This window comes from Nymphaea colorata, chromosome 9, assembly GCF_008831285.2.
Source record: "Nymphaea colorata isolate Beijing-Zhang1983 chromosome 9, ASM883128v2, whole genome shotgun sequence".
Taxonomy (NCBI): Eukaryota; Viridiplantae; Streptophyta; class Magnoliopsida; order Nymphaeales; family Nymphaeaceae; genus Nymphaea; species Nymphaea colorata.
In genome coordinates this window covers 23,305,589-23,447,312 of record NC_045146.1, presented here as the reverse complement: position 1 = coordinate 23,447,312, position 141,724 = coordinate 23,305,589, and the positions used below count along the sequence as shown (strand labels likewise).

The 141,724-nt window shown below is 39.0% G+C and overlaps 11 protein-coding genes across 21 annotated transcripts; 5 read left to right on the top strand and 6 right to left on the bottom strand.

Annotated features, from left to right (window-relative positions):
* Positions 1-2,153: 2,153 nt before the first annotated feature.
* On the top strand, positions 2,154-4,901 carry LOC116260034 (B-box zinc finger protein 20-like). Its single transcript, XM_031638099.2, has 3 exons — positions 2,154-2,664; positions 3,140-3,544; positions 4,405-4,901. The coding sequence occupies exons 1-3, from the start codon at positions 2,476-2,478 to the stop codon at positions 4,678-4,680; spliced, it is 870 nt and encodes a 289-aa protein (XP_031493959.1). The 5' UTR covers positions 2,154-2,475; the 3' UTR covers positions 4,681-4,901.
* A 4,885-nt stretch (positions 4,902-9,786) lies between these two features.
* LOC116260074 (LRR receptor-like serine/threonine-protein kinase GSO1) lies at positions 9,787-13,109 on the bottom strand. The gene has a single exon (XM_031638156.2). The coding sequence runs from the start codon at positions 12,413-12,415 to the stop codon at positions 10,064-10,066; it is 2,352 nt and encodes a 783-aa protein (XP_031494016.1). The 5' UTR covers positions 12,416-13,109; the 3' UTR covers positions 9,787-10,063.
* Positions 13,110-34,583: 21,474 nt separating this feature from the next.
* On the top strand, positions 34,584-50,612 carry LOC116260275 (kinesin-like protein KIN-7K, chloroplastic). The gene is given in 26 exon segments (XM_031638470.2): positions 34,584-34,963; positions 34,966-35,080; positions 35,172-35,269; positions 36,239-36,328; positions 36,949-37,001; positions 37,543-37,608; positions 37,848-37,901; positions 38,147-38,206; positions 38,691-38,769; positions 39,305-39,372; positions 41,197-41,253; positions 41,338-41,442; positions 42,184-42,288; positions 42,468-42,575; positions 42,709-42,840; positions 43,009-43,188; positions 43,446-43,679; positions 44,834-44,971; positions 45,398-45,523; positions 45,649-45,699; positions 45,912-45,959; positions 46,087-46,233; positions 47,016-47,783; positions 49,034-49,175; positions 49,261-49,379; positions 50,297-50,612. Coding segments are annotated over 25 exon segments (3,309 nt in total). The 5' UTR covers positions 34,584-34,764; the 3' UTR covers positions 49,347-49,379; positions 50,297-50,612.
* Positions 50,613-52,458: 1,846 nt separating this feature from the next.
* Positions 52,459-70,875, top strand: LOC116260165 (protein DETOXIFICATION 46, chloroplastic-like). 2 transcript variants are annotated; one of them, XM_031638290.2, is made up of 15 exons: positions 52,459-52,565; positions 52,720-53,182; positions 53,319-53,413; positions 62,267-62,375; positions 63,452-63,507; positions 64,259-64,314; positions 66,365-66,503; positions 66,655-66,792; positions 66,882-66,950; positions 67,090-67,200; positions 67,615-67,743; positions 68,555-68,632; positions 69,917-69,985; positions 70,119-70,181; positions 70,308-70,875. In XM_031638290.2, exons 2-15 carry the CDS (start codon positions 52,762-52,764, stop codon positions 70,407-70,409), a joined length of 1,635 nt encoding a protein of 544 aa, XP_031494150.1. In that variant the 5' UTR covers positions 52,459-52,565; positions 52,720-52,761; the 3' UTR covers positions 70,410-70,875. The 2 variants fall into 2 exon arrangements, with proteins under 2 accessions (XP_031494150.1, XP_049935431.1); XM_050079474.1 differs by lacking the exon at positions 52,459-52,565 and having other exon boundaries at positions 52,616-53,182.
* On the bottom strand, positions 54,504-57,167 carry LOC126410362 (uncharacterized). Its single transcript, XM_050079473.1, has 2 exons — positions 55,148-57,167; positions 54,504-55,061 (listed from the first exon to the last, which is right to left on the bottom strand). Exons 1-2 carry the CDS (start codon positions 57,148-57,150, stop codon positions 54,887-54,889), a joined length of 2,178 nt encoding a protein of 725 aa, XP_049935430.1. The 5' UTR covers positions 57,151-57,167; the 3' UTR covers positions 54,504-54,886.
* On the bottom strand, positions 57,388-61,294 carry LOC126410361 (uncharacterized). Of its 3 annotated transcripts, none has more exons than XM_050079472.1 (3): positions 61,221-61,294; positions 57,880-59,883; positions 57,388-57,793 (listed from the first exon to the last, which is right to left on the bottom strand). In XM_050079472.1, exons 1-3 carry the CDS (start codon positions 61,292-61,294, stop codon positions 57,619-57,621), a joined length of 2,253 nt encoding a protein of 750 aa, XP_049935429.1. In that variant the 3' UTR covers positions 57,388-57,618. The 3 variants fall into 3 exon arrangements, 2 of the variants coding, with proteins under 2 accessions (XP_049935429.1, XP_049935428.1); XM_050079471.1 differs by lacking the exon at positions 61,221-61,294 and adding an exon at positions 60,492-60,809; XR_007574212.1 differs by lacking the exons at positions 57,880-59,883; positions 61,221-61,294 and adding an exon at positions 60,492-60,809 and having other exon boundaries at positions 57,658-57,793.
* A 554-nt stretch (positions 70,876-71,429) lies between the features above and the next one.
* On the bottom strand, positions 71,430-77,512 carry LOC116261401 (SH3 domain-containing protein 2). Its single transcript, XM_031640137.2, has 10 exons — positions 77,253-77,512; positions 76,211-76,333; positions 76,065-76,134; positions 75,814-75,965; positions 75,039-75,140; positions 74,448-74,648; positions 74,283-74,345; positions 72,808-72,957; positions 72,636-72,710; positions 71,430-71,821 (listed from the first exon to the last, which is right to left on the bottom strand). Exons 1-10 carry the CDS (start codon positions 77,310-77,312, stop codon positions 71,705-71,707), a joined length of 1,113 nt encoding a protein of 370 aa, XP_031495997.1. The 5' UTR covers positions 77,313-77,512; the 3' UTR covers positions 71,430-71,704.
* A 3,872-nt stretch (positions 77,513-81,384) lies between these two features.
* LOC116260290 (uncharacterized) lies at positions 81,385-83,916 on the bottom strand. 3 transcript variants are annotated; one of them, XM_031638504.2, is made up of 4 exons: positions 83,337-83,916; positions 83,135-83,209; positions 82,426-82,626; positions 81,385-81,806 (listed from the first exon to the last, which is right to left on the bottom strand). In XM_031638504.2, the coding sequence occupies exons 1-4, from the start codon at positions 83,796-83,798 to the stop codon at positions 81,720-81,722; spliced, it is 825 nt and encodes a 274-aa protein (XP_031494364.1). In that variant the 5' UTR covers positions 83,799-83,916; the 3' UTR covers positions 81,385-81,719. The 3 variants fall into 3 exon arrangements, with proteins under 3 accessions (XP_031494364.1, XP_031494363.1, XP_031494365.1); XM_031638503.2 differs by lacking the exon at positions 81,385-81,806 and adding an exon at positions 81,900-82,135 and having other exon boundaries at positions 83,337-83,915; XM_031638505.2 differs by lacking the exon at positions 81,385-81,806 and adding an exon at positions 81,900-82,340 and having other exon boundaries at positions 83,337-83,913.
* Positions 83,917-85,208: 1,292 nt separating this feature from the next.
* LOC116260289 (squalene synthase 1-like) lies at positions 85,209-118,874 on the bottom strand. 5 transcript variants are annotated; one of them, XM_050079594.1, is made up of 13 exons: positions 118,366-118,874; positions 116,609-116,651; positions 93,663-93,752; positions 92,063-92,138; positions 91,425-91,494; positions 90,629-90,772; positions 90,405-90,509; positions 90,046-90,192; positions 88,194-88,269; positions 86,327-86,415; positions 85,681-85,772; positions 85,524-85,569; positions 85,209-85,447 (listed from the first exon to the last, which is right to left on the bottom strand). In XM_050079594.1, exons 1-13 carry the CDS (start codon positions 118,558-118,560, stop codon positions 85,391-85,393), a joined length of 1,230 nt encoding a protein of 409 aa, XP_049935551.1. In that variant the 5' UTR covers positions 118,561-118,874; the 3' UTR covers positions 85,209-85,390. The 5 variants fall into 5 exon arrangements, with proteins under 5 accessions (XP_049935551.1, XP_049935553.1, XP_049935552.1 ...); XM_050079596.1 differs by lacking the exons at positions 85,524-85,569; positions 85,681-85,772; positions 86,327-86,415; ... (5 more) ...; positions 92,063-92,138; positions 93,663-93,752 and adding exons at positions 108,663-108,708; positions 108,820-108,911; positions 109,465-109,553; ... (5 more) ...; positions 114,353-114,428; positions 115,955-116,044 and having other exon boundaries at positions 118,366-118,866; XM_050079595.1 differs by lacking the exons at positions 85,681-85,772; positions 86,327-86,415; positions 88,194-88,269; ... (4 more) ...; positions 92,063-92,138; positions 93,663-93,752 and adding exons at positions 108,820-108,911; positions 109,465-109,553; positions 110,561-110,636; ... (4 more) ...; positions 114,353-114,428; positions 115,955-116,044 and having other exon boundaries at positions 118,366-118,866.
* Positions 118,875-124,510: 5,636 nt separating this feature from the next.
* Positions 124,511-130,784, top strand: LOC116261208 (subtilisin-like protease SBT3.9). 2 transcript variants are annotated; one of them, XM_031639856.2, is made up of 12 exons: positions 124,511-124,643; positions 124,717-125,078; positions 125,452-125,543; positions 125,666-125,763; positions 125,845-126,000; positions 126,079-126,190; positions 127,502-128,045; positions 128,337-128,434; positions 128,513-128,752; positions 128,913-129,027; positions 129,717-129,927; positions 130,015-130,784. In XM_031639856.2, exons 2-12 carry the CDS (start codon positions 125,001-125,003, stop codon positions 130,584-130,586), a joined length of 2,316 nt encoding a protein of 771 aa, XP_031495716.1. In that variant the 5' UTR covers positions 124,511-124,643; positions 124,717-125,000; the 3' UTR covers positions 130,587-130,784. The 2 variants fall into 2 exon arrangements, with proteins under 2 accessions (XP_031495716.1, XP_049935665.1); XM_050079708.1 differs by having other exon boundaries at positions 124,584-125,078.
* Positions 130,785-137,438: 6,654 nt separating this feature from the next.
* LOC116259927 (GATA transcription factor 5-like) lies at positions 137,439-139,156 on the top strand. Its single transcript, XM_031637935.2, has 3 exons — positions 137,439-137,725; positions 137,946-138,230; positions 138,344-139,156. Exons 1-3 carry the CDS (start codon positions 137,639-137,641, stop codon positions 138,971-138,973), a joined length of 1,002 nt encoding a protein of 333 aa, XP_031493795.1. The 5' UTR covers positions 137,439-137,638; the 3' UTR covers positions 138,974-139,156.
* The last annotated feature ends 2,568 nt before the right edge of the window (positions 139,157-141,724 follow it).

Genomic DNA, 141,724 nt, shown 5'->3' with positions numbered 1-141,724 from the left:
CATTATTTCAATTATTGGCTGAACTATCTTTTGTCTTATTCTTACCAAGTTTCAAGATTCGCACATTGCTAAGGAAATTATGGATGTTGATGTCAATATCTCCCTACTGTTAAGTGTTTAAGGATTATTGCTTGTGGCGTTACGTTTTTCTTGTTTTAGAAAATCAAACCGTAGATGTTCAACCCCCTAAGAAACCCATGAATATGCACTTTAATAATGTTTTCTGAGTTGAATCTTTTTGAGATATAAAAGATAAAAGTAGATAGATTTGTCCGCAAAGGGCATTTGGTGCATTAGCTTGGGCCGTCATTGGTTTGAATGACATGGCTGTCAATCTTCTTATGTCAATAGGCGATACTAATATATTAATGCCAATAGGCGATACTAATATACTAAGATATGTGTATTTCGGGTGAGCAAGAGGTTCATCCTACTATCCAAAATGAGGCCTGAAGGCCCCCTAATTTTTCCTATCTCTGGGGTTCTGAACTGCGTCGGTGTCGGCAATAGCAACAGTGCACCCTTCAGTTTAAAACACAAGAACATAGCGTTCACGAAAATCAAACTAGAGATTTACTTTTATATAGGTTCTTAGCCCAACCAGCTACGCTATATCGTTGAAACACTAAGATATGTGTATTTAAGACTGTCTTTTGACCTTGAAAACAAGGGGAATGATATAAACCATAAAAGCTAAACAATCTTTTGCATGTGCATCACGGCAGAACAATCTTTTCCTCTCGATGCACACAAATATGTCAAGGGAAACTAAATCCCTAAACAACATGTTTTTTTTTTTGGCATTCAACAAGAGATATAAGATAGTTGTCATAGTATGGTTTATATATGAAGTTGAAGTTGGTGCGTGCATATATATATATGTATATATATATGACTCATTGTGTTGGTATTAAAAATATGTTTTTCTTGCTTTCCTTCTCACGATTGGAAAGAAAGGTCGTTGAAACAAATGCTTTCGGCAATCATTTTTTTAAGCCCAAGTGAAAACCCTTCTCTTGTTCTTGCGTTACTTTCACCTCCTTGTTTTAGAAACCTCATGTTTTTTCTTTTTTTGTCCACCCCGTCTCACCAAATGATGATGAGTCCTAATTGGTCAGACAGGGTGGTGCATAACTGGTGTCTCCCGTTCGTTCGTTTCGTGTGTCTACCATTTTGGCATGAACTTGTCCCCCCTTTTCCCCTCCTCTCTTTCCCTCTCCCACTCTGTGTTTTAGAATTCAATTCCCAAAGCTGCCATGGTGACCTTCAAAACCCTAGGTGATGGGTTCCATTTACTTATTTGCTTTAATTATTTCGTGCATTTACCTTCTCCATTTAACCTGTATAGATAAATATAATATTTAAAAGCGATTTCCACCCATTGGAAGAGCTATCATGATGGTAGGCGATGTCCCCATTGGATGACTGCTAGCAATCCGGATCTAGATGTTTAATAATAATAAAACGGGTGATGGGAATGGACATGACAACCATGCCCACCTCTTGCTCCCTCTCTTGTTCCTTCATGTGCCTTGCTTCAGGCGTTCCATTAATTTAAAACAAAGGCGAAATTACGCGAATGCGCTCCTTTGATCGTACTTTTGTTAGTGACATGATCAGCTTTGCCGAGTAAGGTAGATCCCCATGAATGAAGCTGCTGCCATTCTTCTTCTTCTTCTTCTTCTTTGGAAGAGAGAAACAAGTGAGAAAGATGGTAAAAAGTCTCTGGATTTGCACGAACTAATCATGCTTCCTTGGAATTCATCTTTTATGTTGTAATTTCGAAAGAGGGCAAAGTTTTATGGATCATCGACCTTGATATTTCTCTATTTACACAGCATAGTAATGTGATTTCCGCAACTACTTTATTAGCTATTATCTCCACAGTTCATAACTTATAAAACGACTCTTAGTTCGGTGGATTCGGATATATAAATAACATTTTGGATTCTCAATCCTTGTAGGTTTCACTGCCTGTACTCGGCCGAAGTTGGGTTTTCTAAATTTAATCTATAGTTTGAAGAGAAACTTAATTGTTGGCATTCGTAGAAATTCGAAAACCAATTCTCTTTTCAAATTATATTTGCATAGGATATGCTCTTCTCGTTAAAGCACGACGGGAGGGGGCCGATGGGCTCCGAAGTTCCAAACCCGGTGCGAGCGACGCTCAAATTCTTCGTCGTTCTGGAACAATCTTTGCGACGTGGAAGGGCAGCGCAGTCTTTTCCTTCGTTTCGGCCGGAAATTGATGGATGAAGACATAAAAGCCCTCTAGCTGGCCGTAAATGATGATGGCGGTTCTGCTGTTTTCTTAAGTCCTCCTCGTTCTGTGTATAAGGTCTAAGCGGTGATGGCCTATCTTCTTTTGCTCTTCTTCTGTCGGTTCTGCTGAGTGGTGGTGATAACAAAGAGGCCAGTTTAAATCGTCTCTTTCCATTTGACTTCAATCCGTAGTTAAGAAAGTTGGTCCCGAAGATGAAGATCCAGTGTGATGTGTGCAGCAAGGAGGAGGCCTCCCTCTTCTGCTGCGCCGACGAAGCTGCGCTCTGCAAGGCATGTGACCAGCGCGTCCATCATGCCAACAAGCTCGCCGGAAAGCACCAACGCCTTCCTCTCCACCTGCCCCCCTCTTCCAAGCAGTCTCCTCTATGTGATATCTGCAAGGTTCTCTCTCTCTCCCCTCCTAAAAGAACTAGGAAGCGTGATGGATCAACACGGCCTCTACCCAGTCCCCTCCTAAAAGAACTGCGAAGCGTGATGGATCAACACAACCTTTCCAAATTGTGATTTGCAACCCAATCTTGCTGGTCATAGAGAGACAGAATCCTTTCTTGTTTGGAAAATATTGCTTCATACTTTGCCTCTCTTTCTGTTTTCTTTTTCCAGCATAATGGAAAAAGGCAGGCTCAAGAAACCATCGTGTGATCGCCCTTCTTTGTACCAAACTCTTCTTAAATATGCTAGTTTATCAGAAAACTACCACGATTTTTTTTCTGCTGTTTCTTTGAAAGAAGAAACAGGATGGGAGAGATGAATCACAGCTACCATCCATCAATTGATTGAAAAATCATGATCTTTCTGTTCCGACAACTGAGTTCTCCTTTGTTGCTTCGCTGATTTTCTTCCCCCTATTCTCTAGGAGAGGCGGGCCTTCCTTTTCTGCCAAGAAGACCGAGCGATTCTCTGCCGAGATTGCGACATCCCAATTCACACTGCCAACGAATTGACTGCTAAGCACAACAGGTTCCTCCTCACCGGCATCAAGCTCCTAGCCCCATCTGATACCGAGCCCTCCGTAGTTGAATCGGTCGTGAAGCCCACCATCGTTCCCAAAGTCTCCGCGGCCCCGCCTGCGAAAGCTCTTCAGTCCCCGGCGCCGGCGTCAGGGAATGGCAATGAGAAGAACGAAATTGGTTGCACCACCAGCATTTCAGACTACTTGATCAAGACCATACCTGGTTGGCACGTCGAAGACTTTCTCGACAGCGTGGGAACCGGGTTCCCGGACGCCATTGATTTGCCTTCAGTCGATGGGTTGTGTAAGGTTCGAAATCTTTGGAATCTCAGGTCACAAGTTTGCATCAACTCTGTTTTGTTCATGTATCTATGTGCACTTGTTCTCCACATTTCACCATTACCTTACGGATTCATTTTACTTCCCTTTTATGATGACATAATTTGGTAGTTGTTTCATGTTACCATGAGGTAAACACAGCAAATTACACCTATAATCTTCACCCATCATAATGCCGTCCTGACTAAGTTTGCAACCCTGTTGACTATGGCTTTGGATAACGTTTGGCAAGTAGGTTCTAGTTCACTTTTTATTCTACTTCAGTATTTACCCAGAACTGTTTCAGATGATGAATCGGAATGTCTGATTCAGAAACCATCTATTTGTTACTGATAGTTGCGGAGCCATGACACTGGAGCCATAACACCAAAAGTTATTTTGTCAAATCTGTCGTCTGCTGTGTTTCTAAAGTTACTCTGGTACTTATTTCAGATTATAAAGCAAACCCATCTATTAGTTACTGATAGTTGCTGGACATGATTGATCTTCCTGTCATAGTCTAGCCATGATGTCAAAGGATGTTGTCAACTACGTTGTGTCTACGTCCTAGTATCGGTTTGTTGTTGGTCCATCTCCCAAAAAGGTAGGGGGTTTTCATGGATTATTACTTATCAATTGGATGTCCATGGGGAGCTTCCTTGCTATCTAGTCATAATCATGGTCAGTTCGTCATCTTTATGACAGAGGCCATGAGCAAATATTACAAGCTACAGCAATGGGTAAGGTCAAGTTTTCTTATGTTGCAGATGTGTGCATATATCTGTCAATGCTTGCTGGCATGCAATTTTTCTTTGGCTTGCTTGTTAACTGTGTGCTTTTTTGAATTTCAGACAGAGGAGATGTTGAAATACATGGAGCCAAACTTCAGTGGTGATTTTGGCTATGGAGGCCCTATTCTGCATAACCAAGTTTTCCAAGTTCCAGATATTCCAGTTCCTGCTCAGAGTTTAAATGAGCTTATGAACTGTTACCGACGAGGCATGAATGTGAAACCCTTAAACAATTTAAGGGATGTAGATCTTTTGAAGGCTCAAATGTTATACAACGACGATGGATTTACTGTTCCCCAGATCAGCCCGCCCGGCAAAAGGGGAAGATGGTGTTGACTACACCTCCGTCTCTCTCTTCTACGAGGGGTTGCAGCGTGCAAGTAGTCCTTGTACTGGTTTTTGCCTCTCTTTCTCTCTCCTCTCTCTCTCTCTCTCTATCTCTCTCTGAGGTTGGTGTACTGGTCTTACTAGTTTTTTACCCCTCTTCTACAGCTTGTTTTGTTTCCTTCTTCAAGGAGACTGTTGTAAATATGCAGGCCTTTGCAGTTCTGCTGGTACTCGGATTTCTTACGGCTTTCCTGGTTTCGTGTCATGGGGTACTTAAAATCGTAAGCGATGATTGAGAAATCCCTGAAATTTTGCTTCGTTCTTTTGCTTTTCGGCTGTTACGCAGTCATGGCCTACCCATATGGGTCCACGTCTTCAGCTGGTTACCAAGTGCCGGCTGAGCCATGGCCTACCATTTGAGTTTCAGCCTTCAACTTGTCGAATCCAAGTGAGCGTGTCTCAGAGGACGGGTACAACGACATGGTTACTCTGTTGACTGATCTTAGTTATACATTTGTGAAAGTTGCTGAATCCTGTTAGCCCTACTGAATTTGAGCAACTTTGTTCCATTCTAGATGCATATTAGTCAGATCGAGCACCAGATTGACTGTGGAGCGAAGGACTCCCGTCTGGTGTCTGGACAGAAGGTAGTGATGGGGATGGGGATGGTGATGGAGATGGAGTCATCATCTATCTTTAGGAAGTTGGAAATGGAAAGATGTCATCTGGGCCTTAAGAGGTTTGGTGTGATCAAATCGTGCTTAGTAGATTGTGTTGTTCTTCTAGATAATTTTAGACTCGTTTAAGTAAATATTTAACAATTTAATCGGCCGAATCTTTGGAACACATCGACATTTGCTCAAGGATCAATTCCTTGATCTTAAAGTAGAAGCATATTCCACTAATCTAATTAAGTTACCATACATTGGGAATATTCAATGTCCCCCAATCTGTGCTTGTTCCTGCGTATTTGATGAAAATATGAAAGGGTTAGCAGTGAACATGATTTGGTGAACTGAAATGATTCTTGCCAGGGCAGGATGCCGATTCAATTAATTGGACGATTCCGTGATTCAACTGAACTCGTTGTGAAGGGAGCCGGCCAGTGAATCGAGTGGATTAGTAACTGATTCAATTTTAATTGGTCATTTGAAGCCCATTTTGACACTCATTCAGCAAGGGAGGCTGGTGGGGCAGTGAAGTCGAATCCTGCGCTTGTAGGCCGCCATGGACGGACCACTCTAAGAAAAAGATAGTGCAGTAGGGAGGGAATATTGAGAAGTTAATAAGTGCGGATGGAATCGATGTTTTCCTATTCAATGTTGGTGCTGCAATTGTTTGGTTAGTCCATCCAGGGAAAACTTATCACATGACATAGGAACTGCTTCTGGAATACATGAAGCAATAAAATGCATCTGCTTTGGCAGCTACCAACTGATTCTTCCTTTGGAAGTTTGATGGTTTGAAATTTTCATTCAAGAATGAACATTCCAAAATCATAATTCCTCCTCAAAGTTCAATGGAATCAAAATTCTAAGTTTGAATTTCATAACTCCAGAAACAAAATGTCTCGTTTGTTTAATAATTCCAATTTCTTAAAAATTAAGCATTTTGACTTTAAAATTCCATGATTCCAGATATATCAAATGCCCACAAACAATGACGGAAACCCATTTCTCAGGTCCATCGACTCAATTTTCCGTGTCAATTGTCTCTCCTGATCAGCGCCAAAGTTATTCAACTTATGTTCAGTCTTCTGCAAAAGTTACGAAGGCCAGCACATACGCTCCGTCTCATTTATGGCGTGTTTGCGACAAGCCAAAAGTGTGAAGAGTTACGAACTCCACAGGAGAGATGGGGAGGACCATTGCTGCAACTACCACATACAACCAACCTGGTGATGATGGAAGACGAAAGGAGTTGCTGCTGCAACTGCGCTGCTAATTGGGGGATGGAGCGGTCCATGAACTCAATTATAATACCCGGTGGCGACTGGTGACAGCGGAGGCATGGCCTTCACGTGGGTGGATCTTGCCCTGGCCTGGAGCACATGCTCCCCTTACAGCATGACGACAAGGGGCTCATACTGTAGTGATCTTTTGTTGCAGGGATCAGTGTAGGCCTACTGCTGTTAGATATATATCTGCTGAGAGAAAAAGATAAGGAATCTATGCGCCTTGGACCACAAGGTAAGAATTTGTAACAATGCGGCCCACAGTGCAATCTGACCCTTGGTTTAGTGGATCTCAACTTAACTCCTAGTAGATTTGGTTTTAGCCTCAAAAAACTAGGAACTAGGACACTCAATAACTTAACAACCCCTTGAATAAGTTTGCCAAGCTTTCTAATAATGTTAGATATAAGACTACACATTTTAAAGTGGAACATTACAACCCACCTCCCATACATGCATCTGTCCTTATAGGACTCTTAGGTTAGAGTGTTGAACAAGCTTTAATGCCACTATAACAACTCGATCGGTCTACTCACACTAGGTTCAAGTCCTTAGTTTGATGGATCCCAACTTGCTCCCTCATTGACTAGAAACCATGATAATCGATTACTTAATAGCGTTCGTAATAAGTCTCCCAATATTTCTCTCCATTTTAAATATAGAACTAAACCTTTTTAAAAATGGGGCATTGCAGGATTTGTTTTTTTGAAGTGCATCTAACAGTATGAGTATTTTTTCAATTTTTATCAGGATTGGGTGTATATAAGGTCCAGCAGGTCAGGGTTTAGAGTTGCATTCAAATAGGTAAAATGTGCTGCCACCTGAAGGATTTCTCCATTCAAACCTGGCCAGAGAAATCCACAAATCATATATATACAGAAAAGTAAGTAGATGATGATTTTGACAAGCAGTACTAGTTCAAACCCCGAGGCCTGAAACTCCCAAAGTGGAGCAATAATGTTTCTGAATAAGTCAGTTTAGTTGCTGTCAATTGCTGTTCCTTGTAGACCAATAAATCTTTTTTCAAGTCTAGAGTCGCCATGAGCATGAGTCTTGCACATGGTTCATGTCCCCATTCGGAAGCGCCTGCATCAACTCTTCATCAGATGCTGGCTCTTGAACAAACAATGCTCCTCCCCGTTCTCCCTAGTACCCTACTTACATTTTGAGGGTAAAAAGCCTTACATCGAACCTAGATGAGAAAGAAATTAATCTTTCAGGCCTCAATTTTTTTTTTTTTCCTTCGCAGATTTAAGCAGGAAATTGTGGGTGCTTGTTCTGACCTTTTTCCATTTGGATCTAGTATTAGCGCCAGGGATGTTGATGGATTCAAATTGAATATAATCTTTAACCATATCTACATTTTTCAGACATTCATGTATTCGGATTCGAGTTCGATTGAAGAAAAGTTTTATTCTAATCCGGAAACCGATTTCACAATTTGAATCTGGTTTTTACATTCATATTTGAATTTGAATCTGAATTTTGAACCGAATGCGGCTTAATTTTAAAATGTAAGAGCATTGGATATACAAAATTTTAAATCCGGTCTGAATTCGAATATGATCGAATGCCAATTCTTAAATTAGAATCCAAGCTGATTTTTTAATCGGATATTAATTATTTTTTTCATATCTGATTTTTTCAGAATGGTTAGCTTGGATATCCTATTCAAATCAAATATATTGGCATCCCTAATTGGTGTGTGGACTTTAACTTGTCAAATGTAGATCTAGGATTCAGTTGAACGCTAGTATTATTTTGGATTCAAGTCTAATGGAATCAAACTGTATCAATTTAATTGCACTCCCAAATCAAGGGGTCTTGTGTTTTGAGGGAAGTGGAAGCTACTAGTCGCGGAGCTAGGAGTTTTTTTAGGGGTAGGCCAAACTGTCCGCGGATCGGGCCAAGAGCAACGACAGGTCGGGCCAAGAGAAGCGACAGATCGACCAAACTAAATAAAAAGTTGATTTTTTTTTCAACATAATTTTTTTTTTCCTGCGCTCAGGCCATGGCCCCCCCCCCCCCTTCTTCTCAAATTTAGCAACTCTATCTTTAGTAATTAAATGATAATTACCAAAAAATTTAGGCTTGTATACAATTTAATTTTACTGAGAACCATAGTTGGCAAACATGTGACTCATATTCATATTGGCTAATGACCGGGTTAGCGAGTTTACTCATTGACTCGATGAGTTGACTCATTGAATTGGTTGAGTTTTAAAATTGGACGAGTCAAGGGCGAGTTAGGGGCGATTCATGCAAACCTTGACTCGTGGTCAGGTTTCTAGTGATCTGAATTGACTCAGGCGATACCCGAGCCAACTCGGCAAGTCAGCCAACTATGCTGGGAACAACGTATTCCCCCAAGCCAACTCGGCGAGTCAGCCAACTATGCTGGGAACAACGTATTCCCCTCAATCAATCAGGGATTGAATTTTCACTCTAAGATTATCTCGTTTTATCCTGATCCACCTTCGAATAAGTGGACAGGTTGATCCCTCAAAATGAAAATTTCACCTTCAAAACCGGGATAAGCTGTTCCAAGTTTCCCCTGCAACCAAACAACCGACTTTTTCTTTTTTCCTCCCAACTGCACATTGAATCATTCCAAGTGCTACCATTTTCTCATTACATACGGAGAATCCTCTGGAAAACATGGCACGATGAAGCCTGCACCTGAAAATAAGTGCAATGCACATAGGCTTTGAATTGCTTATTAAAAATGGGTTCGATACATAAAATGTTTGCAGCTTTTGGTAGCTAAAGAAAACTTAGCTTTTCGTTCTCATAAAATGAAAAAAGAAAAGCTTGGTTTTGTTAAATAAAGATCTATAAAAAATTTTATTTGGCACTTTTTTAATGTAATTAATAAAAGTAGATCTGTAAGGGACTCAGGGCTACTTAGCATTTTCACTTTTCAGATTTGAAACCCGAAAACCAGTTGACGGTTGTAGTTGGCGTGCAGGTAGTAAGAAGGAAACCAAAAAGGTTGCATTTGATTCACCTGGAATCAATAGAATTTTAGAATCATTGTTCTTGTTCTTGAAAGATGGGAAAATTGTATTATTATACAAAGAATTTTGGTTATGGAATTATAAGCTCATTCGAGAATCAAAATTCCTATTATGATTCCATTAAGGGGTGGAATTACGATTCCAGAAATTCTAAATTTTTTCTTGTACTGATTCATGATTCTAAAATTTTTGGTCCATTTTCATCAAACAAGTCATCTTCCATTCCCTCTGGGACTCTCGTACCCAAAAGGATTCCCGCCAAAAAGTATTTGTGTTCAAATGCAAAATGTCTTTCTCATTCGCTATCAAAGCCAAACCAGGGAGAGAAAAGGGACTGAGGGGAAGAAGAAGAAGAAGTGGAAGAAGAAGTTGGACACACACACGACCATCCCCTTCAGCCTGAATAGAAACATCTACTATGTTAATAGCGTCTGCAGGGCGGCAATGGCGTCCCACACAAGCCGCGGTTTCCCCTGAAGCATTTAGCGGGGAAGCTCCTGTTATAGGCAGGTATCTTCCCGCTCAGCCGGTTGTCCGAGACGTCGAACTTTTGCAGATTGACCAAACCCATCACCCTCCCCGGTATCTTCCCTCTCAGACGGTTCTTGGAGAGGTCGACTGCCACCAACTCCCTAGCGCTTCCCAATTCTTCCGGGATCCTTCCGACGAGCCCGTTCCCGGAGAGTTCCAAAACTCGCAACCGGCTCATGTTGCCTATGGATGGCGGGATCTTTCCTTTCAAGGGATTTCCAGAGAGCACCAGCTTCTCGATCATGTCCGTGCTCTCGAGATTCCCGATATCGGCGTCGACCGGTCCGGAGAACCGATTATGCGAGATGTCGATCGAATTGAACCGACCTAGTGGATCGGCGAACGACTTTCGAAAGATGGGTTCCAGTTTCCCGACAAGGCGGTTCGACCGGAGGTCGAGATCCATCAGGAGCGAGAGGTTTCTGAAAGATTGGGGGATTGATGAGCGGAAGGAATTGTGCGAGAAGTTCAGGAACGCGAGGGTGCTCATGTTTCCGATCCAATTAGGTAATTCTCCGGACAATTTATTGCTGGAGAGATCGAGCGTTGATAGCGGCGAAGCTGACAGCCATTCCGGCAGCGCACCCACGAGCCCTGTTCCGGCAAGGTGCAGCCGGAAGAGTCCGAGACTGGAGATCCAGACGGGGATAGTTCGCAGGTTGAGAGGGTTGAAGGATAGGTCGAGTGTCTGCAACCCCTTCAATGCCGATAGCTCTGGCGGGATGGGGCCGGACAACCGGTTTCTTGATAGGTCAAGAGTCTGGAGGCCAGTCAAGTTCCCGAGGCTTGCCGGAATCTTCCCACTGAAACGGTTGTTAGCGAGATAGAGCTCCGAGAGGGTTACGACTCTGCCAAGCGCCTCCGGGAGTGCTCCTGTGATGCGATTGTTCTCGAGGATCAGCCGTTCGAGCTTCGACAGCGAGCCGATTGATTCCGGCAGCCTGCCCGAGAGCCGGTTCTCTGATAAACGGAGGAACTTGATCGCGCTCAGGCCAGAAAGGGACGACGGCAGGCTCCCAGACAACTGATTACCGTTGAGATACGCGAGACGAAGCCGCGACAGTCCTCCAATTTCTGGCGGGATTCCTCCCGTAAGTCGGTTTCCTGATAGGTCCAGGTAAGACAGAGCTGCCATCCGGCCGATCTCCGGTGGAATGCCGCCAGATATGTTGTTCCCGTGGAGGTCGAGCTTGGTCACAGAGACGAGACCGCCAAAGCTCGCTGGAATACCACCCGTAAGGTGGTTCTCCGAAAGGTCGAGCTCGGTGAGTGCTAGGATATTGCCGATTGCCGGCGGGATCTCGCCGGTGAACTGGTTTAATCCCACGTAGAGTTGCCGGAGCCGTATGAGACGGCCGACGGAGTCGGGAATGGTTCCGGTGAGTCGATTGCCGTGGAGGTCGAGGAAAGTGAGCCTGGTGAGCTCGCCGAGTGGGGGAGGTATAGACCCAGCGAGGTGCTTGAGGTCGCTGAGGTCGAGATGGACGAGGTGGGCTAGGTCGCCTAGTGCGGGCGAAATGGTCCCTGACATTGAGGTGTCCAGGATAAAGTCGTCGCCGGAGAGGAGTCCCGGTCGGGATAGCCAGACCACACGGCCGGCGTAGTTGCAGTTGACGCCTTCCCATGACTCGCAGCAGTCGGTTGACGAGTTCCACGAACCCAGCAGATTGGAAGGGTCGGACACGATCCCTGACTTGAACCCCAAGAGCGCTGCCTTGTCCGCCTCGTTGCATGCAGTTTGGTGCGCTACAGGAAACAAGAATTGGAGGATGACCAGCAGCAGCAGCAATAGTTGGTGGGGTGGTGCTGCTGGTGATGACGGCGCTCTTACATTCATGACTGCACAGAGGGTAGAGAGAGAGAGGGAGGGAGCGTGTGTCTCTGTTTTTTTATGATATTGGCAGCACAAATAACGTTTCCTTTGCTCTGGTGGGAGGGAGAATGTCCCTTTGGTGGTAACGGTGGCAGAGAAAGTGTTCAGATTGGAAATGACAGTGGCGGAGAAAGATGTTCGGTTTGATGGTGGTTGAGGCGGGGATGTTGCTTGCTTGGTGGCGGTGATGATGGCAGCGAGGATGCTTGCCTTGGTTTCAGTGGTGGTGGTGAACGGAGGATGCTTAGCTTTCGCGGTGGTGCAGAAGCAACCTGTGATGGTTTTAACTATGAGGGGTTTAGGGGCGTCATCATGCTTTGTGGGGGTAATTGTGGGGGTAAGGATTCGAGTAAAGAACGATGAACGCATCAAAAATTTCAACTTTTGACAGTCATCAGTGCTCCCACTTACAGCTATTGAGTGCGCATTCCAACAAAAAGTGGGGTGGATGGAGGTCGAGATGATGAACCATGGTGACTGGTGAGGCCTCGCTGCTTAGAAAGTGGTAAATTTTGGGAAGTGGTATTTTCACAAATGGGTTAGGTGGAGTTCGAACCTAGTCCCGTTTCCGGTAGTAGTATTGCTTTTGTGTCTACTGATGAAAGCGCCTCTACACTAAACTATGCTTGTTGATTTCTACGCCGTTCTGCTGACGAAGATCCAACATGCAACATAATAGAAAGTGCCATTACACTAAACTATGCTTGTTAGTTTACGTGGTCACTGAAAGTGGGAGATAATGGTCGGTAGGAATTGGGACGTCTGAGCTCTCTGTGAATGTACACAACCTACTTGGCCTTTATCATCAGTCACAATGTACTATCATGAAGTGACATGTGACCGTTGGCGTCATCGATTGGAGCCACGAATCGCTTGCCTTTATCGGGCTTTTATGCAAACAAAATAAGAATTTCAAGTAGCGCTCAGTGCTTCTGACCATTTTGAATTTGAACTGCGCAGGCTCCCATGGAAGGGGTTACTGCGGAACGGATAAGGCCATCGACTGAGGCCCAAAAGGAGGACGAAATGCAGTGGATGGAGATTCCGGAACTTGACGGAGTGGAAACGGTAACTCTATCCTTTTACGTTCCATGCAGATTTTTTTTGTCGACATTGGCATATGGCATGTGGAGGACGTTTTTGGATCTTGAAAGTTACCTACTCCCTTCGGACACAGAAAAGGAAAAACCAGAAAAATCTTTATTCGCCTGTAATGGGCGTATTTAATGTATTCGTCTCATACTCATTCAACCTCTAAAATACATATTCATACAAGTTAAAGACATCAAAGGGGCTTGTCAGTTTCTCCCAAAAGAAATAGACGCTACTTTGGTCGATCATTTTTCTATTAAGGAAATACGCACTACATTGTCAGAAATAGGATACCAGAAAATTGAGTGTGAACCAAAAAACCTCCGTAAAATTCTGATTATTGTTTCACTATGATTGGACTTTGTGTTTATGTGAGCAATGAACCTGCTATAGACAAAAAGAAGACTTTGCTTGTATTAGAAAAACGTATGTGCAAGCCGACAATCTTAGAGGATAAAATCATATCTGGCCCTAAATTATAATGATTTCAATTCAACCACATCCATTTTTTCCCTTTATTTTTAAATTGATTGTAATATGATCAGGACAAAATTGCCGGTGGGGGGCGAATTTCTCTTTTTCATTATGTCAGTAAACTAAAACATATAATTGTCTTGCGCCTTAAGAACCCCGAGTGAGCCCAATGACTGCAACGAAATGTTTAAAATCACCTTTTATACAAACCACGTATGCAAGTGTGTTGAAGTTGAACACCTACATTAAGTTCCAGCTCCGCATTTTCTTCTTTGAGCTTCCCCAGGATCTTGCTCTGGCCAGGAAATGATGGTCAGGGCTCGGCCTGGTCATTAAAATGAATAATAGAAGAATATTTCATTCTCAAAGTACGTCCGTGTCTAACATAAATCGACTTAGTAATGACCAATAAGAGGAAACTACAGGTTTTGCATGAATCGTCAGAGGAAGACCGTACGTTCTTGTGCTCTCTTATGTTATACCGTGTTAATTTCATAAATGCCATTAGGCTTGCTCATTGTCATCCCTCCTTCAGTATGCTTCAAATTAACCTGTGGAGAGAGGAGAAAGGAGAACCTGTTGCTTCCAAATCAACCAGTCTGAAATTATATTATTCTTTCCGCTGCAACCCTGCTGGGAATTATATTATTCCTTGTCTATACAGCTATGGTTAATAACATCCTACTGTCAACAATAAGTGGACATTAGCGTGCTGAGTTGATTTTTCATTTCTGAGATTCATGCATCTGATCCTTTCAAGTTTTTTAACAATCATATTCTGTTTAATTCTTACCCAGGGCAAGTCCATCCTTCAGATTATAAAATGTTGAAATGATCAAGAAAGCAGTTGAATTTGGTCGGGAGGACAACTTTATTAAACTGGGTGAAGAATGACTTTTGGTAAGAATCTATTCTTAGAAGGAAAAAAACGAGCATTCCAAAGGAAAACTTCTTGTCTGTATCTTCTCAGCCCCAGCTTGTCCCTGTACACTTTACAGTCTTAGCTTGCACAAGTAATGAGCTTGAGCACAGTTTATAAAACCTATATTATATGTCAATGTCCTGCGCATGGCCTTTAACAGCCTTCTTTACAACGTGGTGGGCATCGACTCGGTGCCTTTAAGTATCCGCCGATATGAAGGCCAATATTTTGAACAAAATAAATAAAAGTAAAAAAAAAATATTTTTTTCTATTTGAAGCGGCCAATTCGGCACAGTCAATTCTTGAAAGCCAGTGTTTACAACATCGTGTTTGGGCGTAAGTTTTCCCACAGAACTATCTATACAATTGCAATTTCTATGCTGAAAAGTTCTAAGAATTCTGTGAAGTCAAATTTATTTGTTGTATAAAGAGGATGGTACCAGAGGAATTAAAGTCAATGGTCTAAGCTTTTCTATAATCATGTCTACGATGAAAAAGGATGTCTTAGTTTATGTGAACGCCAAGTCGTTGAGCATGAGAACCGCAGAAATGTTGGCCAGAAAGGAGATAACTATCTTCTTAATGAATGGGAGGAGACGATAAAATGTTGTTTGCTTAGTGCTTACTAACCAATTCTGGTTTCCTTGGATGGTAATGTACGTAAGAGGAGTCATGTGACTAAATCCTCCCGAAAAAGAGGGCATGCGTTTGGAAACTAAAAGAAAAAAATGACAAACGTCGTTGTAAAGTGGGGAACTGGAATTAAAAACAAAATACCATTACTTCACAATCAACGTGGTTAAAAACAATCAAGAGAGAGAGAAAGAGTCTCTTCATGAGTATAAAATTCAGTAACTGACAACTGGATTGAGCAGACTCTACAATAGTAACCGAGTTTCACGCTCAAACTTTCTAAGTGGACATTAGGTAGAAAGATGGCTGCTTTCACATGGGAGGGAAGAGTGGCCACACCAACTTCTCACTTTTCTGTTTTCCGAGTGATTGCTTATTGTTCTGTCAAACTTTAGTATGTGTCGAACACTGGACTTGTACCTAATGGAAGAGGGTGGAACTCCCAGTTACACTATTGTCACGTCGCAGACATCCCTGCAGAGGATCTAACTAACAATAGCTTCAACTACATACCCGGTTAAGAGGTTGTACTAATTGCCTCAACAAGTGAAAGGGTGTCTATACCCCTAATTATCTACGAATCTAATTTTTGAAAAGAAAAGCTAATTGCTGAATCTTGTTGAGTATAGTCTCCTTATCATTTTCATGTGGTTTAGGTCCATCTCACATACTCTTCTGGACAATCTTTTCATGAATTTTAAGTCCCCGAATTAATATAATCATCTCCTATGTTGTGTATAATAATTGTTGCTTTCCACAAGTTTAGCCTTTGACAATTGTTTGCACAAGCGCCTCAGCTCTTTTCATGGCGATCAGCTTTTTTGGAGAGTCAATTCAAGCAAAGACTCGTATGTAGCCGAAGAAATCACGGGCTGATGCATGAAGACCGCATATGTCATCTTCATATGTTGAAAAAATATAAAAAAAGCAGAGCAAATGAGAACAAACAATGAAAAACTTGCTTTCATGCATGGTTTTTCACCATGGAAGGTCATCATGAGCATTGGTTACACAATGCATAGAACGAGCTTCAATAATTGAAATTCCTATAATCTTGACAACGATAAGCATGGGAAACTAAATCTGATTTTGTGGAAAGTTTTTCTTTTTCCTTTTATTATTAATTTTGATTGATCTTGCTATTTTTCCTTAATTAGTCTCATGTATGTGATTACAATACAAACAACAGTTTGAAACTGCAAGAATCATCAAGCAATCGTTGGAGGATTTTGTCTAATTATTCCTCCTACCGTTTCAAGTTGGCAATCATGCACTAGATTTTGACGATCACAATAGTGTGTGCCTTCTGATTGAGCTTTCAATTGCTGTAACTGTCGGAAATGTTGGATTTGAGTGTTTCATGATTGCAGCCATTTGAATTCAAGATGAACTTTACATAGTTGTTTGATTTATCATTAATCATCTTGGAGGGACTTGAATTAAGCTTGCCATAACTGTCGTTGGCAAGCGTTCCACCGTTAGCCAGCTTTCCATTGTGATTGTCATTAGCCAGATTGGAAGAATTTGAATTTGGCATGAGCTGTTCACAACTGTCGTTGGTGAGCTCGTAATGATTGGAACGTTCTTCTTTAACATGCCCCCTCAAACAAAATTGGCTTATGACGTTGACTTTGTCATGTAAGCCAAAAAATTGAACTTTCCCCAAGGCTTTGGTGAATATGTCAGCAATTTGATTATGAGAGTTGACTAATCTGGGAATCAGTCGTCTATAAGTAGTCATTTTTCGCACGTAGTGATAATCAATTTGAATATGTTTTGATCGATTGTGAAAGGCATGATTTTTTGCTAGATAAAGAGCGCTAACATTGTCACATTGAAGAATAGGCGCTTTAGTGATCTTAATGCCGATGTCTCAAACAACCTGTAGAAGCCAAACTAATTCTACAACGGTAGATGCCATGGAACGGTATTCTGTTTTGGCGCTGGATCGCGCAACAGTGGATTGTTTCTTCGCACTCCTAGAAATGCAATTTTCTCCTAGATAAGTGTTGTATCCTGTCGTGGATCTTCTAGTGATATGGTCTATCGGGCCTCATTGGGCCCACAACCTGGGCCCCATTTTTTTGCGGGTTGGGTTGGGGCTGATTAGTTTTGGCTAGATAAGCCAAAACCAAAGCTCGACCAAGCCATTTTGGACTGAGTACCAAATACTTGACCCGACATCCAATCTTACTCGAATTTCCACCCAACACCCATTACTCAATTTCTGTACTCACTAATGGTTGTAAGAGCCGCACCTCCCTTCGCCCACCAGGTCAACTCTCTCTTGATTTACCACCAGCAACGACCAGCATGGGTTCGGTAGGATCGGGAGGAACCTGGCGGGAAGATTGCCAAAGATAATACAGTGAAAGGGTCGTATGTGTCACGACTTTGGAGCTGAGACAGCTTGTTGTTGAATCTGCCTCTACAATTTTTTATGCACGTGCGACCTCTGAGATATAGGATTGCATGAGAGAGTTTAAAGGGGCAACAGATGAAGTTTACTCTTGTTGCACATTTGAGATGCAGGTTCTCTGTGCTTGAATTGTTGGAAGAACAATGAAAAAAAAAATGTCGAGGCTAACAAGATCAAGTCGAAAATTATGAACAGGAGGCAAGTTCCAGGAGGAGCAGTGGTGGTTGGAAGGAAATGCAAACTACTATGAAGAGATTGAAGGCATCTTTGTTGGCGTCTAGTTCTTTTAGTTTGAGGTGGTCTACAAGGGTGACGGCAAGCAAGAATTGAAGTGTGTCTAGCCCTTCTAGTTCAAGAAAAACTATGAAGGCTGATATTGCAAAGCCGCTTGTAACTTCAACTATTAGAACAACGAGGAAATCAAGAGCAGAAAATCAAGAATCTCTGCTGCCTCCCAACAAGCGCGCATTAGGCCAAGTGAAAAGAAAACATCACAAAAATCCCCAGAAACAGAAACTGGTGATAGGCAGGACAAAAATGCCAAGAAACCAATTAGCAACAGTCATCTTGATACCAAAAACTTAGAAAAGAAAAAGGCAGTCGAGAAGCCTGAAAATAAACAATAGTCTAGATCACTTGGTTCTTTGAGTAAGAAACAAACCTAAGGAAGGCAAGACAAATAAACTGCCTAGCTTATTGGAAGTCAAAACATCTAAGGAAGGCAAGACAAGTAAATCATCTGGTAAGACTGACACAAGCAGAGGGTCCAGTAGCCAGTGAAGATGAGAAACAAGGAAGCAAAGTTCATGAAACTTCAAGGTCATCTAAGAAAAGAGAGGATAAAGTTGGTGGTGAAACTGCAAAAGCAACTTCAGGCTGCAAGCTAGGAACTACATCAAAGAGAGCCGATTCCACACTCGGACTTAGGGTCCCACATGTGTGGACGTGTGTGTCTTAAAGGAAGGTAGATTGTAACACTCCAAAAAATTTAGTCCTGTATTGAAAATTGTGAGGGATCTTCAAGGCTTACAAAGAGGGTTATTGAATAGATGGTTGTCCTGGTTCCTAACCTTTTTATGAAAATGAATGAAAGCTTCAAAGAAAACAGATTTATGTCTTAATGGATAAAACCATGTGAATCGACTATTGTCGTCGACAAAAATGACATATGATTGAACCGATGCCGGTCCCCATAGATCGCTGTGAATTTTTTCCAATGGCTGCTGAAAAACATTATCATCTTTCTCAATAAATGGCAGTTTGCAAGATTTTCCCATTTGACAACTAGCACATACTGAAAGAGGACCATTAGACAGAACATTAATATATTTATTGTTTTTCAAAAAGGAAGGAACACTAGATTGATGATGTCTTAAACGTGCATGCCAAGAGTCTTCAGTCACCCGCGAGATGAAAAGAATGCTTTGTGATGACTATCATTGTTCACTTCATAGAGACCACCTTGTTCAGTTCTTGTGGCCATTATTCTGCTCGTCCTCCTATCCTTTAATATGCCAGATGTGAATTCAAAATCATTAGTTAATTTGCTAACCGAGATAAGATCTTTAGTGAGCCGAGGAACATAAAGAACATCGTTAAGACAAAAGTTTGGAGAATGTCAGCTTGTCCAATGTGCATGATTGGGACATGCTGTCTATTTCCAACAATAACTGTATTCGAACCAAGATAAGGAGAAAGATTGTTGAGTTTACCTGCATCTCCTGTCATATGTGCAGTAGCTTCAGTGTCAACCAGCCATCCTGACTCTTGTGGATCGTTGGTAGTGAGAGCTACGATTGCTTGAGTTGCATCTTCTGATTGAAAAGAATGATTGAAACGGATATAGCATTTCATAGCGGAGTGGTTTCTTTTGTTCCAGATCTGACATATGACACCTTTGTAAGAACTCGTTGCATCGTTGGACTTCTGGGAGGGATTTGTAGTGTTTCCTCCAACATGAAGGGAATTGTATCACCCTCCTCGTCCTCTGTTATTATTATTTCGTCCTCACCCTCGAGAGTTAAAAAACATACCCTAAGTTTTGCTCTGGGCTTCACGTTGGGCAGCATAGAAGGCAACTTGAGGCGGGTCGTCAGAGTTAAAAAACTTACTTCTTACGTCTAGACTTTGCAAGAGAGATACCAGTTCTTTGTACGAAGGAATTGGTGGCTTGAGCATGGCCATAACGAAAGGCTCATAGCCTTTTCCCAATCCTTGGAGAAGGCCAAAAGGCTTTTTCTTTATCCCCAACAGATTTTTTTATAGTGGCTAAGTCATCACATATGGCTTTGAACTTGCCGACATAGACTTCAAGGGCATCATCACCCTTTTTGCATGTCGTAAGCATGAGTAAGATGGAAACCCCGTTCTTGAAATTCTTGAGCAAAAGCGTCAATGAGAGTGGACCAGATCTCTTGAGAAGAGTTGAGTCTAACGACCAAACCAAGAACACTTTCAGATAACGTACCAGTGATCCATCCTTTGACGAGACTATCTGATCAACGCCATGATTCAAACTTTGGATTGGAGATGAGCTTTTGCGGATCAGCAGGATCAACGATGCTATTTGGTGGAGCAAGGGTCGACCCCGTTGAGAAACCCTCCTTGCCTTGACTTTCAATGAGAGCCAGAATTTGCGTCCTCCATAGAATAATGTTGTTGTACGTCAAGTTCAGGGAGATGAAGTTAGACACGTTCAAATTTAGTGGATATGGGTAAAAGAAATTGTTGGGCGATGTTGTGAAGAAGAAGTCATGATCACTGATGGCTCTGATACCATAAAGAAGGAAATCGAAAGTCTGAAGAGAAGAGAAGAGAGACGAGAGAAAGAACGCGGAATTACGTGATTCAGTTTGAGAGAACCTACATCCATGATCAGAAAGTTGCTCTCTTGCTGTTTTTCCTTAATTAGTCTCACGTACGTCATTACAATATAGACAGTAGTTTGCAACTGCAAGAATCGTCAAGCAATCATTGAAGGATTTTGTCTAATTACTCCTCCTACTATTTCAGGTTGGCAATCATGCACTAGATTTTGATGATCATGGAAAGTGTGTGCCTTCTGATTGAGCTTTCCATTGTTATAGCTGTCGGATAAGTTGGATTTAGGCATTTCAAGATTGCAGTTGTTTGAATTCAAGATGAACTTTCCATCGTTGTTTGATTTATCATTAATCATCTTGGGGGACTTGAATTAAGCTTGCCATAACTGTTGTTGGCAAGCTTTCCACCGTTAGCCAGCTTTCCATTGTGATTGTCGCTAGCCAGATTGGGAGAATTTGAATTTGGAATGAGCTGTTCATAACTGTTATTGGCGAGCTTGTAACAATTGGAAAATTCTTCTTTAACAAGGGGGACACACCCTAGTATGTTTTGCTTTTTTAGCCATTTATGTCTTTATTTTGTAAGCAAATTATGTTATGCCCAAACTTGTACCAGGCACACATGCAACTTTTAGTTAGATGAGTATTGAATCAAATTCCCGATTCAGAGCAATTCAGTGCCATCCTTACTCTTGCTTATTATTGAGAAAGTCTCTCCTTCATGAAAACCAGAGTTCCTGTTGCTTTGCATGAAGCAATTCTGAAGGCTATATGGCACCACCAGTTTGAGCTCCCTTTGAACAACAAAACAAGGAGATCTGTATTTGCAAACTCACTCATTAGTCATTATAAGACTCGGCACATTAGCTGAAGGTGAAGAAGATATGTGTATTTCCATTAGCAGCTTCAGGGACAGCAGATAGATTGGCCAGAGAAAAGTCAGTTTTCTGCGTCAGATCCAAATTGGGGAGCTTCTTCTCCTATGCAGTGTATAAGAACTACTGAGAGAACTAGGTGTAGGAAGTCTTTGGAACACACCCACACTCCATCTAACTTGTACTTGAGACAGGAAAAGCATAACATAAATAATTAGCTAAAAGTGTGAAACTGAGACATTAGCACTTATGTGTTTGTTTGCACCATTGTACATTCTTGAGATGCTATTGAACTACTTGATTCCCCATACGTGAACATCTCTTTAACTGTTCAAATCGATAGACTGATTATAGAATTCCACCATCCTTCTCAGAAACCAGAGGTTGTCAACTTGGAGGCCTGCCCTATGTTGGGAGCGTAGTGAAGCATTAATCGTTCCAGTCCGGTCTATTACCTATGAGGGACTTTGTCCTTTTCTTCTTGTATCACATACGATTCTGACCGGACCTCCAACTTGTTTAACTTTTCCATGTTCGGACCGTTACAAGAAAAGCCAGTAGAGCGCTTCGAAGTTTGAACCTGTCTCAGCTTCCTAAAACCAACATGGCGGCGGATAATGCATACTATATGGTGTTCAATTTTTCATGCTTTAATTGTCGATCAAAAAAACAGGCGTAGCTCAAAGGGCCAACTTGGGGTGTCTCTAGTTCCTACCCTCAAGTGGCGGGTCTTACATACAAGTTATAAGTTGAAGCATGGAGAGATCTCACTACCTACTACCAACATAGTTCTGAATGTTGGAGGCATTGAATTTCATCTCTCGCCAGAATGATGGGATAACCCTCTGGTTCACCCGAAAAAGGCTAGTCTCTTCACTTGCTTCAATAGCCCATTGGAATACATTGCACAATTTTTAAGAGCTCGTAAACATACATACATGCTAGCCACACACATTTGGGTGATATGGCTCTTATGAATATGTCAGTTCTCGGTAGGCAGTACTATTGAGAAGTAAAGAAAGTAAAAGTCAAGTCTGCCGATTATGACATATATTGAAAACCAACTGCGACCATGGAAAGTGGAAACTAGTTTTTCCTTTGCACGTATACGAGGCAGACAAGTAAAACTAGTTTTTCACAATGAGTGTGCATGTTTAAGCCTCTTTCCCTCTATAGAATTCATCGATCTTAAGGTAGAAGCACAGAACCACGACGAACCACAGTGCCTGTTTGAGTGGGTTTACTCGGATCCGAAGCTCAGTTTTCTATCGATATATTCACAGTCATGTACCTTGCCACTCTTCTATCTTCTTTCGGAGCATGGCCGCTAGACGAAACGGATCCATGTAAGTTTTGAACCATTTAAAGAAGAATGCAAAGACCAATTTTATCTGAAGAAGATGGAGATTTGGTGAATAGGTCGTGAATTTGCAAAAAAAAGAAAATAATTTTTATATTTATTTTTTGAAAAGAGTAGATGACTGTGCTCGGGATCCAATTGTGATTAGTATCACATTAATGGTCAAGTTGGCTTGCTAGTGGATGAGAAAGGCTTCGATTAAAATCTCTCTATCAGTTTCAATTTTATGGGATGCCTGAGAAGAGGCCAAAGACTTGGATTAAAGTTGGAATCGTCACATTGGAAACAAGTAGAAACATAAAATGGGTGTTTGGTAACAAGAACAATAGAATGCTGTATTCCTTAGAACACATTCATGGAACACTATGTTCCAAAGAATGCAGCATTCCTACTATGTCAAACGCCCTTAAAAAGGCCAAAACCAGATAAATCGATTGGCTTCCCTTAACTTGAGTCTGTACCCTATGAGGAGACATTAAGCGACTTGATTGTTAAGCAAATTCATGATCACTTACAAAATCCATAAAACTCTTGAACGAAAGTGCGTTACTGGGGATGGTAGTTGGTAGTCCCCAACAAGGAAACAGGATGAGGATCGACGCCCTCGTTGCCAATATATAAAGGATTACATCACAAAAAAGGATTCATATCATCGATCTGCCAATAACAAAAGATCATCAGCTATATGCTTTCAAACTTAACATGGATACTTAAACTGCATTATTTTAGAAGCTAGATAAGATTTTATAAAGAACTAAGTTTTATTGAATCCAATTCTGTTTGCGATTTTGTCAAACTCTCAGCGGCATAAAGAAGAAAATGTTTCAAACGTTGCCATACTCTTTTCCTTTGACACGAGGAAACCACACTTAAAACATGCAATTCAGGCAGGCCACTACCAAATTAAACTCTTGAAAAAGTTTTCAACCACATGCTCTGTAGTCCTACCCATATACGAGTAGACAGGTCTCCGGTTTCCATGGCTTGATATTTCATGTCTCATTGTACACCTTTTGCATAATAAAAAAACATTACATCTAAAGGGAGAGGAAAAAGGAGAACCATCCAAGTTCTTTTTTTACTTTTAGCTGTCACCATGTGATTGCATGTTTGAAAGACAAAATGGGACAACTAAAGTTTAAATCTCTGCTCACTGATCGCCACATGAGCTCTGGCAGCCGCCCACCACCACATGCAACCAAGCGGTTGCCTCACCTAATTAGTGGGGGAAAAGAACAACAGGTTCCATTCGTCGCTTGCAAGCCATTTCCTTGACCATGCCCCTGTGTCTATCTCTCCACATTTTCAGGCAACCACTCTCCTCTATCTCTCTCTTTTATATATATATATATATATATATATATATATATATATATATATATATATATATATATATATATATATATATATATATATTAGTGAGTAAATAGTAACTATAGTTATTCAAAGACACCCAGACATCTAACCAAGGTCATCCATTTGATATAGATGAAAGAAAAACATAAGAAAAAAAGTTGAAACTGATACTATAAAACGAAAATGTTTATCACTTTTTTCTCTTTGTTTTTCTCTTAGTTCTCCATTATAATGGATCGGACGGTGCTAGTTAGATAACTTGATGAATCTAAAAAGTCATATACATTATTCAATATATATATATATATCGTTGAGATATAGTAAAAGTTTATGTAATGACTGCAAATGTTTGAATTTGAACGGTTTGAAAAATGTTCCAATCAAAACTTAGGTGAGAAATCGTACAGAGCGGAAAACCTCCAAAGTCATTTTCTTGCCCTCTTGGTCTTGGTCTCATCATGTGGCAGCCGCTTACGTAAATGGTGCGGGCGCACCTCCAAGAGTTAAACCAACAAATGGCAACCTACCAGCCGTTGGTCCAACCAGATGCGCGAAATCCATTATTCGGGGAAATTTGGTAGAAGGTTTCACAAGGATTGAGGAGTGCACGAGGCTCAAGTAAGTAACTATAAGAGACTGTATACATGGAAATCTTTCTTGAATTTCACTGTTTTAAGTTCCGTTTAACTTCTAACCTGGATCACATGATCTCCGGGGTTAATTTGACAATTCTTTAACGTTCCAAATTTGTTGTAAAAATATTTGTTTTCATCAGAATTTTGACATTTGTATGTACGTATAGTTCTTTGCTGAATGAGAGCATGCAAGAGCTTAGGGTCTGCAACTCTTTTGGTGGTAGGGGAGGAGCCGAAAAATTCTAACTAAAAGGTACTTAGTTATAAGATTTTAAATTTTTAAGGGACATTAATTAATATGTAAACAAACAAAATTACATGAAGTATAAGTAAACATTTTTTTTGTTGGCTTGTGTGGACAATTGCCTGCACAGTTTGCCGCACCTACCGGTGGGTGGGCTCACCCACTTTACTTGCCACATGGAGCTGGCACTCAAAGTAATGCAAACGTGACTGCCCATCTAGCAGTAACACGCCGACCCCACCGTGTCAACTCCCTCTTGTTTATTGTATTCTCAGTTAGAAGCTGCTTATGACATAATATATCGTTGTCTCCAAAGCATGATCTCTCTCTCTCTTTTTTTCCTTCTTCTTTTTCTGCACATTCTAAAAGTGGAGAGGCATGAGGCTGAAGCTGATAGAGATGGCATGGAAAAGGAAAGGAATTTCAGATAGATGGATGTTTGGTGGTGGGGAAGCGTTGTGCAGATGAATGATGATGATGGCCAAAATGGATAAGAGGGGATTTAGTGGGTGGGGGAATGGGGAATGCCATGTTACATGTCGGGGCTCATTGAAGCAAACTACTTTTCTCTTTTTTGTAGTTTGATGCAACTTGGGGTTAAAGGCAAAAAATCTTTTTCATTTCAATTAAAAAACGTAGCAGAGAGGTCTTCTTAAACTGGATGGATCTCAGAGAAAGCATGTGCTTCCTTTTAAAAATCGTTTCTAAAAGGGTTCCATGTGATGGCGAGACGGTCTTGTAAGTATCGGTTTCTCTTTTATGGGGGCTGTATCGGCATGATTTAGCCCGGCTATTGTTTTTGTTGAACCCTCGATCTAATGTGCATACGCAACATTCGGTCTTACATCAGACGTTTTTTAATGCAAAAATATACAATAAGGATTTCATGTGATTCTTAGGTCTTACTAAAGATCCTTTGGCGAACCGTGAATTTTACGGTGGATCTTTTGCTGCATCGGTAAAAACATGTCACATCATATCCACAGTAAAAACCATGAGTCACAAATTAGAAATAATCAAATGCACCCTTTGAAAAAGTTGTCAAAAGACAATTATTATCAGTCCCATACCTTAGGTGATTGGTCGGGGCCGGACTAGTGGAAACACGACCCGAACCTTGTTGGTGTTATGCTGGGCCCACGTCTTAACAAGATGGTTTTTGGTCTGGGTGCAAATTTCAATCAGATTATCTAAAAAGTGGGTAATTAAATCCTTAAAACGGGATTGTTTTTCTCCCTGTTTCATGCAAGTTAAGTATGAAACGAGCAAAATGAATTAATGAACTCCTGTTCTGACTCGATTGAGAACCGTGAAAATTGAAAATCCCAAAAAGATGAAAGGAGAAAGGTCTAAATTTATTTGGAAGATAGTTTTTCTCCCTCTCAGACACGCCTTGGGTTTCTAGTCCTTATATTTTAGGGGGCAAACGGTGCAAAAGTAGGAAAAACTGTCCCGGTTAACTTTTTCCGGCCCCTAGAAAGACGGCAGAGAACATAAATTTATGGCAACGATTCAAACATCTACGTCCCCGATGGCGAACGAGTAGACGAGTCACGTTGGGTCACCGTCCGATTAAGCGATCCACGGCTGCTTCATTAATGGAGAAGGCTAAAAGTGGCATTTTCTTCATCATGTGCATATTTCAGGACTCATTCACATTATACGGAGCAGGCCGTGCATTAAAATGCAATAAATAAAATCACGACTCTCTTTTCTTTAAGTGCAGAAATGACAGTCAATACTGAACGCCCCAACAACCAAGTTAGCTTCACAGGCATCAAAGCAATTGCTGAGTTTCAAATTGTCAATAATGTACGCAAACTCATGAGCATCTTACTGTGACTAATTCATTATAAGCATGTGGACCATCAATTGACAGTATATGATTCAACCAAAGACGATCAATGAATGGGACCTGAGTTAAACACACTAGCGTGCGTGCAGCCAGTGCAGAACTAGGTGTGGCTTTGTGTGGGCAGTTGCCCACATGAACACATAATTTATTTTATTTTTGTATTCTTTTCTTCATAAAAAGATAAAACACACAGAACTAGGAGGCTATACTTTTGTATTGAAAAAAGAGGGGTGGATCTCTACATGGAAGTTGATGAATGCAGTAGGATAACCCTCATGTTCACCCTGCATAATGAGGTTGTTGAGATCCAAATATGGGAGGCTCTATTCTATTCAATTCAATTAAGAAGGCAGCAGGGTTACTCACTGGCTCTGCTTATTAATTAGCTTCACTATTACCACATTAAGTAGTTGGTAGTGCCCATATATATATATATATATATATATATATATATTGTCAGTTATTATTTGAGGAAAGATAAAGCCTTAACCGTTGTTTTAATTATTTCTTCCTACCAACAACCTTGTAGCATTTACTCCCAGCTTCTCTTTAATGAAATGGAAGCACTTCACAATTCACATTTCAAGAGTTTCATAAACACCACACTTTTGTAACCCTCCTTTGAAAAACCTTGGCAAACAGGTGATCTAAGATCTTGATTCATGATTTCTAATAAAGATTGGAAATTCTTTTTTTAAAAATGTGCAAAAGTTTACACCGTGAAATTGTAACCTTACATCTAGAAATTCGTGGATCCCAAGTACGACCGCCTCTCCATTTGATTGAAATACATGGACTAGAAGTGCAATGAATATCTTAAATCCAGGGTTTTCAAAATCACGGTTTAATAAAACCGTGAACTTAATGTGGAGCTTGTGATAAATAATGCCTTCTAATATATGATATCAACCGCCATGGAGAGAGAAACGAATGACTTGAAACCCGTTGATTTAAACATGGAACGTGAATCGTTCATAATGTAATCAGTGAACTTCTAAAAGAAAGTATTTGGCGACTTTCTTTGAAAATCAAAAATATGAAATTTGGAATTAAGGTTCCGATATCCGAACACATATTGGAACTTAAATTCGAGGTAATCAAATGCACCATTTATGGGAAGACAAGATTGTAAACAGTTCAATAATAAAAATAATAATATTGCCACAACATGGTTCTCTTTTTAATAAGTCCATATTCAATTGCGAAAAGAACAGTGATTTCAAATCTGTTTAAGGGCTGACTTTGATTCCCCAAGTTTGCCCAGCCACCTGACCAAGCCTGCCCCGTGTTGACATTTTTAGATTGGTGAATCCACTAACTGAAAATTGTCCATTTGCTGGCACCAGGCGCTCAGCATCGTGTCTTTTTCTATGAAAACATATTTTTTCAACTAATAGATTTACGAAAGTTTTTGCCCATGAAAGTTTAAACAACTATTCCCAAAAGAATTGGTGCAATGGATGGGACGGGGGCTGAGAAGTGGTCAAGTTTAGTTTTAAGTTCTCACGGCATCAACTCTTTATGTCCCAAAAAAATAAGTACTAATATGCAAGTTGAAATATGATATGGACATTACCTCATGTCTTTTTACTTCGAGATACCCAAAAAAAGGTACTACCCTAAAAAGATGGGAGAAAGAGTAGTTGACTTTGAGCTCTTGGTAGTATGATGAAATATTTTTTCATATCACCTAATGAAAGTTTAAACCATTGTTTCAAAACCTATATAAATACCTTTCTACTTATTTCTTGAACAATCTATATGTACCCTACATGATTGATAAACGTTACAATTATAATTCCGTTTTTTCAAAATATCAACGGTGTAACAAAGATTGATAAATGCTACAATTATAAATGTGTCTTTGCAAAATATCAACGGTGTAAACTTGTGCAGATTTTGTTTACAATCTACCAACATCATTGATACAATGTAAATGTAGCTTTTATTTTCATATTAACTTGCATGGTACATATCGAGGATATCACATCTCATATATCGAAGTCTATTGCTAAACTTTTTCATCAGGCAAAGCTGGTTCTATGCACATTCATGTACATGCATTGGGATGTCTAATGACTAAAATACCCTTTATAAAGTGAAGAATGAAGATTTAAACAAAATAGAATGATATTGTAAAAAAACAAAAAAGACTAAAACGTACACTTCATTATCAAAAAATTTCAAAACATCCCCAGCCCTCTCTCTTTTTATATTTGAAATATATAAACTCCGGGTGGAAATATGTTTCCGAAAACATGTTTCTGAAATCGACCTCAACGGTCGAAAAAATAATTCCACATTTGTTATGCTGGAATTTTTTTTAAAATTTGAAAAATATTTCTGCAGCTACAATGGAATTCCTCGCCATCAAACACTACCAAAAGGATAAATCAGAACCTCCCACTTCAACAAAATATCAAATGATAGCCAAATGGTGGGTGCAATAGAAAGGAACTTGGAAGTCAACATTATTTATAATTTGGTTCAAATTCTCTGAGAATGTATAAAAAATCAATGAGAATTTAAGGTAAAATATCCATATAAAATTTTAATTTGGAAAACAACTTGAGTTTGAGCTACAATTTGTATGGTTAACCCGGACTGAAATGCTATGTGCATTGTATAAAAAGGTTGTTTGGCAATGAGAACAATATCATACTGTTTCATGTATCTATTATAAAGATTAGGTTAGATTTATGAAACGCTACAATAAAATATTTCAGTATTCAATTAATTTACTTTAATCTTTGAGCCAAATATATGGAACAATATGTTATATTTTCATTGCCAAACAACCATAAAAGGTTAGTACTAGGCTCTATTGAATATAAAAAAAGAAAATATTTGAATATAGCTTATTGCAATCTACTCGTGGAGTTTTAAGTAGTAGAAGGAAGAGTGGCGAAGAGTACATCTAGGAAGTGTGTAATAAAGGGAAAGTCGAGAAGGGTGTCAAGTTAAGACCCTACATTCCGGTTAGGTTGTTCGATTCGATGTTACCATCACAAGAGTTGTCAAGGGCTCTCTTAGAGTGGTGCTTCTATCAAATGAGCCCGCCCGAGTGATGAGTTACACGCCACCAAAATTTTTCCTTCACCTTCACCAAAGGCCTGTCTATGTGCTGTAAGTGAACAGCATAATGGTACATCTTTAGCAAATCAAATTAATAATATAAATCATATCCACATATATTGTCAATGTAAGAAAAAATGCAAAAAAAAAAAAAAAAAAAAGAAATTATCAAAGTACTGAAACCCTCCTATTGTTGGCACCAAACAGTAAGACATAACATATATGTATTATTAGCATGCTTATAATTTTTTCAAATAAGCCTACAATACCAACAAAAAAATTAAACAAAAAAAATACATGTAAAATTAATTTACTTATATAAAAAATGCATGACTCTGCTCCTGATTATGGGCCCATTGAAGATTGATTTGAACTCAATTATTTGGTAAACTTGGACACGACTGGTGAATTGGAGGAACCTCTGGTCCAGCCATATCCCCTCCAATAACTTTAAACTGCCTGGAGGGCCTACGTTCGGATTAATCATTGGGGGCAGATGCCAAATCTAGCATGGGACCATGCTAGTCGGGCCTCCTTCAGCGTGCTTGTGGATCTCCTTCACAGGCTCGCAGGCATACTTACAACAAAAATCTGACCAATAAAAAGTATGTCCACATCCCAGAAATGGACAATACTAGATGGCTGCCTGTTTGGCCAATACTTGAAAATTATGAATTGGAGGAATCGTTAACTTTGATGCCACTGAACTATTGAGAGGCGAATGCATTTGCCATATTTTTAATTTTTCATTAGTTCTATACAAAAATATTTTTGAAGATTGTCGGCACATTAAAACTTGACAATATTTGAAAGTATAGTGTATCAAAAATGTACTTTTTTTTGGGGTGAGGATGGGCTGCTGTTAATATATATACATCGACGGCCAAAAAGTTATTGATATTTAAAAATTGTTGCTTAAATGTTTGGTCGTAAAATCATAATATTAGTTCGGTTGATGACCCTCATACTTAATTATGTCCCCACTAAGATAATTTGAAACCTTAATTACGTACCAACCTTGCACATGACACTTCCTCTTGATTGCATGCATCGTTATCTATTAACTCAAGGATCTAAACCATCCCTCTCCCCCATTTCATTTTGGTAGGTCAAGCAGCGGCATTTAATTTCCCATGATTTTGGGTTGGAAAAGGCCCCACCTTGAAGTCCCAAACTCTACCATCCCTAGGTGTGGTCCTTTTCCTTGGGTCTCCATGACGACTCTAGAGGACCACCTCTTGGAGAAAGAGGGTCTCTGTAAAGCTTCTAAAGTTGGGAACCAGTTTGCTTCCATCAACGCACATCCTTGTCAACTATAATACTCCATGTCTTTTATGCTCACATGCTTATCATGCTAGTATTATTCTATATATTATTATCAATAAAGAGCTTTCAAATTGTATATTTGAATCAATTATGTAACATTGAGTATTAAAGGATGTATGCACCCACATGCATGTGTGCGTGTATGTGTGTGTACGACATCATGAGGTCGACGGATCGACACAAGTGGGAGAGGGACGTGAGACATGCCATTTTCAAGTGGCTCTCATAACCAAAGTAATATAGAAGCACAGTCAATGTAGACACCAATACATACCGATCGTCATTTTATAGCTTTCAATAATGTAAAACTCTGAAAGGTATAGCATAGTTGGTCGGGCAAGCGGTCACATAAATGGTGCGTCGTCGATTCAATTCCCATGGTTGCTACTATTGTATACCGTGGGATTGCGACACTCTGCTTCACAGGTGAACTGTATCCTACTCAATTCTCCATGCAGTCCAGGACGGACTCTTTTCCGAGTAGTAGTGCATTGCTAGTTTCCTGCTCACTTGAAATGTAATACCCTAGAAATACATTTTACAAAGTAATGAGGACATGATACAAAATATGAAAAACTAAACAAAATCCTACTGACTCGACTTATTTTACTATAACTAGCTCTTGGACGATCGGGTTTTTTCTTCTTAGGCGTACCTCACCAACCTCATCCTGTACACTTCATAATTTTTTCTGGTGGAAGACTCACCCTCGACCACTTACTGACAACCACAGCGACACTGCACCAACTTCATTACTTCAGCTGCTCTGCGCAAGTGTTGTAAATATCGGTTCCCATCTTACATTAGAAACCTGAGCGATACACTGTGGCAGCCCACATGCATCAACCTATGTCAGACTATATGCGCGACAACAAATTAATGTAATTCTACTACTATTTCGCTTATACATCAGCCAATATTCGATCATATCGGGCCGATACGAGACGTGTATCTGTTGATATCGAAAAAGGGCCGATGTATCGAGCCGAGACGCACCAGTGCAAGTAACATGGTTTTATTGCAGTTATACTAAAGATGAGATGCACCGACTTTTACTTTGTGGACTTTTAGTTGTAAGGCAGAATAGGGACCTACCATAGAGGTCCAAGCATGACTAGCATTCAGGCTTTATCATGAATTATTGGTGTCATGCGCCATCACCCACTTTGGCAGCCAATGGTGCATTGTGCTCCATCATAAAAGGTCATCTATTTCACATAAGTCTGTTGGATTGACGGATCCCATTGGATCGGGCCCCATAATTTGGTTTTAGGTCTAGTTGGAGGGGTTGGATCCACTCACCTGTGTATGTTGGATTACTGAGATCACCATGGATCTCAGCTCCGCGGATTTGATATCCATATTGATTCTTACCTTAAACTAAATACTGTTTTGTCTCTAAATGTAAAAAATTCAAATAAACGGTCACTAGACAAAGTCGATCTATAAAGCCAGATTAGTTTTTTAGCATTCTATAAAACAATTGGCCCCTATCACTAATGTGGACAAGATTGGGAATGCATTTGCCATATTTTGTTGCTTTTGTTATTAAAACGTTGATAATGAAATATTTCAACATTAAAACAATGGTTTAAAAAAAAAATGCATTTTTACAATAAGCTGACGTATATCTTCAGTAAATTGACATCAAATTTGAGAATGCATATGAAAAGATTATCCATCCGAAAAAAGTTGAGGGAAAATAATTTATTAGTGTTTTTTTTCCTTTTGCTGTACGTGTAGGTTATGACAATACCAAGCCACTGAATACTTATTGTTTAACACACTTTGTATGTAAAAGTTTTAACTTCACGATTTTGTTTTGCTTTTCTTTCAAAACAACTAGAAATAGAAACTATAATCTTGGTCTCGCTTCGAGAGTTATGTCATACATAAAATATTATGACCTTCCAGAACTCCATTGGTCTCGCTTCGAGAGTTATGTCATACATAAAATATTATGACCTTCCAGAACTCCACTTGTATGACTGTAGCTTTAGCTTGCGCAATGAGCGAGACCCATAAAAATAAAACGATGACCGTCCATCTAACAGTGCTAGTCGACCTCGTTATGCCAATTTCTTTGTCTCCAAACTTTCTTCATCTCACAGACATTGTTTATTAATTGTCTGCATGGTTCAAGTACAAGTTTTATCTACTTTTGTATATGTCTTTACTCGTGGGTTCTGCATATGATTGCATGGATCGGATCCTCTTCATGATAATGCATTAGAAGCAGAATCCGGATTGAATCAAATACAAAAAAAATGGACACCAATCCTCAAACAGGATCCATATCACTTGCCACCTCAGTTTTATTATAACCTTCTATAATCCAATTTTCTCTCCCAAGGCTCCAACAAATGAACTTCACTCAAGTGGTGCATTTCATATCCAAATCCATATATTCACTCATATCCGGATCGGAAATCAAGCTAGATCCAGATCCAACTGGAACCAACCGGCTATAGCTAGGTAGCAAAACTTGACTTGGATCAACTTTTTCATTTTTTAATCAGGTACATGATTAGAGATCCTAGTAAGACAGTCGCGGGTTTGGTTATCATAAGGGCAAAAGGGTGGTTGATGATTAGGTTATCAACATCGGAGCAGAGTCTCTCGCTTTTGACCCGAACCCAATTAATAAACTCTTCATTAGTCATTAATGATACAGTTAAGTGCCCCTTGTTTAAAAAAAAAAGACTGTCACATGACAGTAGGGAGAGAGCGAAAAGGGGAGCGACAGAGCATGTGCAGCTTGCGTGGGTCACGAGATGTCTTTGACCGTCCAACCCTCCGTTGACCGCACTCAAGCTGACCCCACCGACGCGGGGAAATTGTGGGCATGGAGATGGAGCGGTCCGTGCCTCCTGTGGAGTCCAACGATTCCGTAAATGCCCTCCCGCTTTTGCAGTCTGTCTGACTGCGCGTTTTGGCGCGGTCCTTGCGTAGTTTTCGTGTTTTTCAAGGGCATTTGTTGGAAGCTGGGGCCTTCCATTCTACCGCAGTTATTCCCGCTCGAGTCAGTTTGGGCGCGCGGGTCTTTAAACTTCAAACTTCAAACTGGTTGCCCCGCGGGGCCCGCAGTCCACGTCATCATAATGCCACGTCACCGCTGTCCATCTCGGACCTGTCGAGTCGTGAAACCCAGTTGAGTCACTTCCCGGGCAACGATACCGTAGGAGCGGTTCGCACATAAAAGTCCCGATCTAGTATGGGGGCTCTACGGTGAGGCTCACCGTGCGCCACTGGATCGAGATCGGACGGAAGCAATTCATCCGCAGATACGAAGTCGGTGCGGGTTGGTCGCGTGGCAAAATGACTCCAGGGCCACCTTGATTCCGATACCTTAGGGGGGGAACCACTGGCCTCTGCAACGTCTTCTAGCTCCCCCATCTTGTCTTTTTTTTTTTTTCCCTTTCTTCTTCTTCTTCTTCTTCTTAGTTCTTTCTCTCGTCCATTTATTCCTTCCTTTCTCTTTATCGGAGGGAAGGAGGGGAGGCCATGTGAGAGTGAGTGCGGCGTATCGTGCAAGCAACCGAGCCGGGCGAGGGAGGGAAGGGGGCGGGCAGGGGGAGAGAAAGAGAGGCAAAGACGGATAGAGGAAGGACAAGGAGGGAAGGAGGATCCATGGCGGCCTCTTCCTCGAGGGCGAGGAGCAGCTCTCCTTTCGGATCCAGGAAGCCTTCCTACTCCTACTCGTCGTCGTCCTCCTCCTCCTCATCGCTCATGAACGGGAGGCTCATTCCTCGGTCCTGCGCCACCTCCGCCAACTCTCACTTCTTCGGCGGCAGATCCGTTACGCCCAGCCGGGGAGAAGCGTACGTACGCCCACCCCGCCGCCCGTGGGGTTCATTTCGCCATCGGACGCCCTCGTTGCCGAGCCGCTGGAGGCGGCGAAGTCGGGCGATAGCATAGCGGTGACGGTGAGGTTTCGGCCTCTGAGGTGAGGGATCGAGCTCGGTTTCGGGTAGATCTGGGGGTTCTGTATGGATATCATGCTGACATGACAGAGGGTTGTTGCCTTATTTGTGCAGCGAGCGGGAGTTTCAGCGGGGGGATGAGGTCGCTTGGTTCGCCGATGGAGATAAGATCGTGCGGAATGAGTATAATCCGGCGACTGCTTATGCTTTTGGTACGCGTTCCTTGCCCAGATCTTTTCCACGTCCAAATTGTCGTTCGAGCGATTGCGCCTGTCTTGAATCTACAATTTGAGTAATTGATGAGAAAAAAAGAGGAGATATTCATGAATTACAATCCCGGTCTGCATTCGCTTGTGACCAGCGTTAATTCTACTTCACCTTTTCTGTTAGCCGTACATTTTTGTTTGTAAATGGAGCTCATTTTCCTAAAAATGAGCGCTGCGATATGCACCGGAATTCCAAAACACAGGAATAGTACCCGTTGAGAATTTGTTAGATCCCGTTGCCTTCTGTGGGAAGTTAACTTCCGTTTACTGCATCACATGGGTTTATGTGTAAATCAGGTTGAACAGCAAATCTGGATGGATGGGCTATTAATCTTGGTAATCGTTGTAACCACTGCCGCTTCCCGTCTCTCTTTGAATGCACATGACAGAAAATGGAACACCTGTAGAACCTCATTCTGGATCTTGTAGGCCTTAAGTTAACAGGATCTCATTCGCTATTGCTATTTCGTACGTGTATGTTGTTATTTGTATTTCTGGTCATCAGTATGAAGTGATATGATTCAAATTTTTTGGAACCATGTATACGTATCACGCAAGCATATTTTCGAAGCTTATCTATCGCTTGTCTTGGATCGTCTTAGTCTGCGAGCCAGTAGTTACCTGCAATTCGAGTTGCAGATCTTCAATGACCTCTTTTGGCATTTATAATTTTATACAGTCAAAGACTCAAAAGGAACAAATTATGTTCTACACAGACTGATGGCAAATTAGGTGTGCTATAGCCTCTAGCAGATGAAACAAATTGATTTTATGTCAGTGTCCCATCAACTTCCAGCATCTCTTCGAGCTTTGTCATTTTTCTTTATGTCTCATTTTATAGGAGATGGTGATTTTTCCATTGTGAATTTTTTGTTCAAATAGAATATCGGTGACATGTTGACTTTGTTATTGCAGATAAAGTGTTTGGACCTTCAACGAATTCTAAGGAAGTTTATGATGTAGCTGCTAGGCCAGTGGTTAAGGCTGCTATGGAAGGTGTAAATGGTATGTATTTCATCCATTGTATTCACCAAGCATATGAAGTGCATCCAAAGACAGTAAATGGATTACCTGTATGAAATGCATCCATGGACTGTTAGTAACTTAGTATCTTTTTCTCCAGTTCTCTGTTCCTTTTGAGATTTATAGGGAGATTTCATGATGATTAAGTGTGATGTTTGACAAAAAGCCACATCTGTTGGAAAAATGGAAAATGGTGTGAGTGGCATAGCTTATTGTAGTTGCATGTAACATTGTTGTTTGAGCCATGTGAGTTACTAGCTATTCAGTTATTTGTCAATCAGTTCTGGTTTATGAATCTCAATGTTGTTGGTTATGAAGATAGAAGGCTTCCTTCTAACACTTCCTCATAGTCTAATGGTGTGGAATGGTTTCAGCTGTCTTATAATTGAAAGTCATATACAGTAGGAAGTAATCTTATTCTTGTTTAAGCACGGAGTGCAATCAATGCAATTACTTTGCAATTATTATTATTATTATTTTTTGTTCCATTCAGCATTTATGGTCCAGGCAGTTTGAACTTTGAACTGATCAGTTATTTTATGTTTGTGACCAGTGTCACACCAAAACTAACTTGATACACTTGTTTGAATTTTGAATTGTAGGGACAGTGTTTGCCTATGGTGTCACAAGTAGTGGAAAGACACACACAATGCATGTAAGTTCTGTAAACCGCTATTTGATTGTAGTGTGATTCCTTTTCAATTTTTGTTTATAGTATACAACTGTAGAATAGATTTTTATGGTTTATGCCAGTTGGAAACATACCTTATGTGCTAAATGTTATTTTTGGTGTTTTTGTTCTTTACCTGTCTGTTATCCTTTCCATTAGTAATGGAAAAAGCTGTCAATGAATACGTAAAGAAAAGAACTAACCATTCCTAAGCTGTGTCATTTTAGAGAGACTGTACTTCATTGATGACTATTTTTATGACCTTTTGTCTCTTCACTCTGATTGGGAGAATTGGCCGGACTAAAGATAATGCTGGTTTTTCCTATTAGGTGCTGAATATTATGGGTAGGCAAAGTTTTGACTAACAGGCCTTCAGCAATCCTTCACTGCTGTCAGCATTACTATGTTTTTTTCTCTCTGCCTTAAAATGGAGTTTGCATTCTTCTTATTATGTTCTTTGTATATTTTCATAAACATTCTCCCTCTTTTCCTAGTCCATATCCTTAATTGCTTCTTTAAAATTCAGGGTGACCAAAACTCTCCAGGAATTATACCGCTGGCAATCAAGGATGTCTTTAGTATTATCCAAGATGTAAGATTTCTTTCATCTAAGTGGACTTATTTTGCATTGATAAGGTTATCACAATTCTTATTTAAATTCTTTTAGTGATTATAGCCAACTTTATCTACTTTTTGATACAGACTTCTGTTTACATTTTGTCTCAGTTCCTCAGTTTTGTTGAGGACTGTAGTATGCCTATCTTCTAATTTGTTGTAGAAAGGTAAAATACGTTGGTTTCTAACATATAATTTGGTATGGGCTGTTCGCAGACACCAGGAAGAGAGTTTTTGCTTCGGGTTTCGTATCTTGAAATATATAATGAGGTAACTTTTGTTGGATTGAATATCTTTTGTTACCTGTAGCTTTTTATTTTAACAGTTGCCCAAATTTGGCTAGTTTACCCAAGCATGACGGTCATCCAGTTCTGATTCTTTTCTGCAACAGTTTTGAAGCTTTTTCACTTTATCATGTTATGTTTGTTTATTCTTGTCATTATCCAATAATTTCTCTCAAATACCTTTAATGTTCTTATGTTTATCTCTTATATCTATAGCATTTACATTTCTAGGTTATCAATGACTTACTTGATCCTACGGGGCAAAACTTAAGGGTCAGAGAGGATGCTCAGGTATGAAACAAATTGAAATCTGTCGCTAGCATTTAATAATTCTTAGTTGTGTTGTTTTGCTTTCCATTGGCTTTTTTCTTCATTATCACGATTTTGCTCATTTTGAGATCTTTAAAGCTGTTTGGGTTGAAAAAGCTTGTTTTGTCAAGTTTCTCCATTTTAGTCCCTTTCATTTTCCTCTGCATGCTTAATTTCTCAACTGGTCATTCAGTTGTTTATCCTTTCCTGCATTGTTGCCTCATTCTACGTCCTTGAGTCATATGTTTAAAATTACTGCTTTAGCATTCAAACAGTTTCCTTATTGAAGTTTGACCTTCTTTCTCTGTTTTGATTTTCTTTTCCTCAGTCATGCATTTCTTGGTCTTCACTCTGAAGATTTGTGTCTTTCAGTGGGAAAAACATTTTTTCCCTCCTTTCTGTCTTTTGGCTTTGCTTTTTTATAATTTCCCAGCAAGGTCTTAGCTTTGTGTTATTGCTTTGGTAGGGTACGTATGTTGAAGGAATAAAAGAGGAAGTTGTTTTATCTCCCGGTCATGTGCTTTCCTTCATTGCTGCTGGTGAAGGTATTTTTCTTTATTACTTAGTTGGTGTTGATTATGTCTTAAATGGTGGTATTTACTAATGAGGCATTCATAAATTCCTTCTTCTTTTTTTTTTTTAGATTGTTGAGCCGCAGTGCTTTTAAACTTGAAAAATGCTTTTGTAGGAGTACAATAGTACATTCCGTGCTCTTTTTTGCTGCAATCTCCTTGCAGATGTTCAGACTTCAAAGGAACAGTCTGTGGTCTGTGATGTTCTGTTAGTTCAAGTAGTTGGATTATATGGTTGATACTAGTTGGAGGGGGGGGGGGGGGGGAGGAAGAGGAGTCTGTCCTAATGTTGTAGATAAAATATGTTTTTGCATGAGCTTTCTTGCATTGGATTTGCTTTGTATTGTTGGTGGTCTTTGTTGCGTTGCTTTCTAAGAAAGAAGACTTCCCTTAATGTTTAGTATGGCTGCAAGGAATGCCAATTTATATGCTTTGTCTTTTATTGTATCTGGTTTTAATTTTTTGAATACTTACTTTCTTTTTGTTGTCGGGCTATGATTGTATGCAGAGCACCGCCATGTGGGTTCAAACAATTTTAACTTACTGAGTAGCCGGAGTCACACGATTTTTACTCTGGTATACAAGCATTTCCTGTGATGTTCTTTTATCTTTTTTAATTGCTTTTGTATATTTCATGATGTTATATTTTATTTTCAAAGTCAGTTTCTTTTGCTTGGTTGCTAATTTCATTGTCTTTTATTTGATCAATGCACATTCTGTGTTCATTTTTTCTAATATTATTTGTGGAAAAGCACAGGCAAATTTCTATTTTCTTTCATGTTTTGAAAGAAAACTAGGTAAAATGTCCTTTGATTTTTCCGGAAATCATTTCTTTAAGAGTGTCAATGATGACGCTTCTAAAGGTGTGTTGGTCTGGTGGCTTTTTTGTTGACAATGATATCTGCATCTTGGGTATTGAACATTTTTTATTCATGGAAAAGCACACACAAGTTTTTTTTTTTTTTTGAGTTATTGAAAGACACTAGCTAGATATGTTTTTTTTCCTTAAGAGTCATTTGTACTGGTTTGCGCTGAGTCACATATGTACGTCAATTTTGCCTAAGTAGCAATACTATTATTGGGTACGAAACTGGTACATAGGGATCGGTTTCGGATCGGAACCGATCCCAAGAACGATGTTTTCTTTTGTTTTAAATTTTAAACATTGTCTTCCATGAGATGCATTGGGTTTGAATTTTTTGTTTTAAATTTGTGTTGTTGTGGATTTTTTGTTTTAAACTGCTTCCTCCAGTTTGCACATACTCTTTTTGTCGTGTCTTGGTACTCAAATTTTCTAAAATTGTGTACCAGTGCTCGCTTCCTTGTACCCGAAGAGGTACCATACCTATGTGATATGTTTATTGAAAAATATATCTTGCAGCTGGAGGAAGCAGTTTTTCCCTTGAGATGGAAATGCTGTACATTTATGAAATACAAAAGACAGTTCAGTAATTTATTTTTCCTCTATGCACGTTTATGGCTAACATTTGGTACTTGATTGTGTTCCCAACTGGGATTACTTGTTGTTCCGTTACTTGAGGCAATATTTTGGTTATAATGCACTATAGATTGAATTATTAGAAAACTGGCATCACAACTCCCCTTGTATTTTTTTTCTTTTGAGAATGTAGTTATAGTAGACTTTTCTTTGTTATATTTTTTATAATGGCATATATAATGAAATACAATGCCTGTGACATGTTAGAATATAAAAGAATCTGGTGGACTTGTGATTATACAGCAGTATATATTTTTGCTTAATTATGACACGGCAATTAGTCACAGACACGAAGTTTGCTCTAAAGAATAACAGGAAAAATGAGTGAGATTTTTCTTCTAGTCCTAATAATACGAGTGTAGTAAAAGTTATGGGTGGCTTGAAAAGCAGTGAAAAGCCATGTATTAGTCTCTTGTTTTGTATAGTTTCTGACTTGCTGCTGTATGCAACATTTGTCATGAAATGATGGCTAAGATGGTGGAGTTGCACCATTTTGCAGCCATTGCTTACGGTGTGTGACATCTCATGGTTACTGGTGAGTAACTCTGTCGAACCCCGTGCCTGAGTTTCACCAAGGTTGAAATTGCTTAGCAGGAGCTACTAAACAACAAACTTGCTGGTCTTAGTTAGCATCTTTTTTGTTCCTGTAACAGTAATATTACTTTCAAACTTTAAAGTACTTCAGCTTCAGAATATTTGCTTCCAATATGTTGTGCATAACTTTGACTACTGATGAGTAATTGTGAGTGTATTTTGTTTTCTTTACTTTTTTTTTTCTCATGAATAAAATTACTTGGAAGGGAATGTGATGCGGCAGTGTTGTGAGGTTGTCTCTCGTGTGTCATTGTTTTTGGTTCAAGAAACTTTTCTAGTGATTGACATGCTTATGTTGTATTTGGTAGATGATTGAGAGTAGTGCCCATGGTGATGAGTATGATGGCGTTATTTTCTCTCAGCTTGTAAGTCTTTTAAGTTTGTTTTCAGTTTCTAATTCATATCCAAAGTGTACACTTTTGCCAGTGCTAATATGTTTTTTTCCATAGAATTTGATTGATTTAGCTGGTTCTGAGAGCTCCAAGACAGAGACAACAGGACTCCGCAGAAAGGAAGGATCCTACATAAACAAAAGTTTGTTGACACTTGGGACGGTAGGCTTCTCTCTTTTCATGTGATATGGCTTTCGTATCAAATTGGTCTGAGTGATCTATAGCTTTTTATCCTGCTTTGTTAGGACTGTGCATTGTTTCCTGTCTGATTTCATGTTTTACTTTTTATCCTTGTTTAAGGTCCAGTTTTCTATTTTTATACATGCTTATTACTGGGTGAAAATATTATTCAAGCCTCTTGGATTTAGCAAATGTCATTGTCCTTGCATTGCTTCCTGCATTTCCAGATATTGTCAGACATTGTTTTCTCTTCTAGTTTGGTAGGGAATGATTGAAATCTGGTGCTCTTTATTTGTTAATAATATGTGATTCTCTCTCTCTCTACCATTGGAACTTTAGGATTGTGTTTTTCATGTAAATTTCTATTTAAGTTGTTTTTCTGGCCATATCTATACATCTAATTGTATTTTGTTGAGATGGAATACAAATAATAGATATTTAGGTTCATATTTCTCAAACTACGTTCACCACTGACTTTTGATGTTCATGTTAACTCTAAACTGTGGATCCATTTGCTACTCTAGATATTTTGGCAGACATTCGTTCAAAGCCAAACTATGTTCACCATTGAAATTCCGTCCTGTTAAATCTAGGCTACAGATCTGATCTGCTGTTCTGCCTATAAAATTTTATTTCTGATGATGTCCATAGATCATTTAATGGTTTGTCTTCTAATTCATGTTCTGCTACTTGTCTGACTGTTTTCATGCTTGTTTTGTTCAGGTAATTGGAAAACTTAGCGAGGGAAAGGCTTCCCACATTCCTTATCGTGATTCCAAGCTTACACGTCTTCTACAGTCATCTCTGAGTGGCCATGGGCATGTGTCGGTGAGTTTTTTTGTGTATGGCTGCTATCGATTTGCTCAATTGACTTGCCTTCTCTTTCCTCATGACAAATTATTGTTTAATTGAAATTACATGTTCCTTCATTTATAATGTCATTGTGAAGAAGACAAATTATTTGCATGTTGCACACCTTACCTCTAAAATTTTATGGTTGTTTGCAGCTCATTTGCACTGTTACCCCTGCATCAAGTAACATGGAGGAGACACATAATACCCTGAAATTTGCTAGCAGGGCAAAAAGGGTTGAAATTTATGCTTCTCGAAATCGGGTAATATGCTTTTTACTTTGACATGGATTTGCTGCATCCTTTTGTTGACCTCCATCTTGCTTTTCGTTTGTTGGTTTCATGAGATGAACTTCCTTGTGGGTGACAGAAGATTTCCTTCTTTATTGTCTGCCAGATCATCGATGAGAAGTCACTTATTAAGAAATACCAAAAAGAAATTTCTTCTCTTAAGACAGAACTTGAGCAGCTTCGAAGGGGCATGCTTGTTGGTGTTAGTCATGATGAGATATTGAGCTTGAGACAACAGGTGCCTTTGACCTGCCTACTTAAATTGTTGAAAATGCTTTTTGCTTGTGGAACTGGAACAACTTCCTTTTTCCTTTTTGTGCTCCTATGCCAAGTTTTCCTATCAAATTTGTTACTGTTCGTTTCTCATACAACATAAATTTGGTACTGATCTTGCTCTTGGAACCAGTTGGAAGAGGGTCAAGTTAAGATGCAGTCACGTTTGGAGGAGGAAGAGGAGGCTAAAGCAGCTCTGATGAGCAGGATTCAACGTCTAACAAAACTTATTCTTGTTTCAACTAAAAACTCAATTCCAGGCCTAAGTGATACTTCTGGACACCAACGCCGTCACTCTTTTGGAGAAGATGATGTATGCACTTTTTCCTTTTCTTCTATGTTTCAACTTTCAATTTGTATAATAGTTAAAATTAGTGTCCTGTCACAGCATAGCTACAGATGGACCTTATTCTCTTTGACCTGTTTTTAGCAATCATGAGAGAATGAAGATATTTGTTCCCTTTAAGCTTTTTGTTTCTTCTGTGACAAGGAGATTGCTGAATTGTTGTCCTCATTGGTGACATGCCTTTGTTGTCCTGCTAACATATTTTACTGTCTTTTCAATGTCAGAAGCTGGATGTGTTACGTGAAAATGCTCCATTACTTCTTGAAGGTGACATCTCCCAAAAGGACTTGCCATCTTCAGGTGCTTTTGGTCTTCCTGATCCAGTTGGTGAGTTCAAGAATCGGCGATCTTTAAGCAGGTGGAATGATGATCAGTTATCTATTGCCAGTTCAATTACTGAATCAAATCAAGCTGGTGAAATTTTTAGTGGATCTGTCAATGGTTCCAGACCTTCAGCTGTATGTTCTATACTTTCCTTCAGCCACTGCTCTTCTGTCGGTTCTCTTTCAACCTTTGTGTTTGTGTTCAAAAAGTATTGATGATGCAAGGGGTGGGGGGGGGAGGACTGATATATGTTAGGAATCTCCTTGATAGGGTGCTTCTTCCATAGAAACCTCTACTGTTGCTTCTTTGATTTTTACTCTATAATAACACAGGTTGTTATAGGTTTCTATGAAGCTGTCATGTTTTAGGGGCTTGCTTCTAAGTATCAGGTTCTATGTGATCGTTGGATGGCCTCGTACTGCATGAATAGGCTTAGTTTTATTTTCTCTTCAAAATTTCAAAAATAGCAAGAAATTTTGGATCTTTGGTTACCTCTGATTTCATCTCATCTTGAATCCCCAGAATTTGAGGCCCAAAGATTTATGTTTTGATTCCTCTCACTATTGTCTTGGATATGACCTATTGACATTGTAAATCAGCAAAATTAGGATTTCAAGTGTGGATCTTGGGTCTGGAGATCTTAGTTTGATGACTCATAGATTTATTGTGTGTGAATTTATTGCCACATCAAATCCATGGATCTAATATAATTGGCTGACATGGCTACCCTTGTATACATTCATCTATGATGTAAACAGGAACATCACTTCCATTTGGATACGGATGCCTCTATTGGCAACATCATTGCATAGCGTTCAGTTCAATATCCACAATTGGCCGTTTGGATGACTGCTTGACTTTCCTTCTATGACTTCCTTTGGTTGCCTCCTTAATGGTTGGTTGCCAGTAGGATGGAAACCTAAAGTTTATGAGTGATTAGTGACAATCACAATATGTTAGGTGCTGACTTCTGGAAGTAAATTTCATTTGGAAGACTCGACATTAAATTGGAAGTTGAGAGGTCAAAGTTATCATGTTTTTACTGCTTATGATCTTCAGAAAATGAGTGATGTGGGGGTACATTGGGATACATTGTTACTTTCCAAAATTTCAATGGTTGTATTTTTTTTTTAATGCCAATTTGTTCACTCAATTGTACATTAGTTAATGGCAGCTCTTTTATGAACATTTTCTCCAACTGCTAGGTTGGATGCTAGATCTTTCATTTTGTCCCCTTGGTCTTGCCATAAAGTATGCTTATTCTTATCAGTGTTTGTTTATTCTACAGTCGATGTCTACTGCCGATCAGATGGATTTGCTGGTTGAACAAGTCAAGATGCTTGCTGGGGAGGTTGCACTCAGTACGAGTACCCTGAAGCGTTTGGTTGAGCAATCTGTCAATGATCCAGATGGTGCCCAGATTCAGGTAGGTGTTGTACTTTCTATTCCAGTGATCATTGCTTGCTGAGTTGTCTAAGATGCTGTGCCACTTGATCGTTTGCTTTGTATTGCTTGCTGGCAGGCTTTGGATTATGTATTTTGTTTTATTTATTTCGCTAATCATAAGGCTTCAAAAACAGACAGCAAAATCAATATAATTTATCATCTTGTCTTTTTTCTTTTTGCATTTCCGTGCTCTATTCTTTCCGCATTTTCCACCATCGGGAAGTTTGATCGTTGATATTGCACCCATTGTGCATGAAAGCACAAGCTGCAATATTCTTTTTGTGCTGGACCTGCTGGTTAAGTTATGAATGAGAAGAACACCTCTCATTAAAATTGATCAGTCACCTTGTATTGTTGAACCCTGCCCCTTTTCATAATAGTGGCTCTCTGCTTGCTTTCTTCATAGTCACAAATACAAAAGTTGGAGGGGGAAATCCAGGAGAAACGACGTCAAATGAGGATCCTTGAGCAGCGCATCACCGAAAGTAGTGAAGCTTCAATGGCAAATGCATCACTTGTGGACTTGCAGCAGGTATATTAATTGCCCAAATGGTAATCTACCTGTGTACCTTTCTGGTTTGTTAAGTTGATGTTTTTTTTTCAAAAAGTTTCTCCTCATGTTTATCATAAACTAACTTTTTGCTGCATATTGGCTAGACGGTCACCAGATTGATGACTCAGTGCAATGAAAAGGCCTTTGAGTTGGAGGTAGCTTCTCTATCATTTTGTTTTCATGCATAATGTACTAAACATGACCTTTCCTATGAGTTGATCTGGTTATCGTACTGAGCACTGTTTTCTGTAGAACATGGTGGCAGCATAACTAATAGTCCCTCCAAATGTTTATGCCATAGCATTCTCGCATTTTGATTTTCTGTAGAGGAATGCATTTATTAATTGATTTTTAACTTTTTGTGCAGATTAAATCAGCTGATAATCGTGTTCTCCAGGAGCAACTTCTTCAAAAGGTGTAATTTTGGAAATATGTTTATTTAGTGTTCAAATAAGACCCTTTTCTTGTGTGCTGGCTAGCAGCTGACCTTTTTCTCATTTTTGTTCTTATTTTTTCCATTTTACAATTGTTTCTTGTTGCAGTGTTCAGAGAACAATGATCTGCAAGAAAAAGTTGTTCGTCTACAGAAGGAGCTGGATGCGGCATTGGACGGTAGAGCATCATTATCCACTGAACGAGGTTCCGCAGAGTCATCTGTGGAGGATCTCAAGAAGCAACTTCAAGTTCAGGTGGCAATGTTAATCTTGTTCACTTGAATTTATGTTGTTAAATGGCTTTTTCGCTGTTTGTATGTTGGTTGTCTTAATCATCTAACATGTTGCTAAGGTTTGTAGAGCTTTGATAGCACAAACTTTCTTGGAGATACTAATTGTTGGGTCACAGCTGCTTTCTCCCTGCTTGCTGTTAGTGCGTATCACTTGAATTTGTTCTCATGGTTGAAAAGTTCCCCTTGGAAGTAAAAAGATTAATGATGTGAAACAATGGTTCTATATTTTCGGAGTACCAAGGTGTTTGTGAGGAAAAAGATTTAGTTGGAATGCAAGCTGGATAACTTAATAACATAGTAAAAAATGGGTTAAATACCTGTGTGCTCTGCCGATGATAAAAGGTACAAAGGGACTGCAGAGTATATCTTAGTGCCAATAAGTGGAAAGAACAACTACAGAGTGGAAGAGAAGAAACTACGCATCAAGCAAGGGAAAGTGTAACAAAAATGTGATAAAATAAGTTATGTACCATAGTTCTTGAAGAAGTATGAAGACATTGTCATTTCATTCAAGACACAGAATGAACTTGCTATTTTCATTCTTTGTTTAGCTTATATCAGGTGATTAGTGCAAAGGCAGTTTTACCTAGTATTTTCCTTTCCAGTAAGTGGGATCATTTCATTTGTTGCTTGGGCTAGGAAAGCTATTTACCTTTTTGCCATATTGACAACATTTTTTATGGCAATGTCATTTGAAATCAGTTTGTCTCTTCCATGTGCGACTAACTTTTTGCTTTTTTATAGGAAATTGAGCTTGATAAGTTGAAGGAAGAAAAGATGCAGCTAATTGAGAAAACCAATGCTTTGCATGCTCAAAATCAGAAACTTGGAGAGGAAGCATCATATGCAAAGGAACTAGCATCTTCTGCTGCTGTTGAGTTAAAAAATCTTGCTGGTGAAGTCACTAAGCTTTCTTTACTGAACGCTAGACAGGCAAAAGAACTTCTTGCTGCTCAAGATATGGCATACTCTAGGGGATCGAACATCCAAACCTGTAATGGTGGCTTCCGGAAATATTCTGAGAGCAAGATAGATGGAAATAAAAATGGGCGAAGAGGCAGGTTGAGTTACAGGGGCAATGAAAATCAAAACTTTGCCTTTGATGATGTAGATTACTGGAACCTTGACGTTGATGATATGAAGAAAGAATTGCAAGCGAGGAAACAGAGGGAAGCTGCTCTTGAGGCAGCTTTGGCTGAAAGAGAGGGTGCAGAAGAAGAGTACAGAAGAAAATATGATGAAGCTAAAAAGAGAGAAGCAGAGTTAGAAAATGAGCTTGCTGGCATGTGGGTACTTGTTGCTAAGCTTAAAAGGGATGGAGCAGTCACTTCTGAACTAAGTGGTCAGAGAACCAATCACGGAGTGGACTTTGACGTGGATCTGAAAGCACATGACAGAGAGACAAATGACCATGTTGTTAAAGAGACTCACCGATTGGATGAGACAATAAAACCACTTGTGGATGAAAGAAATAGAGGTGCTGAATTAGAAGCTCTTGTTGCTCGCTTGAAGGTATACCATTTTTTTCCCGGTTGAAGGCCTACCTTACATAGTTGCCTAGTTGTTTTGAGGAACTACCTAGTGCTACATATTGGGATATCAACAGGTGAAAGCTAGGTCAGATCCAGGGTCAACTTCTGCTGTTGTGGGCTCTTTTTTCGTTTATATCGTTTCATGGTCCTGCCAAGGCAGTCTGGAAGTTGAAACTCTAGATTTTATTAGTATGTTAAACCTTCTATTTTTCTAGTTCTACATGCTGCTTGAATGTGACTTGGGGTCAGAGATGGCCCTGGAAAAGTTTGGATATGGATCTAGGTCTTTACAAAGGGGATCAGTGATGGGTAAGAACTGCATGTTGCAGCACTATGTCACACAAACACTCCTATTTAGGTTTTGCACTAGTCAATGTTTACACACATACACAAGCACACACACATACAGATATGTATCTAGGTATGCATGTTGCATCCCCTGTACTCAAGCATTGTGAAATTTCTTCACACCAATGCCAGCACATGCATGAACTCCCTTTTGACAGATTCAGTTCTGAAAATTTTTATGTTGTACGGGGCTGTTTTTCTTGCTTGGGTCTATCTTCATACATTATAGAGCTGACTGAGTCTGTCTAGTTGGAACTCCCATGATTAGTTGACTGGAACCACTTTTGCTTGGTTTAATGGTTTATGTGCTGATAAGATAGGTGTTTGGTTTTGGTGATTGTGTCTAGATTACAAGCTTGTTAACAATTTTTTAGTTTCATCTGCAGCATATTTTGTCTTGTTCATTTTGTTAGAGTTGCTTATTAATCATGTTTCTTTTATTTTGGTTTATGGTTGCTGCTCTAGTAGTGCAATGTGAAACATTTTTTGTGAGTGAAACAGGTTTGGCTCCTCATACATGCTATTCATTTTGAAAATCAGCTGCAACTGTTCTGTTGTGGTTCCTTCTCTGTGGCTTTGCATTAGTTAAAGGTTCACCTAGTTATTATTTTTTTAATTTTTCATGCAAGAAATCTACTTTTTTTAGTACTTCTAGCATATTGTTTGATAGAGGAGTTTCACAACCCTCTTTTCCCCTTTTTTCCGTCTTTCTATTCTTCCCCATATTTTCTGTCAATTAGGACCAACTGGGGCCTGCCTAGGCCTGTGCCTATATTTTTTTTGCAGTAAGCCTTCTGGTATCACCTAACGTTCATAGCTATATATAGCTCTGTTCTGCCGCCCTTGCTTGTACATTGTTAATGTATGTATGAATTTTATCAGGCTCGGGTGCAAGAAAAGGTGAAAGAGAAAATTGAAGTGAAAGATGAAGTTGTTGATGGCAGAGACACTAACTCTCATGTTTGTAAAGTTTGTTTTGAAGCCCCAACTGCTGCAATCCTTCTCCCTTGCCGCCATTTTTGTTGTGAGTGATGTTGTTTTCTATTTTTTTTTCAAATTTGTTTTTGAGATTTATGGTTATTTCTGAGTGTGCTTAATTTTTTTTGCAGTGTGTAAGCCTTGCTCCCTTGCCTGTTTGGAGTGTCCTCTTTGCCGAACAAAGATAGATGACAGAATCATTGCATTCACTTCATAGACATCCCATTTTTGCCATGCCTTCAGCTAAGGGGTAAGGTGTTCCAACGTTTTTAAACACACTCAAGTTCATATATTGTTGTGAAGCTATAGTCAGAAACACTGGCGCTAATTTCAAAACAGTGTGACAGAAATGCACGAAGCAAGTGAAACAAAAAAGGGTAAATATCACATTTTTTAAAAATATTGGAAAAATCAAATTCTGCATAGTATCATGCGATATTTCAGAAGATTTTCCAAAAATCATTTAATATGCTTCAAAGTTTTTCGGGTTAGTTTTAACATTTTAGTTACTAGTTTTTAGTCGATGGTTTATGTAAGAAAATTAGTAGCTTTATAAAGTTATATTCTCTATTATTTTGTACATTTTTATTTTCTTTGGAATTTCCGAGATTTGACTGAGTTAAACAAACTTCTCAATTAATATCTGAGAAAGGACCTCGCTGATCAAAACCTGCAATGATATCGACTTTGATTGAGGTTTCTGCTCAAGTCTCAATATTCATGGGTTCTTATGCCTGTGGCTAAGGAGTGCATCTCTCACTTCTAATCGTAACTGTTTATTCATTTCAATCAAATCATTAAGCTGAAAATCCTGGCGAAACTAGAGGCCCTTCTGTTCTTTTTTCCCCGTTCTTACAATCTTTTCCTGATCGTTCTCTCTTCGGCGTCCCTCTCTGCCCTCAAGTGGAGCAACTCATTTTGTGCCTACCTGGGGACCTAGGGCCTCCTAGCGCTTTTACTAAAAGCATTGTAATAAAAACAAGGTTCCTTAAGTTCACATGGCATTATTTACTATTTTAGCGATTCGTTCTCCTTGCATATGCAGTAATTTTGCTACATGCGTAGAACAAACCGTTAAAATCTGTATCTACTACTAAGTACCTTCGAACTTTTGCATAGTGGCCGTTGTTAATTTCTGCATCCTAAATCTGCTTGTTTCCTTCTCAGGGCAATTCTGGTTCAAGGTGAAAAAGATACGTATTCGCTTGTAAGTTTATGTGTAGATGTTATTCTTTTATTTGTCCTGTGTAAGTAATTGCTTGTTTTATACACACCTCCGGAAGGATGTAGCCTTTGGTGTGAAAAGCGAAAGAATTCACCCAAGTTGGTGCTTCCTATTTTGTAATAGAGGAAAATGTTTGTACTTGTTTCTTTTTTAGAGTCCAGCTGTTGTGTATAAAGAAAAGGATATAATAGTTGCTCGATTTATCAATTCAATATTCTATCAGCTGGCTTTTTATTAGTCCGAGCTGATTTAAACCAACTCATTTGCTCTTCTTTCTGTGTGATACACCCGCAGTTGCGGGAGTGGATGGATAATCTACGTCCGGGCTTTCCGTCTTGGTTGCTTATCTATATTTGCGCTATTGCCAAAAGGTTTTAGATGTGCTGCTTTGACATCTGGGGACGGTTTGTGGAAAGATGTTCTTTTACCTTCCCTTCCTGCGTTTGGAGTCTGCTGGCCAAATGGATGCATGCTTTCTGAGGATGTAAAATTATTTTATTGACTATGACCGAGCAGCGAACTAGAAAGCAGAAATAGATGTTATTGCTTCTGTACACGTGACAGCATATGGTCCCTTATAGAACTAAATTTGATCTGAATCAGATATTTATTTAAGTCTGGATCTGATTGGATATCATTTGTTAAGTCTGAATCAATGTGATTTCTTAATTAGATACTAATGATGGAGTTTGGATGAACACGTAGTCCTATTCATATTTGTTGACATCCCTAAAAGGATTTTCCTTGTAAGGAAGCTTCACAGACCAACGACGATTCTCCTTGGCACCACAATGGTTGGACCATCAACTGAGCGCAGCCCAAGAGAGAGGGAGAGATTGGGGCAAAAAGGTGAGGAGGAAAATTGACGGAGGTTCAGGACAAAGAAAGGGGAGAAATAGATGCGACGTCTGGCAGGGTGAGATTGACATTGTGGATTTCATTTTCGGTGCTCTCTTTCTTCAATTAAGGCACCATATACTGGAATGGAATGGGTGTCAATCACCCAAAAAGAAGAATGAATTGAGTCTTGCAAGCCGATGCTTCTTTACCAGACACGAGTGCTTTATCATGTATGAAACCAACGCCTGGTTGAAAAAAAAAAACAAAAAAAGTGACTTAATCAATCTCCCACCGGCTTTTAGAAAATAGACTGTTAGGAGTGGGAAAATATTATTTTTTCTTTAAGATCCAATGATTGATGCATGTAGGTATTGATGGTTTTTCTAGGCTAAAGATCGCTACTTGGGTTATACAAGTCACCAACAATAGCCCGGCGACTTTATTTAGGAATTGGATTTCTAGTTTCAGGGTCGAAACACGTTTATGTTAGGTTAATCCGACAGCTTTTCACCTTAACTCCTTGAAATTAACAAAAGAATTGTGTTTTCTTTAGAAGTTTTTTAATGCCGAGCTTCAGTTTAACTCTGTGTTTGGATGGAGGGGAAAAGAGAAAAATAAATAGATGAAAAGAAAAGAAAAAAAAGAAAGTGACTGAATAGGAAAATAAGAAGAAAAGAAAGGGAAAGAACGTCTATTCTTTTCCTCCTAATTTTTGTATTAAAAAAAATTAAAATTACATTAATTTTTTTTCTTAGCACCCAAATATAATTATTAGTTTATTATTTTTTTTCTTTATTAATTAGTCATCCAGACACAAAAAAGACTTTTCTTTCCATTCTTTTCTCTCCTTCTTACTCCATCCAAACAAGTGGCAAGAAAAACACGCTCTAGTTGAGTTTCTTCATTTAACACATAATAAAGGGATAAGTGAATTAATTCAAAGCTAAAGCATGTTTTCGTTATATTACCAAAATTTGAGCGTTCTTTTGTTTATTTTTTATTATTTATTGTCATTATCTTTTATTTACTTTTTCTTCAGGTTGTCGATGTAAATTCAATGAATGCCAAAAAAAAAAAATGAAACCCGTTTACACTTCACGCCCAGCGTAGCATGAAAGTGATGTGACCGAAGCGGACGAGATCACGTGTTAATTTGGCCAGAGTGAACGTCCTGCAGCCGACCGTTGGAACATGGTGACGTAGCACCCGCTTGTCGAGACTCCCGTAGTGACGGTCCCACCAAAAGCCGGTGGCCTGCTAGGCGGGAAAGATGAAGAAGATTGAACAGCCCTTCTCGGTTTCCCCTCCCTCTTTCTCTCTCACACTCTCCCGTCATCATGGGTGTTCCAATCTCTAGGGACGGGTTAATAGGTAGGAATCTTAATCTATCCTTTTCTCGATGGAACGTTTCGAGCATGTATTCTTACGTGGTTTAACGAGGACCATTGGTGGAATTTCGACCGAACCATCTGGTCTCTCTCTCTCGCTCGCTCTTGGTCTCTCATTGTGCAATCCCTTCTTGCAGGATCCCCACTCCTGAGAGTCTGAGACCTTGCTCTTCTTCGGCATGGCGGCAAGAGCCACCTGGGGTTCCCACCCGCCTTGCCTCTTCCTGACCAGCTCTCGGTGGCACCCTGCTGCTTTCCGCTCTTTGAAGCCCTTTCCTCTTGACTCGCCGCTGACCCGTTCGAGACGCAGGATTCGTTGTTGCGCCTCACCGACGATCGGACCTTTTGACGATGGACCTAAAAGTATTGGTTCTGGGGAGGACGGGCCGGTCTTGGCCAGGGAGGAGCAGATTGTGGGGAGCGCTGAAGGGGGACATATCAGTTTGGGGGGGAATCTGCAGGGTGGTATCTGGCAGCAGGTGAAGGATATCGCAATGTTTGCTGCTCCGGCGACCGGCCTCTGGCTATGCAGCCCGATGATGAGTCTCATCGACACGGCAGTCGTCGGGCAGAGCAGTGCGGTGGAGCTCGCGGCTTTAGGTTGGTGTCCTTTCTCTCCGTTAGTTTTGTTGAATTTGTTGAAACACAGAAAACGGATGAGCGGATTGCTAACAATAGAACTCATCGATTCATTCTCGTCCCTTTCATGGACTTCGCACTGGTGTTGAATGAACAGGGCCGGGAACGGTTGTTTGTGATTACATGAGCTTCGTATTCATGTTCCTGTCAATCGCTACCTCCAACCTGGTTGCTACTTCTCTTGCAAGAAAGGTCCATTCACATGCATTTTACTACGATTTCTGTCTACTTTCATTTAATCTCATTCTTATAGAAGGACTGACCTAACCTAACGCAAGAAGCTAAAACTATGTAAAGATCATGCCATTTAGTTATATCCGAGATTCAAATGTCAAGCTGGATACATGTTCAAATGCCTTTGTTCTTGATATATAACGGAAGATTCAAGACTCTTTAGCCAGAAACATCAAGCTGCATGTGTTTTCAAACGCCACAACAATATTCTCAGAAGATTAAACAGGTTCTTGAACCAGGCTTGTCTTTGCAGAAGAGTGTCAGCCTGAATTCTTAGCAACTCCAATACCTATATCCTCCTGTGGCCATGACCTGAAGGACATTCTCTGATAGAGTTTGACAGCCTGTCATACGTTGGTCAAACCCTTTCTCTTTGTGCTTAGGTTGGTTCACTTGTGTAAATTGCTGGAAGACTTCCATGCACTTTTATATGTTCATGAACCCTTCTGTAGATAGCCAACAGGCCAAATGTTAGGGGTCTGAAACGCACTCCAGCTTCGACAGTATTCTCAATGATGTTATTGCTTCTATACTTAGTGTGAGAATGATAGCGGACAGCTCAATCAAATCTCCAACTTCATGATTTTTTGCAAAAGCTATCGCTCATTTAAATGTCAGTTCCTTTGTCATGAAGTTGCCTCTTTATAACTAATTAGTTCCTAATTCTACAGTAAGTGATTTTCTCTGAAGTGTCCACTACTTTTCATCTGAGACACATCACCATTACTTACTGTCACATATTTAGATCCTGGTGCTGGAAGCATGAAGGCAATAGTTATTTGTTTCTTCACATCTGTGACAATTAGTCTATTACTACTCCTTGAGGACTGTAGGCAATGAGTTCTTGGTTACCAATTCTCCATGATATTGAGATCCATGCTTGAAACCATTATGTGTATACTTCTGTATGAAAAGTATGTAATGTATTGTTGTTTTCCAGCAGTAAAACCTTCTTGATACTCCAAGAGTCCAAGTCACATTGGTACAGCGATTTTGCGCTAGTACGGTACTGGTACATGGGTATGGCAGTGATCGTTTTCAGGTCGAAACCGGTCCAAACCACAATTTCCTTTTGTTTTCAGTTTTAAGCATTGTGTATTGAGTATGAATTTTGTTTTGAATTTGTGTTTTTGTGGAATTTTGTATATATATACATATACACTTGTGCTATGTCACACGGATACGGGTACGGGTATCCTATGGATACGGGTACGGGTACGGGGACACGACATTTTCAAAATTTTAGGATACGCGGATACGGCGAATATTATATTCAAAAAAATTAAAAATGATAATAAAGAAAGTCTCAAACAAAACATTGTTCATCACCAATCTCAAAAGTGATAACTACTAAGACATAAGGAAGAAAGTCTCAAAGAAAGTTACAAAACATTATTCATCAATCATCACAAAACATTGTTCATCATCATTCTAGTCATCATCAATGCCCAAATCATCGTTCTCCCCAATCTCCTCTTCTTCCACAATAGAAGATGTTGAGGGAATACAAGGTTCTTCGAATCTTGAATTAACAACTTCAAGTTCATTCTCTTGTTCTAAGTTAAAGTCGTCAACATTCACGTCCCAATATTTAGTTTCTCCTTCCCTACAAGACAAAAAAATTGTAATTATTATGATGTTAGCGAATAAGAAGAGAAACATCTAAATCAATAAATCATATACTTAATTTACCTATATTCTTCTTTGTTCCGTGATAGAAGCCGAAGGTTAGAATGCACATAAACCAGATTTTCTGCACGTTTGCTTGTGAGATTATTTCGTTTTATAGTGTGGATTTGTGAATATGTACTCCAATTTCTCTCACTGCATGAAGATGTAGCAGGTTGAACTAGCAATCTGAAAGCAAGGTATTGAAGAGTAGGATAAGCAGTTCCATGTTTAATCCACCAAGATAAAGATGGATAATTATCTTTGTCTACAGTTGCACCTACATCTTCTCCAATTCCAGTAGAAAACCTTTCAAACTCATCATTAGCTCGGCGATTTTGATGTACATCAATGAAAATCCTATTAATACATGCTACTCTGTTTGTTGATAATTCTAGATCCAGATGTGGTGGGGTTCTTCCAACACCCCCTGTAAGCCACTTTTTTCCATAATATTTAGGATTTAATGTATGTGCCATGCATTGAAGAGGATTGCTACTTTTATCCCATCTTGCAATCAATATTCTATGCACATGATCAAAAAATGCTGAATCTTCAAGTGCAATACTTTTTTTTTCATGCTTAAAAATAACCTCTTGGATTTTTTCAATCATAGTGTCCCACATCTCATACACACAGTGCAACGTTGAATTATCACAATCAAGAACTCTCAACATCTCCCAGATCGGCTCTGTGAATGCAAGAAAATAAAAGATTTGATCCCACCACTTGTCTTCAAGAATCATTCCTTTGATTGCTTGAGCTTTGTCATCATCATCAGCACGGTAGAAACTCCAATCATCATCAGTCACCATACTGATCAATGCACTTTTCACCCTTTTTATCCTTTTGACCATAACAATTAGAGATGCAAAACGTGTCTCTGCAACTCTTAATAATTTTAGATCAGAATGCTTGTTATAAATGGAAAGTGCATGTTGATGATTTACTATGAAATTTCTGATGTTCCTCACATCCTTTTCCAAGTCTTCAATCCACGAACATAATTCATAAGCATGAGGATCTTGCTCTTTACTTGGTGGATTGCATATACTCTTTAGAGCCAAATTTAAACTATGAACTGCACAAGAAGTCCAAAAGATATGAGGGTACTCCTTTTCTATCGCAATACCAGCTGCTCTACATACAGGTGCATTGTCTGTAATTAGCTGAACAACGTTTTCTTTCCCCACTTCTTCAATTATTTCCATAAACAATCCTTTCAGATACTCAGCACTTTTGTATTCACCAGATGCATCTATTGCTTTCAAGAAAATTGGTCCATTTGCTGAAGTTGCAATGAAATTAATAAGAGGGCGTCGTTGCAAATCTGTCCAGCCATCAGAAACAATAGAAACTCCGTGTTGATCCCAAGTGAACTTTTGAGACTCTAACAATTTGTTCACTCGAGTCATCTGTTGTTCTAGTAGTACAGTGCGAAGCCTTTCAGAACTAGGGGGAACATACCCAGTCAAGTTAGAATTTGCAATAGATGTAACTAAGTCTCTCCAATATGGACTTCTAGCTACATTAAATGGTATGCAATTAGCATAGAAAAATGTCGCCACTTTTAGATCTAATTCTCGCCGTCCTTGTAAACTAAATGAATCCTTAATTGATTTCTGATGAACATCAACAACTTTTCTTTTTTTGGTAGGATTCTGAATATCATCATGTAAAATTGAAGCAATGTCAATGAAACCAGATCCAGATGATGTGCTTTTCTTATTCTCAAAGGCTTTTTGTTCTTTCTTCAACTGAGCCAAAGTCTCGTTAGTGATTTTCTTACATGGTTGAATTCCTTTTTGACTGATTTTTAATAGATGTGCTTTCACTCTTGTATATGATCCATTGAACTGTCCTTCACAAAAATTACACCTAAAAAAAGCATTTCCACCGCCTCCAGGAGGTTTCCCCATTAGATTCACGTATGACCATAATGGTGGCTGAGGTGTAGCTGATCCAGAACCACAACTTGTAGGTTGAGAGTCTTGAGACTGAGACACTGTTTTTCCTTTGCTCGCCATACTAGATTAAACATAATAAAAAACGGAAAAAACGTATAATGAACATAAAATTTATGAAATAAAACAATACAACAAATGACAAAGTATAAACATGCACTGCAGTCACAAAACTTCAGATATTCAGAAGCAGAACGAAGGCTGAATAGTGAACAGGAACATCCAAGAATTGTAAATGATAGTACTGCCAGACTGAATAGTGAACAGCTATGTCACACGGATACGGGTACGGGTATCCTATGGATACGGGTACGGGTACGGGGACACGACATTTTCAAAATTTTAGGATACGCGGATACGGCGAATATTATATTCAAAAAAATTAAAAATGATAATAAAGAAAGTCTCAAACAAAACATTGTTCATCACCAATCTCAAAAGTGATAACTACTAAGACATAAGGAAGAAAGTCTCAAAGAAAGTTACAAAACATTATTCATCAATCATCACAAAACATTGTTCATCATCATTCTAGTCATCATCAATGCCCAAATCATCGTTCTCCCCAATCTCCTCTTCTTCCACAATAGAAGATGTTGAGGGAATACAAGGTTCTTCGAATCTTGAATTAACAACTTCAAGTTCATTCTCTTGTTCTAAGTTAAAGTCGTCAACATTCACGTCCCAATATTTAGTTTCTCCTTCCCTACAAGACAAAAAAATTGTAATTATTATGATGTTAGCGAATAAGAAGAGAAACATCTAAATCAATAAATCATATACTTAATTTACCTATATTCTTCTTTGTTCCGTGATAGAAGCCGAAGGTTAGAATGCACATAAACCAGATTTTCTGCACGTTTGCTTGTGAGATTATTTCGTTTTATAGTGTGGATTTGTGAATATGTACTCCAATTTCTCTCACTGCATGAAGATGTAGCAGGTTGAACTAGCAATCTGAAAGCAAGGTATTGAAGAGTAGGATAAGCAGTTCCATGTTTAATCCACCAAGATAAAGATGGATAATTATCTTTGTCTACAGTTGCACCTACATCTTCTCCAATTCCAGTAGAAAACCTTTCAAACTCATCATTAGCTCGGCGATTTTGATGTACATCAATGAAAATCCTATTAATACATGCTACTCTGTTTGTTGATAATTCTAGATCCAGATGTGGTGGGGTTCTTCCAACACCCCCTGTAAGCCACTTTTTTCCATAATATTTAGGATTTAATGTATGTGCCATGCATTGAAGAGGATTGCTACTTTTATCCCATCTTGCAATCAATATTCTATGCACATGATCAAAAAATGCTGAATCTTCAAGTGCAATACTTTTTTTTTCATGCTTAAAAATAACCTCTTGGATTTTTTCAATCATAGTGTCCCACATCTCATACACACAGTGCAACGTTGAATTATCACAATCAAGAACTCTCAACATCTCCCAGATCGGCTCTGTGAATGCAAGAAAATAAAAGATTTGATCCCACCACTTGTCTTCAAGAATCATTCCTTTGATTGCTTGAGCTTTGTCATCATCATCAGCACGGTAGAAACTCCAATCATCATCAGTCACCATACTGATCAATGCACTTTTCACCCTTTTTATCCTTTTGACCATAACAATTAGAGATGCAAAACGTGTCTCTGCAACTCTTAATAATTTTAGATCAGAATGCTTGTTATAAATGGAAAGTGCATGTTGATGATTTACTATGAAATTTCTGATGTTCCTCACATCCTTTTCCAAGTCTTCAATCCACGAACATAATTCATAAGCATGAGGATCTTGCTCTTTACTTGGTGGATTGCATATACTCTTTAGAGCCAAATTTAAACTATGAACTGCACAAGAAGTCCAAAAGATATGAGGGTACTCCTTTTCTATCGCAATACCAGCTGCTCTACATACAGGTGCATTGTCTGTAATTAGCTGAACAACGTTTTCTTTCCCCACTTCTTCAATTATTTCCATAAACAATCCTTTCAGATACTCAGCACTTTTGTATTCACCAGATGCATCTATTGCTTTCAAGAAAATTGGTCCATTTGCTGAAGTTGCAATGAAATTAATAAGAGGGCGTCGTTGCAAATCTGTCCAGCCATCAGAAACAATAGAAACTCCGTGTTGATCCCAAGTGAACTTTTGAGACTCTAACAATTTGTTCACTCGAGTCATCTGTTGTTCTAGTAGTACAGTGCGAAGCCTTTCAGAACTAGGGGGAACATACCCAGTCAAGTTAGAATTTGCAATAGATGTAACTAAGTCTCTCCAATATGGACTTCTAGCTACATTAAATGGTATGCAATTAGCATAGAAAAATGTCGCCACTTTTAGATCTAATTCTCGCCGTCCTTGTAAACTAAATGAATCCTTAATTGATTTCTGATGAACATCAACAACTTTTCTTTTTTTGGTAGGATTCTGAATATCATCATGTAAAATTGAAGCAATGTCAATGAAACCAGATCCAGATGATGTGCTTTTCTTATTCTCAAAGGCTTTTTGTTCTTTCTTCAACTGAGCCAAAGTCTCGTTAGTGATTTTCTTACATGGTTGAATTCCTTTTTGACTGATTTTTAATAGATGTGCTTTCACTCTTGTATATGATCCATTGAACTGTCCTTCACAAAAATTACACCTAAAAAAAGCATTTCCACCGCCTCCAGGAGGTTTCCCCATTAGATTCACGTATGACCATAATGGTGGCTGAGGTGTAGCTGATCCAGAACCACAACTTGTAGGTTGAGAGTCTTGAGACTGAGACACTGTTTTTCCTTTGCTCGCCATACTAGATTAAACATAATAAAAAAACGGAAAAAACGTATAATGAACATAAAATTTATGAAATAAAACAATACAACAAATGACAAAGTATAAACATGCACTGCAGTCACAAAACTTCAGATATTCAGAAGCAGAACGAAGGCTGAATAGTGAACAGGAACATCCAAGAATTGTAAATGATAGTACTGCCAGACTGAATAGTGAACAGGAACAGAAGCAGTTCGTTAAAGCCTAAAACTAAAAGAAACATGAACAATAGCGAAGGCTGAAGTGAATAGATTAGTGAACAGTGAACAGGAACATTCACGAATGGTAAATTATATGTTAATGTCATCTAGATATCACGTATTCATCATTGTCTAGCATCATGAACAACAGCTAAGGCAAAATCCCCAAATCGGTTATACACCCAAAACGGCAAAATCCCCAAATCCCAAAATCAAACAAAAACAAGAAAACATCGCACATAGCATTGAAGAATATGATTCTAAACCGTCCAATCTTCAAACCAAAACATCCCCAAATCAGATTTTAATACCCAATGTAAAAAATCCCCAAATAAAAGTTGAAACCCTAACTTCTATTATCGAAAATAATCGACAAAACACCTACCTGCCTGTCGCTGGCTGCCGCCGGACGCCACCGGAAGTCGCCGTCGATCGCCGGAGCTCGCCGTCGCCCGCCATTGGCTTACTGTGCTGCCAGCCTGCTGCGTTAGCCGTGGAGGGTAAACGAAGGTCGAGCGTCGAGGGTAGATGTTAGTGCGTAAAACAAAACGCGGGTTAAAAAATCAGTTATACAAGTGGTTTGGATCGGGTCTGACCTAGACCCGATCCAAAACGTATCCAGCCGTATCGCCGTGTCGGGATCCCCGTGTCCGCGTGTCGACACCGGTACTCGACCCAGTCTGCCGTATCCGTGTGACATAGGTGAACAGGAACAGAAGCAGTTCGTTAAAGCCTAAAACTAAAAGAAACATGAACAATAGCGAAGGCTGAAGTGAATAGATTAGTGAACAGTGAACAGGAACATTCACGAATGGTAAATTATATGTTAATGTCATCTAGATATCACGTATTCATCATTGTCTAGCATCATGAACAACAGCTAAGGCAAAATCCCCAAATCGGTTATACACCCAAAACGGCAAAATCCCCAAATCCCAAAATCAAACAAAAACAAGAAAACATCGCACATAGCATTGAAGAATATGATTCTAAACCGTCCAATCTTCAAACCAAAACATCCCCAAATCAGATTTTAATACCCAATGTAAAAAATCCCCAAATAAAAGTTGAAACCCTAACTTCTATTATCGAAAATAATCGACAAAACACCTACCTGCCTGTCGCTGGCTGCCGCCGGACGCCACCGGAAGTCGCCGTCGATCGCCGGAGCTCGCCGTCGCCCGCCATTGGCTTACTGTGCTGCCAGCCTGCTGCGTTAGCCGTGGAGGGTAAACGAAGGTCGAGCGTCGAGGGTAGATGTTAGTGCGTAAAACAAAACGCGGGTTAAAAAATCAGTTATACAAGTGGTTTGGATCGGGTCTGACCTAGACCCGATCCAAAACGTATCCAGCCGTATCGCCGTGTCGGGATCCCCGTGTCCGCGTGTCGACACCGGTACTCGACCCAGTCTGCCGTATCCGTGTGACATAGCACTTGTGTATAGATATCTTGTTCATACATTCTTTTTTTATCATAAAATACCCAGGTTTTCTCAAATTGCCATACTGATGCCAACTTCCCCATACCCGTACCTGAACCCGTACCCGTACCTAGGTGACTTAGTTGATGCTTTTAACCTTTAAGTACTTTAAACCCATCTCCATAATTATTATTCTACCTCCTACCATACAAAGATGGCCAAGGTGGTCAAAATGAAAAGGATGTGGATGGTTTGTTGTTGGAAAATATAGCCTCATACTGCAGGGATTTCATGGAACTTTGGTATATTCATTAGCAGCATTCAAGAAATATGAATTGAAAGCGGGGCTAGGCAAGAAGATGGTAGAGTAAAGAATGCTTCGACAGGGGGTACCAAGACAGAAAAATACAGACTGATCAAGTAACTGGGAACTCCTTTAAGTTTTTAATCTCCCAAGACATGAACATTATGACATGAATGAATATGAAACACCTTCAGGCCTGGGTAGTTTCCAATTTAGTTTCAGCTTGAAACAATTTGATATTTTCTTCCTATGTGCTTTTATAGATTTCTAATTTATTTATCCCATTGTTGACTCAAACTTGTCTAGTGGCAATTAGATCTTACTTTTCTTCTTTGTTGTCCTCACAACTGAAGCTGTATGTATCGTGATGAGTTTCTTTCTCTACTTTACTTTTTCTGGATCTTCTGCTTTAATAATTTCTAATTGATAATTACAGGATAGAGAGGAAGCTCAAGAACACATATCAATGCTACTTTTTATTGCCTTAGTGTGCGGTTTTGGGATGCTTTTTGTTATGAAATTGTTCGGCAACCAGATATTAAGTGGTATGGTGATTTGTAGAATTCTAGTTCTAATAATTAGCTTATGGTGGTATCATTTTCTTCTTTAGTTATATCTTTTCATGGATTACTGGAAATTAACTAGTTTCTTTTCTTTAGAAGTAGATTTTGGTTCTCTTCTATTTTTTGTTCCTTTTCCCTGGCAACCATCTGGTTCTCATAGAAATATTATACCTGATTTAGTAGATTGATATGGCTGTATACATGTATCCTCATGCTTATCTCGGAACCTATATACCTTCTTTGTCATCCAATGACGTGTCTATTTTCCTATATCTTCTCTATTAGTAGCATGAGGTAATGGTTCTCACATTCTTATATCTGCCTCTAAATTGAGTATAAAAGTCTTGATGGTTGGATACGGTGAATTCATCATTGCACAAATATGAAAATTAATGGTTATGGTTATTTCACCATGGTTATGTAAAGCGTTTTAAAGTGGTCATACTACATAGACTATAATTTTGTTCTACTAAAACGTACTGATGGATTGAAAACTCTAAATTCATTGTCAGTTTAGGCTTGGTAGCTTGCACAAGTACATGCACATCCCTTTAAGTGCTTCCACATGCACCATTGTACATAGAGGTGCATATGCTGGAAACATTTCATTCTAGATATGGTAAAATTAATTACATTCTACATGCAATTATCTAAGGTCCTATAATTAGGTGTTTAGAATTGGTTATACTGGGATATATATGAAAAAATGGGTGGCAAACATTTTAATATGCATAGTGAAAATTAGGCAGAAGTGTGAATCTGTGTGTTTGACTATGTAAATTCTACTTTTACTCATGGTGTTGATTCACTTACTTGCACAGCAACTTCTGTTTGCTATGGTCATGCATGTTACCAGATATCAATGATTTAACCTACTGTTGACTTTTGATATTTCACATATGTTACCAACTTCTTGAGTGCAGCTAAATGTCCTAAACGTAATGGTTAATTTATTTGGAAATACCAGCATAAGCTACAGTAACTTGTGCTTCACATTTTTCTCATATTGCATCAGAGTTGTCATTGTAACAGGGTGTTCCTTTTGTGTCATGCTGCAGCTTTTATTGGACCCAAGAATGTACATATAGTGCCTGCTGCGAGCTCATACATTCAGGTTCATACACATTGGAGTTCTGAAAATTATATCCATTTAAGTGTCTGAATTATGATTTATTTCTCATTATGAACATAAAGTCATAACGAAAGAATATCTCTTTGGCTTTAAGACATGCACTGAAGCACCTTGTTCAAGTCTTCTTTCCTTAATAGGTCATAATTATTTTTCTCATCAAGTCAGGATTGCTCTAAGGAATTTTTAAGCTTTTCCTTGAAATTTTAAAGTTCTTTGTTTCTAACTTCTGCCCCTACTCTTTGGGCCTTTGAGATACAACTTTCATCTGTAATTGTAGAGAAGACCCTGACTTCCGCTTTCTAAGCACTTTAGAGTCGCCTAGAAGCGTAGGTGACCATAAGTGGGGGGCAAGTTTTTCTTCACTTTTTGCGTTTTTGACATTTAAAAGAATAAGAAAATGTGTGGTTGTAATTAGTATAATCATATGGGTTTTCTTTCAATTGCTTTCGGTTATTTCATATTAATGCTTTAGACTTATTTTGGGTCCTTGCTAGGCTGGCTAGTCCTTCCAAGGGGCCAGATTCTAGTGACCTTCTTAACCATATCATGGTTAGTGCTTTTGACTATCTAAGCATGTAAGGAAATTACACAGGAATTTTGGCTCTTTGGTTTTCCTTCCATATAATTTGTTACTCTGTGATCTACTTCAAAGATTCATGATTTTGTTATTCTTTTTTCAACCTTGTCATTTAATGTTGGTTAAAGTAAAACTTGTCTGCTGCTTTCCACCTAGATTCGGGGCTTGGCATGGCCTGCAGTTCTTGTGGGTATGGTTGCTCAAAGTGCAAGGTAAACACTTTCTTCACGGTTCTTACAGTGTACATTTCTTAGTTCAGTCTCCTTTATGACATTGATTGATTTCAGCTTTGGCCATTCCTTTTCTGTTTCTAGATTAAACAAATAGTTAGATTTATTCTTTAGTTTGTGGTTGATTTAATGCATTTGCAGACATTTTGAAACTGCTCATTCATATTCATATGTTAGACTTTTGGTAGTCTATGACGATGGTTTTAATTCCACTTTATCTTGTGCCTAATACACCAAATGGAAATTCCTTTTATTGAATTGCCTTTCATTCTTCTTAATCATCCAAGTAACACATGAATTGAAGCTCCAGATCTGCATTCAGACAAGAAAATGAAAGCAGAATGAAAGGATAGAGTAAGATGGCAATAGAAAGTCGCTAATGTGAAGCTAATATTTTAATTTAAATATGTAACAAACACAAATAGCTGGATTATATCCAATTGAACGGATGGGCAGAAAGATAAAGGAAATTCCATAAAATAGATAGAATCATAGAAGGAATGTTTATGTTGCATTTCTTAGGCCTTGTTTGGATGTGCTTCTGTTTATTGTTTAGATAAATAAGTTTACTTCCCTTAGGTTATAATGGAAACCACCCTGGCAAAACTTTGGGAAAGTGGATTATTTATCTTTAAATATACTGAACTTATTGGAAAAATGAAACGAAACAAGAAAAATTGCTATATGGAATAAACATAAGTAGAAAAGGAGCTATTCAGAAAGACATGCCATGGGGGTTAAAGAAAGAATATGGGGAAGAAGCGGATAGGTATGAATGGGAAGATAACATAAGATATTACAAGGGAGAACAAATAAAACCTTACGTTAAATTGATCTAACAAATCCAAAAGCTTCTTTGGCTTGTACAATTGTTAAACCTTAGGGAACATGAGACTGGGAGCGCCTCAGCAAGAGAAACAGATGACCCATCTGATCTCATGTATTGAGAGATTGACAAAGAATTTTAAGAACAGAAAAGTGTTTTCGTGGAAAATAAAACTAAACATTGCAGCTCTGTGATATTTGTTCGACACAAATGCAGGGTCCAGGTGTAGGTAGGGTACATACACACACCCAAATTGCCAACAAACGACAAAATTAACTATTCATAAACAACAAGCTACCTTTCTATCAACGATTCAACAAAAATGAAAGCAATTTGTCACATACCATGGTAAACAATATATTACTAGATTCGTAAGATACTAAAGCATAAAAATCATTCTATCAATATACTGTCTGTTTGGACTCAAGAAGGCTGGTGTCCGCAGAGAGAGAGAGAGAGAGAGAGAGGAAAAGGAAGGGGGAAGGGTAGAGTCAAGTCAGAACTAATGAATTGGGGATTTCTATTTTTTGTTCTCTTTTTTTAGAGTCAATTGGAGGACAATTTCATACCAGAGCCATTTTGAGCACATCCGGCTTACTACTTGTTTGAATATGGTGTTCATTCATTTCTGGACAACCATTGTCCAGAACCATTGTTCAATATGTCAAACAGAATACCTTAACAAGTGGTAGAGTTAGTGATGAATAAGTGGTAAGAGGGAACTGTGATTGTTGTCAAGCTGAACACCCTGGAATTGGGTCAAGTATCAACATTGTCATTCCGTAGCTTGACGTTTTCCATAGTGTTGCTTCCACAAGGGTTGGTCGGCAGGGCTTAACGTGGTTTTTCTAGCTTAGAGGGTTCATCATCACAATTCACCCGCATGTTGTATGCATTTGTAGCTCGTAAATTCTGTAATAAGATTGTCTTGTTTCTTTTGTTTGGATTCTAGTACTTGACCCAATTGAACCACATAGCATGGCATACAGCAGACATGAATGTGCATGTGCAAACTCATAGGTAAGGCGTTATTGCCTGATAAGAAAGGTTCCATGTTGTGTGTCTTGCTTGAAATACAATAAATTTCTGTAATGGAATTGTCTGGAACCTATCATTTTGATGCTTTCTATTTCCTTTACCAATGTGGTACACGCAAATCTGGGATCATCCCTTACAATGTCTGAGACTTGTTGTATCTGTTTGCAGTTTGGCAATGAAAGATTCTTTTGGTCCATTGAAGGTCTTGATTATTGCTAGTTTAGTGAATGGGTTTGGAGATATTATATTGTGCAGTTTCTGGCATTATGGAATTGCTGGTGCTGCATGGGCCACAATGGTTTCGCAAGTATGTGAACATTACATTAGTGTCTAGATCCTCTACTTAGTTACATTGCAGATGTTAATGTTCCATCTATGCATATTTCTTTTGAACATTATGAAGTCATCATAGGATTCATGCGTTACACCATAACCTAACTTGGAAATGATGTTTGCAGTTTATTGGAGCAGTTTTGATGATTGACTCTTTAAACAAGTCTGGTTTCAGTGCTTTCCGGCTGTCAATTCCATCACCAAGTGAACTTTTGCAAATAGTTGAGCTTGCAGCTCCTGTATTCATAACTATGTTTTCCAAGGTATTCTGGTTATTAATTTTTTCATCTTAATTGCATTTTGAGTATTTTTTTTCATTTCTGTACTTTCTAATGTATCATACCATTTTCAGGTGGCATTTTATTCATTTCTTACTTATTTTGCTACGTCAATGGGGACAATTACTCTTGCTGCACATCAGGTTTTTATTGAGACTCAGTTTAGTATCTCAAATATGTTTCCTTTTCTTCTCTTTTACTTGAGCATTTTTTCTATAGTGAGCCGTTTTCCCTGGATAAAATTTTTATGAGTCTAAGGCTTTCTTTCCTCTTCATTTCAAGGTTATGATTGGAGTGTACAGCATGTGTGGTGTATGGGGCGAGCCTCTCTCTCAGACAGCACAGTCATTTATGCCAGAGTTGATATATGGTGCGAAAAGGAATTTAGAGAAGGTCTCTGTTTCTGCCTATGTGCTGTTATGTTCTTTCTTGAAATCTGATTCTGTTGACGTCAGGATATTATGAATTGTGGACATGACTGAGAATGATATCTTGAATCTGTCCCATGGATTTGATTTATTACTAAAATATAGTACAATGTTCTTTCTCAAGAAAAGGAAAAAGTTGATAATGCAATAGATAGGCAATGGTGGTAAAATCTCTTTGTAATGGAAGTAGATCATGCATTTCTTGGTCTCTTTTTCATTTCTTGGATTTGATTTATTACTAAAATAGATAAGCATTCTTCATGATCCTACAAAAAATCTTCTATTGCATCTGTATGAATTTTTCTGCTGTTTTGAAACTTCATATTCATCCTCCGTGTTGTGTTGATAGATATACTAAAATGTTCCTTGTTCAACCCAGGCAAGAATGCTGCTGCAGTCCCTTGTGACCATTGGGATTATTGCTGGATGTATATTGGCAACTATCGGCACAGTGGTTCCATGGCTCTTTCCTTATATTTTCACAAGTGATCTTGGTGTCAGCAGTGAGGTACATTCTCATGATATTAAAATTGTTACATCATTTGCACTCTTCCTTCAAATGTTTTCTTATTTGCTTTCCATCAATTTAGTGATCTGGTTGCTTGCATAAAAAGCTTATTGGATAATGATCGACTAGATGTAAATTCTCGGCCTAAAGATAAAATACCTTGGTAAAAAGTCCTTGTCAATTGTCACTACTTCTGTCTTATGTAAATTGTTGGCTGAAGAGAGAATATTTTGAAAAAAGAAATCTTACTTCTATCTTATCTTCTTGTCACATTGTTGGCCATTTGGTGCATCTCTTTAGGTTGCGGAAATCCATTAAATTGCAAGTGATGCCCAAACAAGTAAAAGAATTAGGATTCTCAGCCCACAATTGAAACATAGCCTCAATATTTTTTGAATCATCTGGTTCATTAAATGCTTTCATGCAAAATTGGCTGAAGTAGGACTAGTAGGAGTATTCCCTGAATTTATTCAGTTTTTATAAGGAGCCAATGCAAAATCATGAACAGCAAATGTTTATTGTTCTGCTAGACCTTGAAATGAAAAAGATCATCATAGTTGTGGGGAATAATCTGCAATATATTGAGATTATTGACCTGCTGCTGCAGTTCAAATATGGCTGACCGTCCATCTATGTTCCACTATTCTATGGCATCCATTTTAATTTTCTGTAGCACTCACGTGGGTGAAAATCTAGGGGTGCTTACAATAGTTACAGCTGATTCTTTCTTTTCTCCTTTTCACTTCTTGTAGTTTGCTCATTGTTTTGGTAGCTGATATTCTTATATATTTTCCTGCACTTTTGCTTGCAGATGAGAACTGTTCTTTTGCCTTACTCTGTCGCTATACTGATTACACCACCAACACTTAGCCTTGAAGGAACCTTACTGGTAAGAATGTCAACTAGAGCCAACACGAAACCATTTACTTTTTGGACTAAAATGCTTTATTTGTAGATGGGCATCATTTCATTTATTAGTCGTTGTATCTTCTGTTTCAAATAAGTCATAACTCATAAATATGGTATTGTGCTTCTAAGGCAATCATTCTTGCATTATGTCTACAATGCAAGGATATATTGAAGTGCAATATTTCCTTTGAATATGTGGAAGCTTTTAGGATGATTCTGTGTGGTGATAAAGTGTAAAGCAGAGGTATCTAGGCAATCGTAGTCCAAAGATCTGGTATTCCATGCTGTAACGGAAAAATGCCTAAATGAATGGGGAAGAATTGCAGCTAAATACTTCACACCTTGCATATGCTTATTCATGTAAGCAGTGAGTTTTTAACTTTGACAACCTTTGTGATCACTAAGATACTCACTATAAACTGATAATTCAACAGCTTCAATACGTTAGGTTGAACTTTGCTCTACTGATTTCACCAATGATGGAAATTTGAGCAATTTTGTGAGGAAAACATTCCATCGTTACCTCATCCCATTCTAGCCAATACCATTAGTTCCATACGGCCCGGTGCTGAATTATTTCTAAACTGGAAGACTTGTTTGCACCAAAGTAGGTTGAGTCCAAAGTTTGACTTTTTATTGTCATTTTTTAAAAGTTTGTTAGTTCATGAGAAATCACCTGGTATTGGGCAGTTGCATTAATTTGGGATGACATGTCGTATCGTGGTAGTAATGGGTTGATACACTGTGTGACTGTCCATATAGATAGTCATGCCAGCAACTTTGGGCTGATACTGGTGGCATCACATCAAGCCAGGGATGCCTGTTTATGCATGTCCGGGTGCACATATGAGATGAAAGCTAGCTACAGTTGTGTATAGATGAGACCATATCATCTTATCCAATATATCACACGTGTTTTAGATTGCAGAAGAAAACTATTTGTAGCAATGGATGGATTGAACCATCAAAAAGCATCTAGAGTTCATGCTCCCAAATTTTCATATGAAATACGATTGATGAATTGATGATTAAGAAATAGCTATTTCTATTTTGACTATCCTTTCCTTGTTCTCTAAGGTGAGGCTGCATGGTGGTACAAGTAGGAAGCAAAAATTTGAGACTTTCAACTCCCATTTTATCATTCTTTGTCTTGATTCTTATTTTCATTGTCTATGGTCTTGTAGTGAACGATCTGTTTTAATGTAGACATAATTTTTGTACAGCTCTTAATCCGAACATTTTCCTCTTTTTTTTTCTTGTATAGGCTGGGAGGGATCTTGCGTTCCTGAGCTTGTCGATGATCAGTTGCTTTTGTCTAGGTGTCCTACTATTGGTATGCCTTCTGCCTTCTTATAACTCAAGGACTTGAAATTAGTATTTTCATAGTGTCATGATGGCACGGGCTTCAAAGCAAGAAAAATATGTTGGATAGTGAGTTGATGTAATCTGCATGCTTCCTTGAACAGCTTACTGTCAACAAAGGATTTGGTCTACCAGGCTGTTGGTGGGCACTGTCCGTATTCCAATGGGTAATATAACCCTCAAACATCTTAGTTTATCCTGAGCAAAAACACAACCCCACCACCCACCCAAACACCCCCACACACAGAGAAGACTTGTTCGCTTGGTAGCTAATGAATTAAAGCATGTCTCAGGTCCGGTTTTTAGCTGCATTCCGGCGATTGACTTCCCCTCAAAGCATGTTATTCTCTGCTGAACTCATCAACAAAAATCTTGGCGAGCTAAAAGCTACGTAGACTTCCCATTATGTCCTTTCCTTCATTGGTTGGTCTTAACAAAGCATATCGTTCATGGATGAATTCGGTGCAGAGAATCTTGGCGAGCTGAAAGCTACAATGGCCTTCCTCTTGGTGGCTGGTTTGCCTTGACTGCTTATCGCATACGATAAGGCTCGTATCTGGGTTCCAGGTTTACTACAAACATGACACTAGCCCAAGATGACATCAGTCTGATTATTGTTTCTCAGTTTGCTGCTCCATTTAATAAGCAGCCACCGGAAGCTGGTCTCTCGCTCAGCAGAATGCCACCAAAATATCAATTTATAAATGGTTCATGGAACATTCAAGTAGATTTTCATCCTTATTCTTTTTGCACCATGTATAAGGTGCAACTGCTATACGTAAAGAGTTACGAAAGTAGCTAAACAAAATTGCTGGGATATTGTAATTTTCTTAAGGCATCATTTATTTACCGTTTGTTCAATACCTCCCGCTCTCTCTCCCCCTGTTCTTTGGTCTTGCAGCGGAAAGGAAACATTCTGCAGGAAATAAACTGTAGCCCTTCTGCTTGTAAGCTTTAAACCAACCCACTTGGATAGATTCTTAGTCGTGATCTTAGTCTGTCAACTTGCTTAACATCTTTGTTTCATCTATAGCCTGTCCTGACTCAAAAAGAAAAATTGCCTCAAGGTCACCAGATATTCTTTTACACCAGTTGTCCGCTGTTGTGATCTTTGTTTTTCCCTTGATGGTTATTGGCTTCCAATTTGTTAAACTTCTTGACAAGGGAATGGATTGCTAGTTTCCAAAAGAAAGCAGATTGAATGACCCTAACAAGTAGAGAATAAAAAAGTAGTTCATGAACATACAGTAAAAGTTTAAAAACTAAAAACATGAAATGGAATTACTTGGAGACTCTACTTTTTCCCCTCAAGAGGTTAGTGAGCCAGGATGCTAGACGGCTCCATCCTTCGTGAGAACAAACCTTATAAGCATAAAGCAACACTGGATCCAATTCATTCTTTCAAGAGGCCAATGAGAGCTCCAATCGACTGAATTTCTTGTCATTGGAAAAGATTCAAAAAAGACTCATCCAAATGATACTCGTTTTCTTGAAAAAGGAAAAGAAAGAAAAAATTGAATAAGCCTTCTAGACTACAGCGTTTGACCAACTAAGCCCTGAAGTAAAATAATATTATGTTGAGAGAGCAAATTTACAACCAACAAAATCCCCTATTCGTATGACGTACTGTTTCTCTTTATCAACAGATGCAACTGAAGATGCAAAAGATGACCATTCAATCCAAGAAACTCTAGAAGACTTCAGCCACCTTGCTTGCAAGAACACGGTCCCGTCTTTCAACATATTCGAAAGGAAACCACCCGGCTCTCCCCTTGCACTCACCTTCGGCCCAGCCATTGTTAGATACCTGGCATGCCGCCAAAAAAGGTCAAACGATACAGCTGTGAAACAAATATCACCAGTTGAGCCTTTCAGGCAATTTTCAAAATAAAATGTCCCTAAGACAAACAGGAATACCACTCTCGCGCACAAAAGAGCAGTAGGCGCATGTTTACAAGTATCAACACGGAATAATACCCATGAACAACACAAAGGTATGCAATAATTTTATTTTTCGTTTTAAGATACATATCCCAAAAAAATAAAAGCCAGTGACTTGGAGAAATTTCTTTCGCGATGTACTAAACGTCCATCTGCGACTAACCTTTATTCGTCACATATTTATAGACGTTAACACCTAGAGAATTATTCTATCAAAAAGAAAAAAAAGGAATAGCTTTGTTTGCTGACAATATTTTCCAGTCATATATTCCGTGTAAAACAACTAGTTGAAAGGATCAACAAACAATATATACTTGATGTAAAATAACTAGCTGAAGCGCTGGTTTCAGCAAAAGAGCAAATTTGGAATTAAAATTTTATGTTAAAAAAAAAGGTCTCAAGTTTCAGCTTACAAAGGTTAACATTAAAATTATACTACCTTTATTATTGAAATAGCGGGTCTGACATGAAAATGAACCAGGCTCAAGTTTTCCCATAATTCACTTTATGTTTTGGAGTTACAGACTAGCTTATTGAGATGTCAAAGTTAGTTTTGTTCCGTCAGTTTACCGGATATAAGGGAATAATAAACAACTATTTTCTAAGCATCACCAGTGCTCATGCTAAGCTTGTATTGGCCACCATTTTCTTTCTTTAAGAGGAAAAGAGTTGAGAAAAACCTTTCGGACAACAACGTAGTCACCAACAGACAAGCTAAGTTCAATGTCGGACTCAGCCTGATGAGGATGCATAACCTGTCCAACAGAATGAAAATTACTTAAAATGAGTAAGCAGAAAACCAGAAGAGAGCTCATCCTGATAAAGAATAGTCCAAGAAACACAAGAATTTACCTCCCCCAAGAAGTAGGAAACATTTTCAGCAAATTTATCATGAGCTGGAGACGTGAATAGGCCATTAGCCTCTTCATATGAAGGAGGTGGAGGTGTATTATCAACATTTGGAATAGGAGATGCTTCAATACGCTGGCGTTCAGATACCATCTGCCGATCATCCATAAGCACAGATATTTAGAGTCTAGCAGTAATTTGGGGAGACAAAAAGGTTTCCAATGCTGGCAACATGGAATTGATTATATGCTTGCTGTTATGCATCTCATTAACTAGTAAATACATATAACATGACCACACAGTATTTTGGAGAAATGTTCAACATAAGTAATTAGACAGTGAATGGGTCACTTCCATGTGTGCCGTGAAACTAATTAAATTGTACCATTGATCTAGGGAAAAAAGAATAGAAAGAAAGATAAAATGGATGAGATAAATAGGGAAAACCGTAGACCACAAATTAGTTACAAATTTAACCTTGACTCAAAAGCTATCAATGCAGGTGCCATTGTCAACAACACGGGTGTTTTTTAAATACACAGATACATGTAGCACCTCTCAGGAGTGAAACTAAGTTCAGGGACCAGGCAATAGAGACATACACAATCCAGACATGTTTTTGATTTTTTTTTGTTGTACTGAATTCGACCAGAGAGATTTTCCATGTTTTCAGGTCATCTGAAACCAAAAAGTTACTTTCCTACCAGGCAGGAAGAAACACAAACATCTTGCCCTTCTTCTTTGGTGGCTCGCCTATGATGCCTTACCAACACCTCCTCTCCACAAGTGGTGCAATGATATACGGTGCAAAAAAAAAATAGCGAAGAAGTTCCAGGGTTGGTAACGCATATTCTCAATCCAAGACTGAACTAAAATAATGACTTCTGCCCCTTTGTACCCAAACTTGAGAACAGAAGAACAGCAACGGACCATTCTAATATCCTGCTCCATCCCTACTGTCCGTCTACCTTCCATGACAGAACCAAACATATACTATTCCCAGAAAGGGCAGAAAAGGCTACTCTCCACCATCTCTAATGCAGAGAAAGATTAACCTTGATATTTTTTCTACCTGTTTTAAAGAGAGTAAATTTTGATTCCCATATAAACAAGCAGGCTTGAGGCTGTGTGTGCATAGTCATAAATACATAAACTAGATGAGAATAGTTTCAGGCTCTCAGCACATACACTCACAATGATTCCTGAAGCTTTAGAAAAGAAGACACTAAAAAGAAAGAACAGCATGTGCTATTGGAAGGAGCCAATGCCTGGTCTATTAAAATATACTGTAGAACAAGGGGGTCCAAATGCTTAAATGAACAAGTTTTATTGTAGTACAAATTTTGAATTGGAAACCCTGGAAAACACAATTAAACAAGTGTTTTATCTCGCAAATACTAAACATCCAACACTTATGATTAAGAATAGAAGAGTACCAGTAAAAAATACATAGAAAAAGGTAAAATATAAAAAATCACCTCTCCTTCTAGCTGATCAAGAATTTGAAGTACTCTCTGGTGATAAATACGCTCTGATTCAACCTGATATATGGGGAGGTATTTTAAAAATATTTCCCATGAAAAAGAACAACTTAGAATTCTGATCAGCAAGCTAAGCATAGATGATCATATGAAAGTAATTACCATGGCAATAAGCCTCTGAAGAGTTAACCTTTGTTGCTGGGCTTCAACGGCAGCCATTGCAGCTGCTGCTTCTTTCCCTAATACAGCCATGTTTGACTTAAGTTCCTGAAGTTTTGCTTCAGCTGCTTCTAACTTCAAAATATTATCTGGATTTCCAGTTCCTTCTCTGGCTCTCATTTGGCGCTTTGATACTTCAATAGCCTATGTGGGACCTCATTGAAACAGCATAACCACAAATGCATGTAAAAACATGAATAATCTAAAAACTTTAGCAAGCAGAACTAGCTGTTTTTTTTTTTTTTGGCATCTGTAATTGGAAGTGGAAAACCACAGTTTTCAATTAGTTGGTTTGGTTAGAATAGATAGGATGCTGATCGAAATTAAGTCACTGCATGATAGCATAATTACCAAATTCCATCAGTTCAATCATGTTGGGTCATTCTACTGCCAAGACCCATAAAAATGGTAGTATGGTACAGCGTATGGCACAATCTACTAGAGAATAGTCCATTTTCACAACCAAAATGTCCAAAAAGAAAATTCTATCAACTTCGATAATGAACCAACTAACAAAATCCAGGCATGGAATACCTGTGCTTCAGCTTCTTGCCGCATTCTATCATAACGTTGAGCAAGATGCCGAGCATCCTCTAATGGTGCACCCATTACCATGGCTCTTAATGGCTCTGCAACCTGAAAAAGAGGAACATGCAAATCTTTACAACAAAGCAATAAAAGTGATACAAAATAAACAAGAATAACCACACTACTTTACATCCCGTAAAGTGCATAAAACCTTTAACCTGTACAAGACATCTTGTAATTGCCTTTTTGCAAAAACCAACTGCGGATAGGAGTTTTAAAAAAACATGTTTTTTCAACATAAGCAGGATTTTATAAGCTAACAATTGCCAAACCACGATTTTTTAAGGAATTCAAATTCTTAAAAAAAAGAAGATATGCATACATGGAACATAGGAGTAAAAAATCACTATATTTTTTCAACATTGGCAGGATATTATAAGCCAATAATTATCAAACCGCAATTATCTAGGGATTCAAATACTTAGAAAACAAGATTACATACATTGAAGAACAAGAAGAAGCAGAACAACATTTGCAGACAAGCAAAGAAACCAAACTGACCAGATGTACAAAAACTAATTATGAGACGAGCATGGATTAACTACTATGGTTCTTCAGAAATTAAGAAGAAATCTGCAAGAAGATAATCTCCACCTTCTGTCTTGTCCAAAGAGTGGAGTTTTCATTGAAATTATATTCTTAGACGACCATAACAAAGTATTCGGTCAAACAAATGGCACAGGAAATGGAGACGATTGCTAGAGGATGTGCTTCATCAAACCTGTGTCCCCAAGGACTTGAGCAGATTGCCACGCTCCTTTTCTATTTGAGAACGAGCTTTACCAAAACTTAATGCAGCTTTTTCCAAGGTACCACCGCTGGTACAGGTATTATCAATTCCATATTTCCTACTATCCTCAGACAACTTGTTTCCTGCCAAACATTTACAAATTGTTGGTCAAAGATCAAGGTGAAGAAAACATGGTTAGAAATCAACGACAAATCAAATGACTGCTGCTGCAGATAGTTTACCAATTTCTACTTGCTTGGATCCATGAACGATAAAACCTTCCACACCACGAACGATGTCCCTTTGAAAATGCTAAAAGCAATGACAAATTAAACCAAGACAAAGGATAACAAGCAAGTCCAAAATGAATTGGAGGAAGGGGATTTACCTTTCCTGCTCGAGTGGATATGTATAGTTTCTCAAGTTTTTGATGTTGTAGAAGTTCTGCCTCGTCGGTGATGACATTATCTGAACCTCCATAACCACCTCCAACAAATTGTTTGAGAACTGCCTGAAATTAGAAAAAAAAAAGATTCTCCGGTAGAACATTCCTCAAAAATGCCAGCATTTGACATGTAGCAAGCACATGACTAGATTTTAGCACTGAAACATGAATAGCATGTTGAAAAGCCATGCCAAGAAATTAGGAAAATGAAGAAGTGTATATGTCAAAGCATGTAAGCCTCCATTAAAGGGAATCGTAAACAGCAATTTAAGGGAAGTGTTTCAACAGAAGAAGGCTGATACATATCCTCTACTTCCGATGCACTAGATGCTTAATTCACCATTATAATCCAGTTTTCAGATGATAGAAAGGTATTTTCCCCTTTATAAGGAGATCGACTTGCTATCGCATAGATACAAACCTTAGAAGAGTATCCACCAAAATAAAGGGAACCTCGTCAGACCCACAAATCCAATTATATTCCCTCACACTAAATCAGAATTATACGTTTTGAGCTTAACAGTACTAAACGAAAAGATGGTTATCAAGTTATGCCAAACATGGGCAGCGCTTGCTAACCATGATGAATGACAATGGTCGAAAATACAATCTACACACAAGATACTTAAAATACTTCCCTACGTTCACAAATGTACTTATTTGATCTACCAGTTCCCTGTTTGTGCATAAGGAGAAGCCCGATAAAAAAGGGATCACAATCTTGTTCAACGAGATGCAACAGCACTAGAGAATTAATTCCGAAAAAAAAATATCAGATCAGAAAAGGAAAAATAATAATCAGATTAAATCATACCAAATAAAATCTATTTCGGGGGTTATGGTGTCTCATAAATGGTAAGCAGAGACCCTTCCAGGAACTGATAAGTACCATGATTATGGAGACCAAACCCCTTCGTCATCTCTCGTGGTTCACGGGTTTAACATCAGGGAGGAGAGAGAGGGGGGAGGGGGAGAGAGACAGCACCTGTTGTTGCTTGGCGACCTGTTCCCGTAGTCTTGTTGCTTGTTTCCTAAGTGTGTCCATTCCCCTTCCGTTTCAGACGAGGACGACGATCGCCGCCTCGGCCGTCGCCACCACCACCTCCTCCACGTTCAACGAATCTCTGAGCGGAGGAGGGAAGAATCGAAGGAAGAAGCTGGAAAGGACGAAAGCAGCAGTCGGTGATTTGGGATCCGCACCTCTTCCTCCCTCTCTCTCTCTCTCTCTCTCTCAAAGAATCAGAACTTTTAGTAGCAGTTCAAACTTGAGTATTAAATCATTATTTAATTTTGGAAAACCTTGCCCGTGCGGTCCCTTTATTAACCTTCATTTCCGAAATGAGCATCAGGTTCCACAAATTCCCGCATGACGTTGCTACCATCATCTATTAAAGACGATTTGGAAAAAAAAAGGGAGGAACCTTTTTCCCTCCAAAAACCAAATAATGGTTTTTCAAAAAGTTATTTTTTCAAGTATTTTCTGAAACAAAAAAAAAAAAATCTTATTTGATACAAGTATTTCAGTTACGTGATTTCACAAGTGAACGTGAAAGGAATCCCTCCTTCAGTGTTGTAATGACACAACACAGTTTTTTTTTTTTGTTGGGTTGTTAGTAATTGGATCTTAATTTGTATTTGTTTATTGCAGATCTCAGATCTGTAGATTTTTAAGGTCGAACTTCTTCCTCATTCGATTTTAAATTCATAGATTTTAACATGCAACATGGATTCTTCATATTATTTAAAAAAAGGATCTCTCAAAATATACTTTTTTTTTTTTTATGCAGCAGCTTCTAATCTTAAATCTGAAGCTACATCCATAACACCCAATTGTATGTGGTGGAAATATGTCCCGACTAGAAATTCAAAAGTTATAAGGCAGACTCTTGAATTTGTGGCTGAAGGTGCGGCTTTTAAATAAAAAATATCCTTTATTCAACAAAACCACGGAAATGTGGCAACAAAGACGCATTTTAGACATTTTCAAAAAGCAGCGGACAATAGAAGACTTACCACTTGTCAAGGTGTCATAGCTACTTTCTTCTTTTCCAATTTTGCCTCTCTCTGTCTCTCTCTCCCTCTACATTTCGGTCCTTCAGTCCTAATTGAAGCAACTTATTTTGTAAATATCACTCATTATTTGTGATTTAGCTAATGTGCATCCTCTTCTCCAATTATGTCAAATGTATTTTTCTAATACAGCCGACACTTAAGAGGGCGTAAAGCGACAAAAATCTAACTTCTCAAAACCATGTTTGTCTTCTGATCAAACCTAATTCACACGAATACGGGTGCGATACGGGTACGAGTATGAGTATACAGGTACGAATACAGTAATTTTTAATTTTTTAAGATACGCGGATACGATTAATTTTATATTATCAAATGATAAAATGAAAAAAAAAACATTAAACTAAAACTAATAGTTCATCACAAAAAACATTAAACTATTCGCCATCTTTGCCCATGATCTGCTGCAACAGCATAAATCCTAAAGGCACAGACCTTGTTGGGTGAAAGGGAGAAAGAAAGGTCGATCAAAAAGAAATCGGGTTTTTTTTAACGGGTTCGGATCGGGTTTGACCTAGACCCGATCCAGACGTATCCAAGGAGTATCGGAGTATAGAAACGGATAAGTGGGCCAAACCCAAGTATCCGTGTGACATAGGATCAAACTCAAATTCGCCAATTTGTAAATAGTGGTTCACCACCACAAAAGGTTGTTGCACCATTATCTTTGCACGTCCACGACTAGAGTTATCCAATATCCATCCCCCCAACCTCTCTCATATATATATATATTATATATATAAAGTGTGTGTGTGGGGGGGGGGGTGAGACTATGCATTAAAGATAGGAATGAGCATTTAATAAACTTTATATATATATATAGTGTGTGTGTGTGTGTGGTGAGACTATGCATTAAAGATAACAATGAGCATTTAATAAACTTAATCCACTAAACAATTTAGTGCACAATTTCTTTTAACTAAACAGGCTATGAAATGCTTAAGCAATAAAGGAAGATCTTTATTCTCATTGGCTTACGTTGACTTGTGCCCAATATGTTAAAACTTTTGGTCTATCGTGCCTGGCCATTCTAGATGCTATACGAACTCGCGAGATTCGAACTTGTGATGTTTCGTCAACTTGGTGACTTTTGCAAGTATTACTTGCCAAACGATGATTAAAAAAAAAATATAGAAAGGGTCCACATCCCAACTGCCTCAGGTAAGATGCCATTTTATGTTCACCAATTTTCTAAGGGATGTCGATTTCTGATTCTAAGTTTATATAAAATGGTGTTTCTCAAGTTTCAGTGTGCCCTAGATAAAAGGTAATGCTTTCATTTGATCCAATGATATTGACAGATTTGTTCCAGAAAATGACATCATGAGTTATTGACCCGTCAAGTTTGGATGCATTGTGGACTGTTAATTTTCTTAACCGATAGTTTTTGTTTTTCAAGTAAATAGCTTTGATTTCATCCACCAACTTTTTTTTGACAATTTCAACTCCGAAGGGCTCTGACATCTTCCCTCAACGAAGGACGAAGTCGAATTATTTGAATAATTTGAAAACCTTTTCCTTGTATACGGAAATTATCATAATTGCAGCCATAAACAGATTCTTTGCATATGGAAAACATTTTCTCTGTATTTGAATAATTTTGACGAGCTATTTCATGAAATAAATAAATAAAATATTAAAAAAAGCAAGAAAATGGAAAGTTCTCAAAAATGCTTGATAGGCCTCAGGATGAACCTTTTGCTCACCCAAAATGGAGTAGGTGCCTAACTGGAGGACAAGAGAATGCATTGTGTACCACACAAAGAAAGGGGTTGGTCCCATGTATGCACCAATTGGGCAAGCTCATTATGTGGGCATTGGGCCATCGGGAAAAGCTTAGTTCAGGCCTGGGCTAGCCAGACTACAGCCAGGTCCACTTGACCTGCCAGTCGCCAAAACTATTTATTACCTCAGCTCGAGAAGTCTGTGTGTGTGTCTTCCCTTTTATTTTCTTCCCGGCGTCTGAATTTACACCGTCCCATCACATTGGCGCCATTCACCAGTTGCCACTACCAGTCACTGGATTCCTCACCAGCTTGACGCTCTCTGGTGGAATCAGTCATTTGAGTCTAGATTACTTACTTGATGTTCCAAATGCGTGTTAACTAAAAATGGTCATTGCTACAGTTTGATTTACTTATACACCAGAGTTCAGACCTGCAAAGGCATCACCAGTGAAATGAGAGCTCAGTTCCGATCTGGTGCTTATTTGAGAATTTTGAAGGTAATGGAATCTTGCATGATGCCAAGATGCACCAAAACTTGAACACGAGTGCAGTTCTGTTTACATTTGTAAACCAAGTTGAGGTTAAGTATTCGTGGCACTATTTAGGGAGAAAACTCTTCGGTCAAGATTGTGAGACCCTGATCAAACCATCAAGTTTGGAGATCGCCTGGTTCCATCCATGGATCAAGCCATCTATCTCAACCAATGGCTTGCCTCGTCCAATTCTGTCAAAATCAACTTGTACTCGTGCAAGCATGCCCCCACGAGAGAGAGAGAGAGATAGAGAGAGAGAGAGAGAGAGAGAGAGGGACTTGATGATCACTCCCTCTAAGGGTACAAAAGATTTGAGTGCCACAGTTTTGAGATCAAACAGAAGAGAAAAGCGTAGCACTCAACTTCAGAATTAACTTGCAGAGGGAGAAAGAGATTCAAATATCAATCTAGGTGTGAAAAGTACAAGTTCTACAGTGTTGACAAAGAAGAAACTGGCAGATTGGCACTCCACTCAGAATGAACTTGCTGCAAGCACCGGTAGCTGTCTGTATGAAATGCAGACGGCAATGCATTGATAATTTGGTATTCGACGCCACGGAGTTTTGGCCATCTGCTTGTGGATTTGGTCTTGATTGTTGTGTTGCATATATTTTAAACCAGACTAACATAAAGTCAAGAAATATGTTCAAGGCAACTGCAACCACTTTGAATGGCTATGCAACTTTTGGCGACTTATCTGCTTCATGATAAGAAGAAAGAATCCTTCCATAACAAGTGATCCTTCGTCCAATCAACTTGAACTAAAATAACGAGTTAAAAAAACATATACATAAAGTAAAATAATCTATTCTTAAACTCTCTATAAGTTGCTTGCTCTCCCATTTCGCCTGTCTGGACAAGTGCAAAAAGGAAAAAGGAAAAAGAGGAGCAAGAACAAGAACGCCCTACACATCACAAAGTGTTCAGGTGCTTGACGCACAATATGATTGTTTGGGCCTCTTGAATAGTGGATCTCCATCATGGCATGAACCAAGACGGTGAACCCATGGCAGTCCTTTTTAATATGCCTTTGAACAACAATTTGAAAGAAACATAGATCGTTCAAATATTCCGTTGACTGTGGAAGTGCACAACCAAAGTACTTTTATAGTTCATACAAAATTAACTCCAAAGTGCGCGTATCCATAAAGTACTCTGTGAACATTCATTTTTGGAACTTCCCAGAATCTCAGCAGTTATTCGAGGGGCCTTTTAGTTGTGACACACAACAAAAAATGATAAAAAATTTGGTTAGTTGGTTACCAATGACCAGTAAGCGACCAAGTGTCTAGCAATAAAAAATACAGCATAGATAATCATGATGTTCACTTGATTGCACGACTAATTCCCATGATCAGTAAGAAACGAAAAAGATAAAAGTGAGCACTACACATGAATCATGATTCAAGTTGCTTCAGAACAAATAATTTCATTCACATTGAGCTCACACAACAAAATTCCCTTTGACTCTTAAGCAGAAACTTGAGAAATTCTTTACACTCGATGACTTGCAGCTTCCAAATACCGACAGCAAATATCTGTAACCAATGTAAGCAATAAAGTGACTATTTGGCAGACCTTTCATACGCGGAATGGAAAGCAAGATGTTTCGTCGTTCGCCTATGCCGATAAGGCAAAGCAACCAAACATGCAGATTCTTAAATGGCAGAGAGAAATAGCGTAAAACTAGACTTTGCTTCTACGGCGCCCTTGACTAGATACCCGTGGTTCTTGGGTTCTCAGCTAGCAAAAGAGAGAAGGAAAAGTTTCCACGTAAGGAGAATGATGAAGTACAGCTATAGGTACAGAATTTCAAGATTGGTCATACCGGCAACCCAGATCTTGAGCTGTATCTTTTCCGGACCACGTTGTCCTGCCTTTTCTTCTGCGCTGCCTTCAGTTTGCTGATGCTAGGCCTATAAAGGATCACGGTGCGACCAATCTGACCAACAGCCACAGAACCTGTTGCTACCTCTAATTGCTTTACTACATCAACTAGCTCTCCGGGGCAACTGCCATGCACTTTCAGCTGTTAAGAACAAGAATGAGAAAAACATGGTGATATCATTGCAATCAACGTTACATTTCTTCCTCGGGAAAAAAAAAAAAAAAGGAATACTGCCACCACCCTCCCTTTGAAGTAACTCCTAAGCTTTCCATCAAATAATCACAATATCATTCTATCTGTTAGATTGGCTAAGATTTCCCATTCTCTCATTTCATTCGTTCCCTCCCTACTAACTAACAGCTTATAAACTTGCTACATTACTTCCTTTCTTTTCTTCCCTCACTTGATACTTGCGTTGCCTATCAATCTCCATATTCCAAGATTAGGTTGGCTTCTTTTAGCTGAAAACAGCTTCTGGGTCATTACCAGCTGAAAACAGCTTTTGGAACTATGTATGTTTCACAGAGAGGCCAATAACATCAAAAGGAAAATGGAATTTTAATCCATCAGTCAGTCCAAAAAACAAACAGTTCAAGCGCGTCGAATTGAATTGTACACATGAATACCACTATGCTCAAGATAAACGTACCTTTAGAAGCTCATTAGCTTCCAAGCTTTCGACGAAAGACGCGGCTACAGACGCGGTCACCCCCGACTTCCCGACCTGATGCAGAGAAGAAGAGCCAGAACCAACGACAACATCAAAAGCCAATTAGAAGAAAAGAAACGACAATCAACACACCCAAAAAAAAAATAAAAAATCGTATTCCAAGAAAAACGAAGTAACCAACTTGTTGGCATTTGAGTTTTTTCCCAAGTGAATGGGCGTAGGAAGCGAGCTCCTTTTTCTCCTTAATAGTCAGCATCGGTGGCGTCCCTCTGCTTCTGAAATTGTTAACTGACTGCGGTGCAGTAGAAGGGATTGTGCTTGTCTTCTCCTCTTCCTTTTGGTTACCATCATCGCCATCTTCCTCGAATTCTCTACCACTATCATCCTCCTCTTCAAATTCTTCATCCTCGTCGTCTTCTTCGAAGATGCTTCCAGATAGAAGCGTGCCACTCTGCTGTTGTGGATGAATGGCACGGAAAGGGAGCAAATGACGAGGAGTTTGGAAGGTAAGAAAAGAGTTGGGGAGGCCGGGTGAAGTGAGAAAAGAGCATGGAGGCGGCGGGGAAGAGAAAAGCAGTCTGAAAGTTGGCGAGGGGCGGAAGGGGAGAGCAGGTAGCGGCAGTAACCACCGAAAGGTAGCCATGGTTCCGCTCGCCTTACCCTCGCGCAGGCCGCAGGGAGTCTGGTCTAGTGAGGCGGCTCTTCGCGCAAGAATTCACGAGTTCGATTCGCTTCAGAGGGATAAGCCTCATGGAGACACGCGAGTCTGGTGTGAACAGTGACAAGTTCTGTGATGCCATTTTTGTCAAAGAGCGGGCCACCAGTAATTTGATTCGTTATTGTAATCAATTGTCAAAAAGTAAAAATATTTAACATTTTGATGCATTAATTTATTCGTCATATGAACAGACAGTTGTGCGTTACTAAAGTGGAAACCGCTAACAGCGAAATTGCATAATCTGGGTACATAGTTCGGGTTGTAGATTTTGTGATTCCTTGGTATCGCTTATGATGTTAAGAAAACATATATGCAGCACAACAGCAAGAAATCATATATGCAGCACAACAGCTACTTACATGCATGTGACTTGGTTTGCAACTATTATTTTTAAGTTAATACCGTAGATTCAGGTCTTAGTGTTTGATCCCCAAAATCTTGAGAGCTAATGTATCCCTAACTTTATTAATTTAGTATCAAATATTTTTTTTCACACTCAGAAGCCGTGAATTGCCACACTTCATGCCCACATTGTATCGCATGCAACTTCCCAATTTAGAAAGTGTCATGTAATCATATGGGTGCCGATGGATCAGGTATGACCCAACATGCTGAATCCGATGGGTGTCCAGTTTTGGCATGAAAGCTAGTCCAAATTGATAGATGGTCAAAACCTGGTTTGACAAATTATTCGAAAATCTGAGTGCTGTATTCAAGTTTCAATGAGGTTCGAATCTGGTGAATAAACATGATTCTTAACTACTGAAGGCTCTTTCTTTTACAATAATTGCGTAGAATGGCACCTTTAGTTCTTAAAATATATTTAGAACAACTTCGCGGGTAGCACCTTCTAGTTTCTCACCTTCAATTGTTAGGGACATAAACACTGGAGTCCAACTTTCTTTTTTCGAGTTAAAATGTATATTTCTTAGTTAACATTTTAAAACAACTGCCTACACTAATCTCTGGCTTGTGTAGCTTGTCATTTTGTTTGCACTTGTGGCCTGTGGGCAAGAAACAACGGAACCGAAAAAATTCTGAAGCCTTGGAGCAAAGCAATTGAGCAAACATACAAGCAATACTCAGCAACGGCAAACAACGTCAATTTCTTGGGCATCAATTATGCATGCTTACGAGTGCTTTATTATTTCCAAGTAATGGGCCATTGCTAACATTAATATGAAAGCCTTTCATTTTTTATCCTTCAATCATAAGCGGCCCTTCAAAGAACGGATTGCCTAATAGCCTGCATGACCGAAAGACCATCATGTTAAGGAGGAGAGAGAGAGAGAGAGAGAGAGAAGAGAGAGAGTCTTTGTCTTATGCTGGTGCATGGAAGGGAATGGCGAAGTGCCTCGCATTTCACTAATTTGGGAACAAAAACTTATCTTAGGCCTTGTTACACGAACTTTGGTACAAATCCATCGTGAAGAAATTCATTATCTTCATGTCATGATACAACTGCATATAAAATAGGACCAGTCCATAATGCACAACCAACCCACCAGAGGGGATCATCATTTGGAGTACAGATATGCAACCAATATGGAAAACAGCATTATCATCACCATCATCTGTCACAAATCACAAGAAGTGATAAAGCAATAAACTTTTAACAGTAACTAGTTTTCCATGAGGATCTAAACTTACAAAAAGTGCTGTTTGCCTTGATTGCTGCTCTTCTGCATAGACACGTCTGAAACAGAAGATAAAAAGGGAGCAGCAGTAAGATAAAACCACCATGCTGGACTAGGAACAAAAAGTACTGAAATTTGCACAGCAGAAGAGAAGGGTGTAAAGTGCCAACCTTTCTCTCAGTAAACCAGATGCCCTGCAGACATTCTGCACCTTTTCTGTTAATTCTATAGTCTGTGAAGCATTGGGATCACTCTTGTCGACCTGCAAATTGCACACTTCGTTAGAGTCCAGCCACAAACAATAGCACATTTGCATGAATGGGTTAATTCATTCATTTGCATGCAAGCTTTTGACGACTAAGACAGAACATAAGGAAGAAATTGCTAGAGATCCTGATTGGGGTAAGCACTAAGCACAAATAGTATGACCAAATTCCTGGAACAAAAATAACAGGGAAGAAAAAAGCTAAACTGGCCAAGGTATGAAAGAGCACATATAGATCTCCAACTCAACCACAGTATGAAAGGACTGACGAATTACAAACATAAGCTCAAAACTACGACATAATTGCAACTGATGTCAACAACGTTAATGGAAATTGATGAAAGATACAAAAAGTAAAACAACAAATGAGACTACAACTAAATGCACAAACAGAAAGACCAACATAATATGTATCACAGGCTGGACTAATATCAGTAAACAATGAAACCAAAAATCAGTTTGATTTACTAACAAGAAATATTCATTAAAGAAAATGCATGTGTTTCAGAGGTTATCGTGCAGAACGAAGCGTTATGAGAATGAATACATACCTTTGACTGTAAGAGGGAAGAAAAGTCAAAAAAAGCACCATATACGTCACTCATTGTCTTAGTCTGGTCAACCACCTTAGCTACTAAACCTATAAAACCATTAAAACAATTTAAAATGATAACATCGTAAAACTCTTGAATCAATTTTGCACATGTTCCATAAATTACCTGTGCAAATCAGCATTTAAGCATCAAAATCAATGTTATAAAAGGTGTAGCGTATCGTGTATCGGTCGGGCCGACCTATACGCCGTATCGTAACGTATCGTAAACGTAGCGTAACGTATCGTAAAATTAATTTTTTAATTTTAAAAAATATTTAAAAATCAGAAAAAATAGACAAAAATCTGAAAACAATGAACAAAAAATCAGAAATCAAGAAAAATAAAAAATGTATTCAAATATAAAAAAGATCATCATACATAAGGAACATTCATGTGTATAGTGTATACTATCAACAACACATTCAAAAATAAGAAATCAAATATTAAAATTAACATAATAAGCATCTATCACAATTTTAAACTTGAAAATTTTATAAAATTTGAGGACTTAGAGTCTTAAGTCTTGGAGTTCTAGGACTTAGATTACATCAGAATTTATAAGTTCAAACATACAGTTATCATATTTCATGATTCAACGATGATATCTCACAAATCGATGAATCATCGGTTAATTTTTATGAAAATACGCAAAATTTCTCCCTCCTATGTCTATTGGAGTCTTTAAATACAAGAAGAGAGAGAGGAAGGAGTGTTTAAACTTTTAAAAAATAAAGAATTTTATGTTTTCTCCCGTATCGTACGATATGGGGGTGTATCGCCCGTATCGTACGATACAGCCGATACGGCTACGATACGCAGGCGTATTGTGTATTGAACATGTATCGTATAGGTTTCTTCGAGCTATACGATACGTATCGTACGATACGCGTGCGTATCGTATGATACGGATAACATTGATCAAAATATTACCATTTTAAAATAAGAATATAGCCTAATAATGTTTTGAATAGCTGCTTATAAATTCGTTTTCATTAAACTTTCAAAGTGTGATATAATCAAGCATCAAAGAAATGTATTGAAAGATCATCTTGCTGAGTGCTCTTCATTCATTGGAAGCCCGTCCAATGGAGTTATTCAAGAATTTCTAACTTTAGAATGGAAGTTTTGGAGATAAGCCAGGTCAACCATAGCATGGACACCAGATGCAGCCTAAGATCACATGGTCATAGCATCAAGAAGAAAATTTATGTAAACACACGTTGGTTTTTCCCATCAAGAAAAGCATAGGACAATAACATATGTGCAACCTAAATGGACTTCCAATTAGTATAGACAGAACCATTCGAAATTCAGTAAGACATATAGACTACTTGAAATCTAGGTGGTTTTGAATGTTATTTGCTAAAGTGATGAAAACTTGAAGCCTAAATCCACATCTGCATTTTGCATTTTTCAGTTTTCATTCTTTCAGTAAAAGAAATGCGGGCTACTTCGTCATCTGACATCACTTGTTTCAATCATGTCAGGCTGTGAGTATGAGCGCCCACATCCCTTTCACTTGCAGAAAAATGTGATTCATAGTTCATCATCATGAAGAACCAAAACTTGTCGAAGTTGGTGAAGTAGAAAAATGATTCAAACCAGTTCCCCAATCATGTCATTCAGTAGCAGTTTTGACTTTGAATAAGGCCGCTCCCATAGAAAATCATGACATTTTAAGAGTCCACTGCTACTTAGGCTTGTAGCAGAAATCTGAAGTGGACAAACCACTCCAATTCTCATGCGTGATGCTCCAGACAGCCAAATGACAATAATATAAAGAAATCAAATTATCTAAAATGTGTTCAAATACAACTCATTACCACGTCTCATTTTCACGACTCCTCGGAAAACTTGAATATTGTTGTAACATAAAGCTAATGTCCCAATAGCCATGATCTGAAATATGAACTAAGTCAGTCTAGGTAGAAGGAATGACCTGGTACATAACAACAAATAACTCACATTTTATTAACATATGCAAACACAACTGAGTTACACATAATTACTATGAAACAGAAAAAAAAATTGTTCTGGGTTCAAAAGAATTTTGATATCCACCTATTTTCTACCTGGTTGGTAACAACAATAATTTCCCCAGTGTTCCACCTGGTTGGTGTCAGCAATAGACTCCCCAATTACATCCCAAGAAAGCAGAATCTCTTGCTTGTGTGTATGTGCGTCTGTGCCTATATGTGCATGTGTGCGTGTGAAAGAGAGAGAGGTAGAGAGAGAGAGAGATGCCAACAGCTTGAGACTCTTGTTTCACCTTCTGATTCGATGAGTGTCTCTGTGTGTGTGCGTGGTTATGCATGTGTGAGATGGCAACAGTTTGGAATTGTGCCCCACCCTCTTGTGACCAATTTCAATTCAAATAAAAAACCCCACTATAAGGGTAAGCTAGCTCATCTTCTAACACCACTTTTCTCTTACAACTTTTAGCCACATCTCCGAAGCTTTAGCTTCAACCGAGACTCAACCTTCTGCACCTGTTGATAAATCTGCCAGACCAACAGAATCCGGAATTCCACAGAACCTGGAGTTACTCCTAACAGTAGCCTCCGAAAAGAGAGGTAAACTACACACAAGTGCTCTGTTTAACATCTTAGTTCTAAATTCTAATTAATTTTGAAGTCAAGGTTACATGCAAAATGACAAAATTTTGAAACAAAATGATGCACGGATAGAGGATAGTAATAAACTGGTGTACACTATGAGGTATCTATGTGGTAAATAAAGTATCAACTGTTGTACATGAAGCTGGGCTCGGTTGAAAGTGCAGAAGCAGATAGTGGTTTGAAGCAATTTCAAACAGCTTGGGAGTGGGAACCTGACCATGAAGTTAGAAACCATGAACAAAAAAAAAAAAAAAGAAGAAGAGGTTGTGTGACCGAAGTCACTAAACTAATGAATGAATGAACGAATTTGCTATATCATTTAACATCACCAAACTCAAGTAAAATTCATGACTAATGTGAACATATGTAGTTGACAACACTATCCATAGTTCAAAATTGAATATGGTTAGTTGGGTAGAAGAACAGGTTGGACTTGTACAGTTGTACCACCTTTTCAGAAAGCAACAGAAGTGACCGCTACACCAAACATCACTTCATGTGAAGTGTATAAACAAAAGAAATAGATACGTAGATTGTTACAAGCCAAATTGAGCAACCTTGAGATAACTCGAGCTCAAAGATCAAGCTTGCATTTGACCTGTTTATCATATAAGTCAAGCCTGGAACCAGCCCGACTCAACTCATGTTACCAGACTCATTGCCCACTCCTACTTGTGTGGATGTGACAACCTCTTTAGAGAGTTCATGTGGCATTGAGCATAACCAATATAAGGGACCATGTACTGATCTCTGTACCTATATATTAGAAATATAATGTACCTGTACTAGAAATACAATAACAATATGAAGTAGCTTTTTCGCAGAAAGAAAGATGGAAAACTCAAGAATACCAAAAATCACATATGTAAAAGATGAGCAATTATGCACTGAACCAGATGGAAAGCAATTAGGCATGTGCAACTATAGGCAAGGAACACACAATATGAGTTCATTACTTCGTTTTAAAGATCTCTCTTCAAATATATTGCTTGTAAAATCATTTAAGCGAGAAACCAAAGATCAAACAATAACAGACCAGTGTGTGTGGCATAGATACCTGAGGAATAGCACAAAAGCGGAAGATGTTAGGATCATTCAAAGCAGACATGTATCTTAAGCAGTCTTCCATATGAGTAAGCGCATTTGTCACCATCTCATTCAAGCATTTCACTGCTACCACTGAGTTCTCCTCATACTTCAAATCCTGATGGAAATGACAAAATGACACACTCAACTGATTGTTAACTAATCATTCCCTATCAATAAGACATGGTCTAGAAAGCAGCAGAAGTATCAAAGTGCGACATATCAGTCAGAAACTAAATGGCTTCAGAAACATTTCAGTAATAAGTTACTGATACGACTGATCACTGATATGATGACCACCATGTTGATATCTAAATTTTAGTCATTTACCTCAAGTTTATCTACATATTTATTCCAGATTTCACGAGGCCAGAACATGCGTGACTTTGGTATTTCATTAATGTCCTCCAAGTAGTCTCTTATAATGTTTGTTTTCTGCAAGTAAGCAAAACTGTAAGGTTCAGCATAGAACCGCAAATCCATTGCCATATTTCTGAAGAATGTTAGCAAATGGCAGTTGTGACCAACTTGTTGACCAATGTTTCAAAGACAACCTGAAGGAACAACCCTGTACAGTTTGACAGATCATCAGGAGCCAAGTCTTCCAAACGAGAAGCATGGAAAAGCTTGGATAGCCCCAACCCAACTAGTCCAGCAACGTAATAGCAATATTCATCATAATCATTGATTGTCTCAACCTATCAACATGAAAAAAACGAAAGAGGTCAAGGGAGGAGTCAGCTAAGCACCACAGAAAATAGTGGTTATTAAGTTTCAACATGATTAAATGATGATTGGTTCTTAACTTGAATGGCAACCTTATTGCATAACAAGAGCAGGAAGAAATTTTTTCTTTCTTTTAAGCATGTTTATGTCCTTTATTAAAAGAGACTTCCAAAGGAACGATTAAAGTGTTGAAAATAACCAAAAGCACAATAATATTTTCATATAATCAACAAACAGCTAACCCTTTTCAAAGAAATGTACGTGGGTGTTCGTCTATCAATTCTACTGCAAATGCCTGGCAAATTTACAATTTAGTTTCTAAAAGAGATACAAATAAACCACCTAATATTTGTTGCTACAAGAACACATTTAAGGTATTTTGGTCAGTTCAACTAACACCCAACTTGTGCTAATAATAGCCTTTGTTAAATTGATGGAAAATTTATTCTCGTAATTGGAAGAAAACGATACACATGTTTTCACCATAAAAGAAAAGAAAGCCATAGAGACTTGATAAAATATGACCCAAAATGTCCAATACAATAATATCCGATAAATGAAGCTACAATCTAGGATTTATTTCATTTCCTAGGAACAACCGGCAATAGGTTTTGTGATTTGTACCTCCACGCAAATGAATTTTGCCATGCCTGCACCCATTCTTTTGGTAATATCTTCAATTGTCTCTTGATAACTAAACAAGCAAGCAAGAGGCAAAATGCAATTAGAAAGATGTATTGAATGCAAGAAAATAGCATTTCTTGACTCCAATTTATTCTTCATTAACAACGGTGATGCGCTTACATGTACTAGGATCCTTCTCAAACATTACTGGAAGACATGTATACTTAAGCAAAGCATGAGTATACAGAAAGAAAAACAAATGTGGTAAACCAACAACTTACTACTTCAAAAATTCATGATTCTCATGTCATCTTGCTACTATCTACCAAAACCTCTTGGAACCTGACAATGGATTTTTTCAAGACATTGTTGCAAACATCATGAGCTAGGATCAATAAGCTTATGAGTGTCCTCTTAAATTTGCTTATTGCTTACCATTGCTTTTCATGTCTTCTATCACTATGATTTATTATAGATTTATACGGCATATGGATTTCGATAACATTCAATTAGAGATATACAATCATTACACTTCAACCAACCTATTCTCTCCCACACCTATAACCGGTAGAAACTTGGATGAGGAGAAGTTAGAGCATGGACAAACAGTCAACATCTTTAAGGATAGCAAACTTAACCTTTTCCCAAGCTCCAAGAAGGCCGTTGAAACATGGTGAAATTGATCCATGAGGACTCTGTAGTGCTTAGTTCCACCTAAACATGCATGATGTGTCATATAGTCAGGATAAGTAAGAAAATGGTTGACCTTCATCAAATGAACATGAATATTTTATTTCTGCAAACGATACATGATAATATTTGATTAAAAAAATGACAAAGAAGAAAAAAACTGCTAAAGTTGTAAGGACATGTTTGCTGGCTTGCAACCATGCTTGTCTACTTGGTACATACTGCACTTCACTTTCCCCTTCAACAACAAGCAAGCAGCATAAACAAGAGACAGAAGTCACTTAAGGCCAGAACAGTATGATTATGTAGCCTACTGTTGAATACCTGAGTGGCAAGGAAGCCTAGTTAAAACACTACGTATTTGGTCAAAGTAATTTGGTGCTCAAAATCTATTCTTCGTGCAGCTTCAACTTTGTGTTCAATCTTGGGGAACAAATTGTAATGGAAAAATACAATATTTGCAGTATGAAGGCATCGCTTTAGCGGCTCAACATTTATAGGCACAAAATTGAAATTCAATTTTCCATTAGCCAGTTGACTGCAAGTTGGCTAATATTACTTGATGCAGTCAAGTAAACCATGAGATTATTAAACTGTAAATCTCACAAATAAACCCCACAAGGACAACCAAAAAGCAACCAGCAATTTTTCTGGAGGCAAAGATTTATAGCCCATTTGCATTGACATTAGTCCATGTCCAAAATCAGGTTTAGTATCAAACCCAGCTATCTTGAAGTAGTTTAATGCTAAAATTGGGTTTCCCACATGTTATTAGCACCATTTATTCAAATCAATTGTTCAACATATTAGGGACACAGAAATAGACATTTTAATCTACTAAGATCCAACAAAATAATGTGACAATGGACATGCTTAAAGCTGTAAAGAGGCACATGCTTCTTATATGCAGGAAATTCAGAAGCCTGTTCTCCTCACTTGGCTTAATGTGAATAGATGGATTCCTTCTCTCAGAAGATTCAATTTCAGTTAAGGTATCTATCTTCAGCTTGCTTGGGGGTACATCACAAAAGTGGAAGGCCAACAATATCAACCAAATCAACTAACCATCCAGCCTTATGTTGAGGGCTTTATGAGAAACATGTGGTTCTCAGCCTCGTTAGCTGAAATAAATGTTTCAGTCTGAATATTGTAATAATTGTGGTCGTTGAAATTCACAGCTTTAATAGCTAAAATTTTGACCTTTTGGATATGGTATGTATATTAGCTGAATATTTGTTTTATACGTCCACTTGTACTTTGAAGTTCTAACCCCTATGGGTAATAAGAGATGAAGGACATCAAACATCACCTCTGCAGGGACTACGTCTTTAGAATATGCCAGCTACCCTTCTCAAGATTCAAGGGCAATAGTTAAGAGTAACCTCGCCGAAATTTGAATTATATACAATGCACTGTACAGATTCTCAACATATACAGCATCAATCAATATATTTCAATTCTTGTACCAGTCAAAAAGAAGAAGACAGTAACAATATTGTAGTAGAAAAAGGGAGGCAAAACAGAAATAGGTGATTTTAAGAATCTTACAGGAAAAATGCCAAGAGGTATCATATACGTGACTGTGAAAAGATTTCAGAATTGGTACTTTCACATCAGAAGGTATGCTTGTGTCATCCTCTGTACAAGGAAAGTGCAAATAACATTAGACTCTGTGATGCAAGATGAAAGCATAACCAAATCTTGTAATTGGCTCTAATTAGATTTTCAGTACTTATAAATGGATCCAGATCCACAATTCACCCCTTTCTCTATAAAAGGGGACATTGGGTCATTTGCTATCTTTCTTCTATTCTTCTTGCTCCTTTGGTCGTTTGCTTGAGTTCTAGTTTAGTTTTAGTTTAGTTGTGAATGCAGTTGGATCAAGATTCTTTAATCTTGATTTTCTTGCATTAATTGGTATCAGAGGCTTTTACGAACATGGAAGATCAAGTTCAGCAATCCTTGCTGCTGACCGTAGGAAGGCAGGAATCTGATTTATCGTATATTAGACAAGGAGTTGCTGCTTTAGCGACAAAAGTGGATGGATTGAGAGTCTCTCTCGACAGATTAATGGACGAATTCAGAGAAATGTTCCATCCGGCTCTGCAGAACATGCAAATCGTTCATGGACCTGCTGTTGCATACATTCGCTCGGCCGTCGGCGCTTCTGATGATAGAATGAGAAGAAGCGAACAGCCCTCGAGGGTCCCCATCGGAGTCCCCCTGCATTCGTCTGGAGGAAGTCCCCTCTGTTACTGTCATTTGTTTCTGCCGAAACCACTCACCGATGTGCAGACGAAGGAGCCGTTTCCGCCGAAGGGAGCGTCGTCAGCCTCGGGTACTCCCGTGGTGCAAGGAGAGGTGCGGCGGACGTCGCCGTTCCCGTCGCCGGCCGGTGGTAGTGAAGAGAACGCCGCCTGCTCTCGCGGAATACCTTGTGGGCAAAGTCCGAAGGTGTCGCCACCGAAACCAGGCCCGCCCCTGGAATCGCCGCCCGCCGGCGGACCGGAGGCGACAGGTAGCAGCCTTCCGCCCTTAGACGGGATGGTTGGGCGGTGGTGAGCGCCCACTCTCCGCCGTCTGGTTGGCCCCTTCCGCCTCTGTTTGAGGCGAAAGGGAGGGAACTCGAGCGCTCGCGGGTTTGGGCCGGTCCCTTTTGGGACCGGTTCAATCTGAACCGGATGTTAAACCCGATCCAGATACGTATCGCCCGATTCACGGGTATAAGAGTTCGGATCTAGATCCAAACCAGTTCTTCCCATTATTTGAAACTGGATCTGATTCAGGAATGCCGTTAGATCATATCCATGCTTGCGTTCCTTCCCCAAAGTCACCACCTAAGCCGCCACCTTGATCATCTTTAGAAGAAGTAAGCGGACCGCCAATTAGGGGAGCGGTGGGTCCTGGGTCCTTTTGTTCAGCAGATCCAAACCTTATTCAAACCCTCTAAGATGAAGAAGTAAGCTGACCGCCAATTAGGGGAGCGGTGGGTCCTGGGTCCTTTTGTTCAGCAGATCCAAACCTTATTCAAACCCTCTAAGATGAAGAATCATTTTGTCAGAATGAAAGATTTAAACTCGTCGAGGGCGACTCTTCTCCAACTAGGGGAGTCGGATGCAAGATGAAAGCATAACCAAATCTTGTAATTGGATCTAGTTAGATTTTTAGTATTTGTAAAAGGATCCAGATCCACAATCCACCCCTTTCTCAATAAAAGGAAACATTGGGTCATTTTGTAAGTCAGTCAAGTTGAAAAAAATGAAGTGTTTGCTAGTTTTCTTCGGTTCTTCTTGTTCCTTTGATCGTTTGCTAAAGTTCTAGTTTAATTTTAGTTTAGTTGTAAATGCAGTTGGATCAAGATTCTTTAATCTTGATTCTTCTTGCATGACCCTCGAAGCCATTCTTTGTGATAAAGAGTTGAAAAAACTAAAATCTGCAACAGAGAAAAAGAGAAAAGATACCAACAATGAACAATCAAATGGGGGATAAAATTCTAATTATCCTTTTTCAAATTAAAATGTCACAAAAATGCATATTAGGCAGCAAAATTCGTCAGTAGTTGATAAATTCAATAAGGCAGAAAGGCCAAAATCACAACCAATCAATCATTATATTACTTGTCAAAATTTTCTTCTTTTTAGATCTCTTCCAATTCTGCCTTGCATTGGTTTTTGTCTTCTCTTAACAATTGATTGCACAGTCACAGTAACGGAAAAGATTATGAAGAATAAAACTTTTGAGGTGTAAAATAAAGAAAGCTAATACAACCAGTATTCAACTCAACCTAGTAAAGTAACTATAGGAGAAAAGAAGGATGCCCTGTAAACACAAAGAAAGGACAATATACACTGGCAAGTAGAAGTAAGAAAGTAACCTACAAAACTACATAGTAGAATACAAAAGAACTGAAGGAGATTGTTAACCAACCAACTGTGTCAAGTGCACGAAGAACCAAGTAAAAAATGCAAACCTGCAAAAAATATGAAAAACAAGCCACTGTTAACCAATATTTTGCTGGTCCAAATAAAGACACTTAGAAGGGCACTAGTCAGAAATGATATCAACAAAATACCAGTGAAAGAGGAAAACAAGATGCTTAAAGAAGCAACCAAAACCAAAATCTTGTGCTACTGAGGGCACAAGTTTGAGCAACATGCCAAACTTAGTTTGTCTTGGAGATCCTAAATGAAAACCGAAGTTTTATTCCAAACTTGTCATCCATAGTTGGTTAACATTGATAGCTTAAGGTTCTTACTGTACTGTTCACATATAGAGATATTTCATATGATTGGAACCCTCACACTGTCATCAAAAACTGTTTGCCAATAGGGTGGCTCTCTTAATTGGATACAAGGATGCGCCTTAATAGCTAAGGGATAAAGTATCATAACAACTAGTAGATTTCTGTCCGTTAAAAATAAAATCTACAGTATTGAAGAATAAAACAGTAGATGGATTAATATTTAAACAACTTCGAAGGATTACACTTGAGATACCTTTGGCCTCTGGATATTTGGTGATAACCAGTAAGCCAAAAGACCAGTCCAGGGATGCAAGATCCGCTTTTTTTTATACTGCTGGAGCCTGGAGTAGCTTCATGAAGTAGCATGCTCCTGCAACTAACTCTTCCTTGTAAGCACCAGCAAGATAAACTAAGGAAGATGACCATTGCAAAGAGCCTGAACCATGACGAACCCCAAGTCAATAATTAAACCGAACTGTCTTGCTTGGGAGTTTATATAACATCCTTTCCCTATTGCTTCACTGATTCACCATGACAGTCAACCAATGATCAATCCAATTTCTTCAAACAACAAAAGGATTTGCTCCCTCTGCCTCCAGAGCACAATAAATTCTTAATTACGTAACAAGAAAGCTGCACTCAACATACAAGAAATCCCAAAATCTAACGCCATGAAATGAAAACATTTGGACAGATGATTGTTGCTTCCTTCCTTATACATATGATACGGAATTGCAAAGATTCGCTCCAGACTCGGCAATACCCGGATGGAGATTATACAAATAACGGGATGAGGACAAGAACTATGAATAATAGACTTTTCTCGAACGTTAAAAACAACCACAAAAATTAACAAACCGGGCACATCGTTCCATCTTGGCGGCACCGATACAACATGCAGAAAACATTTGGACCGTCACGATCCTTGAAGAACCAAAAGCACAGAGCAATAATGTTCTGCACTCCACAAGAACAGAAGGCACTGATGGTCTACATACTTTAAGAACATCAAGAAAGCGTCTAAAAAGCAACCGGGTAAAAACCAATCCAACTCTCTAACCGCAGTTTTTTCAACCCAACGTTCATCCATTCTATAAATCGCAGAAAAGGAAGAAGAACCGCGGACACTAAAACTCCTCCACAACATCATACCAAGACCAACTTACCACCAACACCCAATCTTCGCATCTTTCAGGAACTAGCCCGACATGCAAAGCAAATGCTACAGATTCAACACTCTTCAAGAACACAGCAATATCCACAACACAACCGGCTGGTAGCCACAAAAATTTTAGCAAAAAGGAAGATCAGATGAAGTAGCCATCACTAACAGAAAAGACGAGCAAAGGCTTACCGCGTCTCGTAGTTCCTTGCCCAGTTGCTGGATGACAAGGTCGAAGCTTCGAGACACGTTTGTGAGCATTGTGTAGCAGCATGCCCAATGCGGCTGGGGAGGGATCTGTCTCTTGGCGCGGCTCGACGCCATCATCATCTTCACGAGCACCAGGAAATCCTCTGGGTGCTTCAGAAGTGCTCCCAACGTCCCCATCTTCGCCTTCCTTCTCCCTCCACCTCGATCTTCTCCTTTGCACGATTAGATGTTGAACAAGAAACTGAAATCGCTCTTCTATATATAGCCGCCGAGCGCGTCCAAGTTGGAGAGTCTCCACGTTCAGAAACAACATCATCAACTTCCGCAATAGGTTCAACTCCTAGAGGTTCATATTCAGAAATTGCTCCAAGTTAATTGGGTTGGCAATGGTCTTTCTATCGAAGCAGGTGGAATAAGGGCAGCAGTGCACCCTTTAACTAGGTACTACATTCTTCCACGTAAAACACATATGCATACCACGAAGAAGATCGAACTAATGGCATAACTGTTCGAATTTTTAAGGTTTACCTATTGTCCAACATTCTTTTGTTTTCTAAAACTGTCAAAGTGATGTGCGTGGAACATAGTTTTGTCTCTCAAGTGCATCTTTTATGTGAGCCTCTCCTTATTTTAACTTTTTAAATATATGTAGCAGCAATGGACGAGTGCAAAGTGCAGGAACTCATAAAAATGAAAAATCATGAAAACTTAGTGCTTGTACTAAATTTTATGAGCTGAAAAAGATAAGAACATCAATATTAAAAGCTTTGTGAAACTCTGTTTATACATATTTATTTTCATGTTCTCAATTATATGAGTTTACTTAGTTATGCATTCATTTATATGGATTTTTCTTTTCTAGTCTAAGCTAAGAAGTATGCCCATTCCCCTATTATGTAAAACTAAAATCTATTTTCCCAAATTTAAGGACAAGACCTGCTTTGGCTTATAGAGGTTCCACTTTTTCACTTCCGAGCGGGTTATACGGAAAGGATGACAGGGAAAAGTGTGAAGACTGCGAAGTGAACCAGGCCAAGCACGAGCTGCTGGAGCCCGGCTTTGTCGAGCCTCGAGCCAAGCCAGTGCCCAACTTTACTCAAACCAAGCGCTAAAGAATTATGCGAAAACGAGTTTCATTTTGGCAGCATGCAGCAATATAATAAAAAAAATTTTAAGTAGTAGTTGGTATTTTATTTGTTTGCTTGTTTTTTTTTATCATAAACAAAAAAGCAAGCTGCAAGTATTAGACAAACTACTTCAGCCGCTCTGGCCAGCTGCTGGCAAGGGCTATAGGGCTGCTGGAGTTAGACTTTGTCGAGCCTTTACCCAAGTCACTACGACTGATGCCCAACCTTACTCAAAACAAGGGGTAAAGAATTATGTGAAAACGAGTTTCATTTTGGCTACATGCAACAATATAATAAGAAATTTTTATGTAGTAGTTGGTATTTTGTTTTCTTTCAAAAACAAAGAAAAGCAAGCTGCAAGTAGACAAAACTTTGTGAAATAAAGCTGAAAAACTTATGAAGCCCGCTACCTGTGGGGGTTAAAAAACTTCAAATTTATGAACATTTTTCAACACAAAAAACTTTATTTTATGCCAATGAAAGTTTTGTTAAACTAACTACCATCAAGTTCAATTTAAGGGTTTAACAATTGATGCACAAGCCAATGGGTTTGGACTTAACATACTTTTTTCATTTATTTTTCAAGGTGAGTGGTTTCGCCATCCATCTGGTGTCACTTGCTCATTGGATTCATAGAACATGTTTTGAGACTTTTTATGGTCCAATGAAATAACACTTCAGGTCATGACATCGACTACAACTACAAGATATATAACGTAGACCCCTTGCACCCAAAAGATTGTTATGCAACAATTTACAAGGTCGGCCTCATTCCATCATGCATTGTGAAAGAACAAAAAGAAAAAAGAAAAGGTTTTTTCTTTTTCACGAGATAAGTGCGGATATTCCTTGCGTGTCAATTTGACGTGGACATGTGAAAGCGGAGACATATCTTGCTTGCGATCATATGGTAAAGTGGATTACTCCTCGTTACGGTAAAGTAGCTAAAATCCACATGCTAATAAAGCCAATTGTTTTTTCTTCATTTTTCTTATTATTATTTTTAACCCAAATACCTCAATTTTCATGGCAAATTTCAAAATTCGTTAATGATTCTTTGTGAGTGTTGGATGATGTCAATTTTCTTTTTAATGTTTATTTAGGAGAAACACTTTCAACGTAAAACTCTTAAAGGCCATATAGTTATACTTCTAAGATTCATGCTTGCTTTAAGGTTTAGATGAACATAAAATACATCTTTCTACTCGAGTGTCACACTTATCATTGTTTGCAGTTTGGGTGAGCCGAAATGTAACAACAATTATAAGATTCAAACCTTAGATCCCTGAAGTGTGAACCATCTTGTTACTTGGTTATGCTATGCCCTTGAGACACAACCAGGCGGTGTCATTTGATTCGCAGTTTATGTGCCTTGTTTGTCCTTAATTGTAGCCTCTATTTTCGTATACTGTGAATACATTTTTTTGGTAATAAAATTAATTCCGATTCAATAATCAGTCACTGTTTGAGATCTGCTTATGCAGAATAACATCAACAGTTAAAATGTTGTGACAAAGGCCCACGAAACGGTTTCGAATTCGCCAAGTTCTCTGTCTATGAATCCTTGTAATATGTCATTGAAGTTTCAAGTCCTAGAGAATATAAACTGATTGGGCAGCTTACCATCATCTATCAAAGACGATTTGGAAAAAAAAAAGAAAAAAAGGAAGGACCCTGTTTTCCTTTTCCTCCAAAAACCAAATAACTGTTTTTAAAAAAGTTAATTTTTCACGTATTTTCTAAGACTAAAAAAAATTAAAATAATGTCTTGTTTGATAATAATCATTGTTACGTGATTTCACAAGTGAACGTGAAACAAATCCCTCCTTCAATGCTGTAATGACACCAACGCAGTTTTTTTGTTGGGTTGTCTGTCATTAGATTTTAATTTGTATTTATTTAAGGCTGATCTCAGATCTATAAATTTAGGGTCGAACTTTTTATTTTAAATCCATTTACCATGCAAAATGGATTCCTCATATTATTTAAAAAAGAGGATCTCTCAAATTGCATTTTTTTACTCAACAGCTTTGAATCTTAAATATGACACTATCAAACACAACCATAAAGATTCATAACACACAAATGTACGTGGTAGAAAATTAGAAATATGTTCCGACTAGAAATTCAAAAGTTGTAAGGCAGACTCTCGAATTCGTGGCTGAAAGTGCAGCTTTTAAATTAAAAAAAAAAACTTTTATTTAACAAACCCACGGAAGTGTGGTAACAAAGAAGCATTTATACATGTTCAAAAAGCAGCGGGTATAGAAGACCTACCACTTGTCAAGATATCATAGTTACTTTCATCTTTTCCAATTTTGCCTCTCTCTCTCTCGCTACATTTTGGTCCTTCTGTCCCAATTGAAGCAACTTATCTTGTAAATATCACTCATTATTTGTGATTTAGCTAATGTGCATCCTCTTCCATTATGTAAAATGTATTTCTTATACAGCCGGCACTTAGAGGGCATAAAGCCACAAACATATAACTTCTCAAAACCCTGTTTGTCCTCTGACGAAAACCTAAATTCGCCAACTTGTAAATAGTGGTTCACCACAAAAGGTTGTAGCACCATTATCTTTGCACGTTCACGACTAGAGTTATTCATCATCTCTCTCTCTCTCTCTCTCTTATATATATATATATAATGTGTGTGTGTGGTCAGACTATGCATTAAAGATAACAATGAGCATTTAATAAACTTAATCTACTAACCAATTTAGTGCACAATTTCTTTTAACTAAACAGGCTATGAAATGCTTAAGCAAAAAAGCAAGATATTCATTCTCATTGACTTAGGTTGACTTGTGCCCAATATGTTAAAACTTTTGGTCTATCCTGTCTGGCCATTCTAGATGCTATACGAACTCGCGAGATTAGAACTTGTGACGTTTCGTGATGTTTCGTCAACTTGGTGACTTTTGCAAGTATTACTTTATATAAAGGGTCTACTGTTGGGTTGGTTGTGGCCATGTGCCTGACTTAAACCATTATAACGTATGAGAGGGCCCGCTCAACGTTATGGTAATTAATTACAACATTTTCAGTTTTATCTACTGAAAAGTTTGTAACCCACTTGCTTCGTAACTGCACAACTGGGCGTACGGGGAATCCAAGGAAAGCCTATTTTATATGCCCAGCATCTACTTTGTTTCGGAGGACTGATGCTGGGGTTAGCCCCGGAATTTATTAACAAACAATGGGGAGAGTATATACAACAAAAAAAGGGATCAGAGCGATCATAAACTTTACAAAATATCCTCGTACGGCCTCCAGTGAGGAGGAGGCAGATGTCAAACTTTGCTGGTAATGGTTCTGTCTACCCTCTTAAGTAAATGAAACACCTCAGGCCAAGCACTTGCAGTAGCGGCTAATGAAACTTCCGTTGTTACAAATTACCTTAATGATGCCTCCAAGGCTATCGTTATCTTGAAATGCTCATAGGCAGTGCAGGAGGAGGCTTCCTTCATCAGTAGCTCTACGCCCACTACTCTCTCTCACTAGAGCAGACACATCCCTATTATCCTTGTTAAGATGTATTGCAATGTAGATATTGTAGACAGTTTCATTCTCCCACCTCCAGCAGCCCCACGATAGCCCTACCTCTAACCAAGTTTGGATAGCTTGCCTATCACTAGGCTTCCAGTCTCTAGAGATGATGAAATCAGTGCAATACCTCCATAGTGTCTTACTACTAATATTCATAGCATGTTTTCCCTCATGTTTGCAGCTGTTGCGCAATTTCCATATATGCCAGAGGATTATGTACAGCAAATTCTTCAAGCACTTGAAAAGGATCTTGTTTTTAAATTTGCGAGAAGTCCACCAAACAAGAGCTTCCTTAACAGTTGTAGGCTGGAAATTACTCTACCCAAACTTTCTTATATCTAACTCCCACAGGCTTTTGATTTCCTTGCAATGAAGGAAAACATAGTTAATATCTTCTTGAGCTTTATTGCAGATATAACATCTGGAAGGAAGTTGAAGACCTCTCTATTGGGCTCTTGCATCAACATAAAGGTCACCTTCAACTGCCAAGTAGGTTGTCCATGTACATGGGAAGGGGCTCCAACTTTTCAAATGGAATTCCTCCAAGGCTGAACAGTACTGCTAGCATGCAGCACATCCCAAATATGGTGTCGTGACAGTGGATGGTTGCCACAGTCCACTCATTCTAGTATGTCCTGCCAGCTGTCCTCAAGGACTAGAACTTGCATCAGAATGCTCATAGAATCAAAAAATAATTGGACATATGTTTCTTGATCAACAAGTATCTCTTTAATAGAGCAGTTTATGGTGACTAGAACAAGGGGCCAATGAGCAGGTGCAATCTTGTTAGCAATGATAATACCATTCCACCAGTCACGCCAAAATTTGACTCTAGAACCATTATAGACTCTCCAATGAACTTGAAATTCAATAAGCTGCCAACATTTGATCACCCTATTCCATAAAAAGGATTCACTCCCACTGAGTTTATAATGCCACAAACTTTTCTTGGCATGGCAAAATATTTAACCTTGACAAGATCAGTCCAAAGAGAATCCTGTGTGATTGCTTTGACCCCAAGAAAACAGAAGTTGGCCCTATTAACATCCGCCATATAACGAAGTCTAACTCCACCCTCCACCTTTGGCTTACAAAGAGTCGCCCAACTGATAAGGTGCAACCCTTTTGCCTCTCTGTCGTCCCCCATAATGAAACCTGAACACAACCTGTCAAGTTTATGACAAATAGACAAGGGAATCCACACGACCATCATCCAATAGTTAGGGATAGACGACAATACATGTTTAACCAAGCAAAGTCTACCGACATAAGAGAGTAGCTTCGGCTTCCAGCCAGCAAGATTCTGATTAACTTATCACAAGATGTTCACATTGGCTCGCAACGATGGCCTGAATATGGAGAGGCAAGCCCAAATGAATGATTGGAAAATTTCCAATTCTCCAACCCGTAATTATACAAAGTCTGCTGCATTCCAACTCCAAAAAGTTGAAAAAGAAAACAGATGTCTTGTTGGGATTAACTTTGAGACCCGAGGTTGCCTCAAACTCAGCGAGGCAATCTCTAAGGCCTAGAAAACACTTTTCTTTTCCTTCAATGAAAATGAGAACATCATCAGCGAAAAAGGATGAGTGATAGAGTTTAAACAATTAACCTTGTGAGCCCGGATCCTTTCCACTTGCAAATAGGTCAGAAAGTTGCGGCTGAGTACTTCCATCGTAACGATGAACAGGTAGGGGGACAAAGGATCTTCCTGCCTAAACCCCCTTCTGGTGTAAAACCAGGAACCTTCCTTGCCGTTAATGAGAAGCACAAAGGACACAGTAGAAACCACATTCATAATCCGTCTGATCCAGTTGGAACAAAAGCCTAGAAACTTAAGCCCATTCTCCAAAAATTGCCAATTCACCCTATCATAAACCTTGTTAAGATCTATTTTAACAAATGCCACCCTAGACTTACTACGGGCGAGGGAGTGGACCACCTCTTGGCTCAAAAGAAACTATCTTGAATGCTATGGCCCATCAAAAATGCCGACTAATTTCGATCAAGAATACGGCTCATAATAGGTCTCATCCGCAAGACCTTGATACGAGTGACGAATTTGAGGATGCTATTGCATAGAGAGATAGGTCAGAACTTGTCTATGGTGCTGGCTCCCTCTTCTTTGGGAAGAAGAACAATGTGAGTTTAATTGATCCCCTTAACTATGCGACCAGATTAAAAAAATTCCTTAATAGCGAGACTCACATCAGGTCCAATAATGGACCAAAACGAATGATAAAATTGATTGTTGAATCCGTCTGGCCCAATGGCTGAATCCTTATTCGCACTGAAGACTGCCCACTAAATTTCCTCATCGCGAATAGGACTAACCGAATACTCATTTTCTTCTGCAGTCACCAACGGACCTGGAGAAACATTAGAAAGAAGAAGGTCAGGGCCAATATTATCAGTCAACATGTCTTTGAAATATCTAGTGCAAGAAGCAAATATATCATCCATCTCAGAAACCACTCTATCACCATCCATGTTCATGCATATATGGTTTCTCCTTTGCCTGGCTTTAGCAATAGCCTGGAAAAATTTGGAATTATATCGCCTTCTCTCATCCACCTCACACAAGCCTTTTGTCTTAATCGCTCCTCATCCATCTTGATAAGCTTTAGGAGAGTGAGGCGGAGCTTCAACTCACGGGAGCTTGCTACCGGATCACCCTCTTCCACCTGCTTCTGAGCCTCACCCACCTGCAGTCTAAGTCTACCAATAATTTTGTTTAGGCCATTTGGACTTTGCTTAGACCAAGCCTGAAGCTTATTTCTAACAAACTAAAGTTTGGAAACCAATCTAACCATGCGGCAACCAACAACCTGCTAAGCCCAACAGTCAGAAATAAGCTTCTACACTGGGGGAATTGTTTCCAAAAGGTGAAGTAACGAATGACTGATTTGCCACATGTAAAGATGTGATTCCTCACAGCCTCCATAATAATAGGGCTATGGTAAGAAGAGGTGCGACGTATAATGGAGAGACTGAAAAGCCAGTCACGGCAATCCCACCAGTCAACAGAGACAAAGCAATGGTCAATCAAACTCTGCACATTATCGGGTCTCGCTCTATTGTTAGACCAGAAAACTTAACGTGGGGATCAAGAATTTCAACGAACTGATTGGTCGTAATGAAATTATTGAAAAGAATGCACGGCCACAAGGTTGGGGGTCGTCCTGATTTCTACGACATGTCCATAACCGAATTGAAATCACCCAAGCAAACATTCAGCTTACTTATGCTAGAAAGCTCTGCACTAAGCTCATCATACTGGAGTCTCCGAATACGAAAATCCGGATGGAGATACACCCCTAAAACTGAAAAAATTCTGCCGGAGCTTTGGTGCTTAACCACGATAGAAATCCAATGAACTTGCACTTTTGAGGTCTGCACATGCATCTTGTCTGCATCCCACAATAGCCAAATCCTAGCCCATTGGCCATTGAGATGAATGTTAGAAATAGAATGATATCTGGGAAACTTAAAACTGAGCTTTTCCAAGGCGGCATCATTCAATTTTGTATTTATGAGGACAGCAATGTCAGGGTTAGCATGCTGAAAATAAGTTGTAGATTACGCTGGCCAGTGGCGCCGGCCAGCCCACGAGCATTCCAAGAGAGGAACCTCATTGCGTCCCCATAGGGTGGTGGCACACACTACTACACCCTACCAGGTCTTCGCTGTTAAGGCTATTTTCCTTTCCATCCATTCAAATTTTATCTTCTTTAAGTAAAGGTACACTCATATCCTGGTCTCTTGGATCTTCAGCAGTTGAGGAAGCCCTGGCTTCAGCTGCACTGAAGCTAGAGTGGTCCATGGTATGAGGAATTAGCAGGTCTGCATTTGTGTGAGAAACAATTAAACCAGAGAGGAGCTTCTTTGGCTGAGGAAGGCTGCTACTATGTTAGATGCTCTGTTGTAGTGTGATTTTTTTTATCACAACAGAGGGCTCCTTGAAGCAAACCCTAAAACGCTGCACGCACTATTGTTTTTCAATCTAACATCTTTCACTCTTCCTTTTCAGCTAAGCAATCTTGGGCGGAACATCAAAGTTCCTACACTGGTACCAGAGCCTCGTTATACAACCTGAAAAAAAAAAACAATATGTCGAAACAGTGACTTACTTAATATACTGCTTGTGAAACCTGCTTTTGTCTCTGTTTGTGTGTGCTTGATATGCACACCATGTATGATGTTATTTTATTGTATGCTAGCAAGCATGATACCAAACATATGCATGTTGTTTATGATCATTCACCTGTTCATAGCATGTTTACATAAATTAGATAACATGATAGGTGAGATTTAATATGGTTGCATATTCGGCTGTCTCATGTCTGCATATTTGTGCTTGCACCTAGAAATATATCACCCAAGTATTTTTAAAAGAATTCTGGCATCGATTTTTCTGATGGCATCCATTTTCTGATGAAATGGTTGTTTACCTTTTTTTTTTTTGTTTCTTTAACTATGGTATTACTTGTCACCATGCCATGTTGTTCCTTTCCTGTGAATTCGATGGTTTTTGAATTTTGTATGTGAAAAAGAAAGGGAAGAACAGAGAAGAAAAAACTAACGGAGAGTGGGAAAGATTAATAATAATAATAATAATGAGTTGGTATTTTACCGTGTGGCTGCAACTTCCTCTTCCGGTATCTCCTGGGGAATATGCTGGGAGAACTTATTTGCACCGGTTGTGAGGCAGCGGAGACGGCCGATCACGGGCGAAAGAGTGCCCGAGAGGTTCATGTTGGAGATGTCGAGGAGGAAGCTAGATGCATCTCCTCCTAATCCATGATTTATGCATTCTATCAGTGATATTTTCTTTGTGTATCTTATATAGTTTTGATGATATATTATTGTTTGAGGATTGACTTTGTGTAGCCCTAACTTCTATCATTGATTATAGTATATTGTTTTTGGGTGGTAGTATTCCGGTGGTTTTTTACTCTCATTGTTTTGAGGTGTTTTTCCTCGTAAAATTTTCTCGTGCAGTTTGTGATTGTGATTAGTTTGGTTGGATTGCTTGGTCATTGATTCTAGGCTATAACTTGTGAATTTTAATAGATTCTTATCCAATTACTTTCCTCCCAACATTTTTTCCCAAGTGAATGGGCGTAGGAAGCGAGCTCCTTTATCTCCTTAATAGTCAGCATCGGTGGCGTCCCTCTGCTTCTGAAATTGTTAACTGACTGCGGTGCAGTAGAAGGGATTGTGGTTGTCTTCTCCTCTTCGTTTTGGTTACCGTCATCGCCATCTTCCTGGAATTCTCTATCACTATCATCCTCCTCTTCAAATTCTTCATCCTCGTCGTCTTCTTCGAAGATGCTGCCAGATAGAAGCGTGCCACTCTGCTTGTGGATGAATGGCACGGAAAGGGAGCAAATGACGAGGAGTTTGGAAGGTAGGAAAAGAGTTGGGGAGGCCGGGTGAAGTGAGAAGAGAGTATGGAGGCGGCGGGGAAGAGGAAAGCAGTCTGAAAAGTTGGCGAGAGGCGGAAGGGGAGAGCAGGTAGCGACAGTAACCACCGAAAGGTAGCCATGGTTCCGCTCGCCTTACCCTCGCGCAGGGAGTCTGGTCTAGTGAGGGGGCTCTTCGCGCAAGAATTCACGAGATCGATTCGCCTCAGAGCGACAAGCCTCATGGAGACACGCGAGTCCGGTCTTAACAGTGATAAGTTCTGTGATGCCATTATTCTCAAAAAGCGGGCCACCAGTAATTTGACTCGTTATTATCATCAGTTGTCAAAAAGTTAAAATATTTAACATTTTGATGCATTAATTTATTCGTCATATGAACAGACAGTTGTGCGTTACTAAAGTGGAAACCGTTGACAGCGAAATTGCATAATCTGGGTACATAGTTTCTGTAGTAGATTTTGTGATTCCTTGATATCGTTTATGATGTTAATAAACCATACATGCAGCACAACAGCTACTTTGGGAACATGACCTTGTTACATGTTTGGGAACAAAAACTTATCTTAGGCCTTGTTACACGAACTTTGGTACAAATCCATCGTGAAGAAATTCATTATCTTCATGTCATGATACAACTGCATATAAAATAGGACCAGTCCATAATGCACAACCAACCCACCAGAGGGGATCATCATTTGGAGTACAGATATGCAACCAATATGGAAAACAGCATTATCATCACCATCATCTGTCACAAATCACAAGAAGTGATAAACATTAAGCAATAAACTTTTAACAGTAACTAGTTTTCCATGAGGATCTAAACTTACAAAAAGTGCTGTTTGCCTTGATTGCTGCTCTTCTGCATAGACACGTCTGAAACAGAAGATAAAAAGGGAGCAGCAGTAAGATAAAACCACCATGCTGGACTAGGAACAAAAAGTACTGAAATTTGCACAGCAGAAGAGAAGGGTGTAAAGTGCCAACCTTTCTCTCAGTAAACCAGATGCCCTGCAGACATTCTGCACCTTTTCTGTTAATTCTATAGTCTGTGAAGCATTGGGATCACTCTTGTCGACCTGCAAATTGCACACTTCGTTAGAGTCCAGCCACAAACAATAGCACATTTGCATGAATGGGTTAATTCATTCATTTGCATGCAAGCTTTTGACGACTAAGACAGAACATAAGGAAGAAATTGCTAGAGATCCTGATTGGGGTAAGCACTAAGCACAAATAGTATGACCAAATTCCTGGAACAAAAATAACAGGGAAGAAAAAGCTAAACTGGCCAATGTATGAAAGAGCACATATAGATCTCCAACTCAACCACAGTATGAAAGGACTGACGAATTACAAACATAAGCTCAAAACTACGACATAATTGCAACTGATGTCAACAACGTTAATGGAAATTGATGAAAGATACAAAAAGTAAAACAACAAATGAGACTACAACTAAATGCACAAACAGAAAGACCAACATAATATGTATCACAGGCTGGACTAATATCAGTAAACAATGAAACCAAAAATCAGTTCGATTTACTAACAAGAAATATTCATTAAAGAAAATGCATGTGTTTCAGAGGTTATCGTGCAGAACGAAGCGTTATGAGAATGAATACATACCTTTGACTGTAAGAGGGAAGAAAAGTCAAAAAAAGCACCATATACGTCACTCATTGTCTTAGTCTGGTCAACCACCTTAGCTACTAAACCTATAAAACCATTAAAACAATTTAAAATGATAACATCGTAAAACTCTTGAATCAATTTTGCACATGTTCCATAAATTACCTGTGCAAATCAGCATTTAAGCATCAAAATATTACCATTTTAAAAGAAGAATATAGCCTAATAATGTTTTGAATAGCTGCTTATAAATTCGTTTTCATTAAACTTTCGAAGTGTGATATAATCAAGCATCAAAGAAATGTATCGAAAGATCATCTTGCTGAGTGCTCTTCATTCATTGGAAGCCCGTCCAATGGAGTTATTCAAGAATTTCTAACTTTAGAATGGAAGTTTTGGAGATAAGCCAGGTCAACCATAGCATGGACACCAGATGCAGCCTAAGATCACATGGTCATAGCATCAAGAAGAAAATTTATGTAAACACACGTTGGTTTTTCCCATCAAGAAAAGCATAGGACAATAACATATGTGCAACCTAAATGGACTTCCAATTAGTATAGACAGAACCATTCGAAATTCAGTAAGACATATAGACTACTTGAAATCTAGGTGGTTTTGAATGTTATTTGCTAAAGTGATGAAAACTTCAAGCCTAAATCCACATCTGCATTATACATTTTTCAGTTTTCATTCTTTCAGTAAAAGAAATGCAGGCTACTTCGTCATCTGACATCACTTGTTTCAATCATGTAAGGCTGTGAGTATGAGCGCCCACATCCCTTTCATTTGCAGAAAAATGTGATTCATGCTTCATCATCATGAAGAACCAAAGCTAGTCGAAGTTGGTGAAGTAGAAAAATGCTTCAAACCAGTTCCCCAATCATGTCATTCAGTAGCAGTTTTGACTTTGAATAAGGCCGCTCCCATTGAAAATCATGACATTTTAAGAGTCCACTGCTACTTAGGCTTGTAGCAGAAATCTGAAGTGGACAAACCACGCCAATTCTCATGTGTGATACTCCAAACAGCCAAATGACAATAATATAAAGAAATCAAATTATCTAAAATGTGTTCAAATACAACTCATTACCACGTCTCATTTTCACGACTCCTCGGAAAACTTGAATATTGTTGTAACATAAAGCTAATGTCCCAATAGCCATGATCTGAAACATGAACTAAGTCAGTCTAGGTGGAAGGAATGACCTGGTACATAACAACATATAACTCACATTTTATTAACATATACAAACACAACTATGAGTGCATGGTTGGTGTCAGCAATAGACTCCCCAATTACATCCCAAGAAAGCAGAATCTCTTGTTTGTGTGTATGTATGTCTGTGTGTGTATGTGCATGTGTGTGTGTGAAAGAGAGGTAGAGAGAGAGAGAGATGCCAACAGCTTGAGACTCTTGTTTCACCTTCTGATTCAATGTGTGTTTATGTGTGTGCATGGCTATGCATTGTGTGAGATGGCAACAGTTTGTGCCCCACCTTCTTGTGACCAATTTCATTTCAACTCAAAAACCCCACTATAAGGGTAAGCTAGTTCATCTTCTAACACCACTTTTCTCTTACAACTTTACATCCCTGAAGCTTTAGCTTCAACCAAGACTCAACCTTCTGATCCTGTTGATAAATCTGCCAGACCAACAGAATCCAGAATTCCACAGAACCTGGAGTTACTCCTAAGTCCTAACAGTAGCCTCCGACAAGAGAGGTAAACTACACACAAGCCCTCTGTTTAACATCTCAGTTCTAAATTCTAATTAATTTTGAAGTCAAGGTTACATGCAAAATGACAAAATTTTGAAAGAAAATGATGCACGGATAGAGGATAGTAATAAACTGGTGTACACTATGAGGTATCTATGTGGTAAATAAACTAATAAAAGTATCAACTGTTGTACATGAAGCTGGGCTCGGTTGAAAGGGCAGAAGTAGATAGTGGTTTGAAGCAATTTCAAACAGCTTGGGAGTGGGAACCTGACCATGAAGTTAGAAACCATGAATAGCAAGGCCACCAAAAAAAAAAAAAAAAAAAGAAGAGGTTATGTGACCAAAGTCACTAAACTAATGAATGAATGAATCAATGAATTTGCTATATCATTTAATACCACTAAACTCAAGCAAAATTCATGACTAATGTGAATATATGTAGTTGACAGCACTATCCATAGTTCAAAATTGAATATGGTTAGTTGGGTAGAAGAACAGGTTGTACTTGTACAGTTGTACCACCTTTTCAGAAAGCAACAGAAGTGACCGCTACACCAAACATCACTTCATGTGAAGTGTATAAACAAAAAAAATAGATACGTAGATTGTTACAAGCCTAATTGAGCAACTTTGAGACAACTCGAGCTCAAAGATCAAGTTTGCATTAGACCTGTTTATCATATAAGTCAAGCCCAGAACAAGCCAGACTCAACTCATGTTACCAGACTCATTGCCCACTCCTACTTGTGTGGATGTGACAACCTCTTCAGAGAGTTGATGTGGCATTGAGCATAACCAATATAAGGGAGTCGGGACCATGTATTGATCTCTGTACCTATATATTAGAAATATAATGCACCTGTACTAGAAATACAATAACAATCTGAAGTAGCTTTTTCGCTGAAAGAAAGATGGAAAACTCAAGAATACCAAAAATCACATGTAAAAGATGAGCAATTATGCACTGAACGATGCATTATAATTTGGAAAGCAATTAGGCATGTGCAAGTATAGGCAAGGAACACACAATATGAGTTCATTACTTCGTTTTAAAGATCTCTCTTCAAATATATTGCTTGTAAAATCATTTAAGCAAGAAACCAAAGACCAAACAATAACAGACCAGTGTGTGTGGCATAGATACCTGAGGAATAGCACAAAAGCGGAAGATGTTAGGATCATTCAAAGCAGACATGTATCTTAAGCAGTCTTCCATATGAGTAAGCGCATTTGTCACCATCTCATTCAAGCATTTCACTGCTACCACTGAGTTCTCCTCATACTTCAAATCCTGACGGAAATGACAAAATGACACACTCAACTGATTGTTAACTAATCATTCCCCATCAATAGGACATGGTCTAGAAAGCAGCAGAAGCATCAAAGTGTGACATATCAGTCAGAAAGTAAATGGCTTCAGAAACATTTCAGTAATAAGTTACCGATACGACTGATCACTGATATGATGACCACCATGTTGATATCTAAATTTTAGTCATTTACCTCAAGTTTATCTACATATTTATTCCAGATTTCACGAGGCCAGAACATGCGCGACTTTGGTATTTCATTAATGTCCTCCAAGTAGTCTCTTATAATGTTTGTTTTCTGCAAGTAAGAAAAACTGTAAGGCCCAGCATAGAACTGCAAATCCATTGCCATATTTCTGAAGAATGTTAGCAAATGGCAGTTGTGACCAACTTGTTGACCAATGTTTCAAAGGCAAACCTGAAGGAACAACCCCATAGAGTTTGACAGATCATCAGGAGCCAAGTCTTCCAAACGAGAAGCATGGAAAAGCTTGGATAGCCCCAACCCAACTAGTCCAGCAACGTAATAGCAATATTCATCATAATCACTGATTGTCTCAACCTATCAACATTAAAAAAACGAAAGAGGTCAAGGGAGGAGTCAGCTAAACACCACAGAAAATAGTGGTTATTAAGTTTCAATATGATAAAATTTATTGGTTCTTAACTTGAATGGCAACCTTATTGCATAACAAGAGCAGGAAGAAATTTTTTCTTTCTTTTAAGCATGTTTATTTGTCTTTTATTAAAAGAGACTTCCAAAGGAACGGTTAAAGTGTTGAAAATAACCAAAAACACAATAATATTTTCATATAATCAACAAACAGCTAACCCTTTTCAAAGAAAGGTACGTGGGTGTTCGTCTATCAATTCTACTGCAAATGCCTGGCAAATTTACAATTTAGTTTCTAAAAGAGATACAAATAAACCACCTAATATTTGTTGCCACAAGAACACATTTAAGGTATTTTGGTCAGTTCAACTAACACCCAACTTGTGCTAATAATAGCCTTTGTTAAATTGATGGAAAATTTATTCTTGTAAGTGGAAGAAAATGATACGCATGTTTTCACCATAAAAGAAAAAAAGGCCATAGAGACTTGATAAAATATGACCCAAAATGTCCAACACAATAATATCCCATAAATGAAGCTACAATCTAGGATTTATTTCATTTCCTAGGAACAACCAGCAATAGGTTTTGTGATTTGTACCTCCACGCAAATGAATTTTGCCATGCCTGCACCCATTCTTTTGGTAATATCTTCAATTGCCTCTTGATAACTAAACAAGCAAGCAAGAGGCAAATGCAATTAGAAAGATATATTGAACTGCAAGAAAATAGCATTTCTTGACTCCAATGGATTCTTCATTAACAAAGGTGATGCTTTTACATGTACTAGGATCCTTCTCAAACATTACTGGAAGACATGTATACTTAAGCAAAGCATGAGTATACAGAAAGAAAAACAAATGTGGTAAACCAACAACTTACTACTTCAAAAATTCATGATTCTCATGTCATCTTGCTACTATCTACCAAAACCTCTTGGAACCTGACATAATGGATTTTTTCAAGACATTGTTGCAAACATCATGAGCTAGGATCAATAAGCTTATGAGTGTCCTCTTAAATTTGCTTATTGCTTACCATTGCTTTTCATGTCTTCTATCACTATGATTTATTATAGATTTATACGGCATATGGATTTCGATAACATTCAATTAGAGATATACAATCATTGCACTTCAACCAAGCTATTCTCTCCCACACCTATAACCGGTAGAAACTTGGATGAGAAGTTAGAGCATGGACAAACAGTCAACATCTTTAAGGATAGCAAACTTAACCTTTTCCCAAGCTCCAAGAAGGCCGTTGAAACATGGTGAAATTGATCCATGAGGACTTTGTAGTGCTTAGTTCCACCTAAACATGCATGATGTGTCATATAATCAGGATAAGTAAGAAAATGGTTGACCTTCATCAAATGAACATGAATATTTTATTTCTGCAAACGATACATGATAATATTTGATTAAAAAAATGACAAAGAAGAAAAATACTGCTAAAGTTGTAAGGACATGTTTGCTGGCTTGCAACCATGCTTGTCTACTTGGTACATACTGCACTTCATTTTCCCCTTCAACAACAAGCAAGCAGCATAAACAAGAGACAGAAGTCACTTAAGGCCAGAACAGTATGATTATGTAGCCTACTGTTGAATACCTGAGTGGCAAGAAAGCCTAGTTAAAACACCATGTATTTGGTCAAAGTAATTTGGCGCTCAAAATCTATTCTTCGTGCAGCTTCAACTTTGTGGCCAATCTTGGGGAACAAATTGTAATGGAGAAATACAATATTTGCAGTATGAAGGCATCGCTTTAGTGGCTCAACATTTATAGGCACAAAATTGAAATTCAATTTTCCATTAGCCAGTTGAATGCAAGTTGGCTAATATTACTTGATGCAGTCAAGTAAACATTGAGATTATTAAACTGTAAATCTCACAAATAAACCCCACAAGGACAACCAAAAAGCAACCAGCAATTTTTCTGGAGGCAAAGATTTATAGCCCATTTGCATTGACACTAGTCCATGTCCAAAATCAGGTTTAGTATCAAACCCAGCTATCTTGAAGTAGTTTAATGCTAAAATTGGGTTTCTCACATGTTCTTAGCACCATTTATTCAAATCAATTGTTCAACATATTAGGGATACAGAAACAGACATCTTAATATACTAAGATCCAACAAAATAATGTGACAATGGACATGCTTAAAGCTGCTAAAAGACACATGCTTCTTATATGCAGGAAATTCAGAAGCCTGTTCTCCTCACTTGGCTTAATGTGAATAGATGATTCCTTCTCTCAGAAGATTCAATTCAGTTAAGGTATCTATCTTCAGCTTGCATAGGGGTACATCACAAAAGTGGAAGCCCAACAATATCAACCAAATCAAATAACCATCCAGCCTAATGTTGAGGGCTTTATGAGAAACATGTGGTTCTCAGCCTCGGTAGCTGAAATCAATGTTTCAGTCTGAATATTGCAATAATTGTGGTCAATAAGTTGAAATTCACAGCTTTAATAGCTAAAATTTTGCCCTTTTGGATATGGTATGCATATTAGCAGAATATTTGTTTTATATGTCCACTTGTACTTTGAAGTTCTAATCCATATGGGTAATAAGAGATGAAGGACATCAAACATCACCTCTGCAGGGACTACGTCATTAGAATATGCCAGCTACCCTTCTCAAGATTCAAGGGCAATAGTTAAGAGTAACCTCGGCAAAAGCTGAATTATATATACAATGCACTGTACAGATTCTCAACATATACAGCATCAATCAATATATTTCAATTCTTGCACCAGTCAAAAAGAAGACAGGAACAATATTGTTGTAGAAAAAGGGAGGCAAAACAGAAAAACGTGATTTTAAGAATCTTACATGCAAAATGCCAAGAGGTATCATATATGTGACTGTGAAAAGATTTCAGAATTGGTACTTTCACATCAGAAGGTATGCTTGTGTCATCCTCTGTACAAGGAAAGTGCAAATAACATTAGACTCTGGAAGCCATTCTTTGTGATAAACAGTTGAAAAAGTTAAAATCTGCAACAGAGAAAAAGAGAAAAGGTACCAACAATCAAGCAGGGGATGAAATTCTAATTATCCTTTTTCAAACTAAAATGGCACAAAAAAATGCATATTAGGCAGCAAAATTTGTTAGTAGTTGATAAATTCATTAAGGCAGAAAGGCCAAAATCACAACCAATCAATCATTATATTACTTGTCAAAATTTTCTTCTTTTTAGATCTCTTCCAATTCTGCCTTGCATTGGTTTTTGTCTTCTCTTAACAATTGATTGCACAGTCACAGTAACGGAAAAGATTATGAAGAATAAAACTTTTGAGGTGTAAAATAAAGAAAGCTAATACAACCAGTATTCAACTCAACCTAGTAAAGTAACTATAGGAGAAAAGAAGGATGCCCTGTAAACACAAAGAAAGGACAATATACACTGGCAAGTAGAAGTAAGAAAGTAACCTACAAAACTACATAGTAGAATACAAAAGAACTGAAGGAGATTGTTAACCAACCAACAGTGTCAAGTGCACGAAGAACCAAGTAAAAAATGCAAACCTGCAAAAAATATGAAAAACAAGCCACTGTTAAGCAATATTTTGCTGGTCCAAATAAGACATTTAGAAGGAAACTAGTCAGAAATGATATCAACAAAATACCAGTGAAAGAGAAAAACAAGATGCTTCAAGAAGCAAAACCAAACTCTTGTGCTGCTGAGGGCACAAGTTTGAGCAACATGCCAAACTTAGTTTGTCTCGGAGATCCTAAATGAAAAACTGAAGTTTTATTCCAAACTTGTCATGGCCCATAGTTGGTTAAAATTGATAGCTTAAGGTTCTTACTGTTCACATACAGAGATATTTCATATGGTTTGAACCCTCGCACTGTCATCAAAAACTGTTTGCCAATAGGGTGGCTCTCTTAATTGGATACAAGGATGCGCCTTAATAGCTAAGGGATAAAGTATCATAACAACTAGTACATTTCTGTCCGTTAAAAATAAAATCTACAGTATTGAAGAATAAACAGTAGATGGATTAATATTTAAATAACTTCGAAGGATTACGCTTGAGATACCTTTGGCCTCTGGATATTTGGTGATAACCAGTAAGCCAAAAGACCAGTCTAGGGATGCAAGATCCTCTTTTTTTATACTGCTGGAGTAGCTTCATGAAGTAGCATGCTTCTGCAACTAACTCATCCTTGTAAGCACCAGCAAGATAAACTAAGGAAGATGACCATTGCAAAGAGCCTGAACCATCACGAGCCCCAAGTCAATCATTAAACCGAACTGTCTTGCTTGGGAGTTTATATAACATCCTTTCTCTATTCCTTCACTGATTCACCATGACAGTCAACCAATGATTAATCCAATTTCTTCAACCAACAAAAGGATTTGCTCCCTATGCCTCCAGAGCACAATGAATCCTTAATTACGTAACAAGAAAGCTGCACTCAACATACAAGGAATCCCAAAATCTAACGCCATGAAATGAAAACATTGGGACAGATGTTTGTTGCTTCCTTTCTTACACATATGATACGGATTTGCAAAGAATCGCTCCAGACTCGGCAATACCAGGATGGAGATTATACAAATAACGAGATGAGGACAAGGGCTATGAATAATAGACTTTTCTCGAACGTTAAAAACAACCACAAAAATTAACAAACCGGGCACATCGTTCCATCTTGGCGGCACCGATGCAACATGCAGAAAACATTTGGACCGTCACGATCCTTGAAGAACCAAAAGCATAGAGCAATAATGTTCTGCACTCCTTAAGAACAGAAGGCACTTGATGGTCTACATACTTTAAGAACATCAAGAAAGCGTCTAAAAAACAAGCGGGTAAAAATCAATCCAAATCCGAAAAAAACAATGAGCGGCAAGTGGAAAACAACGTAACAGGCATTTCCCAATGACCTCAATAGGTTATTCTACAGATCCATCAACATATTTTTCTACTCTCTAACCGAAGTTTTTTCAACCCAACGTTCATCCAGTCTATAAATCGCAGAAAAGGAAGAAGAACCGCGGACACTAAAAACTCCTCCACAACATCATACTAAGACCAACTTACCACCAACACCCAATCTTCGCATCTTTGAGGGACTAACCCGACATGCAAAGCAAATGTTACAGATTCAACACTCTTCAAGAACACAGCAATATCCACAACACAACCGGCTGGTAGCCACAAAAAATTTAGCAAAAAGGAAGATCAGATGAAGTAGCCATCACTAACAGAAAAGACGAGCAAAGGCTTACCGCGTCTCGGAGTTCCTTGCCCAGTTGCTGGATGACAAGAGCGAAGCTTCGAGACACCTTTGTGAGCATTGTGTAGCAGAATGCCCAATGCGGCTGGGGAGGGATCTGTTTCTCGGCGCGGCTCGACGCCATCATCATCTTCACGAGCACCGGGAAATCCTCTGGGTGCTTCAGAATTGCTCCCAACGTCCCCATCTTGGCCTTCCTTCTCCCTCCACCTCGATCTTCTCCTTTGCACGATTAGATGTTGAACAAGAAACCGGAATCACTCTTCTGTATATAGTCGAGCGCGTCCCAGTTGGAGAGAATCCACGTTCAGAAACAAGATCACTCGACGTCTGGTATTATCGCCATGTCTATGTTCCGCCTCATTTTTTTTCTCCTGAATTTCCGGTCCAACTTTGAAATGTTTGAGTCAGCCACACAGGATTCACATAGAGGAAGCATCGCCTGCTAGTGAGACCTCGGCGTTGTTTTTCCTGGATACTGAAGATCTGGATTACCAAGAGTGGGTCAACCAGCCTTCCACTTGGGACCCAATTTCAACACTTGTGCTTTAACGTCTCCATCCTCTATGCAGCGGGATTTTGATTTTTTTTTTTTTTTTTTTTTTTGGTTTGTAAATACCATATTTTTGGCAATAAAATTAAGGGAATAATTTTTCGGAACAACCGCACATTAAAAAAAAAATTAAAAGATTTAAGGTACGATTTCTATATCATCAATATAGGGCATGTGTTGTTGAATTTCATTGCTTTTCTTTTGACAATTCACGGCTTTTAAAAGTTACAAAGTTTTTGTTTTTCCTTTTACTTATTCATACTTATTCATATAGATGGACTTAGGTATGCCTTTCAACTTAGATATCCCATTTACTATTATTTGTAACTAAGAAGAATAACATACGGAAACATAACATGATAACGACCTCAAATCACTAAGAATCGAAACATGATAACGACCACAAGATTTGAACTTTAAACTTCTCAAGTGTGAGCCGCGTTACGCCCCTTAAAAGCTCGAAGGTTCTTGTTTTTATCTTTAAAAAAAAGTTCTTGATACCTATGATTTGGCGTTTATTGTAAATGTATGATGCAATGTGACACGATGGTCGAAACCGCATCATTTTGCTGCAAAATTTATCACCCTTGAGACGAAATTAAAAAATAACAATGTTCCGTCTTACCTTGATTGGTCTCAATATTGTAGTTAAGAAAAAAAAAAAAAACCCAAAATTTGTGAAGAGGCTAATCACTGCCTGGATACTACTACTTAACCCAAAAAAGAAATAAATATCTAAATAAAGTTAACACATTTAAGATATTATAATTCAGTATTTGATATGCTTTTGGTTGGGATGTCAATTCAAACTTGATCTAACTTTTATCATATTTAATTCCTTGGATATTCACATGTTCATATTCATACCATATCTAATTCTAATTTTAAAACTTAATTTTACAATCTGACTTGTAAATTTACAATTGAATCTGGTTTTTAAATTAACAACTTCATTAACATAGATTATTGATTGACTTTCAAAACGTTTGCATATTGGATAGAAAAAAAATTTAACTCATTAATATATCCGATACCGTTTGGGACAGAAGACATCATTTTGTATATTTAATGGGCATTTGGATTTGGTAATAGAAACAGTGAGTTCTTTAACAAAGCCTTAATGTTTGCATAAGATCCACAGGAGATGATGAAAAGCTAATTCACGGTTCTGGACCTGAATCCGGCGTGATCTCCCCTGGTCCCCTCACCAAGGAAAAGAAAGGAGACATCGGGTGTCACATTTCTTTGTCGAGCTCATGGCAGAGGCAAAATCGACAGTGAAGAATTGATAACTATATGCAGAAAAGCCAGCATCTCATAAATGGAGGAGGACCGCATTTGGGTGGTGCCATTAAAGCCATCAACTTCAACTTCCTCAATGGGTTCAACTCCTAGAGGCTAGATGGAACAGAGATTCACCATCGCACCAAGACTTATCGAGTCATATTCAGAAATTGCTCCATGTTAATTGGGTTGGCAATCGTCTTTCTATAGAAGCGGGTGGAATCAGAGATTATGTTGTTCATATTTATTATATAATTGTTTGATTTTTTGTGAACAAAAGGTTAATCTATGTAACATAGACCCCATGAAGTGGACTGGGCTACAACCAAAAGATGGTCATGACAGCCACTACAAGATATGTAACATAGACCCCATGAAGTGGAATTATTGTGCTCAAAATCGACATCGACTTCAAATCTTTATTATTTCTAAGAAGCCATTTCAGATTGTGTTTGAGAAGCCGATCTTACTTTCTTGACTTTTTTTTATTAGTGAATAAAGGTAATTATATATTTCATGAGATACACAAGCGACTACTAGTTCATTTTTAACTTACAAAATAAATATTATTGTTTAACCTCTTCTAATCCCACGGTTAATTTGTGTCATATTTAATGAGATACATTGACATATTTATCAAATCAATGTTTCTTCATTTTTTTTTCTCTTTTTCCTTGGTTACTTGTATAGGGCCTAGCTAAAGTTCATCTGTCTTAAAAGAATAATACAAAAGTATGGTAAATACAATAATTGTACTGAGATACCGTTCGTGTTGGAAATTATTGGACGGGCATAACCAAGTAACAAGATGGTTCACACTTGAAGGATCTCAAGTTTGAATCCTATGGCTGTTGTTACGTTCTGGTGTTTACTCACGCAGAGTGCAAACAATGACAAGTGCGACACTCGAGTTGAAAGATGTATTGTATATTCATCTAAACTCTGAAGCAAGCCTGAATCTTGAAAGTATAACTATTCGAGCTTTAAGAGTTTTAGGTTGAAAGTGTTTCTCCTAAGTAAACATTAAGAAACAAAATCGACATCATCCAACACTCACAAAGAATCATTAACGAATTTTAAGCATTTTGACATTTGCCATGAAAATTGAGGTATTTGGATTAAAAAATAATATAAGAAAGAGAAAGGGATTGGCTTTATTAGCATGTGGATGTTAGTTGGCAGATCTAATTCATCCAACAAAGAAAGCACATGCATCCAACAGGTTCTCTGTATCGAGGAGTTGTCCACTTTACCAGGTAATCACAAGCAAGAGAAGTCTCGGCTCTCACACGTCCACGTCAAATTGACACGCAAGGAATATCATGGAATGAGGCGGACCTTGTAAATTCTTGTGTAACAATCTTTTGGTATGCAACTCAATTATGCTAGCGCCGTCCGTCATTCATGGATGCAACAAATATACACGCAAGAGAAAGACAAGAGGGTTGGAGTCTTTTAGAATTTTTTTTACAAAAACATATACATTTTTATATTTTTAATATATCATTTAAAAGCTTAAGTTTTAATCATTATCAAAAATATTTTGGTCATTCCATACCCTTATACACAACTTTTCGTGCACAAGAACGGGGTGCACATAATCAATTCAATCGTGTGGCCGACGTTAAAATTAAAAAAAAAATGTCACTAAAAACATGACTAGCTTGGTATTCGTCGCGGTTTAAATTGTGGAGTAACTGTGATTTACGATCATATTAATCAACTATTCAACATATGATAACTTAATATATATATATATATATATAAAAATTGCTAATTATTTAACGGAATACCATGAACCAACACGAAAAAACACCATAAATCATTGCTGGTGCTTTTGTTTTAGCAACAGTTTTTTAAATATCGTGTCATCCGGCAACTTTCAACTCGGCAGCCACTCTCCATGATAGCCGGGACACAGAATAGTGCCCTTGACTTGAGTTTGGAGACGCCAGTGATGGCATCGGAATTGAGGAGATCGCTTTCATTGGCAAGTTTGGCTGTTGATTGAGTAATATTATGCTGGCCCTCGGCTGTCTGCGTGATTCGATCGCCCTTGCAGTTAAGTACGACCAAGTTGATACCATACCACAGCAGTTCATGTGTCAGCGTTTATATTATATTAATTATTATTATACATATATAATATATTTAGAATATAAAGGCTTTATATAAGTTGATTCAGGAGCGAAACTATTTTTTTTTTATTGGAGAGACCAAACTTAAATTTTAAATTTTTTTACATAGGTTAAACTTAACTTTTTAAATTTTTAATGTAAAAAATTGGATTTTTAAAAATGTGAAATACATCTATGAACCCTGCCGGCTGCCCGAGCCCATACATATCTTCAACCACTCGTTGGTATGAGTGGATAAACTCGTTAAATCCATGTATTTTGGATGGACAACTTAGTCCGTCGCTTTATCTGTATGATTTTTTTTTTTAATTTAAAATTTTGGTATCATTATGAAAAAAACTATCTTTGATTTGACTGTAACACCTTAAAAGTTTAGTTTCGTATTGAAAATTATGTTCAATGACTTATAAAGGAGGCCATTAATAAGATGATTGTCTTGGTTTTTAGTTTTTTTTGGGTTAGAACCAAAATTGTTAGGGGCAGAGTGGAATCCGTCGAACTAGGAACCAAAACCCAAGAGTAAGTCAAGTTGTCATAGAGGTATCAAAACAAGGTTTCGATCTTATAACGTGTGGGTTGTCATCAATATCAACTTGACCTCATCTCTCAATATGTTTTTTCTTTCATTTTTTTTTTCTTTAGTCTGGTCTCAATTCCTGTAAGTGCTATATTTTACATTTATATAGCTGAAGTGATGGAGTTGAAGGATGCGCCACTATTAAGTTGGTTCAAGACCTTGAAGAATGGAGGAGCATTTAGGCCTCATTTCTGGAGAGCGGGTTGTTGAAATGTCAAGCTAAGTTTTTGAATCTAATAGCATATTTTTGGAAATTAAAGGAAAATTTTTATTGTAGAGCCTGACATTTGGCTACAATTTCTAAAGTAGGGTTAACCTTTTCGGTACCAGACTGGTCTTTCAGGATTGGTTTTTGCATGAGACCTTTCCAATTTTCATACACATTTGGTCAAGGTTAAAAAGTTTTATTTACCTGACATAAAATGGCAGCTCCATCATTGTTATTTACTTCGTCATAACTTGCATTTTAACTAGAATTAAAGTTAATGGTAAATATAGATTTTCATTTGATGTGATCAGTAAAACTATGTTTCATATAAAGAAGAACAGAAACATGAGACCCATATTTACTATTTAGGTTTGTGACCAAAAGATGGTCCTTTAAATGAAAAACATTTCCTTCAATTAAATTTGCCATAAACATACACTTGAGCAGAAACAATGTCTTCGGACAACTCATTTTCAACTGAAATGGTGTAATTATAAAAGGTTTATAGATTTTTCATGTGTAAAGCATAAGCCCAATACAGAACAAGAAAGAGAAAAAAAGAACACACACAATTGATAAAGTTTTCAATGTCAACCTCTTTTTTTTGCTGACGGTTGTGAATGAGGACTCAATCATTTATTTCATTTTGGAATCTGAAACATGAAGAACCTGTAGTCATTCACCCCACTGAACTGGTGCGGAAATGGCTGGGGATGCCAACGGGCAATCCACTCAAACTCCAACCTGTTAGTCGGATCCTAGAAATAAGATCTGGATAGTAATTCGAACGCTTGCAGTTTGTGGCCAAGTTTGAGCACTGATCAAAGTTCGACACCTTATGTAAATGTAGGATCTTACAATCTGATAAAGAATTCGGTTTTGAGGAGCTATGTTTGAACTCAAGGTGGAATTCAGATCTAATCAACGGATTTCCTGCGAAAACTAGAGTTCAGCCGAGTCCAACATTTTGCATCATGGCGCTATCCTCTGTATCATTTTGCAGAAAGATTCACCGCCAAATCCGATAATGACAACACCACCACCACCAAAAGCGACAGACACCATCAACGAGTAAATGGGCACAGTAGATTCCAAACTCACAAAAGGCGTGGTGCCTCCCAACCGGTGTACAAAGTCCTGCTCTCCCCTTAGTTGAGCAACCGAGTATTCAATGCCCCATTTGGAAGAATTTAGTTCAACTAAAGAGTATTCAATGCCCATTTAAAAGATCGAAATCAAAACCCTCCACTCTTTGTCAATCACATAGCAACAAAACAGAGCAAAAGGCTCCCAAAAGTGGTTCAGAACTCACTCACTGCAGAAGCTTGGTATTGGGACTCATCATCACCTGTAAAAAAGCAACGTCACTATCACGTGCATTCCTACATGGACCAATACCAATACCATCTACACTGTGCTCCTCATCATCCTTCCAAAGGAGTTGCAGGCAAGTCAATGCTATGTTTCAGAATAGACAAGCAAGTGAAAAAGGATCTCCGTCTCCGTCTCTGTCTGTCTCTCTATCTCTCTCCTTTCTATTGTTGTATTTGCCGAAAAAGAATCTTACATGGTAATAATGCCAGTCAGAACAAATGAAAAAAATGGGATGCTGGTCGTGCTTCGGGTGCCGAGATTAATGGCGCAAAAGGAACGGTGCGGTAGCAGGAGCGCTTATCGATAATGGGCGACACGGATGAACACTCGTTTTCCTTTTCCACTTCTATTTGTTGTCTTGCCTGCAACCGTTTCCACATTTCCAACGGAAAAGCACGATAACCACATGGGCCATCTCGTGTTTGGATCCCAAGATCGATGATACTTGGATTCTTCTTAGTCTTTCGGTAAGGTGTGGTCTTGTTCAGCGGCCATGGCGGGTGGTACCGGGTTCCTTCTTGCCCTTTTTCTACTTTTGCTGCTGCTTCACTGTGCCATCGCGGAGAAAAATGTGAGTTTGATGATTCCATATTGTTCAAGCTGTGTTTGGGTGCCCATCATTTTCCATTCGTGTTGGCCTTTTTGGAGAGAGTATGTTTTCCATAATTTCTAGTCGGCTTAGTGGGATTTTACTTTGCCTAAGTTGTGCACGTCTCCATACATCCACTTCTCTTCAGTAGAATTTGGCGCCTCCTCTAATTATTTGAAATCTTCATTTGTGATTAAGGCATGCTCGATTTCATGCTTGGCTATCGTTTTGGTTCTTATCCTTTTGAATACAATATCTTGCAAAACTTGCAATACTTCCTTCAGTTTTCGCTGCAAGCTAACTATTCTTCCATTCATAGTCTTTCTTGGGAAGCTTGAACTTCTGCTGCCTTCAGGTTTACATTGTTTACATGGGAGGAAGGGAGAAAGAGGACCTAAATGTTATTCAAGATTCACACCATGCAATCCTCTCTGATGTTCTTGGAAGGTGATTTCTTTCTTCCCTCTTTGTTTATATGTTGCATGGACAGGATTTCACACATACAGATATCCATCCTGTAAACTGTTAGTCTGCTACTGTTTGATTAAGTTCTGATTGACTATTTTTAGCAAGGAAGGAGCTACAGAATCCATCCTTTACAGTTATAAGCACGGGTTCTCAGGATTTGCTGCTTTGTTAACTCCATCTCAGGCCAGACTTATTGAAGGTGCTGGAATGTTTACAGTTGTTTTATTTTTCTTGGTTTTTGGAATATGTTGGAACACTTCTACATCACTCAAAACTGCAGAATACACTGGAGTGGTTCGTGTAATGCCCCACCGCATCCTTAACCTGCATACTACTAGAAGTTGGGATTTTCTAGGGCTGAATTTCAAGTCCGTCCATGGTGTTCTCCCACAAAGCAAGTTGGGTGATGGTTCAATTATTGGAGTTCTTGACACTGGTGCGTCCTTTTCACATAGAAGGTTACTTGTTGCTATATGTGTTTGATTTGTTAATCTGTATGTTTCCCTCTGTGAAGGAATTTGGCCTGAATCGGAAAGCTTTAAAGATGATGGTGTCGGTGAAGTTCCACTGAAATGGAAGGGAGTATGCCAGGAAGGAGAGCAGTTCAATTCCTCCAACTGCAACAGGTTGTAGCCATCTCCATCAATAGAAGTAGGCATTTCCGGTTATTTTTCTTAGCTTTTGTTTCTTTTTTCCTGCAATGGCCAATTATTAATGCATGTCAGAATCTGTTAATGTGCTTCTCTTTGTTCATGTGTACTTCATAGCTGGTTGTATGCACTATAGGTCTGATAAATAATGAGTTTTGCCACTCTCAGCCAACACCCATAAATACATAACGCCAGACTCTACTGTCTTCCAATCTTGGTCTTATCCTATCTGAAATTCTGACAAGCTTTATATCCAGCATAGGTACCGATTTAAGAAATTTATTCACCAAGTGGTATAAACACTGCATTTCTGGGATGTCAAGCAGGTTATACAAAAGATTGTTAGGAGGAATATTATTCAACTTTGGAAGGACCATAGACGCATTTTGCTCTCCAGCTTTATTTACGAAACTTAGTTGTTATGCATCCATGTCACACCCAGGTTCTTATATTTGTAATGAGGTCCTTTATAGTTAAAAACTTAAAAGAGCTTGCAGACAAACTCTATTATATTAGTGTCACACTTTGGGGATCTTCATTTCTCACTCCTCCAAAAAAAAATTTACCTGCTAAGATACAGGAAAGTGATCAACCTCAGACCCAGGGACTGCGTTTGTGCTTATCATTGACTATTTGCATCTCCAAACAATAATGATCATGAAAATCAAGTGGAAACAGTAAGGTATTAGTTTCTAATCCTGTCCAAGCTGAACAATTGTACACAGAAAAGTAAACTACACCATACTAAAGGCAAACGACATGGAAATCCAAATCCAAAACTGTTTCAACTTTTCAGTTTTGACACCAGTTGTGAGTGATATATATGAAAAAGGAATATGTGCACACACGTGTACATGGGAGTTTGGATGGGTTGGTGCATTTGAACTCCATTATTCGGAAGCATCTTAATGCTTTTATGGCCAAGGCCAGCAATATGTATAAGTTTTTTCCCTACCACAAACATGAGCTCTCTTATTGAGACTACTTATCAGAGGATTAGCACGTAAACTATCCTACCCACTGTAACAAAATAAAGATGAATGGCATTCATATAGACGTTCATTTCTGTGATGGTCAACTTTCATGCTGCTTCTCCTTTCTGTTCTGTCATTTTTACAAATAAAGATGCATTTGAGGACTTCAGGGATATACAGCGACTGCATACTGTTCTTACTTTTGGCTTCACTATAAATTGCTAGTTAGTATTAAACAAGCTTTTTTGACTCTTGGAAGGAGGAACTGACTAAAACATTCAATGCCAATTTCATCTTGCATCCTCTTTCTCAGGAAAATAATAGGGGCACGTTGGTATGTTAAAGGGTACAATGCTGAAGTTGGAAAACTGAACACTAATGGTGGCATTGAGTTTTTGTCTCCACGTGATGCAGTGGGCCATGGTACTCACACATCATCCACTGCAGCTGGTGCATTTGTAAGGGATGCAAGTTTCATGGGCCTTGCACGAGGTTTAGCAAGAGGAGGTGCACCTCTTGCTCGTTTGGCCATGTACAAAGTCTGCTGGGCAACTGGTGGCTGCAGCTCGGCTGATGTTCTTGCTGCCTTTGATGATGCAATCTTTGATGGTGTTGATATATTATCAATATCCTTGGGCTCCCCGCCACCTCTTTCTCCATACGTTGATGATGCACTGGCAGTTGGTTCCTTCCATGCAGTCACCAAAGGAGTAACCGTTGTATGTTCTGCAGGCAATTCTGGCCCTTATTCTCAATCGGTAATAGGCGGAGCACCATGGATGTTAACTGTTGCTGCTGCGACAATTGATCGGTTGTTCCCAACTGCAATCACCCTTGGAAACAATCAAACCCTTGTGGTAAAATTCCACTGATTCCAGTCACAATAATGATATCTTCTTTCATTCATTTTTTTTTTCTACTGCACTTTTATTGTCAGGTTAGCTTCAGTACTGTTACCTCAGTAAGTAACAGTTTCTGCAATCACAATCATAGTGGTCCACCAGAATGGGGTTGAACAAATATATGTTTGTCACATCTCTTTCTGAATGACTGCTTCCAAAATTCTCATGCATACGCACATGACCTCTAGGTCTAGTCTTTTAAATGCAAATGTTTCACTTAAATACCAACAAAAATATCTCACACAGGGACAAGCCTTATATGTAGGAAAGCACAGTAACCAAGCTTACCAGATGGTGTTCTCAGAAGATATTGGTTTAAGCAGTTCAGATAATGTCAAAGCAAGGTCTACCTTTGAACACCTTTTATTTGTTTTAGACATAAGTTAATGTTCTTTCCATCAAAATAAGTGCTTTTGTTGCAGAAGTTGCGAAACAGGATCACTAAATGCCACTTTAGCGAAAGGTAAGGTGGTTCTTTGTTTTCAGTCTCATGATCAGAGGTCACTGGATGTAGCTATAAGCACAGTAACTAAAGTCAAGGGGGCTGGGATTGTGTTTGCAAATTCTCCAAGAAAGGATATTACCACTTCTTTGAGTATCCCATCTGTCCAAGTTGATATTGAAATCGGGACAAGGATCCTCTTGTATATACAGAGCGCAAGGTATAACGGCCAACTTAATAGGCTTTGCCTTGAATTAGTTTACATTATCATGTCACTAGATATTGATTATTTGTCTGATGCATCACTAGCGACTGTTGAATATTGTTTAGACATTTTATACAGGAATAACACCGTCTATTCTTTCATTTCCTTCACACAGAAATCCTACTGTAAGATTTAGCAGCACCAGGACAATTCTGGGAACAACAATGTCTCCTGAAATTGCCTTTTTCTCTTCTCGTGGACCTAGTTCTCTGTCGCCTGCAATACTGAAGGTGATCTGTTCTTTTTGTGATGCATATATGTACATATATATAATTCTTTTATGTTCTTGTTTTTCTCTCCCTGTTAGAGTATGCCTGATCCATCATAAGACTGTTGTTTGATGGGTAAATCTGATGATTCACCCAGCCCAACCTGATGGTGACAAAGTTTGCATAAATATGGGTAGGATGAAAGATCTCTTCTCGCATGTGAATCTCAAAAAGCAAGTACAGTTTTGGTTTGTCCGCAGTCAATTTTAGAACCAGGCTTACCAATGACCTGGCTTTAGGTGGAGATATCATAATGATAGGGCAAGATGATGACCTGTATGCGCCTTGTTACACGCCCCATCAACTTATTGTTACCTCCCTTTGTCAGGCTTTCACCTCTTGAATGTCAAATAGTGACCAAATAATGGGACAAGGAGGGAGCAGCATCGAGAAGGTTTTTGATACTATAAGAAATCAACATATCTGGTTCTTGTTTGTCAGGTAGCAAAACCACTATTTATGGGGAGTAAGTTTGTCTGCTAAACATGCAAAGTTGCAAATGAACAATCTGAGTGGTGTTATCATTAACAGTCCTGCTCTTTGCACTTCCGTATGGGTGGTGCACCTGTTAGCACTCCCTTGTTTGTTATGGATGGTGCCCTGCTTGTTTCTTTTCACCAACTTTTGGTCTTCTCTTAATATATGTACAGCCAGATATTGCAGCTCCTGGTGTGAACATATTAGCGTCCTGGTCCCCTGCATCAAAGCTGGAAAAATCCGGTCATCAAGTGCATCTTAATTTCATGCTTGATTCGGGGACATCCATGGCTTGCCCACATGTCTCTGGGATTGCAGCTCTTCTTAGATCTTTGCATCCTGATTGGAGTCCTGCTGCCATTAAATCCGCTATAGTCACTACTGGTAGGAAAGACAAGTCCCTTACCACGTTATATGTATTTTTCCTTTCATTATGTTTCATGAACCTATTCATGTTTTGTCTGTAAGCAGCGACTATTGAAGATGCATATGGTCAGAGGATTGTTGAAGAAGGAGCTCCTCACAAGCCTGCTGATCCTTTTGATTATGGAGGTGGTCATGTCAACCCCAACAGAGCTGCAGACCCCGGGCTTATTTACGACACAAGCATATCCGATTATATTTCCTTTCTCTGTAGCATGGGTTATAATAGTTCTGCCATTAGGTTAATGACACAGAGACATACTACGTGCGGTAGAGAAGTTAAGCTGATGGAAAACCTCAACCTCCCATCGATCTCAGTTCCAAATCTGTCGAAACGATTAAGAGTTTTCAGGACAGTATCAAACGTTGGTGATGTTAATGCTGTGTACACTGCCCAAGTAGAGTCTCCTCCTGGGGTGGACGTCTCTGTAAGGCCACACGTACTATCATTTAATGCTACAGTCAGGAAATTGACATATTCTGTGACGTTTAAGCCTCTTCTAAGGGTCCAGGGGAGGTACTCATTTGGGAGTTTGACATGGAAGGACGGCTTCCACACAGTGAGGATCCCCATTGCGGTGCGTGTCGTTATTCATAATTTTTATGCAGACATGAATTGAAGATGTCGGAAGCATGTGCCTGCATTTCTATATGAGAAGGCATCGAATAAATTTGTTATTCTAGTAATGGTATGACCTAACTAAGCATATCATGAGAAAGATTCAAGTGTAAAGAGATACATGTTCCACATCTCTCATTGGAAAGTGTTTGACAGCTATCTTAATGTCCAACTAAATTCAATTTTTCTCCTTTTGACATATACAAATTGCAATGCATGGTTTTGTTTTTTTCCTTTTCACACTGCCAAAGTCAACAGCAGAATGCTTGAATGGCACAGCTGCGTGGTGCTCGATTTGAAATTTGGTTTACAGCTCCTGAGTTTTTAACAGGTTACGGAATCGACTTCGGTTTGCTGGATACGAACAATTATGTGCTTTTATTTTTGTGAATCAGCCACCTTTATTTTCCTGATAGATGCTTATCAATTATCATATAGAGGTTTGCACCATAACATCTTTGAAGCAAAACAACAAAGGATTGGAGGCAGACATTCCCCAACCACGGGGAGACCAATGCAACATGTTGAAGGGCTCCATTGATTTCATTTCACAAGTGGCCGTGGTTGCATAGAAGTAGCGGGCGTGTGATATGAAAAAAGATGCACTTAGTACACATGGATGGACCTGGTACAAGTACGGACATGAATGGCTTGGACTCGGATAATCTGAACACGTTGGAAATCAGATACAGTTTCGTGTGAGAGGGAGAGAACCCCGCCAACCATATGAGAAAAGAGAAACAAGAACAAAAACCGACCGCAGAGACATATAATCACTGCTTACAGACCACTTATAAACCATATTCTTTCATGACTTTCACAGCGAGAGAGAGGCCTCTATCAATATTATACGAACAGATGCGTCTTGGTATCAAACTATTAACCCTCTTCAATCTAGGGGTCTTAAAACTAGCTAGATCCGCGATACACATATATTATGTCTGATAAGGGAGATTTCTGAAACCGTCTACATGATTAAACCTCCCCTGGAGCTTCACGAGCTTTTCAATTTTGATTCACCTGCGGCCTTTCTTAGTACCAATTTTGTTGTATAGAGTGCAATCACGCGATTAAGTTTTCAGCTTCCCTCCCAGAAAAATTACTCCCGCAAATCACATTTTTAATATTTAATTTACTCAAAGAAAATTTGGAAATGTGTGACAAGTTATATTTATTAATTTCTTATGTATCTTCCCTGGTAGCAAAAATTTCTATAGTCATGCATGCAGATGATTTGGTAATATATAATTGGAAACAAATTATGAAACGAAACAAGCTCGTTAACTAGGTTTTAGTATGTCTGTCTTGGTACCAAACTTGAAAGGGAAGCTTTCGCTTGTGTTTCCACTTTCTAGGCATAATTCGGTATATAACACTCGCAATTTTTTTTTTTTCAAGTGAGCGGGGTTTGACCACTGCCCGAAAAATGCCAAAACCCTTACCCAACCTCTCATCCTCCATAGTGTAGAGCCTGCATCGGTGCCTCAAGATGCTGCCCCTTCAACGCTTCAACTTGTGTGCTGGTGGCCTCTCGTTTGCAGCAAAGAGAGTTGGCAATTGAGGAATCGAAGTGAAAACTGGTCGCCTGCTAGCCCTATTCAATCTGTTGGACCAACCCCCCCTTGGGGATCATTGGCAACCTTTTTTTCGTTTTTGGCTTTCACGAGAGAGGACTGAGAGTTGAGTGACTTGTGTGTGTTAAGACATTCTATTTGCCACCTGACACCGCATGTTAGTCTTGCGTGGCATCAATGGTTGGACATTCCATCGACACAGGTGAAATGCCTAACAAATAACATGCTTTGGACATGACCTCGCTTTTGCTGAAAATTATGAAAAAACAAGTCATCTTGGAACGTGAAAGTATACGTTTTTCAGCAATGTTGTTTAAGCTAAAAAAGTGTAATCTATTTTTACACAAAGAGGATATGGTTGTAACTTGTAATTTCGTTCATGTCAACTGGAATTTTTTAGTTATAGTTAAACGATAATGGTAAAAATAGGTCGTTGATAATCGTCAGGAAACGCAAAGCATGCATTAAGAAAATAAGAAGCGGGTGCCCATATTTGAAGTATGACAAAAAAAACTGGCTCCTTAAATAGAAAAATTCTTTTTTCCTACTTGGGCAAATCACGTGAATCACACTTGCAGTATCTAACTTGAAAAAGTATGAAGCTGATCTTTACCAAATTATTCTTTATCTTTTTTAGTTCCAAGTATTTCTTGGAAGCGCGTGCGCAGATGCATCCTCGATGATCATATAAAATAACGTTATTATGTATCATCATAATATCCGATGGCCGATATGCTTGCGACCACCCAAAACACGAGAGATTTCTATGCACCAACAGGTTTCAAAGTTTGTGGAGCTTCTCCATGTAATGTAAAGAACCACGCAAACTAATTATCAATGCTTCGATGTGCTATGTATAAAGTTACTCGTTAAAATCAACGTATACTTTTTATTAACTTTTCTTGGATTAAGTTTGTTAGACGTTTGATAATTAATGTACAAAAAAGCTTTTATATTATTCAATTTGTATGATACAAGTAGTACAAACCAGGTCACAAATAAAAAGCAAATTTTTTTTTGGGCAGATTTATTGCTCCTAAATAAACAAAACTTGAACAAAAGTTATCGGTATCTATAAATAAGAAACAGGTATACGGCAGCCCTGAGTCAGTCAAAAACATCCAACGGTACGCCATCTGCTAAAAAGTGGAGTTCTCGGAATGACCTGAACTTCAAGGAAGCGTCCTGCATAGCAGCCACGTGGACAAGGAAATGGCAAAACCGAAAAACGAATCCGGGCTTTATTAAGGTTGTGGTAGGCGATTGGGGGTTTGTCTTCTGAGTGCGTCGACCGGTCAAGTCAAAACATAGCCTACGTCATGCCACTGTTGAGTTGGATAAGCGCGGAGGCCGAACTTAACAGCTGGTGCCCTCGACTGATTGATAGAGACAAGGAAAGGGTTACATCGAACAGGAATCCGATCCGATCCGAACTGGATTTGGATTCCAGAACCCAGAACCGGATTGTCAGTCGATATATGGTAAGTTATTTTTTATGATACGAGAAATCTTACGTTTGAAGGGCGCTAATCTATAATAAAATAAATTATGTGAGAGAACCAATACATGAATAAACTGCATTATGTGGGTCCGTGTGGGCTGCTGTCCACACAAGCTCACACTGAATCGATCAATGTTATATATCAGCTTTATGTCCAAGTTTATGAAGAAAAGAAAAATTTCAGATCCGTTCAGAAAATAGAAAGCAAACATGAGCCGAGCATTGCAGGGCGAGCGAATTTTGTAGCTGGTCAATGTTGACCTTTTGGTTGCATTTTCCTTTCCGTCTTGGCTGCGAGGGTGAGAAGGGCCACACGATGCTCTCTTCTCACTCTTTTAAGACCGTACATCTCGTGTCTGTGACCGTAAAGCATGTAGATTTGGCTATACGCGCCTTATTTTAAGAAATGTTCACGCGCTAACTACAAAAATAAATGTACAAAAAATGAAAATCCAAAAAAAATAAAAAGATTGTAAAAAGCATATATTTTTAAAGATCACTAAAATGTCCCCTATTCTGCTCTTCTTCAAAAAATTTTAATTGTCTTATATAGAAATTTTAAAAAATTATATTTCGAACCGTATCAAAATTTAAAAAGCTTTAATTCAACCTAAGTTGTGCATGCATAACGGCATATACAACTTGCTCCTTTCACGAACATGTACATCACCAACATAACACGCCAGCCATTATCCTTATGTTTTATGTTTAGTAATTAAAATCAGCACACTACCTTTACGATTGGATGCTAAATTTTTATTTCATGTCACACAAAAGGTGTATTTGAGTTGCTTGTTTATGGTTTTTTCACAACTATATAAATATTTTTGTGATGACATCTGACTACAAAAGTAGTCGGTTGAGGTGAAATATTACAGCCATCTGGATCTCTATCCAATCATGCTCGCCTGAAACAACATAATTAAACACATCCGGTCCGGTGGTGTGCTATTAAAAGCCGAAGCTTTCTCCATTCAAATCTGGACAGAAAAATACATATTCAAGTGCAAGTTGCATGAATTCTGAATAGATCTGATAGATTGAAAGGCCTTTTTTTCTGTGTTCCTTACTTCTTTTCCGTTGGTTTTTCTAATTAGACAGAAAGAAAGTCTCGTTACATTACCACACGATGTAGACCTTTGGTAACAGCGTTCTTGGATTAAGAAGTTTGGTGTCGCCTTTTGCTTCGTCAACTCCTGTACATGACTTGCCATATCCTTGGTTTATAGCTGAGGTTGCATGAATATTATGATTGATAAATTTTCAGTCAAGGGCAAACTGCTAAACCCTACCTAGAGAGCAGGGGAAAATTATAATCAGTCCATTGGTGCACAGCTAACTCTCCGGCCCGTTTATTTTCCACACAGCTCACCAACTTAACCTAACTGACCGAGATGTCCAAATCAACATTATCAAATAGATATATAACTAGCTAGGTGGTATAGGCATACCGACCTCTCATGAAAACGTTAATATCATGGGTCCACTATGGACGTAAATCGGCCACATTGACCTAGTTTACTAGACTCACTTATATATATATATATATATATGAGCAGGGAAGTTGACAGACAGCTAGGCATGAGCTTTCTTACTCTCCGTCAACGAAACGTATAAGAAAAATGCAGTCGTGTGGTTTGAACCTTCAGCAAAGCTGAATAAAGATTTGTTCTGTCTTCCGTGTCATGCACTTGCCACAATATGCGACTGTGGACGAATTTCCACAAAAGTGGAACGTCGTCCATATAAGTGGCCGTGCTTTTTAGTTCATATATATATATATATATATATCAATTCGGTAGTCATTATCTTTTTTTGGTCGACTTATTAAAGACATACTTATATAACTCTAGACTAAAAAAGGACTTAGACTTTAAATAAGATTAATGCCCACCCGCCTAAGGAGGCCCTACCCACTTGTAAGTTGCTTGACTTAGACTTTAATTACCATAGATTGAAAAACAAGTCTCAATTCTAGCCGTTCGTCAAATAAATCGGGTGAAAGGTGGTAGAAAATTAGGGCAAGTCCAGGTCGTGTTTGTTGGGTTTGATCTTTAATTAACGTAGCAAAGTCATTATCTAATTGACTTGTTTATCAAGTACGTAAAAAAAAATCATATTCTTGTGCACTATGAAGTCATAAACTCCTCAGCTAGAATGAGTAAAAATGATCAGAATGAGTAACAAAAATGCACGATGAAATAGCTTTGAGTAAAGTAAAAAGGAATTATCAGCACATCGATTCATGCACCCATCATCTTCAAACTGTCTCCTTCGAACCATCTGTTTCTTGAAAAATCACCAAGCTGATAGGAAATCACGAGTTCAAAGCTCGACGCCGCCGTCTTTCTACTGAAATATTAACGTTGGTAGGTGCAGACGCAGTCCTTGTGGGTAGATAGATAGAAGGCGACCCTCAAGAGTCTCACCAATTCCAGTCCTTCCAAAATGCCGTCGGCGACGGGGCCGGCCTTGTTTTTTCCGGGCGGTCATCGTTTTCCTCCCTTTGGAATGTAGGAAAAGGAAAAGATAGTCCATCCAAAAAGTCTCGTGTCAATTCGGGGACGCAATCTTTGGCTCCACCTCGCATTTGAATTCGAAATCAGAGTCGTATTGCAATTTCAGGTGGGTACTTATTGCATTTGGATCCAAATATTATTTTCTTCAAAATATTTCCTCCAAAATTAAAGTGAAAAAAAAAGTTCTAAAAACTGAAAAATGGAGAAGACACCCAAAATAATTCATTGTCTAATTCGACCCTAGATTCAGATAATTAGATTGGATGAGGAAACTCATGTCCAATTGCCATAAAAGTTTTGGATAAGGCATCGTGCTTTCTATGCTCAAGTCCGAATTTAATTTCAAATCAAATTAAAAACGGTCCCTTGACACACTCAAATTAAACAACGGCCACCCACGAGCTCACTTTCCTTTTCTTACATTTTCTCTTCGGATTTTAACCGCTTCTCATCTCCAATGTCAACAATGAAAATGTTCGCTTCCCGCTTCCCGCTTCCCACGTACCGAAGATATGGCAGGAAGGAAGCCATGAGCAACACAGCGTGGTGTTTCGAAAACATAATTATCTATTGGGAGCCGTTTTCTGAAAAGGAAGATCAGTAACGGGCACCAACTTGTAAATTTTGGCCTTTAGCTAAAAGTAGAGTAGCGTGTGGACAGGGAGGGGGAGCGTTTTCCACGTTCTGGGTGGCCTGAATATCTCGAAAGCTGCTGGATCACTTCTTCTTACACTATTTAGCACCCAAATCTTACTTTAAAAAGGATGCATTTCGTTATATTTAAAAAAAAAAGAAAGAGGAGATGGGCGGCTTCGTGGAACACAGCCCCACAATTTTTTTTTTTGGAGTTTTATTTTTTATTTTTCGAAAAAAAAGGTACCTTTGTCACGATAAGGACAAACTTTAGGACGTTAAAAACAAAGTGGGCAGGTGCATGCTCCCCTAAATCCTGCAGTTAAGTTAAGTCTCGTGGGCGAGTAGCCCGTAAACTGTAAAAACTTCTTTTTTTAAGAAAAAGAAAAATACATTTAAAAAGGAAAAAAAAAATAAAAGGAAGGAAGGAGTAAAAGGTGGCGGCGGTTTTCTGGGTCGGTTTTGAGAGGTGGGGATCGAATTGGAATTCAAATCTTGTGGACTCTGTGGATGCGGTCCAAGGTGGCCCGAAGAAGGAGACTTTGGAATTCAATAAAAACTTTTTTCTTTTTTCTTTTTCCTTTCGAATTAAGTATCGAGTTTGACGGAGACGCAGAGGAGAAAATGAAATGAAGAGGAAGATTTTGTGTTTTTTTAAACCATTTCTCTGTAGACGGAGAATATGAAGGTTAGAAATATAAATACGAATAAAAGCTTTTAGGAATCTTTAATTTTTTTTTTTTCACCCCTTTTTCTGCAACCCTGTTTCCCCAAGCACACCCATTGTCATCATCGTCACCACTCACGAGCACCAGCAGCGCCATCAATGTCGTACCAGACGCTTTCTCCCTCATTTCTTCAGCCCTCCATCTCTGCAACAAACCTCACCTTCTCTCCCGCCCTCTTCTATCAGGTAACTAGATTAACGCAGGGACACCCTGTTGTAAGTTAAAAACGTGAAGAAGAGAGAGAGAGAGAAAAAAAAAAAAACGAAGCATCTCTCTCTGTTGTGTGTGTGTGTGTGTGTCTCTCTCTCTCTCTCTCTCTCTCTCTCTGTCTCTGTGGTGGTTGGATTTTTCCTTGGGTTTGGCTTTGTTGGTATTTGATAAAACCACTCTGGGACGGAAACGCAGGGGCGTTCTGCTTGCGGGTCGCCGGAAATGGAGTATACGGAGGGGCTGAAAGCAGGGTTCTGGCAGGAGGAGGCCTCGAATGGCGGAGGGGAGGACTTCTTCGTGGACGACCTGCTGGACTTGTCGAACCAGGACGACTTTGCGGAAGGAGGAGAGGAGGAGGAGGAGGAGGAGGAATCGAACGCGTCGCTGCCGGAGAGCCAGGGCGACTCGACCTCGCCGGCTTCCAACGGCTCCTCCTCTCCTGGTGTCTTCGTCGAGCCGGTCGACGAGCTCGCCGTGCCGGTGAGTTGAGTTCTGCTTTGTGCTTTTCTTGGCGGCTCCGTTTACGAAGCATGTTCTCCAGCCTCATGATTTTGCGGGGTTTTCTTTTTCCTTGCCTTCGTTTCGTTGGATAGGTCGAGGAGTTGGCCGACTTGGAGTGGCTCTCTCACTTCGTGGAGGACTCCTTCTCCTCCGGAACGGGCGCGCTGCCATTCTCAGCGGAAAACGGCGGTGAACCCCGCGCTCCGGTGACGAAACTGAGTTTTCCTCTCGGAACTCCGGTCCCCATGAGGGCGCGCAGCAAGCGGTTACGAACCGGCCGCGTCTGGTGCTGCCGAGACGGTTTTCCCGAGTCATCGTCCTCCTCCTCGTCGACGTCGTCTTCGTACTTCAACTCGGTTCAAGACGTATCGCTGAGAAAGAAGCGGCCGGGAAAGCGCCGGAACCGGGTCGGAAAGGTGCCGGAGAACGCTCCGGTCCGTAGGTGCAGCCACTGCCTGGTCCAGAAAACACCCCAGTGGAGGGCGGGGCCTCTCGGGTCCAAGACCCTCTGCAACGCATGCGGCGTCCGTTACAAGTCCGGACGTTTGCTTCCGGAATACCGCCCGGCAGGAAGCCCGACGTTCCTGAGCGATGTCCACTCCAACAACCACCGGAAGGTCCTGGAGATGAGAAGGCAAAAGGAGACGATGATGATGACGACGACCATGATGCTGACGAATACGTTGCCGGAAAGCGGTTTGCCGGCGGTTGAGAGCTGTTAACCGGTTGTATATTTTTAGATGGTTGGCGGTTTTTTTCCTTTTCACCTTTTTGTTTTTACTTTGTAATTTTGTAGCTCGCAACAGATTTAGGCATTTAGCCATTTAGGACCAGGTCTCCCTCCCTCTCTCTCTTGTTCACTTTTTATACTTTACTATGATGATAAGTAGGCTTTTTCTTTCTTCTTTCTCTTGTAGCAGCATTCTTTCATTTCATTTTCACTCTTTATGTGCAATTCTTTTTCATTCAATTGGAAAAGCCAGCGGCTTGCTTGAGTTTTTGGTAGGGGATGAAAAAAATTAGATTCTCTTTTAAAGAGAGTTGCCTCTTTTATGTGTTAGGAGGGTTTAAGAAAGGGAGTCTTCTCATATGTACTATAGCTTTCTTTGGTTGGGAGTTTTGAGCGGGGATGGCTTCTGTGTGGTTCACACAAGTTTAGAAGAACTCTCTCTTCCCATGTCATTCAAGGTTAATGACCCAACTAATCAACTGAACTAATTTCTCTTCTTTCGAAGCCTCTTGTCCAATCGGTGGGCTGCATTTTTGGATGAGACTTCCCCATTGTTTTCCAAAAGGGTGGTGATTGATTATCTTAGTCTGCAATAAAAACCCAAGTGGGTCGAACCCTACGCAATCATATTAAAAGAGAAGAAAAGGAGAGCTCTGGTAGGAAGACTTTTTTTTTTTTTTTTTTTTTTTTTTTTTTTTTTTTTTTTTTTTTTTTTTAAGCACCCAAATCCCACCGCACCGATTGAATGGGTCTGTGGTGTTGGTACGTTTCCATTGGTCTTCTGTAAACAAATATAAACCCTTCCTTGTGAAGGACAAAAAGGTTGGGGGCATGCTCAAATTTTAAATTTGAATGATTGGAACTCTCTTGTTGTTCAAAGTAAACGTGTAATTCTCGTCACCTCGGGCAAGAGAACTGTCCTTGGGTGTTTGTTGAGAACAACTCACGAGCCACCGATGTACACAAAAAGGTACCAGCAGCAGTAAATGGATTTTCGCAGGGGACGGCTTTGGGTTTTTAACCGTGTGCCTACCCGACTTGACCTGGTCCCAGTGTCCATTCCACTAGTGGACACGGTTCAAGTGGCTTCCCTTCTAGCTGGTCCCATGCTACACCAACAAATATTTCACTCCTTTTCCAACTCTGACTCTTCTTCTCCCCTTTCCCAATCAGCCTGACGGATGCTTCCATGCCCACAAACTCTCATCTTTTGATGTAATGTTTCGCGAGGAAATCCACCGCTTGAGTGAAGGTCGAAGTCCTTGCCCCCTCTCTTGCCTCTCTCTGCATGGTGCTGCGGTTAGAGCAAGTGTTGTTCTTCAGCAAGCAGGTGCATCATTTTTCCTCCATTAGCACAAGCAACGAATGCTCATGTTGGCTCAAGCTGGTCTCGTTATAACCCCCCCCCCCCTCGTGACAAGTTGATTGATGCAATGGTTGCACCAGAAGATGTCTTTGTTTATTATTCATGTAAAGAAAGAAAAAGTTTCAGAACATGCTTGGGCTTTCCTCTCGCATGGGTTTCTTTTTTTCTATTTTCTCTTACATGCATGGAGGTGTGCTTTTGAAGGGCACCACGCCAAAACCATGATTGCCGCCAACTTTTTTAGCCACTTCCTATCCTTGTTATGAAGGGGGCCATGGCGGCCAGGACCATGCCTCCTTGCCTGAAACCTAGGGCTACCGGCAGCATGGGTGGGTTTGGTTTGGAACACTCACACGAACACTTATATTTGGAAACATGTTCATGGTGATGCGTGCGCTAGCAGATTCTGGCTCTAATATATATATATACATGTATATATAGAAAAACTTTTTGGGGAATAATTTTAGTAATATTTTGAGAGAGAAGAGACAGGAACAAATCTTTGAGTTGGACAGTTGGTAACTTGGTACAGAAGGATAAGACTTGGCCGTAAGATGGACAGACGCGGCTTGGGCATGTCCTTCTTTGGAGAAAGTCCAAGCTCCGTGTTCCTATTGAAATCAAGCGGGCTTCCGTAAGGTAGGGTTTTGCTGTCGTTTCTCCTATGAAAACCCTGGAACAATAGATCTTATGATCTTGTCTAATTGCGTTTGTGAACAAAGACAACTGGTGCATGATATATGAATCTTCAATATAAGAACATTCCCAAGTCCTTTCCCACATACTTGAAGTAAATATCAACAAACCTTTGATACCAAAAGTATTTTAAAGTCCTTACTCACATGCATGCAGTATACAAGTTGTCCTCTGACTATAAAGAGATGTATAGAGGAGGATTACTTCCATTATTATGATCAACCTCGGGTTCTCTCTCCTCTAATGGAACACAAACACGTGTCTCAGAGGTTGTACTGGCTCCATACCGGGTCCGGGACACTAGAACCCGTCCTGCTTTCTCGAATCGAAGTGCCAAGGTGGACCCGGTATGAGCTGCTAAACACCGATATGACGACTTATAGCTAGATGGCAGGCACTCGGACATTGAAGAAGGTTGCAGTTGGAGTCCATTAACATGTGAGTTGGGGCCCGACCCACTTGGACAAGTGAGTCGCAGCGCAGGTGGGCTCATGGTGGCAGGAAAAGGTGGCCCGGTAACCGCCAATGGAATCATCAGTACCACGTAAATTTTGGACTTTCTTATGGTGCTTTTGTGGCTACCATTATTGAACAGTCACGGAGAACTTTATATTTCTCCATGTCCCTGGACCGCTCAGCGGCTGCTCGGCCTTTCAATAACTCTGAACTGGCAGGAGGACC

Bases quoted from the DNA above. Each gene is read 5' to 3' on its own strand.
- LOC116261208 (XM_031639856.2), top strand. From the start codon at position 125,001: ATGGCGGGTGGTACCGGGTTCCTTCTTGCCCTTTTTCTACTTTTGCTG. The intron at 125,079-125,451 runs GTGAGTTTGATG...TGCTGCCTTCAG, and splicing joins GTGCCATCGCGGAGAAAAAT to GTTTACATTGTTTACATGGG. The intron at 129,928-130,014 runs GTAGGAAAGACA...GTCTGTAAGCAG, and splicing joins ATCCGCTATAGTCACTACTG to CGACTATTGAAGATGCATAT.
- LOC116260290 (XM_031638503.2), bottom strand. From the start codon at position 83,798: ATGGCTACCTTTCGGTGGTTACTGCCGCTACCTGCTCTCCCCTTCCGC. The intron at 82,627-83,134 runs GTACGTTTATCT...TGTTCTTAACAG, and splicing joins AAGCTAATGAGCTTCTAAAG to CTGAAAGTGCATGGCAGTTG. The intron at 82,136-82,425 runs GTATGACCAATC...CATTGGTTACAG, and splicing joins GCTCAAGATCTGGGTTGCCG to ATATTTGCTGTCGGTATTTG.
- LOC116260289 (XM_050079594.1), bottom strand. From the start codon at position 118,560: ATGGGGACGTTGGGAGCAATTCTGAAGCACCCAGAGGATTTCCCGGTG. The intron at 92,139-93,662 runs GTAAGATTCTTA...ATGCATGTTTAG, and splicing joins TACCTCTTGGCATTTTTCCT to GTGGAACTAAGCACTACAGA. The intron at 90,510-90,628 runs GTTGTCTTTGAA...GCTTACTTGCAG, and splicing joins GTACAGGGTTGTTCCTTCAG to AAAACAAACATTATAAGAGA.
- LOC126410362 (XM_050079473.1), bottom strand. From the start codon at position 57,150: ATGGCGAGCAAAGGAAAAACAGTGTCTCAGTCTCAAGACTCTCAACCT. The intron at 55,062-55,147 runs GTAAATTAAGTA...TTTGTCTTGTAG, and splicing joins CGGAACAAAGAAGAATATAG to GGAAGGAGAAACTAAATATT.
- LOC116260165 (XM_031638290.2), top strand. From the start codon at position 52,762: ATGGCGGCAAGAGCCACCTGGGGTTCCCACCCGCCTTGCCTCTTCCTG. The intron at 67,201-67,614 runs GTCTCTGTTTCT...TGTTCAACCCAG, and splicing joins CGAAAAGGAATTTAGAGAAG to GCAAGAATGCTGCTGCAGTC. The intron at 69,986-70,118 runs GTATGCCTTCTG...TTCCTTGAACAG, and splicing joins GTCTAGGTGTCCTACTATTG to CTTACTGTCAACAAAGGATT.
- LOC116261401 (XM_031640137.2), bottom strand. From the start codon at position 77,312: ATGGACACACTTAGGAAACAAGCAACAAGACTACGGGAACAGGTCGCC. The intron at 76,135-76,210 runs GTAAATCCCCTT...CATTGCTTTTAG, and splicing joins TATCCACTCGAGCAGGAAAG to CATTTTCAAAGGGACATCGT. The intron at 74,649-75,038 runs GTATTCCATGCC...GGTCCCACATAG, and splicing joins GGCAAGAAGCTGAAGCACAG to GCTATTGAAGTATCAAAGCG.
- LOC116259927 (XM_031637935.2), top strand. From the start codon at position 137,639: ATGTCGTACCAGACGCTTTCTCCCTCATTTCTTCAGCCCTCCATCTCT. The intron at 137,726-137,945 runs GTAACTAGATTA...ACGGAAACGCAG, and splicing joins CTCCCGCCCTCTTCTATCAG to GGGCGTTCTGCTTGCGGGTC. The intron at 138,231-138,343 runs GTGAGTTGAGTT...TTCGTTGGATAG, and splicing joins TCGACGAGCTCGCCGTGCCG to GTCGAGGAGTTGGCCGACTT.
- LOC126410361 (XM_050079472.1), bottom strand. From the start codon at position 61,294: ATGGCGGGCGACGGCGAGCTCCGGCGATCGACGGCGACTTCCGGTGGC. The intron at 59,884-61,220 runs GTAGGTGTTTTG...TGTTTAATCTAG, and splicing joins CGGCAGCCAGCGACAGGCAG to TATGGCGAGCAAAGGAAAAA. The intron at 57,794-57,879 runs GTAAATTAAGTA...TTTGTCTTGTAG, and splicing joins CGGAACAAAGAAGAATATAG to GGAAGGAGAAACTAAATATT.
- LOC116260074 (XM_031638156.2), bottom strand. From the start codon at position 12,415: ATGCGTTCATCGTTCTTTACTCGAATCCTTACCCCCACAATTACCCCC.
- LOC116260034 (XM_031638099.2), top strand. From the start codon at position 2,476: ATGAAGATCCAGTGTGATGTGTGCAGCAAGGAGGAGGCCTCCCTCTTC. The intron at 2,665-3,139 runs GTTCTCTCTCTC...CCTATTCTCTAG, and splicing joins CTCTATGTGATATCTGCAAG to GAGAGGCGGGCCTTCCTTTT. The intron at 3,545-4,404 runs GTTCGAAATCTT...TTTGAATTTCAG, and splicing joins CAGTCGATGGGTTGTGTAAG to ACAGAGGAGATGTTGAAATA.